Source organism: Ahaetulla prasina, chromosome 18, assembly GCF_028640845.1.
Source record: "Ahaetulla prasina isolate Xishuangbanna chromosome 18, ASM2864084v1, whole genome shotgun sequence".
NCBI classification, from domain to species: domain Eukaryota; kingdom Metazoa; phylum Chordata; class Lepidosauria; order Squamata; family Colubridae; genus Ahaetulla; species Ahaetulla prasina.
Genome location: NC_080556.1, coordinates 11309696 through 11450103, shown reverse-complemented (window position 1 = coordinate 11450103; position 140408 = coordinate 11309696). Strand labels below are relative to the sequence as shown.

General features: G+C 47.5%; 6 protein-coding genes across 11 annotated transcripts in view; 3 read left to right on the top strand and 3 right to left on the bottom strand.

Moving 5' to 3' along the window:
• Positions 1-15270, top strand: part of MTHFR (methylenetetrahydrofolate reductase) — a 38121-nt gene extending 22851 nt beyond the window's left edge. For both annotated transcript variants that reach the window (XM_058161246.1, XM_058161245.1), the window contains exons 10-13: positions 3435-3617; positions 6364-6465; positions 12200-12319; positions 13646-15270. In XM_058161246.1, the coding sequence (XP_058017229.1) occupies positions 3435-3617; positions 6364-6465; positions 12200-12319; positions 13646-13861 (621 nt within the window). In that variant the 3' untranslated portion in view covers positions 13862-15270. The remainder of the gene's footprint in view (positions 1-3434; positions 3618-6363; positions 6466-12199; positions 12320-13645) is intronic.
• A 34719-nt stretch (positions 15271-49989) lies between these two features.
• Positions 49990-73737, bottom strand: AGTRAP (angiotensin II receptor associated protein). The gene is made up of 5 exons (XM_058161337.1): positions 73630-73737; positions 61563-61597; positions 59123-59234; positions 55003-55198; positions 49990-50793 (listed from the first exon to the last, which is right to left on the bottom strand). The coding sequence occupies exons 1-5, from the start codon at positions 73654-73656 to the stop codon at positions 50681-50683; spliced, it is 483 nt and encodes a 160-aa protein (XP_058017320.1). The 5' UTR covers positions 73657-73737; the 3' UTR covers positions 49990-50680.
• Positions 73738-76839: 3102 nt separating this feature from the next.
• Positions 76840-106421, bottom strand: DRAXIN (dorsal inhibitory axon guidance protein). Of its 2 annotated transcripts, none has more exons than XM_058161109.1 (6): positions 105818-106421; positions 81487-81927; positions 79775-80071; positions 79512-79589; positions 79271-79360; positions 76840-77620 (listed from the first exon to the last, which is right to left on the bottom strand). In XM_058161109.1, exons 2-6 carry the CDS (start codon positions 81914-81916, stop codon positions 77508-77510), a joined length of 1008 nt encoding a protein of 335 aa, XP_058017092.1. In that variant the 5' UTR covers positions 81917-81927; positions 105818-106421; the 3' UTR covers positions 76840-77507. The 2 variants fall into 2 exon arrangements, with proteins under 2 accessions (XP_058017092.1, XP_058017091.1); XM_058161108.1 differs by lacking the exon at positions 105818-106421 and adding an exon at positions 91892-91960.
• Positions 106422-107552: 1131 nt separating this feature from the next.
• On the top strand, positions 107553-124940 carry MAD2L2 (mitotic arrest deficient 2 like 2). Of its 2 annotated transcripts, XM_058161260.1 has the most exons (9): positions 107553-107658; positions 107865-107911; positions 109534-109652; positions 112669-112740; positions 114927-115027; positions 117682-117776; positions 119108-119181; positions 123583-123675; positions 124741-124940. In XM_058161260.1, exons 2-9 carry the CDS (start codon positions 107872-107874, stop codon positions 124780-124782), a joined length of 636 nt encoding a protein of 211 aa, XP_058017243.1. In that variant the 5' UTR covers positions 107553-107658; positions 107865-107871; the 3' UTR covers positions 124783-124940. The 2 variants fall into 2 exon arrangements, with proteins under 2 accessions (XP_058017243.1, XP_058017242.1); XM_058161259.1 differs by lacking the exon at positions 107553-107658 and having other exon boundaries at positions 107665-107911.
• A 298-nt stretch (positions 124941-125238) lies between these two features.
• LOC131187099 (F-box only protein 6-like) lies at positions 125239-133101 on the bottom strand. 2 transcript variants are annotated; one of them, XM_058161257.1, is made up of 6 exons: positions 132933-133101; positions 131448-131706; positions 130939-131065; positions 128513-128608; positions 126387-126522; positions 125239-125623 (listed from the first exon to the last, which is right to left on the bottom strand). In XM_058161257.1, the coding sequence occupies exons 1-6, from the start codon at positions 132957-132959 to the stop codon at positions 125477-125479; spliced, it is 792 nt and encodes a 263-aa protein (XP_058017240.1). In that variant the 5' UTR covers positions 132960-133101; the 3' UTR covers positions 125239-125476. The 2 variants fall into 2 exon arrangements, with proteins under 2 accessions (XP_058017240.1, XP_058017239.1); XM_058161256.1 differs by lacking the exon at positions 132933-133101 and adding an exon at positions 132690-132849.
• A 150-nt stretch (positions 133102-133251) lies between these two features.
• Positions 133252-139868, top strand: FBXO2 (F-box protein 2). Of its 2 annotated transcripts, XM_058161255.1 has the most exons (7): positions 133252-133561; positions 133980-134020; positions 136421-136670; positions 137512-137638; positions 137885-137980; positions 138678-138813; positions 139297-139865. In XM_058161255.1, exons 2-7 carry the CDS (start codon positions 134018-134020, stop codon positions 139429-139431), a joined length of 747 nt encoding a protein of 248 aa, XP_058017238.1. In that variant the 5' UTR covers positions 133252-133561; positions 133980-134017; the 3' UTR covers positions 139432-139865. The 2 variants fall into 2 exon arrangements, with proteins under 2 accessions (XP_058017238.1, XP_058017237.1); XM_058161254.1 differs by lacking the exon at positions 133252-133561 and having other exon boundaries at positions 133569-134020; positions 139297-139868.
• The last annotated feature ends 540 nt before the right edge of the window (positions 139869-140408 follow it).

The following is a 140408-nucleotide window of genomic DNA, read 5'->3' as shown; positions in this document are numbered from 1 at the left end:
TTTTGTGACTTTTAAAAATTGAAATGGCTACTAAACCACCTAAGGCTGCTGGCAGAAGGGGATCTGAAGTAGCTTTGGAAGATTTGATTAAAGAGCAAGGCAAAATGTTTGAAGAGAGGTTTAAGGAGATGATGAATAATATTATGGACAATAATGAGAAAATAAGAGAAGAAATAAAAGAAAATAATAAACAGATAAAAGAAGATATTTTGATGGCTTTTCAAGGTTTGACAAATAAACTGGAAGGGTTGGAGGAGGAAGTGCAAGAAATAGCCCAATCAAAATCAGCAATTAAAAATAATTAGAATAGAATTGAGTTAAGTTGAGTTGAGTTGAATTCTTTATTGGCCAAGTGTGATTGGACACACAAGGAATGTGTCTTTGGTGCATAAGCTCTCAGTGTACGTAAAAGACAAGATACGTTCTTCAAGAATCATAAGTTACAATACTTAGTGATAGTCGTAGGATACTAAATAAGTAATCAACATCATACTAGGAAACTAAATAAAACAATAGAAGTTTTATAAGATACTGTTCTGACCTAGGCTTCCCCAAACCATGAAACAGACAAAAAAACTAACCCTTTTTATTAAGTTACTGTGAATTATTCTCATTCACATCCAGCAAAGTCTTTCAAGGGAGAATTTACAGTCACAGACCTTATCTGGCTTGGGGAGTTGCCAGGCCGATGTTTTCAAAACTTGGCAAGGAGTCACAAACGAATTAAGCAAACTACTTGTCTCCTGTAAACTCCCCTCCCCCTTCGCTCCTCTTTTATTCGCTCTGGGAGGGGCCCTTCGTCATCCACCCGTGGCCTTACTCCCGAGTCGACCCTTGTTCTTTAGCTGTTCCCTTCGTCTGCAACTCTGCGCATGCGCACCCTGGGAACAGGCTCCAGCTGTTCGTCTGCCTCACTGATGTCTGACTCCAAAGGCAGCTGATAACTGGCATGGTAAAATGGCTAAATAAACCAAAGCACCCCTCCCCCCCCCAAAAAAAATAGGTGACCGAAGCATCGCCCTCCTGCTCTATGCAGATGACGCTGTGATCCCCTCCCGTAAGCCTTAAAAGAGCCTTGCCCTTCTCCAGTGTTGTAATTACAATAAACTGGACATAAATTAGGGGAAAACAAAGATCATGGCCTTTGCAAAAAGGCGCAAAACTTTATTCATGGTAATACAGTCTTAGTAGTTAGTTTGTGTTGCGGGAATTATTTGTTTAGCAGAGTGATGGCGTTCGGGGGGGAAAACTGTTCTTGTGTCTAGTTGTTCTGGTGTGCAGTGCTCTATAGCGTCGTTTTGAGGGTAGGAGTTGAAACAGTTTATGTCCAGGATGCGAGGGATCTGCAAATATTTTCACGGCCCTCTTCTTGAGTCGTGCAGTATACAGGCCCTCAATGGAAGGCAGGTTGGTAGCCATTGTTTTTTCTGCAGTTCTAATGATCCTCTGAAGTCTGTGTCTGTCTTGCTGGGTTGCAGAACCGAACCAGACAGTTACAGAGGTGCAGATGACAGATTCAATCATTCCTCTGTAGAATTGTCAAACTGTCAAATGTCAAAATAATGTTGGAAGTGTAAAAAAAAATAAAGCAGGGACTTTTTTTTTTTTTTAATCATTTATGGTGGACGTGTGATAAAGCAAAGAAATCTTGCAGCAAGGTTCATATTTTAACAGAGAAAATTCTTAAAACAAAGAGAAAGATGAAACCAGAAACTGTCGTGTCCCACTCCTCCGCTGACGGCCGGGTCGGGGAAATCCGAATCAGGCGTGCCTCTGCAGCTCTGCCAAAGTCCTAGCAAAGTTCTCAAGGCAGGCAGGAGACCAGAAAGTGACTTCAGCAAGATAAGGTAGACTTTGCCTGACTCAGAGAATGCCAGAAAGCAGATCCTTTATATAGGCCATGGGGCGTGGCTCCATGACTCAGCACTTATCCCGGCCTGCCCCTCCCTTCCTTCTGTTGACGCCGCCTATCAATTCTCCCGAAGCGAGGGTCACTCCAGTCTGCAGCTGTTGGTAATTGACCTTCCTCAGGCTCACATGCTGTGGGGGAGGGGGAGGGGTCTAGTTGCTCCGTTTGCCTGGGCATGGAGCCAGGGCTGGGGGCTGGAGGCGCTTCTTCTTCCTCAGCCTGTCTGGGCATGGAGCCAGGGCTGGGGCCGGGAGGCATGCTAGGACATTCCTCAGCGTTCGGAAGCAGATAAGAAGGCCCCAGCTGCGGGGAAAGCGGACGAGGCAAAACAGAAACTTTTGGGTTTAATTGAAAAAGACTCGGAGGAAAAAATTCAGAACTTTGGTCTTATATATGTTGATAGCAGCAGCAAGACTCCTGAACGCCCCAAAAATGGAAGATTGGTAGCTGCTTATAGAAATGGCTAGTTTATATTACTACGAAAAAGCAAAAAATTTGCGGTTTGATGTTAATGCTTAATTTTACTGCAATAGAGAGCATCGGAAGTCAACACTCTTTTTTTTTTTCCTTTTTCCCAGCCCTTCCTAACTTCTCTTCTCCCTTTTCCGCCAACTGCCTTCCTATGTACTTTTGTAGTTTGTACTAGCTGATAACCTGGCATTGCCCGAGTATTTATTTATCCCAATCCTGGGATAAGAGCAGGAAGAGCAACTTCACCCTGAGCCCTGATTCTGGCGAGAATGAAATTAGTTTCCCGAAGCGTCAAGTAAAATGATACCACCTTGTTATTTTACTAGCTGATCCGTGATCATTTGGTATGCTTTTTTTCTGATCTTGACTTAGAAGTGGCTTCTTGTCTGCGATATATGCACTAAGCCGTTCGACGTGGTAGTTTTCTCCTATGTAATCTGCGTGAAGTATGTCGTGTCGGTCTCGTAGTGGTACAGGCAGGCCGAGTTGCAGTAATGTTTTATTGATCATCAAAGCCTTATTGAAAATGTCTGGACCAAACATATTTTCTAATGTTGGATTTTCCCCCTTACCAGAGGGAGCCCCCTTGTGTAGTACTGTAAAGCTGTTACCATGGCAACTCCACTGTTTAAGGCAGTGCAGTAGAAGCCTTTTTAAGGCACAACAGGCTGTATCTTAACAGAACACACACCCCGAAGGGTGTTAGAGGTGTCTTACCCCCACAGTATTTCTTTCCAGAGAGTAAGTCATCTGTGTACCATTTGGCTGAAATTGCTCGAGGCATTCCAGAGTTATGCTGGAACATACACACACACACACACACACACACACACACACACACCCATTTATAGATAGATAGATAGATAGATAGATAGATAGATAGATAGATAGATAGATAGATAGATAGATTTTATAATCTAATAAATTAAAAAAATAATAATAATAAAAAGTGACTTGGGAATTCTGGGAGTTGAAATCCACCCGTCTTCCAAGGACCAAGGTTGATGGCAGAAACACCCTTCTACAGCTTTGATCTATTTTCCTTTTCCTCAAGGTCACCTGTCTGCCATGGAATGATGACCCTCTGGCCGCTGAGACCAACCTCATGAAAGACGAGCTGGTTAAAGTCAACCGGAGAGGCGTCCTGACCATCAACTCCCAACCTAACATCAACGGAAAGCCTTCCACGGACCCCATCGTGGGTTGGGGACCAGAAGGTGGCTACGTCTTCCAGAAGGTAGCTGTTGTGGCCCGCCAGCAGCAGCAGATTTGGACAGTGAGGAGGTTGGGGAGGAACATGGGCCAGTCCTGGAGTCTGGGGAAGGCTCTGATGAGGGCTCTGCGTCGGAGGCAGAGAGGGAGCCAGGGGCGTATGCCAGCTATCAGCTGCCTTCCGAGTCAGATATCAGTGAGGCAGACGAACAGCTGGAGCCTGTTCCCAGTGTGTACATGCGCAGAGTTGCCAGACGAAGGGAACAGCTAATGAACAAGGGTCGACTTGGGAGTAAGGCCACAGGTGGACGATGAATGGCCCCTCCCAGAGGGAATAAAAGAAGAGCGACAGGGGAGTGGAGTTTGCAGGAGACAATTAGTTCATTCCTGCATTCCTGCCAAGTATTGTGGCATCTGAAAGATATCGGCCTGGCCGCTCTCCAAGCCTGATAATTGTCGGTAATTGTGAACTATCTTGAAAGACTGTGGGAGAGGAAAGACTTTGGTGGAGAGGAATCCACTGTAAATGAAATAAAAGGGGTTTATCAGGACGAGGACTTGGCTTTGTGCTGCTGGGGAAGCCTAGGTCAGAGAACAGTAGCCTCCTTAATCAACTTGGTTGATTCTTTGTTTCTGTCCCTTTGGGTCAGTCTTGAGCCCTGGCTGGAAGACTCCCTTTTGGAAGTGGTTGGCCATTGCTTGCTTCCCCGGGGCTGAGACAGTGGGACCGACATAAGGTCCCCTGGTTGGCTTCGTGCCTAAGGAGAGGGAATAGCAATAACAATAGCCCTTAGACCTATATACCGCTTCACAGTTCTTCAAAGCCCTCTCTAAGCGGTTATAGAGTCAGCCTCTTGCCCCCAACAATCGGGGGTCCTCATTTTACCCACTTCGGAAGGATGGAAGGCTGAGTCAACCTTGCGCCAATCAGGATCGAACTCCTGGCTGTGGGCAGAATTAGCTTGCAATACTGCATTCTAACCACTGGGAGGGAAGGAAGGAAGGAAGGAAGTGAGTAGCACTTAGACTTATATACCGCTTCACAATGTTTCACAGCCCTCTCTAAGCAGTTTACAGAGTCAGCCTCTTGCCCCCAACAATCTGGGTCCTCATTTTATCAACCTCAGAAGGATGGAAGGCTGAGTGAACCTTGAGCTGGTCAGGATCGAACTGCTGGCAGTCGGCAGAGTTAGCCTGCAATGCTGTATTCTAATGACTGTGCCAACGCGGCAACTCTTAATAGCAATAGACCACTTCACAGTGCTTTCACAGCCCTCTCTAAGCGGTTTACAGAGTCAGCCTCCTGCCCCCAACAATCTGGGTCCTCATTTTACCCACCTTGGAAGGATGGAAGGCCGAGTCAACCTTAAACTCAAACCTCAAACAACCAGCCATTCAGAAGACCAGGCGAAAAGGGGATTTGGATTCTTAAAATCATTAAAGCAAGCGGCACAGAGATTAAACTGTATTAGAGAACCGCACGAAGGTTAAAGAGGCGAATTGGCCCCATTGGATTTTAAAGTCCTCATTTAGAAGCCTGGTTTTGCTGAATCTCCTCCCCCTATTAGAACAGCTCACAAAAAAGTAGTTACAACCCCCCCCCAAGCTACGGTGAATATGGGCTCCACTGTGTGCAAATCCCACCCCCCACCCCCCAGTAATTCCCAACATCAAACCATGCACACCAATATTGTGTTCTCACCGCCTCTCTAATGAGATTAAAAAAAAAAAAGCTCACTGCTTAAATGTCTTTTATAATACACAGAAGCCGTTTTCTCACAACACCCTTAACTAACGAAGCTTGTTTAGAGCGAACGTTGACTAGGATTGTTATAATTTCAGTTTGCCGGTTTTGCAAACCCCAATTTGTTTGGGTGGGTCAACCAATCGGGAACCCAGAAAATTGGAAGCTGCTGGAAAATGTATTTTTTTTTTATTTACCGTATTTTTTGGAGTATAAGACGCACTTTTTCCCCCCTAAAAGAGGGTGAAAATTTCGGTGCGTCTTATACACCGAATGTAGCCAAAAACACGAGGCACGGAGGAGGCGATGGTCTGTGGCAATCCCTGCAGCCTGGAACAGCTGATTGGGGGTATTCCGGGAGGCCCATCCACCCACCAATTAGCTGCTCTTGCTGAATCAGGCTGCAATAATGTGCTGAAGCTGACCTGGTTGTTTGCTATTTGCTGCAAGGACTCAAGAATTTTCAGAAAGCACACATAAGAAACTGATTCAGCAGGATTCAATAACTTCTATTTATATATAATATAACGCATGAAGTAAATAGACAATACCAAAAGCAGGTTTTCCAACATGGTAGTAAATACAAGCAAAACACAAGCAGAGGAGAGGAGTTTCAGTTTTGAGCAGCCGACTACTTTTACAGCTCAGCACAGACTCCGAGCTGCAGAGCTAAGCCACGCCCAGGCTCCTTGTTGTCTCCTTCCTTGTTGCTCACACAGCAAATACTGTTTCAGTTTCCAAACAGCCCTCAACTCTCTCACACACTGAAGGGACGCTAGCCAGATGAATACCGATGGATGCTGGTAGGCAGAGGCAGAATTTTTTCTTCTTCTTCTTTTCCTCCCCAAGAACTAAGGTGCGTCTTATACTCTGGAGCGTCTTATACTCCGAAAAATGCAGTAGGTTTCTTAAAAATGGCGGCCACTTGTGAAGTTGTTTCAACCTGATCGACTTTAAGCTGTGTGGACGCAGACGAGAAATTGCTGTCCTCTTCTCTCCTCTGACCCTCCTCCCCCTTTCCTTACAGGCTTACCTGGAGTTTTTTACCTCCGCCGAGAACATCAAAGCTCTGCTCACAGTTCTGAAAAAATATGGACAGCGCGTGAATTACCACATCGTCAACGTGAAGGTATTTCTGGAATTTCTCAGGCCGGCGGCCGCCAAACTTTGAGACACCAGTTCTGTGGAGAGAGTTTTTTCCCATGGATCAGAGGGAGACACGGTTTTCCGTGCTGCCTGCATCCAAGGGATGGGGTGTCGCTGGGGGCCCCTCAAAAGCAAGCATCTCCCATTGATCAGAAAATAGAATCAGCTCAGCTCTGTATGGCTAGGAAAATAACAACAGAGTTGGTAGCAGGGTTGAAATGTAAAATTTGTTACTATCAGTTCTGTGGGCATGGCTCGGTGGGGGTGGAGGTAATGTGATTGGGTGGGCGTGGCCAACTTTTTTTTTTTTTACCTTTAAAAGCATTTTTTCTACAATCTCTGCGGCCGAAGAGGTTGCAAAAAAAGGCTTTTAAAAGCCTCTGATGATCAGGCAATTTAGCTGGGATCGCCAGAGGAGCCTTTTAAAAGCTTTTAAAAGGTTCTGACGATCCCAGCCGAGTTGCCTGATCGCCAGAACCTTTTCAAAGCATTTTTTTTTACAACCTCTTCCGCCGAAGAGGTTGTAGAAAAAATGCTTTTAAAGGGTTTTGACGATCCCAGCTGAACTGCGCGATCATGCGCGCCTTTTTTTTTTTTTTTTACTTTTAAAAGCATTTTTTCTACAATCTCTCCGGCCGAAGAGGTTGCAAAAAAAGGCCATTAAAAGCCTCTGATGATCAGGCAATTCAGCTGGGATCGCCAGAGGAGCCTTTTAAAAGCTTTTACAGGGTTCTGACGATCCCAGCTGAGCCGCGCGATCATCAGATCCTTTTTTATTTTATTTTTTACTTTTAAAAGCATTTTTTCGGCTGAAGAAAAAAATGCTTTTACAAGTAAAAAAAACTCAACCTCTGATGATCGCGCGACTCAACTTGGGCATGGGCGGGCAGGGGGGCAGGGAGTTTTGCTACTGGTTCTCCGAACCACCTGCCACCATCACTATCGAATCGAGCGATCCGGTCCGAACCGGGAGCATTTCACTCCGTTGGAAGGGACCTTGGAGGTCTTCCATTCCAACCCCTGATCGAGCAGGAGACCCTGTACCCATGATGGCGAATGTATGGCACGCGTGCTGCAAGTGGCACACAGAGCCATCCCTCCAGGCATGCGAGCCGTTGCCCATTGCTGTTCCGGGTTCCGGCGTGCCGACCAGCTGGTCTTCTCCCATGCGGGAGCATCAGAAACTGGAAGACCAGCTGGATGGCGTGCATGTGCGTGGCGGAAATCCGGAAGATCATTTTTCCAGCACACACATGCAGCTGCTCTTCCAGTCAAAAAGGTTTGCCAACATTGCCCTATACCAGTGATGGTGAACCTGTGGAAATGTTGCGCGCGCATGCACGCACTTGTCGGGGCCGCGCTCCGGAAAAGCCAAACTTCCAGGTTCTAGCACGCATGCGCACCCAACAATCAGCTGGCTGGCACTCATGCGCAGGCTGGTTTTCGGCACTGCCGCATGCGCGCAGGGAATCACGCTCCGGAAAAGCCAAAACTTTCGGATTCTGGCACACATTCGCACCCAACAATCAGCTGGCCTGCTCGCATGCGCACACCGGTTTTTGGTACTGCCGTGCGTGCGAACGACAGCTGATCTTTGCACGAGCATTCGCACCAGAAACCCCGAAGACAAACAGGCAATGCTGCGCGTGCCATAGGCTCGCCATCCCAGCCCTATACCGTTTCAGACCACAGAGGGTTGTCTCATCTCTTTTTGAAAATATTTTCTCTTAAAATTTAGTAAAATTAAAATTCTAAAACTCTTAACCCTAACGCGGTGGCTCAGGGGCTAGGACGTTGAGCTTGTCGATCGAAAGGTCGGCAGCTCGGCGGTTCGAATCCCTAGTGCTGCCGTGTAACAGGGTGAGCTCCCGTTACTTGTCCCAGCTTCTGCCAACCTAGCAGTTTCGAAAGCACGTAAAAAATGCAAGTAGAAAAAATAGGGACCACCTTTGGTGGGAAGGGAACAGCGTTCCGTGCGCCTTTGCCGTTGAGTCATGCCAGCCACATGACCACGGAGACGTCTTCGGACAGCGCTGGCTCTTCGGCTTTGAAACGGAGATGAGCATCGCCCCCTAGAGTCGGGAACGACTAGCACGTATGTGCGAGGGGAACCTTTACCTTTACCTTTATAGAACAGAATGGAATAACAGAATTGGAAGGGACCTTGGAGGTCTTCTACTCCAAGCCATGCTTCAGAGGAAACCCTAAACCATTAGAGAAAAACGGTTGTCCAGTCTCTTCATAAAAGCTTCCATTGATGGAGCCCCCACAACTTCTGGAAGCAAGTCGTTCCGTTGATTCGTTGTTCTCACTGTCAGGAAATTTCTCCTTAGTTCTAAGTTGCTTCTCTCCTTGATGAGTTTCCACCCGTTGCTTCTCGTCCTGCCTTCAGGTGCTTTGGAGAATAATCTATGGAGATTCTACTGTCATCCAGGTCACGGTTGTCCCAAAAGTGTTTTTTCTCAGGAGGCAACCGGACTCTCTGGTTTTTCTTTGAAGTCGTTTCGCTTCTCATCCAAGAAGCTTCTTCATTCTTCTCGGATGTAAAGCGAAACTTCTTCAAAGAAAAACCAGAAAGTCCACTTGCCTCTTGAAAAAAAGCACTTTTGGGATTTTGGAGAATAGTTTGACACACACACCCAGTCTTCTTTATAGCAGCCCTTCAAACATTGGAAGACTGTTATCATGTCAACCCCAGTCCTCCTTTCCATTAAACTAAACATTCCCAGTTCCTTCAACCGTTCTTTATATGTTTTAGCCTCCAGCCAAGGGTGGGATTCTACCGGTTCGGAGCGGTTCGGCCGAATCGATAGTTTCCTTTTTTTTTTTTTTTGGTAAAAAGTTTTTTATTTTTTATTTTTCTTATACACATATTATAAATGTACGTTTTCTTATTCATAGATAATCATACATATTCTCTCAAAAGAAAGCACAAAAATAAAACCTTTTAATTGCATTTGGAGTTGCTCTTCTACCCTTTCTTTCCCTCCGTTTTACAACAAACCTTCTTCTTCTCTTTTCCCTCCCTCTTTCTTCTTTTCCTACCTTCTTCCTCTTCCTCTCCTTCCTCATACTTACTTCCCTTTCCTCTCCCCCCACTTCTCTTCTCTTTCCCTCCTTTCTCACCTTCTCTCCTACTCTTATCTCCTAACTTATCTTCCTCTCCTTCTCCTTCCTTCCATCCCTCTCTCCTTCACCTCCTCTATCTTACCTTCTATTCCTCTCTTCTTTCTTTCTGCCTTGTTGTATATTATTTCCCTTGTTCGGTATCTGAGCAACTCCAATCTTCTGATAATATATACTTTCTTTTCAATTTCTTTTCTATTTTACCCAATCCATCATTTCAAAATTGTACATTTACATCTATCATCTTATTATTTATTTATTTATTTATTTATTTTATTTAATCATATTTTTATACCGCCCTATCTCCCAAGGGACTCAGGGCAGTTTACAGCCTATTAAAAACACCAATACATAACTATAAATACAGAAATAAAACACTAATTAAAAAACTTATTAGATAACGCCGAATTAAAATTTACAATTAAAATAATAAAACCCCATTAAAACTACATTTGATTAAAAACCTAGCCCAGTCCTGCGCAGATAAATAGATTGTCTTAAGCTCGGGGCGAAAGGTTCGAAGGTCAGGAAGTTGGCGGAGTCCCAGGGGAAGTTCATTCCAGAGGGTGGGAGCCCCCACAGAGAAGGCCCTTCCCCTGGGCGTCGCCAGCCGGCACTGCCTGGCCGACGGCACCCTGAGGAGTCCCTCTCTGTGAGAGCGCACGGGTCGGTGGGAGGTAATCTTTTCTTCTTCGTTCCCCCTCCTCCCCCTTTTCCATAGACTCTGGCGATATCTGGGTTTCTGTTTCTTCATAACCATTTTTCTCATTTATTTTCCATTTATTAACACTGTTTATCTACCTATTGTCTTTTATTTCTGTCTCTTTTCTAACCATACATAAAATCTTTCCCATGTCTTGAAATACACCAATTCCTCTTTTATCTTTTATTCTTAAAGTTAATCTATTCGTTTCCGCACTGAGAACCGGTAGTTCCGATGATCAGCTGGGAGGCGAACCGGTTCGCTCCCACGATCAGGTTGGCCCGCCCACCTGCCCCAAACTTAATCTTTATCTTTTCAGCTGATTGGTGCGGCAGAGCAGATTGCCGCACCTCAGCTGTGTTACTCCCCAAGCGGTAACACAGAAGGTTAGTACAGAACAACTAGACACAAGAACAGTTTTTTCCCGAAGGCCATCACTCTGCTAAACAAATAATTCCCTCAACACTGTCAGACTATTTACTGAATCTGCAGTAATTAATTTAATTTAATTAATTTAATTAATCGTTTCATAGTTCCCATCACCAATCTCTTTCCACTTATGACTGTATGACTATAACTTGTTGCTGGCAATCCTTATGATTTATAATGATATATTATCATCAATTGTGTTGTAAATGTTGTACCTTGATGAACGTATCTTTTCTTTTATGTACACTGAGAGCATATGCACCAAGACAAATTCCTTGTGTGTCCAATCACACTTGGCCAATAAAATTCTATTCTATTCTATTCTATTCTATTCTAGTATTTGTAAAACTGTGCACGATCACCGAACCGGTTGTTAAACCGTCAGCATCCCACCACTGCCTCCAGTCCCCTAATCATCTTCGTTGCTCTTCTCTGCACTTTTTCAAGAGTCTCAACATTCTTTTTATATCGTGGCGACCAAAACTAAATGTAGTGTGGTCCATTCCAAGTATGGTCTAATAGTTGGGCGACCACACAGCTCTCCATGGGCATTGACCTATAAAGCAGCTAGGATTGTATTTGCCAAAAATTGGAAAAATGAAAGACTTCCGTTGCAAGATGAAAGTATTATGAAAATGTTGGGAATGTGGAGAAATGAGTAAATTGACATGAGAAATTAGAGAACAGGAAGAGAAACAATTCTACAAAATATGGGATCTCTTTTACCAGTGGTTAGAGAGATATGTTAAAGAGATTTAAGTAAGGTTGTATTTAAGTAAGGGCTCTGTGGCTCAGACTGCTAATCTGTTATTATCAGTCTGTTATTAACAGCAGCTGCCTGCAATTACTGCAGGTTCAAATCCCACCAGGCCCAAGGTTGACTCAGCCTTCCTATCCTTTATAAGGTAGGTAAAATGAGGACCCAGATTGTTGGGGACAATAAGTTGACTTTGTATATAATATACAAATGGATGAAGACTATTGCTTAACACAATATAAGCCACCCTGAGTCTTTGGAGAAGGGCGGGATATAAATGCAAATAAAAAATAAAAATAAAAATAAAAATAAAATGTTAAAGAGATTTAAGTAAGGTTGTATAATGAAAATGTCAAATTATATGATGGAGTTTAGGGAATGAGATCGGAGATGCTTAACATTAAATTAAGAAAGCTGATTTAGAACAGAGAGAATGAAATGTTATTCTTAATTGAGACTAATTGATTAAAACGTTGAGAGATACATTATATTGATAAAAAAAAAATAAGATTGATAAATTAGTCGTAATGAACATGGTGATCTGCACAAAGACTGATGACCAACCCACCGACGCAACGTATTTGGATTGAAGATTGTTTTATGTATGTGTGTTTGTAAAAAAATAAAAAAGTTTTTATTTTAAAAAAAATAAACCTCTGGCCCCTTTTGCTCTTCTTCAACTCTTTCCTGTTGCTTCTGCAGGGAGAAAACGTGACCAACGCTCACGACATGCAGCCCAATGCTGTCACGTGGGGGATCTTCCCGGGCAGAGAGATCATCCAGCCAACTGTGGTGGACCCAGTTAGTTTCATGTACTGGAAGGTAAACCTGTTTCCTTATCCCTGCTTAGCCTGCTTCTCACAGTCCAGCCCGCAATCCAAAGGAAAGCTTACCAACGACCCTTCTTTGGGAAAAAAATAGCAGCAAGTCTTTTTTTTTTTTTCCCCAACGCTCCCTAGATCGTTTTAAAGTATTTGTGAATTAATCTCTCCTTTGATCCCCATTAAGGGACGCGGTGGCTCAGGGGCTAGGATGTTGAGCTTGTCGATCGAAAGGTTGGCAGCTCGGCGGTTCGAATCCCTGGTGCTGCCGTGTAACGGGGTGAGCTCCCGTGACTTGTCCCAGCTTCCGCCAACCTAGCAGTTTCGAAAGCACGTAAAAATGCAAGTAGAAAAAATAGGGACCACCTTTGGTGGGAAGGGAACAGCGTTCCGTGCGCCTTTGGCGTTGAGTCATGCCGGCCACATGACCACGGAGATGTCTTCGGACAGCGCTGGCTCTTCGGCTTTGAAACGGAGATGAGCACCGCCCCCTAGAGTCAGGAACGACTAGCACAGATGTGCAAGAGGAACCTTTACCTTTTACCTTGATCCTCATTAATAGCACAAATGTCTGGGGGCATTTAAATTTAAAAATGTTTTAAAAATGTTTAAAAATGTTATACAGGTAGTTCTCGATTGATGACAACTGAGCCCCAAATTCCTGTTGCTAAGTGAGACAGTTATTCAGTGAATTCTGCCCCATTTTTACGACCTTTCTTGCCGGCGTTGTTAAGTGAATCACTGTAGCTGATTCGGCCGCTTGACAACTGACTCATATTTTGTATAATAATACAAACTTATTATTGTATAATAAATTTCTTAATTCATTTTTAATTGTACATGGTTTATGTTTTATCTCGGCTGTAAACCGCCCTGAGTCCTTCGGGAGAAGGGCGGTCTAGAAATCCAATAATAATAATAATAATAATAATAATAATAATAATAATAATAATAATAATAATAATAATAATAATAATAATAATAATAATAATAATAATAATAATAATATTTACGACGGTTGCAGCGTTCCCAGGGTCGGGGGGAATCCCCTTTTTTAAAACCTTCCCTTAACAACCGTGCGGCTAGCTTAACAGCTGCCGTGATTCACTTAACAAACGGGATAAAGAAAAGTCGTAAAAACGGGGACAAACTCAACACGTTTCTGACTTAGCCTCAGGAATTTTGGGCTCATTTGCAGGCCGGCTACCTGTATTCATGACGGGAACCTTTAGCCGGGCTGAATCCTGTGTTCGAGTCCTGCCGTCTTCTGCTCGCCTGCGGCCTCTTAAAATGGCTAACTTTAACCCTGCTGTCTCCCGTGGGGCAGGATGAGGCCTTCGCCTTGTGGATCGAGCAGTGGGCGAAGCTTTACGAGGAAGAATCGCCGTCCCGTATGATCGTCCAGTACATTCACGACAACTATTACCTCGTGAACTTGGTGGACAACGACTTCCCCTTGGACAGTTGTCTCTGGCAGGTATTGGAGGACACCTACGAGCAGCTGAACGGCCCAGGAAAGGAAGAGAAAACCGCTGGATTTTGAAACGGGGGACTCCCAACACATTTTGGTTTTTTTTACCTCCCATCACAAATAACGGCAGCTAAGAAACCCAGCAGTGCCTTCGTTTCTGCTAGGTTTTCCAGTTTTTTAAATAAGATTTTGGATGACCAGTGCTCCGAACCGGCGGTCCCCAGCTTGGCGGCCTGGCCTGATGATGTGTATGTGTGTGTGTGTGTGTGTGTGAGAGAGAGAGAGAGAGAGAGACAGGCGCACGCACGACGGGGGTGGCATCCTCCCGGTTTAACAACCGGTTCGCTGAGCGCACGCGCCGCACTGAAGAAAACTCACCTCCCGCATGGCTGCTGGCAAGGAAAACAGCTGAGGCGTGGCAATCCACTTTAAAATCGGAGCGAACCGGTTCACTCACGGCTGATAAGTCGGAGCTAAACGGTTCGCCCGAACTGGTCCGACCGCTGACGCTCCAGTGGAGCTTCGTCCACGAGTGGAGGGTGTTTGAGTGAAGGGCACTTGTGCTCACGTGGGAAGCTCCCCTCGCACGCATGAAGGCCACGGGCGCTCGGGCGCCAAGCTCCATTCACACGAACGATTTGCGCGGGAATGCAAGGGCCCACCTCTCGCACGAGTGCGCCCTCCAGTCGTGTTTAGTAGAGCTTCCCGTACAAAGCAGACTTGCCTGTCGGTCGGGTAAGTGGAGCTTCACACTTGCTCCTTTCTCCTGCGGCCCGGTTTTGAACAAGCTGTGACCTGGTAGTGCGCCACGACCCAAGAGTTGCCCCCCCCCCAAAACTTCCTAAGGAGCAGCCACGGCCAGCTTGGCTGAGACTTGCAACTCTCCCCTTTTTTTTTTAGTTCCCTCACTCCCCACACCTATTTATTTTGATTTTTGTAAGCAGTGTCGAGAATTGTCTTCCTCGTTTTATTTCGGGAGGGGGGGGAGTGGGAGCGGCAGCTGGTGGAACCTTTGTAAAGGGACGAAAAATTAAATAAAATGACTCACACACTAACGTCCCCGGGCGTGGCCCCATAAGGAGAATGGCTTCGTCGGAAGGAAGCGTCTTGGGGGGTCTCCAATGCCAAGGAAAAGTTTTGCCTCCTCCCACCTGCCTGGCGGAAACGGCACCGAGCTCACCTGTCTCAGAATAAGAAGAGCTGGAAGGAACCTTGTAAGGCATCTATTCCGACCCCTCACCCAAGCAGGAGACCCTCCACCATTTCTGACAGATGGCCGTCCAGTCTCTTCTTGAAAGCTTCCAGTGATGAAGCTCCCACAACTTTCGAAGGCAACTTCTGTTCCATGGGTTGATTGTTCTCCCTGTCAGAAAATTTCTCCTTATTTCTAGCTTGAATCACTGCTTGGTCAATTTCCATCCATTGTTCCTTGTCTGGCCTTTGGGTGCTTTGGAAAACAGCTTGACCCCCTCCTCTCTGTAGCAGCCCCTCAAATATTGGAAGACTGCTATCCTGTCTCCCCTGGTCCTTCTCTTCACTAGACCAGCCTGCAACCTTTCATTGTATGTTTTAGCCTCCAGTCCCCTCATCATCCTGGTTGCTCCTCTCTGCACTTTTTCTAGAGTCTCAACATCTTTTTTTATAGTGATGTGACCAAAACTGAATACAGTATACTAGGTGTGGTCTTACTAGGGCTTTATAGAGTGGTATTAGTACCTCTCTTGATCTTGATTGTATCCCTCCGTTGATGCAGTTTAGGGTTGCGTTGGCCTTTTTGACTGCTGCCACACATTGTTGGCTCATATTTAGCTGGTTGTCCACTAAGACTCCAGGCAGTGGTGGGATTCAAGTAATTTAACAACCAGTTCTCTGCCCTAATGATTTCTTCCAACAACCAGTTTGCCAAACTGCTCAGAAAGTTAACAACCGGTTCTCCCGATGTGGTGCGAACTGGCTGAATCCCACCACTGACTCCAGGATCCCTTGCATTTGCAAATGGCCCGGATTCAAATCCTCTGCCTCAAAAATGGGCTTTTAACGTTTGGCTCTCGACCCCTGGAGGGTTCACTCCCAAACGGCAGGGCGGTGTATCCTCAGGAGCAAGGGAACTATGGGAGTTGTAATCCTGTTGTGTCTCGTCCGCTTTCACTGCAGCCGGGGCCTTCTTATCTGCTTCCGAATGTTGAGGAATGTCCTAGTATGCCTCCCGGCCCCAGCCCTGGCTCCATGCCCAGACAGGCTGAGGAGGAAGAAGTACCTTCAGCCCCCAGCTCTGGCTCCATGCCCAGGCAAACGGAGCAACTAGACCCCTCCCCCTCCCCCACAGCATGTGAGCCTGAGGAAGGTCAATTACCAACAGCTGCTGATTGGAGTGACCCTCGCTTCAGGAGAATTGATAGGCGGTGTCAACAGAAGGAAGGGAGGGGCAGGCCTGAATAAGTGCTGAGTCATGGAGCCACACCCCATGGCCTATATAAAGGATCTGCTTTCTGGCATTCTCTGAGTCAGGCAAAGTCTACCTTATATTGCTGAAGTCACTTTCTGGTCTCCTGCCTGCCATGAGAACTTTGCTAGGACTTTGGCAGAGCTGCAGAGGCACGCCTGATTTGGATTATCCTGACCTGGCCGTCAGCGGAGGAGTGGGACACGACAAATCCCACCCCACGTTGAGAGGGCCTGTCGTCTGTTCTCGGCCTGAGTTTCTAACATGGCTGCCCATGGCTAAGAGACCTCACTCCGTGGACCCGCAAAACATTGCGTAAAATGGCCTCTTTCTCTTCTTTCTCCACTCGGGAAGAATTGAGGAATTGAGAATTGAGGAAGGTTTGAAAACAAGGGTTGTTACAGGGTTGTTACAGGCAGCTTTCACAACAGTTCGGTTAGGGACCATTCGAAGTTACGACAGCACTGACAGACACAACTTAAGACAGTTTTTCACAGTTAGCTTTGCAGGAGGTCCATGGTCACGCAATCAAAATTCAGACCCTTGGCAACTGTGATTCATACTTGCGATGGTTGCACGTGATCCTCTTTTGCGACTGTTGGGACCAGGCCCAAGTAGGTAGTAGTAGATACAATCAGTTTAAAAACAAACAGACTTTATTAGAACAGCTGAGAATTAAACTCATTCTCAGCTTCGTCCAAACTAAATCAAAGCAAATTCTTCCGAACACAATTCTTATTATCTTATCATCATCATTATTATTATTATTACTATTATTAAGTCTTATCAGCAACCTTGGTCTAATTAGGCCAACTGCCACAGGCTTTTCTTGGCAAAAGTTCAAAAGCAGAAGACGCCGACAAGAAATAAATGCAGCAAGACAAGGAGCGAGGCTATCAATGTTGTTTTCCGGCAAAGAGCCCAAACACCGTTGCTGGTCTTTTAAGCCTTACGGGAGGGGCCAGTCATCTCTTGGCCCTACTCCCGAGTCGTTCTCTTTGCTTGAGCTGCTCTTGCCTTCTGGCAGCTCTTCTCATGCGTGCATTAGGAACAGGCTCCTCCTGTTCCTCTGCCTCACTACTATCAGCCTCTGGAGGCTCTGGAGTCACTCCCCGATGGCCCTGGCCCCACCTCTGCCTCCGACGCAGAGCCCTCATCCGGGCTTTCCCCAGCCTCCAGGACTGGCCATGTTCTTCCTCAGCCTCATCGCTGTCGGACTCGGTTGCCAGCTCCGCAGGCTGCTGGTGGACCACAACGGCGACCTTCAGCGAAGTCAGTGGGGAAACCAGATTCGCTTAACAACCGGGTTACTAAATGTCTATGAAGATTCTCAAGTCATCCAGATCATGGTTGTCCCAAAGGTGCTTTTTATTTTTTCAAGAGTCAACTGGACTTGCTAAGGTTTACGGGTCTGGGAATATATCAACATTGGTTGCTGTCGATAGCTTTTCGCTTTGTAAATTAATCTTGTTTGTATAGCCCAGTCTGGGTGAACCTTTTTGGCACCAAGTGCCAAAGTGGGAACGTACCAGGGGTGAAATGCTCCCGGTTCGGACCGGATCTCCCGATCCGGTAGCGATGATGGCTGGTGGTTCAGTGAACCAGTACCAAAAATCCCTGCACCCCCCATGCCCAGCTGAGCCAAGCGATCATCAGAGTTTTTTTTTTTTTACTTTTAAAAGCATTTTTGCTTCGGCCAAAAAATTGCTTTTAAAAGTAAAAAAAAAAAAAGCGTCTGTTGTGTCTGCGCCCCCCGAGCCGGGCCCCCTGCCAGAAAGTGACTTGGAAAGTGAGGGGGAAGGGCCATCAGGACTTACCTCTGGAGCACCGGCTTCCCTGGCTCAGCTCCAGGAGCCAGAAACAGGCCAGGTGGAGGAGATAATGAGGCCTCTGTCCCCTGACTCCCTCCCCAGGCCACGCCTTCAGACCCGGCTGATAGCAATCAGGCCTGGCTGGACCCTAGGTTTCATAGGCAGGAGAGGCGGGAACAACAGAAGCAGGGGTGGGGCAGGCCTAGGAAGTGCTGAGTCATGGAGTCACACCCCACAGGATATAAAAGCAAGGGCTGCTATACCTCTTTGTAGCAAGCAAATCAGCTGCTTAACTAGAGCTGAAGTACTGTTCGTTCCTGGTTGACTCATCAAGAGAGATAACAGAGACACTTGGCAGACGCTCGCTAGTTTGCTGCCAGAGCTGATAGTGCCGGCTAATTAAGTCATCGCTCGGACTGAGGCGAGGGGGACAGAACAGCCTCTGATGATTGCACGGCTCAGCTGGGATCGTCAGAGGAGCCTTTTAAAAGCATTTTTCCTACAACCTCTTTGGCCGAAGAGGTTGTAGAAAAAATGCTTTTAAAAGTAAAAAAAAAAAAAGTTGGCCACGCCCACCCAGTCACATTACCCTGTCCCTCCCACCAAGCCATGCCCACAGAATTGGTAGTAACAAATTTTACATTTCACCACGCACGAGAGAGGGTGCTGGACCCCGGAAGAGCAGTTCTCTGGCGCGCATGCGTGTGCCAGGAAATTGAACTTCCGGTTTCTGGCACGCATGCGCACACGGAGACCAGCTGGCCGCTGCGCATGTGTGCACCGGAAACCGGAAGCTCAGCTTTCCGGCAAGCGGATGAACGCCAGGGAGCTGCTCTTCCAGTTTCTGGCGCACCCATGAAGCCAAGCTGACCGGCGTACAAGCATGCGCTGGAACTTGGAAGACCAACAGGCAATGGCTGGCTTGCCTGGAGAGATGGCTGTGTGTGCCACTTCCGGCATGCGTTCCATAGGTTTGCCATTACGGGTATCGCCTTTATTGTCATGTGTACAACAAAATTGGTTTTAGCCTCATTGGTGCCATCCATGACAAAAAATAGATAAATAGTATAAAGAATAATCCTTATCCAAGTAATTAGGGGGGTTGGCGAAAAAAGAAGAAAAACTAGTCATACGTTTCCACAGGTGCGTGGAGTGATTGTGGTTGTATTTAAGAGTCTGACTGTTGTGACTCCAGCCCCCGAACCTGGCCCCATGCCCGCAAGTGACTCAGCAAATGAGGGGGAAGGGCTGGTAAGGCTTACCTTGAGAGCACCGATTCCTTTGGCTCGGCTTCAGGAGCCAGAACCAGACCAGTCAGAGGACGTAATGAGGACGTCATCCCCTGATTCCTCCCTTCCCCAGGCTACGCCTTCAGATCCAGCTGATAATAATAATAATCAAGCTTGGCTTGACCTGCGCTTCAGAAGATTAGAGAGGCGGCGTCATCAAAAGGAAGGGTAGGGCAGGAGCCCCACCCCACAGGATATATAAGGAGCTTTGGGACTGCTCTCACTCCACGGGAAGCAAAAGTTTAGCTGAACCATTTCAAAAAGAGCTGAAAGTCTTGCTACGTGAGTCATTTGTTTGAACTTTGGCAGGCAGCTGCAATTTCTCTGCCAGGACTGATAAGAGCTGTGAATCCACTGGCTGAAGGCCAGCTCGTGGGTCTGAAGTGGGGAAGGAGACAGAACACTGACAGCCCAAGGATAGAAGCTGTTTTTAAACCTACCGTATTTTTCGGAGTATAAGACGCACCTTTTCCCCCCAAAAAAGAGGGTGAAAATCTGGGTGCGTCTTATACTCCAAATGTAGCTTCTCAAATGGAAGTTTCAGAGGCTGAAAAAGGCATCAGAAACGGAGCTTCAGAAAAAAAGCCCCAAACGGAGCTTAGAAAAAAAGCCCCAAACGGAGCTTAGAAAAAAAGCCCCAAACAGAGCTTAGAACACAGCCAGGAGTTCGATCCTGATTGGCGCGAAGTTGACTCAGCCTTCCATCCTTCCAAGGTGGGTAAAATGAGGACCCCAGATTGTTGGGGGCAAGAGGCTGACTCTATAACCGCTTAGAGAGCTTAGAAAAAAAGCCCAAACAGAGCTTAGAAAAAAAGCCCCAAACGGAGCTTCAGGAAAAAAAGCCCCAAATGGAGCTTCAATGGCTTTTTTTCTGAAGCTGCTTCAGAGGCTGAAAAAAGTTTTTTCTGAAATAAGAGTTTCAGAGGCGGGGGGAAAAAAGCAAAAAAAAAAAAGCAAGGCACAGAGCTCACAACCAAGGAACCTGTTGCTAAAATTCACCTCTGGGAACAGCCGATTGGGGGTATTCCGGGAGGCAGATCCACCTGCCAATCAGCTTATTTTTTTCTTATTTTCCTCCCCAAAAACTAAGTTGCATCTTAACAACTTATACTCAAAAAATATGGTATTTGTTTGGCTGGCTGTGCTTCGATGTCTTCTACCGGATTGTAGAAGTGCGAAGAGACACTGACCAGGGTGTGAATCGTCTCTTGAGTATCTTTATCTTTGCGGATGAGACTGAGTTGGAAGATCGAGTTGCAAGCACTTCCAAAGTTGAACTGTGTGTTTTGGTGTGGATTTGACCAAGGTGTCGCTTTATCATCCACGCCCCAGGTGCCCCATCCGACCTTTGCCCGGGGAATGTTGATTGAAGGAAAAGCACTCAGACATCACCTCCGTTCAGCCCAAATCAAGAGAGGACCGTCCCTGCCTGTCCATCTGTCTGTCCCCAAAGAACCAGAAGAAAATAACTGATGGCAACTTAACCTGAGATGAACGAAGTCCCTTGGGAGGGATGTTTGTGTGTGTGTGTGTGTGTGTGTGTGTGTTTGTGTGTGAGAGAGGGGGGGGAGGGAGGGAGGAATGGTTAATCCCAACAGATTTATTTCTTGCTGCTTAATGAGCAAATACAGCTAGTCCTCGACTTATGGCCACAATGGCGCCCAACATTTCTGTTGTTAAGCAAAACATTTGTTAAGTGAATTCCGCCCCCCATTTTCTGACCTTTCTTTCCTCGGTTGTTAAGTGAATTCCTGCAGCTGTTAAGTCGGTAACCAGTGAGCAGTGCACACCAGAACAACTAGATACAAGAACAGTTTTTTCCCGAAGGCCATCACTCTGCTAAACAAATAATTCCCTCAACACTGTCAGACTATTTACTGAATCTGCACTACTATTAATCTTCTCATAGTTCCCATCACCCATCTCTTTCCACTTATGACTGTATGACTATAACTTGTTGCTGGCAATCCTTATGATTTATATTGATATATTGATCATCAATTGTGTTGTAAATGTTGTACCTTGATGAAGGTATCTTTTCTTTTATGTACACTGAGAGCCTATGCACCAAGACAAATTCCTTGTGTGTCCAATCACACTTGGCCAATAAAATTCTATTCTATTCTATTCTATTCTATTAAGTGAATCTGGGTTCCCCGTTGATTTTGCTTGTCAGGAGGTCACAAAAGGGGATCACAGGATGCCCAGGAACACTGCGACCATCATAAATGTGAGTCAGTTATTGACTCTGCTTGTCAGGAGGTCACAAAAGGGGATCAGGACCCTGGGACACTGCGACTGTCATAAATGTGAGTCAGTTATTGACTTTATTTGTCAGGGGGTCACAAAAGGGGATCACAGGACCCCCAGGAACACTGCGATTGTCATAAATATGAGTTAGCTGCCAAGATTCTGAATTTCGATCACGTGTCCCTGGGGATGCTGACTGCAACGGTCGTAAGTGCGAAAAATGGTCCTAGGTCCCTTTTTTCAGCAGCATTGTAACTTTGAACAGTCACTAAAGGGACAGAGGTGGTATTCAGACGGTTCGGACCAGTTCGCCCGAACCGGTAGCGGAAATTGTGGGTGACTTCGCTCTATGCCAGTGTCGGAAGCGGCACGAAGAATGCGCAAAGAATGCACAGCCTCACTGGCTCCTCTTCTGCATTCCTGTGATCACACACGCACCGGTCAGTTGACCGCCATGCGTGCTGGAGCGGCGGAACCCGGAAGAGCGGCATTCCGGCACACGTGCACAAGCCGACACCTGACCTTCCAGGTTGACGTTGCACGCATGTGCGATGGCCAGCTGTTTGTCGGGCGCGCTACCATGCCGGTATCTGGGTGTTCAGATGCTGGCTTCCGCATGCGCGATGGACCGCCGCTTTTCTGGTTATTGCCACTCCCGTGTGCCTGAAGGCCAGCGGGGCAGCACATACCTCGCGGGATGGTTTCACGTGCCACTTCCAGCACTCGGGCCGGCACGCGGGAACATCAAAGCTTTGCCATCACGGCTCTATGCCATCCTATTTAGGCATGTTTTTGAAGCCGAGTGCATGCATGGACATTTGCGAACCGGTAGGGAAAGTAAGTGAATGCCATCCCTGTAAATGGACTGTTGTAAATCGAGGACTATAAGGGAAATTCAGCGGGGGGAAGTGGGGAGAAAAAACTTCCTGCTCTGTTGCAAAACACAACCGGACTTCCCCTCTGAAGTGGGGCGGGGTCTGCCCGAAGCAAAGGGATTTTCCTGAATTTCAGAAGGGCCTTGACAAAGAGGGGGCCCCCATCACGACTTGCACTTGAATCTTTAATAATTATCTCAAAATAAACAAGATCCGCACGGCTTGGTTTTTTTTCCTCCTTCCAGTCCAAAATGCGCAGACATAAGTTTCCATTGCAAAGTCTTAAGTTTTTTTTGAGAGGCTGCTTGTCCCTCGGACCACTTGTCCATCCTGCAGCTGTTTACCAAAGGGACCCTTGAGCCAGATGTTTTATTCCGTTGGGACACGAGAGACGGCCGCCAGCCGACGCCACTTTCCGAAAGCCTGCGAAGAGATTCAGATTAAGATACCGATTAACAGAGTTGGAAGGGACCTTGTAGGTCAGTGGTAGTCAACCTGGTCCCTACCGCCCACTAGTGGTCGTTCCAGCTTTCATGATGGGTGGTAGGGGTTTTGTCCGATACTGAAACACTTTCCTTTTTTAAAATTTAATTGACTTTTAAAAAAAATTTCATAGCGTTATTTAAAAACATTTTCATTAGGTTTTCATAAAATTCCCCGTGACAATTTAAATTTCTGAAAATATACTATTTGTATCACCCACACATAAGTTTAGTTCGCTTTACATAAGTGAAACTAAATGGCGCTATAGTGCGACCACAAACAAAAGAGCCTCGTCCCAGAATGGCTCGCGCATCTCACCCCGAACTGGTGGGCGGTTAGAAAATTTTACTACTAAGAGAGATACAAAAGTGGGCGGTAGGTATAAAAAGGTTGACTACCTCTGTTGTAGGTCATCTAGTCCAACCCCCAACCCCCGCCCAAGCAGGAGACCCTACACCAGTGATGGCAAAACTTTTTGGCACGGCGCACGCTCATCAGGGCCGCGACCAGGAAGAAGAGCTGCTCACGGGACACGCGCCAGTGATGGGTTGCCCCAGAGTTCAGACTGGTTCTATAGAACTGGTGGTAAAACCGACAGGAGACTCCGCCCACTGACCCAAACGTCATCAAAACTCTTCTGCGCATGTGCAGAAGTGTGTGCGCATGTGAGCAAAGCAAGCACGCATGTGCGGTCACGATGCAAACTGGTAGTAAAGGTATGTAGAACCCACCCTGGCACGCGCGCCTCAGATAAGGTACTTCTGGTTTGCGGCGCACATGCGCACTAGCAACTAAGCCTTCCGGTTACTGGCGCGTAAACGCAGGTGCCGATCAGCTGTTCATGCTCATGACAGAAAACAGAAGACCAGCTCTTCTGGTTTCCAGCACTGCCCGACGCACAAAGGCCAGCTGATCGTCTTGTGCGCATGTGCGCCTGAAACCCGGAAGAGGAACAGGCGACGCCTTGTGTGCCAGGAGGCATGGCTTCGTGTGCCACTTTGGGCACGCGTGCCATAGGTTCGCCATCATGGCCCTTCACCGTTTCTGACAGATGGCAGTCCAGCCTCTTCTTGAAAGATTCCAGGGATGAAGCTGTTGTGGTCTGCCAGCAGCCCGCAGACCTGTTAACGAAGTCAGAACGTGAGGAGGCTGAGGAGGACAATGGGCCAATCCTGGAGTCAGGGGAAGCCCCGGACAAGGGCTCGGCAGAGGTGGGGCCAGGGCCATCTGGGAGCAATGCGTGGACTCCAGAGGCGGACAGCAGAGAGGCAGAGAAACAGGAGAAGCGGAGCTGGCAACGGAGTCGGACAGCGATGAGGCTGAGGTGAGGCCAGGGCCATCGGGAACTGAGGTGCGGACTCCAGAGCCTCCAGAGGCTGACAGCAGAGAGGCAGAAGGCAAGAGCAGCTGAAGCAAAAAGGACAACTCAGGAGTAAGGCCAAAAGATGATTGGCCCCTCCCATAAGGCTTAAAGAGCAGCAACTGTTCTTGGGCTCTTTGTAGGAAAACAACGTTGATTTCCGTGCTTCTTGTCCTCTTCCGTGCTCTTGAACTTTGTGGGGGGGTTGCCAAGAAAAGCCTTTGGCAGGTTGCCAAAGACATCAAAGGTTGGTGATAAGGCCGAGGGACTGGTTATTAAGAATTTTGTCTTGGATGAAGCTGAGAATGAATGAATTCTCAGCTGTTTTAATAAAATAAGTTTGTTGAGGACTGAACTGTGTTTAGTAATCACTACTTGGGCCTCGGTCACAACAGAAGCTCTCACAACTTCCGAAGGCAACTTCTGTCCCATGGATTGATTGTTTCTCACTGTCGGGAAATTTTCCCGGTTGAATCTCTCCTTGATCAATTTCCATCCATTCTTCCTTGTCTGGCCTTCGGGTGCCTTGGAAAACAGCTTGACCCCTCCTCTCAGTGGCAGCCCCTCAAATATTTGAAGACTGCTATCCTGTCTCCCCTGGTCCTTCTCTTCTCTTCACTAGACTAGCCAGGCCCAGATAGGTAGACCCTTGGCACAACCCAATTGCAGAACGAAGGGAAGGCCCAGGATATGGGGAAAGGGGAGCTAATTAACACCCACCCCACCCCTTAAAATGCATCCTTCTTACTGTTTTAAGCAACTGCTCCTCTTCGGCTTCGTGAAAACGCTGGGCCACCTGGAGTTGCAACCAACGCCGTCTCCATATCTTCCAGCCCCACCGAACCCCTTTCCACCATCTCTGCAGGTAAAAGACCAACGGGAACAGTAACGGAGTTGGAGAGACCTTGGAGGTCATCTAGTCCAACCCCCTGCTCACGCAGGAGACCTCTATGAGGGATTCGAACCGCCGAACTGCTGATCTTTTTGATCGACAAGCTCAGGGTCTTAGCCACTTTAGCCACCCCAACCTGGTTAAAATCATTCCCCCCCAAAGGCCCGGAGTAGCAGAGACGGTTGGCAGAGACTTCGATTAAGAACAAATTTATTGTCACTTTTTAAAAAATGTTTTTTTTTTAATTCAAAAAGTTTTACAGAAAATTTTCCCCCCCTTTCCCCCCCTCCCCTCCTTTCACAACCCCTCCCCCAACTTCCCGGAACGAGCACAAGGTATAGTTAAAAATAAAACAAACATATGCTAAAAAAATTTCGTCCCAACTTAATTATACCCCTACAATCATCAATTCCTAACTTCCCCCGAAAACAATCAAAAATAATACATCATAATCATTCAAAAACAGTCTGATAACTCTTAGTCTGATATCTACTTTGAATATAGTCAATCTATTTTTCCCATTCCTTTAAGTATCTTTCTTGCGTACTGTCTTTCAAAAAGGCTGATATCTTCGCCATCTCAGCCAAATTGGCAACCTTCAATATCCATTCTTCTATTGTAGGTACTTCTTTTTTCTTCCAATATTGTCCTATTAGTAATCTTGCTGCTGTTATTAAATTTAAAATCAATTTAGTCTCAATTACTGTACAGTCCATAATAATTCCCAACAAAAAAAATTGCGGCAGGAACTTTATCTTTTTCAATGTTTTATTTATTTTATTTATCTTAACATAAAACTTTGATTTCCATCGAACGGTCTGCTGTCTGGGTACAATTGTTTCTAGGCTGTCATCATCCAAACCTTTCCAATAGTATTGATGATGAATAATATTAATAGTATAATAACAATAACATTTAACATTATCTATTATAGCGAGTCTCCATTTTAACCTTTCCTCTTTTTATGTCTCCCCCTTTCTAACTTCCGTTTCTATTGTCTAACCGTTGATAAAACAGGTCCCATATTCAAAAAAGATTCCACTTTGAATGTGGACTAATCAGCATGCATTAAAATGAAATTTCCTTGCACACAGCTTTCACCACCTCCAGTATGCACTGCATAAACATGACAATAATCAAACGATCAATACAAAATTACGCATATACTCACATATCCGGATAATATTATATGACAGTGATGGCTAACCCTTTTGCAGTTGTGTGCCAAAAGAGGGGGGAGCGTGGGGGGAGGGGTGTCCCGCACGTGCCCACACCCGTAATTCAATGTGCCCCCCCCCACATGCACACGTGACGCACACACACTCGCACTCCCCCTGCTTTTGGCACACGATGGCATGGTGGGCCAGATAGGCCCATTTTTCACCCTCGCTAGGCTCCAGAGACTTTCTTGGAGCCTGGGGAGGGCAAAAACGGCTTTCCCCATCCCTCTGGAGGCCGGAAACGGCCCATTTCCTGACTTCTGGTGGGACTGGAAGGCCCTTTTTTTTGCTCTCCCCAGGCTCCAAAAAAGCCTCTGGAGCCTAGAGAGGGCGAAAAAAAAAGGCCTATCTGAGCTCCTCTAGGCTCCAGAGGCTTTCTTGGAGCCTGGGGAGGGTGAAAACAGCCTTCCCCACCCTTCCAGAGGATGGAAATATCCCATTTCCTGACTACTGACTGTAAGGCCCATTTTTTTGCTCTCCCCAAGCTCCAGAGGCTTTCTAGAAGCCCGGGGAGGGCAAAAACGGTCTTCCCCAATCCTGGAGGCCCTCCAGAGGCCAGAAATGGCCAGAAATGGCCCGTTTCCCAACTTCCAGTGGGCCCAGAAGGCCCAAAAATTAGCTGGCCAGCATACGCATGCACACTGGAGCTGAGCTAGGGCAACACTCATGCGCCCACAGATATAGCTCTGCGTGCCACCTGTGGCAAGCGTGGCATAGGTTTGCCATCACGGTTATATGACATCACAACACAGTCTAGTTCGGATGTTGTGGGCACTCCATCACTGGAGATTAGACAGTCACTTATTTGAAATGGTATAGGACTCCATGACGGTGAACCCATGGCACGCCGGAAGTGGCATGTTGCCCCTTACTCTTCCGGGTTCTGGTGTGCACATGCACGCCGGCCAGCTGGTTTTCACATGCGCAGGGGCACCAGAAACCAGAAGAGCAGCTCCCTGGTGCGCAAGCTTGTGCTGGGAAGCTGAGCTTCCGGTTTCCGGTGCGCTTTGCACGAGCATGCGCACCAGAAAACCGGAAGCTCAGCTTCCCGGTGCGTGCATGTGTGCCCCGGGAAGTGGTCTTCCGGTTTCTGGTGCTCTCGCAAGCGGGCTCCCGTTTCTCCAGCTTGAGCAGGGGGCTAGACTAGAAGACCTCTAAGGTCCCCTTCCAGCTCAGCTCTACTCCAGTCTCTATTCCATTTTCTATATTCTATATTCTATATTCTATTTTCTATTCTCTATTCTATTCTATTCTATTCTATTCTATTCTATTCTATTCTATTCTTCATTCCATTCCATATTTTCTATCCTATCCTATTTTAATTTTCTTCAATCCATTCTATTCTATTCTATTCTATTCTATTCTATTCTATTCTATTCTATTCTATTCTATTCTATTCTATTCTATTCTATTCTATTCTATTATTTTCTTTATTCCATTCCATAGTTTCTATCCTATCCAAGCCTATCCTATCCTATCCTATCCTATCCTATCCTAATTTTCTTCAATCCATTACATTCCAATTATTCTATTCTATTCTATTCTATTCTATTCTATTCTATTCTATTCTGTTCTGTTCTATTCTATTCTATTCTATTCTATTCTATTCTATTATTTTCTTTATTCCATTCCATATTTTCTATCCTATCCTATCCTATCCTATCCTATCCTATCCTATCCTATCCTATCCTATCCTATCCTATCCTATCCTATCCTATCCTAATTTTCTTCAGTCCATTACATTCCATCTATTCTATTCTATTCTATTCTATTCTATTCTATTCTATTCTATTCTATTCTATTCTATTCTATTCTATTCTATTCTATTCTATTATTTTCTTTATTCCATTCCATATTTTCTATCCTATCCTATCCTATCCTATCCTATCCTATCCTATCCTATCCTATCCTATCCTATCCTATCCTAATTTTCTTCAATCCATTACATTCCATCTATTCTATTCTATTCCATTCCATATTTTCTATTCTATTCTATTCTATTCTATTCTATTCTATTCTATTCTATTCTATTCTGAATATCATGTACATGGCAAGAAAAACAAAAAAATGAGTTTGCCTTTAAGATGGTGTGGACTTCAACTCCCAGGATTCCCCAGCCTGCCTGCCAACTCAGAAACGGGGAGGTTTGCTCTCTAACCCGGGGGTGTGTGTGTGTCAACGATCCTACGATTACACGATGCTACCTTTTAACCATCCTTTTCACCATCCTGCCGATGAGGCGTGTCCCTTCCCCATTGCTCACTATGGACTGGAAACTTAACGGCACGTTAAAAGCCAGATTCCCACAGGCAGGTACAAAAGACACGGCCGCAGGAGGTGTGCAAGTTACTCACCAGCGTTTGTACCACCAGCTCGGTCCTGCAGGCGTCTCTCCAAAGCAGCCAGGCCTTTGCCAGCCGACGTGCCTCCCGTACGGCCTGGAAGCGATGCAGCTGGACGTTGTGCTTCCACAGCCGTCCGTATTTGCTCCTGGAAGGGGTGAGTGAGGGGGGTCAAAGGGCAGAAGAGTTAGCTACACAAGGTGGGGCCATAAGTCCTTGAGCCAGGGTTTAAACCAGTGGGGAAGTGTAAAATTTGTTACTACAGGTTCTGTGGGTGTGGCTTGGTGGGGGGGGGTAATGTGACTGGGTGGGCATGGCCAACTTTTTGTTTTTAACGTTTAAAAGCATTTTTTCGGCTGAAGGGGTTGTAGAAAAAAAATGCTTTTAAAAGCCTCTGACGATCCCAGATGAGCCGCGCGATCATCAGAGCCTTTTATTTTTTTTACTTTTAAAAGCATTTTTTCTACCACCTCTTCGGCCGAAGAGGTTGTAGAAAAAATGCTTTTAAAAGCTTCTGACGATCCCAGCTGAGCCAAGCGATCATCAGAGGCTTTTTTTTTTACTTTTAAAAGCATTTTTTCAGCCGAAGAAAAAATGTTTTTAAAAGTTAAAAAAAAACAAAAACTCTTGATGATCACACGGCTCAGCTGGGCATGTGGGGGTTAGAGGTTTTTGCTACCGGTCCTCCAAACTACCCACTGCGATCCAGTTGATCCAAACCGGGAGCATTTCACCCCTGGTTTAAATACAAGAGAATAAGGAAGTCTGGTTTTGTGAATCGGGCAAGGCGGTAGAGGGAGAGGCCTACCTGAGTCACCGCTTGTCACCTGCAGATATCTGGATATAATTTTGGTGACGGTGCTCAAACCCGTCCCAAGAAATCCCTTAAACTGTTCCATTTCCCTTTGTCATCCCTTCAAGTTTCTAGCTCTCATGAGCCAACATGGACAGTCAAAATTAATGGATTTTCTCCAATTTTCTTTGGAGAATCTTTGGGTCCCCCAGGCAGCTACGGTCCCTCTTTTTTAAGGACGTTTCACCCAAATTTCCCATACGGATAGTCCTCAACCTTACAACTGTTCGTTTAGTGACTGTTTGGAGTGGCCACGGCACTGAAAAAAGGGACTTGTGGTCATTTTTCACACTTAACAACCTGTTGTGACTTGCCCTCCCTCCTCTCCTCAGCCGGGCCCCTCCCGTCTCCAACCGGGCCTTTTATCAGACTCTGAGTCTGATAAGGAAGATGAACGACCTGTCATGCCTCCAGCCCCCGGCCCTGGTCCCATGCCCGGAGAGGATTCCAGGAGTGAAAGGAGAAGCCCAAGAAACCTCACTCATACAGCGTGTGTTCCTTTGGTTCAGCCTTCAGAGCAGGAAGCCAGCCAGGTGCTGGAATCACTCACCCCTACTCCCTCTGACCCCTCCCTTTCCCAGAAACTGACAGCAGATCCAGCTGAAGACAATTCAGTGTCGGTGGACCCTCGCTTCCGGAGATCTGAGAGGCGACGCCAGCAGAAGGAGGGGTGGGGCAGGCCTGGATAAATGCTGAGTCATGGAGCCACACCCCACAGCCTATATAAAGGACCTGCTTTTGGCATTCCAACCTTGAGTCAAGCAAAGTCTTATCTAGTTTGCTGATACCGGACCTTATCGCTGAAGTCACAACTTGGACTCCTGCCTGCCCTAATAAACTTCGAAGGAACTTGGCAAGCTGCAGAGGCTTTGTTGCAAAATTTGGATGCTTGGTAACTGATTCACATTTTATGACGGAAGCAGTATCCGTGTGTGTGTGTGTGTGTGTGTGTGTGTGTGTGTGTGTGTGTGTGAGACACAATCCCCTTTTGCGACCGCCTGACAGACAAAATCAACGGGGAAGCCAGATTCGCTTAATGACCGTATTGCTAATTTAGCAATTGGAGTGATTCCCTTCGTTTTACTTACCAGCTGTGGCAAGAATGGGGCAAAACTCACTTAACAAACGGTCTCCCTTCGCAGTGGACGTTTTGGGCTCCACTGTGGCCGTAAGGCGAGGAATACACGTTAGGGAAAGCTAATCGCTGCTGAATCTTTCGTGATGGTGTCGGAAGAAAATGTCCATCTGGGTTCAGTTCCAAGTGGGGAGAAAGACACTGGAAACATGGAGGCTGATTGGAAAGATGGTTTATTGATGGACAGGACCAGAGGTGGTATTCAGCCGGAAATCGCGGGTGAGTTGAGGGTTTTAATCTTGTTTAACAAATGTAATTAATCCTAAAACCAAGGGTGGGATTCAGCCGGTTCGAGCTGGTTCAAGCAAACCGGTAGTTCCAATGATCAGCCAGCCCCGCCCACCTGCCCCGCCTTTTCCTGTCCGATATTTCCTTCTTTCTGACTCGGCTGATTCGCGCGGTACAGCTGATTTCCGCACCTCCGCTGTTCTACTTACCGGGGCTGCCTTAGGAGGTAAACAGCTGAGCTTCAAGTTGCTGTATTTTGAACGCTGCGCGCAAGTGCGTTAGGCGCATGCGTGCTCACCGAACCGGTTGTTAAACCGGTTGCAGCCCCACCACTGCCTAAAACTTCCTTGGGGTTTTAACCCTGTCTTGAAGGGATTACCAAATCTGCATTTCTAAAAGTTGGTATCAGTTTTGGAAGGCAATTTTCTTTTTGTTTCTTAACTGCCATATATTTTAGCTGGGGAAGTTGGGAGGGGGTTGTTGTTGGAGCGGTAGAAAGTTAGTCATAACAACATTCCGTATTCAAGGACTTTTGCCTGTGTCTGATGGAGACTGCCTGACGACTGTATCCAATTGAGTGTGAAGAGTTGATTGGACAATGGGATGAACTTGTGTGTGGGGGGCAGGGCTGTGAACTGTCAACTGGGTGTGGAAAACCTGGAAGCTTTCAGTTTCGGGTTTTCCCAGCTGTGCCAACATGACATCTCTAATCAATTGGAACTTTGAGGAACCTCAAGCCTCAGAGCTTTATTTCGTTGGGGGAGTTCTTTGGCACCATAGTTTCTACTTGTGGGCAGAGAGCTGAGGCTCTGAGTTTCTGTCTTAACGAACACATTTCTCCTTTAGGGGAAAATATAATATTCTGCCTTTTTAATATATTTCCCTAAATATTTCATTCTTCTAAGAGGGATGGGTGCTAACTTTCTACAATGGGAAACTCCAGGGCCGCAAACACGAGGACTTACGCTGCCTGCCAATTAAGCCGAAGAGGAGAGGCCCGATTAGCGACATGGATAGGATTTTCACGGTCAAAACTGCAGTTCGGGCAGCGAGAGGCCGGACCAGGAAGGCCGCTGGGTTCTTCAACAGTGCCCAAGAAAGTCAGGCCGATGAGGCTGGGGTCTACTGGTTGGACTGCCTGCCCCCAGCAAAGAAAAAACACACCGTTAATCCTGGCTGACCTTACAAGGTTAATCAAAACTGTGCGTCCACTCGAAAAATAATGTTCTTCTTTTATTTGCAAAATTTAGGCCTGCAGGTAGATCGTTAGGAGCCGACATTGCTCGGTCTGTAGACCGGAGGGGACACTGCAATTTGCCAAGGACGCAACGCACAACACAAACCTGACTGGCAGTAGGCAAGGCGGAGGAGGAGGAAGATTCTTGCAAACCCGCCAACGCAAGGAGAGAGCCCTCAGTGAGCCCGAGAGGATTCAGACCGCGGGTCCTCCGGCGCCATTGGCCAAGAGCCTCCCGCAGCTGTCGCAGGGTCAAACCCCGACGGAAAGCCCTGTGGGAATGAAAAGAGACGGCGAGCATCCATGAGGACTAGCTACCTGCCTTTTAGAGAAGAGCGTACGTTGGGAGAAGCTGGAAACCAGCCACTTACCCAGCCTGCTGCGCTTCCCGGCATCTCGCCTCCCAAGTCAGAAATGCTTCCTGTAACGTCCTCAGGTGAAAAAGAGAGTCCAAAGTATTTTCGACGTACTTTGGGGGCCACGTCCTTCTGTCGCGGTCCCTCTGGGGTCCTGGAGCATTTGGAGACAAAGAGCTTGGGAGGTGCTTCGTCCGTGGGTCACCCCAAGAAAAGGGCAAAGGGTCCCCCGAAGGAGCACCAAGCTGTGATCATGACTCTCGTTATTTTACGTACCGCAGGAGCTCGTCCGCTTGGTTCCCAGCAGCTCAATCACCGCCATCTTGGTGACTCTCCTGGCTTCCACCATTAGGCACCACTGCCGGAAAGAGGCCCTCAAGGATTGGGCCCACAGGTGTTCCACGGCCGCCTGGCTGTGCCGTTTCCGTTGGGCCAAACTCTGCCAGGCTTGGAAGCACCTTGAAAGGCCAAACATGGCAGAAAGATCGATCAATCAGAACACAGCCGGAAGGGACCTTGGAGGTCTTCTAGTCCATCCCCTTGCTCAAGCAGGAGACCCTATACCAGGGATGGGTAACCTTTTTGCTGTTGTGTTCCAAAAGCAAGGGAGTGCGGGGGGGTTGCGCATGTGTGTGCCCACACCTGTTGTGACTCGTCCTCCCTCCTCTCCTCAGCCGGGCTCCTCCCGTCTCCAACCGGGCCTTTTATCAGACTCCGAGTCTGATAATGAAGATGAACGGCCTGTCATGCCTCCAGCCCCCGGCCCTGCCCCATGCCCGGAGAGGATTCCAGGAGTGAAAGGACAAGCCCGATAAACCTCACTCATACAGCGTGTGTTCCTTTGGCTCAGCCTTCAGAGCAGGAAGCCAGCCAGGTGCTGGAATCACTCGGACCTACTCTCTCTGACCCCTCCCTTTCCCAGACGCTGACAGCAGATCCAGCTGAAGACAATTCAGCTTGGGAGGACCCTCGCTTCCGGAGATCTGAGAGGCGACGCCAGCAGAAGGAGGGGTGGGGCAGGCCTGGATAAATGCTGAGTCATGGAGCCACACCCCACAGCCTATATAAAGGACCTGCTTTTGGCATTCCAACCTTGAGTCAAGCAAAGTCTTATCTAGTTTGCTGATATTGGACTCTATCGCTGAAGTCACAACTTGGACTCCTGCCTGCCCTGATAAACCTTGAAGGAACTTGGCAAGCTGCAAAGGCTTTGTTGCCAAGTTTGTTACGGACTTCCTTGACTCATTCGTCGGAGTGGGGGTGGGACACGACACAACCATGATTCAATGCGCCCTGCCCCCTTGCACATGGACATGTGACTTCCCCGTGCTCCCCCCACCTTTTTGGCATGCGATGGCACTGTGGGACCGGAAGGCCCCTTTTTTCGCTCTCCCCAGGCTCCAGAGCCTTTCTAGGAGCCTGGGGAGGGCGAAAACGGCCTTCTCCCCTCCTCGGAAGACCTCCAGAGACCGAAGATGGTCCGTTTCCTGCCGTTTTCACCCTCCCCAGGCTGCTAGAAAGGCTCTGGAGCCTTGGGAGAGTGAAAAATGGGCCTTATCCACCCCACTGGAGGCCCTCCTGAGGCTAGAAATACCCTGTTTCCTGACTTCCGGTGGGCCCAGAAGGCCCGAAAATCAGCATGCGCACGCCAGAGCTGAACTAGGGCAATGTTCCCGTGCTGACCAATATGGCTCCGCATGTCACCTGTGGCATGTGTGCCATAGGTTCACCATCACGGCCCTATACCATTTCAGACAAGTGACTGTCCAATCTCTTCTTTAAAATCTCCGCTGTTGGAGCACCCACAACTTCCAGTGGCAAGCTGTTCCACTGGTTAATTGTGCTCCCTGTTAGGAAGTTTTTCCTTAATTCCTCGCCTGTCTGGAACCCATACTTCATTTCGGACATTAATACAATTGAGCGTGTCCAGAAATATTTTACAAGAAGAGTTCTCCACTCCTCTGATCACAACAAAATACCTTATGCCACCAGACTTGAAATCCTGGGTTTAGAAAATTTAGAACTCCGCCGCCTTCAACATGACCTGAGTTTAACTCACAGAATCGTCTGTTACAATGTCCTTCCTGTCGAAAACTACTTCAGCTTCACTTGCAACAATACACGAGTACACAATAGATTTAAACTTAATGTGAACTGCTCCAATCTTGATTGCAGAAAATATGACTTCAGTAACAGAGTTGTTAATGCCTGGAATGCACTACCCGACTCTGTGGTCTCTTCTCAAAATCCCCAAAGCTTCAACCCAAAACTATCTACTAGCACTGCACACCAGAACAATTAGACACAAGAACAGTTTTTTCCCGAAGGCCATCACTCTGCTAAACAAATAATTCCATCAACGCTGTTAAACTATTTACTGAATCTGCACTACTATTAATCGTCTCATCGTTCCCATCACCAATCTCTTTCCACTTATGACTGTATGACTATAACTTGTTGCTGGCAATCCTTATGATTTATATTGATATATTGATCATCAATTGTGTTATAAATGTTGTACCTTGATGAAGGCATCTTTTCTTTTATGTACACTGAGAGCATATGCACCAAGACAAATTCCTTGTGTGTCCAATCACACTTGGCCAATAAAAATTCTAAAATTCTAAATACTATTGACCTCACCCCATTCCTAAGAGGTCTGTAAGGGGCATGCATAAGAGCACCAGCGTGCCTACTTTTCCTGTCCTAATGTTCCTTTTGATTATATCCAATTCGTATGGTTATTTCATGCTTATATATACTGTTGTGTTTGACAAATTAATTAATTAATTAATTCCAGGTTGCTTCTCTCCTTGCTTAGTTACCATCCAAGAATCAAAAATTAAGCAAGAAAGGACCAAGCATCTATCAGGGTTTCTTTTTGGGGGAAGGGTCTTCATCCAGAGGGGGGGGGGAAAGGAAGGAATGTCCAGGTAGCATCTCACATTAAGCCAATTCTTATTCATTGTTTACTTATTAAATTTCTATCCCGCTCATTTTTGCTATCCAGAGCGACTCTTAAGTGGCTTACAATGCAATCAAAGCAGAAATATAAAACCAATTATAAATAGAGCAGCAGTTAAAATTACAGGACTTTGTGCACCGTTCACACCTGGCCAGGTTCTCCGCCCCGTTAAGCCATCCTAGTTTGTTAGGCTTAACCTACAATATCCAGGTAATAGCTCAGGCCAACACAAACCATAGTTAAAATGATCAGCAGCAGAAGTGAGATAATAGAAGACGCGAGGACTGATAACCAGGTTTAGTAAAAGAGGAGAAACACCATCAAAATACAGGTAGTCCTCGACTTACGGCCATAATTGAGCTCAACATTTCCGTTGCTAAGCGAGACATTTGTTAGGCGAATTTTGCTCCAGTTGCTTAAGTGAACCACTTCAGCTGTCACGGGAGTCCCACGGTTGTTAAGCAAATCCATCTTCCCCATTGACTTTACATTTTTAGAAGGTCGCAAAAGGGGATCGGATGACCCCGGGACACCGCAACCGTCATAAATACGAGTCAGCTGCCAAGCGGCCAAATTTTGATCCCATGAACCAAATGGGGACGCTGCAGTGGTCATGCACGGCCCTAAGTCACTTTTTTCAATCCTGTCGTGATTTCAAGCGGTCGCTCAATGAACTGTTGTAAGTCGGGGACTACCTTGCATTGTGAGGACAGCTACTCACCGCCCGATCAACCTGGTCTGGATTCGAAACACCAACAGACGAATCCGCTGCCTTTTCTCCCAGTGGGAACGCCATCTTTTGAAAGCATTGCCCAATTTCTTATTTTCCAGTGGGACAAAATATCCTCGGAGGGGACCTGTGTCTATCTGAAGGTGCCGTGGCCAGACGGGGGTGTTGGCGGGCCGGGATCCTTTTCTGGGACCCTTCCAGATGGTTTCCTCAAAGAGACGGACCTTCTGAAGGGCTGTCAACAGACTGGCCTCATCGATGGTGATGGTGGGGTCTCGACCAGCTTCTCCACGCTCATCTCCAACTTCACGGGCGGCAAAATCGCCAACGTTCTTCTCAAAGGGATGACCTAGTGGGACCTCCGGGACTCCAGAAGGATCAAGCGTTGGTGGCTCCTCTTCGCGGGTGTCATCCATGAACAACCTTCTGCTTGGAGAAGACTCCGCACACAACGTCTTGAGGGAGCTCTCCAAACTCCTGAGGGAGAAGACATCTGGCGGAAGGTTCTTGAGATTCAACTCAGAGCCACAGAAGGTTCCAGAAGGACGTTCTCCTGGGCCAAGTATCCTCAGATAGCCCCAGTCCTGCAACTCATCCTCCAGGGGAAGGATACTACTCCTCAAAAAACTGGAGTCATCGTCCTGACATGTCAACAAGGTGGAACTAAGCATGGTTGGCCGTTTACGTCTCAGTTGCCCAAAGGAGCTGCCTTCCACCGAAGACTGGGCCTTCCGCACGGCCGAGGTTGAGATCTGTGACTCGCGTGCTGGTTGAGGAACCCAAGAAGGTGAACAGGATTCACAAGAGAAAGAAGACCGTTCCTTCTTAAGCCCATGGAGGGACCAGCGCTGATCAGCAGAGCTTCGAGAAGACCTTAGGAAAGTCCGAGATCCCTCAGGAGAAGAATGACCATCAACCAGACTGTCCAAAGTAAGGGCCGGTCCTGGAGGTGAGGAGTCACCGATCCCACTGAAGATCATCCGAAGTGAACAACGGTTGGGTGAGGAGGGTTTTCTCCTGGCCTTGAGGTCGTCGTAGCTTCTTCTTGACCTAGTCGAGAGCTCCTGTGGTCCTCCTTTCGGGAAATATGGTTCTCTATTTTTCATCCCGGGATTGTCGTGGGTTCTCCTTGGGAAGCCCCTCAGAGGGGTCCTTTTTAACATCCCACCTTCCCATCTTCTCCTCTTCTCCAGGTTAGACTCCAGGTTGGTTTGCTGCTGGACCAAGGAGGCTTTGGCGAGACCCCCGGGAGGGCAAAAGAGGTTGGTCTGGAACAGGCCGCCGGTCTGCCACCTTCCCGACGGGACTTGTAAACCTCTTTCAATGTTTTCTCCCAGATGATTTGAGCCACGGATACTGGAACCCGTCTGGGTCCAGAGCCCTCCAAGATGGCTTCCCGAGGACAGGAGTAAATGAACGTCGATGTTCTTCTGGATCTTCCTTGTCTCTGGAGAGGTGAAAGGCCGAAAGGTTGAGGGACCCCCATTGTCTCTTCTTCCCCCCAAGAGTTAAGACTCTCTATGCATAGGAGCAGTGGTGGGATGCAATTTTTTTTTTAACTACCGGTTCTGTGGGCATGGCTTGCTGGGTGTGGCAGGGGAAGGAGGCTGCTAAATCCCCATTCCCTCCCCACTCCAGGGAAAGGATACTGCAAAATCCCCATTCCCTCCCCACTCCAGGGAAAGGATACTGCAAAATCCCCATTCACTCCCCACTCCAGGGAAAGGATCTGCAAAATCTCCATTCCCTCCCCACTCCAGGGGAAGTATACTGCAAAATCTCCATTCCCTCCCCACTCCAGGGGAAGGATACTGCAAAATCCCCATTCCCTCCCCACTCCTGGGGGAAGGATACTGCAAAATCCCCATTCGTTCCCCACTCCAGGGGAAGGATGCTGCAAAATCCCCATTCCCTCCCCACTCCAGGGGAAGGACGCTGCAAAATCCCCATTCCTACCCCACCCCATTGACCTACTTTCCAGCTCTGTTCGCCTGTGCAGCACAACAAAAGAAGACCCAGCTGATGAGCTTGGAGGCAGCTACAGGCTAGGCCTCTCTGCACTTATCTGGGAGCCAAAACGGGGCGCCTGGGGACTCCTGGATGGGACAGGGTGGGTGGGGGCGGAGCCAGTCAGAGGTGGTATTTGCCGGTTCTCCGAACTACTCAGAGTTTTTATTTGTTTATTTTTATTTTTATTTATTTATTTATTTTTATTTGTCACAACAGTATATATAAGCATAAGAATGAAAATAACTATATATATATATTATATACATACATATATATATATATATATATATATATATATATATATATATATATATATATATATATATATATATATATATATATATATATATATATATATATATATATATTTGTTTTCTGAGGTTTTCATGGTGTTTGTATATAGGTCTTTGGTTGTTGGGTTTTCTCCGTGTAAAATTGGAAGTGTCTTGGCGACGTTCCGACGAAGTCTCATCCGCCATCTTCAGGCTCCAGCTTCGTGCTTCTGGGAGCAATGTGTGATCGCAGCTGTTTCTTCCTTTGCGATCACACATTGCGATCACATTGCTCCCAGAAGCACGGCTGAAGCCTGAAGATGACGAATGAGACTTCGTCAAACGCCGCCAAGACACTTCCAATTTTACACGGAGAAAACCCGAACAACTAAAGACCTATATATATATATATATATATATATATATATATATATATATATATATATATATATATATATATATATATATATATATATATATGTATATATATATATATATATATATATATATATATATATATATATATATATATATATATAGAATAGAATAGAATAGAATAGAATAGAATTTTATTGGCCAAGTGTGATTGGACACACAAGGAATTTGTCTTGGTGCATATACTCTCAGTGTACATAAAAGAAAAGATACGTTCATCAAGGTACAACATGAGCATAAGTATTTAATTACTATATTAATTGGATATAATGAAAGGAAACAATAGGACAGGAACGATAGGCACGCTTGTGCTCTTATGCACGCCCCTTACAGACTTCTTAGGAACGGGGTGAGGTCAATAGTAGATAGTTTTTGGTTAAGAAGAGGGCTGTGAAAATATGTACAGATCCCTCACATCCTGGACATAAACTGCTTCAACTCCTACCCTCAAAACGACACTATAGAGCACTGCACAACTAGACACAAGAACAGTTTTTTCCCGAAGGCCATCACTCTGCTAAACAAATAATTCCCTCAACACTGTCAGACTATTTACTGAATCTGCACTACTATTAATCTTCTCATCATTCCCATCACCCATCTCTTTCCACTTATGACTGTATGACTGTAACTTTTTGTTGCTATCATTAAGGGTTAAATTGCAACCTATGACCATCATTTGTGTTGTAAATGTTGTACCTTGATGAAGGTTTTTTTTTTATTTTATGTACACTGAGAGCCTACGCACCAAAACAAATTCCTTGTGTGTCCAATCACACTTGGCCAATAAAATTCTATTCTATTAAAGATTTTGAGATTTTGAGAAGAGACCACAGAGTCAGGCAGTGTGTTCCAGGCATTAACAACTCTGTTACTGAAGTCGTATTTTCTGCAATCAAGATTGGAGCGGTTCACATTAAGCTTAAATCTGTTGTGTGCTCGTGTATTGTTGCGACTGAAGCTGAAGTAGTCTTCGCGAGAACCGGTCCGAACTGGCTGAATACCACCTCTGAATAGGATGTGACCCCCTCAACGGTCAAATCTACAGGTAGCCCTCGACTTACGACCAGAATGTAGTCCAAAATTTCCGTTGCTCAGGGAGACAGCTGTTAAAGAGGGTTGTCAGCTTTGGAAGCCATACTAGGCCGAAGGCTTCCACACGCTGCCACTTTCTCCGGTGTGGGGTTTTGAGGTCCGATTTCAGTTCTGTCAACACGGGTTTCGTCTCATTTTATGACCTTTCTCACCACAGTTGTTAAGTGAATCATGGACTTTGCTCGTCAGAAGGTCGCAAAAGAGAACCGCGTGACCCCGGGACGTCCTAAATATGAGCCAGTTGACAAGCGTCTCGAATTTTGATCACCTGACCTTGGGGAATGCTGCAACGGTCGTTAAGTGTGACGAACGGCCCTCCGTCACTTCTTTCAGTGCTGTGGTAACTTCGAAACGGTCACTAAGTGAACCGTTGTAAGTCGAGGACTACCTGCATCACAGCACCGTCATAAAGTGTTGGAGACAATGATTTGGCATTTTTATCCACCTATCGAGGACCCGAGAGAGGCACCGCGTTTATTCCCGGCACCGCATTTCTGACGGAGCCTCCATGTTCAGGGGCAGTCTATCTGAAACTCCGATAGACTGCGTCTCAGCGGGAAAAGAGCACGGCTTCCAAGGGCTGGAAAAGACACTTGCTAAGAACATGAGAGAAAATGTTCAACAGCCTTTGAAGGCTTCATATAAACTTATATTTCCGAATCATTTTTCTCCTCCTTCCCCCGCCCCCCCGATTCTCCAGGCCTTACCTTTTGGGGCCCCATAGCAATTTAAAGCCGGGGGTATGTTTTCTTTCCTGGCAGCCGTCTGGATCCTTTGGGGCAGTTCCATCTCTGGGCAGAAGCGTTGCCTGAATCGCAGGCAGGCCAACCTTGCAGGGTTGTTGGGCTGCGATGCGGCTTTCGGGTGGTGGGAGGCCAGGAAGCGGGGGTGGGGGGTGCAAGCTGTAGCGAGACTGGGACCTTCCCTCTCTGCAAATGGGGAACATCCAGGGAAGCAAACAGCATTATTTATTTTTTTATTTATTTTATTTGTCACAACATTATATATAAGCATAAGCATGAAATAACTATGTGAAATTGGATATAATTAAAGGGAACATTAGGACAGGAACGGTAGGCACGTTGGTGCTCTTATGCACGCCCCTTACAGACCGCTTAGGAATGGGGTGAGGTCAATAGTAGATAGTCTTTAGTTAAAGATTTTGGGATTTTGGGAAGAGACCACAGAGTCAGATAATACATTCCAGGCATTAATAACTCTGTTACTGAAGTCATATTTTCTGCAGTCAAGATTGGAGCAGTTCACATTAAGTTTAAATCTATTGTGTGCTCGTGTATTGTTGCGATTGAAGCTGAAGTAATCTTTATCAGGAAGGACGTTGTAACAGATGATTCTATGAGTTAAACTCAGGTCATGCCAAAGGCGGCGGAGTTCTAAATTTTCTAAACCCAGGATTTCAAGTCTGGTGGCATAAGGTATTTTGTTGTATTCAGAGGAGCGGAGAACTTTTCTTGTAAAATATTTCCAGACATGCTCAATTGTATTAATGTCTGAAATGAGGTATGGGTTCCATTACAGTAACATTCCAAGTTCTTTCTAGCAAAGCATGAGGACTAGAAGCCTGGGTAGTAAAAAAATGCTAAAAAAGTTAAAAAAAAAAAGTTCTGATGATCGGGCATCGCTCACCATCAGAAGTTTTTTTTTTGGACATTTACTACCGGTTCGGCAAACCAGTAGCCTTTTTTACTACCGGTTCGGGTGAATCGGACCGAACCGGGAGCATTTCACCCAGTTCGGTCCGATTTTTTCATATATTTTATTTATTTATTTATTTATTATTTCAATTTCTATACCGCCCTTCTCCCGAAGGACTCAAGGTGGTTTACAGCCAGCTAAGAACAACAAATATAAACATTAAAAACAAATTTAAAAGATTAATTTAAATAGGCTGAAAATTCTAAAAACTGCTCAAAACCCCCATTAAAAAACTATTAGGCCAGTCCTGCACAATGAAATAAAAGAGTCTTCAACTCACGCCGGAAGGCCCGGAGGTCAGGGAGTTGGCGTATCCCTGGGGGTAGCTCGTTCCAGAGGGCTGGAGCCCCCGCAGAGAAGGCCCTCCCCCTGGGGGTCGCCAGTCGACATTGTCTGGCCGACGGCACCCTGAGGAGACCCTCTCTGTGGGAGCGCACTGGTCAATGGGAGGCCACCGGTAGCAGCAGGCGGTCCCGTAAGTAACCCGGTCCTAAGCCATGGAACGCTTTAAAGGTGATAACCAACACCTTGAATTGCACCCGGAAGGCAACCGGAAGCCAGTGCAACCTGCGCAGAATAGGTGTTTTATGGGAGCTTTGAGCCGCTCCCTCAATCACCCGCGCGGCCGCATTCTGGACCAGTTGAAGCCTCCGGCTACTCTTTAAGGGGAGCCCCATGTAGAGAGCGTTGCAGTAATCCAGGCGGGAAGTGATGAGGGCGTGAGTGACTGTGCATAGGGAATCCTGGTCCAAGAAGGGATGTAACTGGTGTATCAGGCGAACCTGATAAAAAGCTCCTCTGGCGACGGCTGTCATATGTTCTTCTAATGACAGCCGTGCATCCAGAAGGACGTCTAGATTACTAGATTTCTTCATATATAAATCCAAAAATGGCAACAGATACCTCCTTATTACTCTAAGCCTCTTTCAATTCACTGCCTCTATATATCGCAGACTACAGCACCCATAATCCCTTGCCACTAGACATGCTGGAGGGGGATAATCGGCCCATAATATTTTTAAAGGCACTAGGCCCCCTTGGGTTTTTCTTTTAAAGAATTGTTTATTGTTCTTTGTTGTTGTTGTTTGTTTGTTTAAAAGAACAATTTATACTAGTGTACGTGGAAGATCAGCTATCAGGAAATATTTGCAAAATATTCAGGACACAATCCCTCCATCCAAAAGGGAGAACAATCAAAACTTTTGTTTTTCCTTTGGAAACCGGCCCAATTTTGCAAACCAACATTTCCAAGCCTTTTAAGCCAACAACCGAAACACTAAAAAAAAACCCACAAAAAACCTTTTTCCTTTTAATTCATTCATATAAGGGGTCCCCCCCCCAAAAAAAAGTTGGCTTTCAGTGGACTTTAGGATTATTTTGCAAAAATTAAAAGAAAAGAATAATTTCCAAAATTATGTGTGTATATATATGCATGTATGTATGTATGTATGTATGTAGGTCTTGGCGTATTCGGGTCTTTCCCATGTAAGGTTGAGAGTATCTTGGCAACGTTTCAACGAGGTCTCACTCGTCATCTTCAGGCTGGTGCTCATGGCTTCGTGCTTGTGCGAGCAAAATATTATATATATATAATCTATCATCACTATCTATCTATCCATCCACCCCTCTCTCATATATCAATCAATCAATCTCTATATCATCTATTTATCTATCCATCTCTATCATCTACCATCTATCTTTCCATCCATCTCTTATATCTATCATCTATCTATCTATATCTATCTATCCATCTATCCATCCATCCATCTCTATCTCTTATCTATCATCTATCTATATTTATCTATCCATCCATCCATCTCTATCATCTATCAATCATCTATCTGTCCATCCATCCATCCATCCATCTCTATTTATGTCTATCTCTATCACCAATCAATCAATCAATCAATCAATCAATCTAATAAATAAATAAATAAATAAATCTATATCTATCTATATCTATCTATTTCTATCTATCTATCTATCTATCTATATCCATCCATCCCTATCTCTCTCTCTCTCATCTATCTTTCTATCCATCCATCTCTATCTCGTATTTATCATCTATCTATATCTATCTATCTATGTCTCTAACTATCTATCTATCCAACCATCCATCTCTATCTCGTATCTATCATCTATCTATATCTATCCATCCATCCATCCATCTCTATCATCTATCAATTATCTATCAGCTATCTGTCCATCCATCCATCCATCCATCTCTATCTTTCTATCTATCTGTCTGTCTGTCTGTCTATCTCTATCACCAATCAATCTATATCTATCAATCCATCTATCTATCTCCATCCATCCATCTCTCTCTCTCTCTCATCTATCTTTCTATCCATCCATCTCTATATCATCTATTTATCTATCCATCTCTATCATCTATCTATGTCTCTAACTATCTATCTATCCAACCATCCATCTCTATCTCGTATCTATCATCTATCTATATCTATCCATCCATCCATCCATCTCTATCATCTATCAATTATCTATCAGCTATCTGTCCATCCATCCATCCATCCATCTCTATCTTTCTATCTATCTGTCTGTCTGTCTGTCTATCTCTATCACCAATCAATCTATATCTATCAATCCATCTATCTATCTCCATCCATCCATCCCTCTCTCTCTCTCTCTCATCTTTCTATCCATCCATCTCTATCTCGTATCTATCATCTATCTATATCTATCTATCTTCCATCCATCCATTCCTATCTCTCTCTCATCTATCTTTCTATCCAACCATCTCTATCTCGTATCTATCATCTATCTATATCTATCTATCTATCCATCCATCCATCTCTATCATCTATCATTTATCTGTCCATCCATCCATCCATCCATCCATCTCTATCTATCTGCCTATCTTTCTGTCTGTCTGTCTGTCTATCTATCTCTATCACCAATCAATCAATCAATCTATCTATCAATCTATCTATCTATATCTATCTATCTATATCCATCCATCCATTCATCGCACTCTCTCTCTCTCTCTCTCTCTCTATATATATATATATATATATATATATATATATATATATATATATATATATATATGTAGGTCTTTGGTTATTCGGCTTTTCTCCTGCGTAAAATTAGAAGTGTCTTGGTGATGTTTCAACAAAGTCTCATTCGTCATCTTCAGGCTTCAGCTTCGTGCTTCTGGGAGCAGATGACGAATGAGACTTCCTCGAAACGTCGCCAAGACACTTCCAATTTTACGTGGGAGAAAACCCGAATAACCAAAGACCTATATACAAACATCCGTGAAAACTTCAGAAAACATATATATATACATATACATATACATATATATATATATATGTAGGTCTTTGGTTATTCGGGTTTTCTCCCGCGTAAAATTGGAAGTGTCTTGGCGACGTTTTGACAAAGTCTCATTCGTCATCTTCAGGCTTCAGCCGTGCTTCTGGGAGCAAAAGCTGAAGCCTGAAGATGATGAATGAGACTTCCTCAACGTCGCCAAGACACTTCCAATTTTACGTGGAGAAAACCCAATAACCAAAGACCTATATACAAACATCCGTGAAAACCTCAGAAAACATATATATATACATATACATATACATATATATATATATATATGTAGGTCTTTGGTTATTCGGGTTTTCTCCCGCGTAAAATTGGAAGTGTCTTGGCGACGTTTTGACAAAGTCTCATTCGTCATCTTCAGGCTTCAGCTTCGTGCTTCTGGGAGCAAATTGCTGAAATTGGGAGCAAATTGCTGGGAGCAAAAAGCTGAAGCCTGAAGATGATGAATGAGACTTCGTCGAAACGTCACCAAGACACTTCCAATGTTACGTGGGAGAAAACCCGAATAACCAAAGACCTACATATATATATGTATGTATGTATGTATGTATGTATGTATGTATGTATGTATGTATATCATCTATCAATCAATATCTATCTACTTACCTACCTACCTATCCTTCCATCCATCCCCACTTTCTCTCTCTCTCTCTTTGTAGAGATATAATTTGGGGGAGGGGCAGAGCTGTAGACGCCAACCCGGCCCCTCCTCCCCCTCTTTGACCGAACAACTTTTAAGCAAGTTTGCACAGGTGAGGGAGGGGCTGGCTCACCTGCGTGGCTGTCCCTGCTTAGCGAAGCACAGCTGCTCCTTCCTACCTGTCGGGAAAGCGAGGCAGGAGGGGGGAGGGCAGCCTGGACGGGGCGGGGGGGGGGAACCCTGAAAACGACCCCCTCTCTTTTCCGTTGAAGCGTCTCCCACCGCCTCCCTCCCTCCCTCCCCCCCCGCTTTTAAACGGATGCAGCCGGTGGGGGGATTCAAGGGGGGGTCCTGACGGGCGCGGCGCCGGCAGCACCGGCAAAGGGGGCCGGCAGGGGGGCCGCGACGGCCGAGGATGCGAGCATTTCGCCAGGAGGAGGAGGAGGAGGAGGAAGAGCCGGGATGGAAAGCACGTGTGGAGGAAGGCTTCATCCTTCGAAATGAAAACCTGCGAAGTGAAAAAGTAAGTTCCACCCCCCCATGTTGCGTTCCAATCTCTTCCCCATTTATTTGGGGAGGGGTCTCCTGCTGGGGCGGGGGAGGGGTTGGTCTAGATGACCTCCAAGGTCCCTTCCAACCAGGGGGGGAAATCCACACTTTTTTCCCTATTGGTTCTGTGGGCGTGGCTTGGTGGGCGTGGCAGAGGAAGGATATTGCAAAATGTCCGTTCCCACCCCATTCCAGGAGAAGGATACTGCAAAATCTCCATTCCTTCCCCACTCCAGGGGAAGGATGCTGCAAAATCCGCATTTCCACCCCATTCCAGGGGAAGGATGCTGCAGAATCCCCATTCCCTCACCACTCCAGGGGAAGGATGCTGCAGAATCCCCATTCCCACCCCACTCCAGGGGAAGGATGCTGCAGAATCCCCATTCCCACCCCACTCCAGGGGAAGGATGCTGCAGAATCCCCATTCCCACCCCACTCCAGGGGAAGGATGCTGCAGAATCCCCATTCCCACCCCACTACAGAGGAAGGATGCTGCAAAATCCCCATTCCCACCCCACTCCAGGGGAAGGATGCTGCAAAATCCCCATTCCCACCCCACTCTGGGGCCAGCCAGAGGTGGTGCTTGCCGGTTCTTCGAACTACTCAAAATTTCCACTACCGGTTCTTCAGAACCCGTCAGAACCTGCTGGATTTCACCCCTGCTTCCAACTCTTTTTTAAAAAAATGTTAATTAATTCCAATTTTATATTGAAGGTTTAATGGATTTTAATGGATTTAATGGATTTATTAAAGATTCTATTTTCCTCTATTTCTCTAAGATTGGCTTATAGTTGATAATAGTATTTGGGCTAGCATATCTAGTACGAGTGACATCTGAGTATTACAGATAATAGAATAGAATAGAATAGAATAGAATAGAATAGAATAGAATAGAATAGAATAGAATAGAATAGAATAGAATTTATTGGCCAAGTGTGATTGGACACACAAGGAATTTGTCTTGGTGCATATGCTCTCAGTGTACATAAAAGAAAAGATACGTTCATCAAGGTACAACATTTACAACACAATTGATGATCAATATATCAATATAAATCATAAAGATTGCCAGCAACAAGTTATAGTCATACAATCATAAGTGGAAAGAGATTGGTGATGGGAACTATGAAACGATTAATAGTAGTGCAGATTCAGTAAATAGTCTGACAGTGTTGAGGGAATTATTTGTTTAGCAGAGTGATGGCCTTCGGGAAAAAACTGTTCTTGTGTCTAATTGTTCTGGTGTGCAGTGCTCTGTAGCGTCGTTTTGAGGGTAGGAGTTGAAACAGTTTATGTTCAGGATGCCAGGGATCTGCAAATATTTTCACGGCCCTCTTCTTGATTCGTGCAGTATACAGGTCCTCAATGGAAGGCAAGTTGGTAGCAATTATTTTTTCTGCAGTTCTAATTATCCTCTGAAGTCTGTGTTTTTCTTGTTGGGTTGCAGAACCGAACCAGACAGTTATAGAGGTGCAAATGACAGACTCAATAATTCCTCTGTAGAATTGGATCAGCAGCTCCTTGGGCAGTTTGAGCTTACTGAGTTGGCGCAGAAAGAACATTCTTTGTTGTCCTTTTTTAATGATGTTTTTGATGTTAGCTGTCCATTTGAGATCTTGCGATATGATAGAACCCAGAAATTTGAAGGTTTCTACTGTTGATACTGTGTTGTCAAGTATTGTGAGAGGTGGAAGTATGGAAGGGTTTTTCCTAAAGTCTACCACCATTTCTACGTTTTGAGTGTGTTCAGTTCCAGATTGTTTTGGTTGCACCACAAGGTGAAGGGACTCCTGGCGGCTCACAGAACTGAACCACAAAGGCAACATCGTATCAATAAATTTTTTTAGAAAAAAGCAATTCGAGCCAATAAAAGTTTTGTCCAGGATTCACCAGAAAAACCAGAAGGCCAAAATTATACCATCCAAGTTTTAAGCTTGCATTTTTCCTAAATGGGCAATTTACTGCTTTTTTTTTAACTTCAGCAAAACATGTCTCTTTTCTTTTTTTAAAAAAAAAATTGACATTTCTTCAAACCAAGCTGCCTTTTGATCTCACTCTGTATCATTATGATTTATATTGATATTGTTTCCTGATTGCTTATTTGTAGCCTATGACTATCATTAAGTGTATCATTAAGTGTTTAAATTTGTACCCTATATCATTAAGTGTTGTAAGTGCTGTACCTTGATGAAGGTATCTTTCCTTTTATGTACACTGAGAGCATATGCACCAAGACAAACTCCTTGTGTGTCCAATCACACTTGGCCAATAAAATTCTATTCTATTCTATTTTCTTTTAGGTACACTGAGAGCATATGCACCAAGACAAATTCCTTGTGTGTCCAATCACACTTGGCCAATAAAATTCTATTCTATTCTATTCTCTTTTCTTTTAGGTACACTGAGAGCATATGCACCAAGACAAACTCCTTGTGTGTCCAATCACACTTGGCCAATAAAAAAATCTAATCTAATCTAATCTAATCTAATCTATTCTATTCTATTCTATTCTATTCTATTCTATTCTATTCTATTCTATTCTATTCTATTCTATTCTACTTTCTTTTATGTACACTGAGAGCATATGCACCAAGACAAATTCCTTGTGTGTCCAATCACACTTGGCCAATAAAAAAATCTATTCTATTCTATTCTATTCTATTCTATTCTATTCTATTCTATTCTATTCTATTCTTTCTTTTATGTACACTGAGAGCATATGCACCAAGACAAATTCCTTGTGTGTCCAATCACACTTGGCCAATAAAAAAATCTATTCTATTCTATTCTATTCTATTCTATTCTATTCTATTCTTTCTTTTATGTACACTGAGAGCATATGCACCAAGACAAATTCCTTGTGTGTCCAATCACATTTGTCCAATAAAAAAATCTATTCTATTCTATTCTATTCTATTCTATTCTTTGTCCACACTCCTTTTGGCTCAACGGTGTGTTATAATTTGCCATCCCATAAAGCAATTTCCCCTTTTCATGGGGAAACACCAAGGATGAAATCTACATACCTTCCCTACCGGTTTGGAAGCGCACGCACATGCCATCATCATGTCCGATTTCTGACCCTCTACGCATGCGCAGAAGGTTTTGCGCATGCACCGAGGGTTAAAAACCAGGAAGTAACGAAGTCTGGGCAGGTGGGCGGAGTCTCACACTGCCGCCACTACCAGTTCGCCAAACCACGCGCCACTGGAGCTATCGACTCAGACGACCAAGGTAGAACCGGCAGAATTTCACCCCTGGGAAACCCCCATCATTCCCACTCTCGCTGGGAATGTCGGGAGCTGTAATCCAAGCCACCTCCTCCAGATTCCAGAAAGAAACCAAGTCGGCAATCAAAAGAAAATACTAGCAGGAGGGCTTTTGTTTTGTTTTTTAAAGGGTTTTAAGCAGTAAATAAACCTTCTGGGGGAAAAAAAAACAGGATTAAAGGGCATTCTTCAAATTCACTCTCTCTTTTTTTTTTAAGACGATGCAGTTCCAGGTCTTCCTGACAGTGGCTGATGGGAGTTGGAGTACAGCTTGGATGTCACAACACACACACACACACACACACACCCAACCAGCATTGTTCCTTTTTATTTTTCTCTCCCAAACGGCTTCTTTGTGAAATTTTGCAAACTCAACCCTGGCAAAAAAAAAGCCATGCCAAGCCACTTTTGAAAACGGATTGCGACACATTTTATTTTATTTTATTTTATTTAAAAAAAGCTTGTTTCATTCGCCCTGAACATCAAATTCCAGAGAAAAGAAAATGAAGAAGGCACTCTTAAAAAGCAACAGGTGGGAATAAAGGGATTCGCCGTTGGAGGCAGCGGGTGCGATAACGTTCACCGCCTTTCTCTCTCTCTCTCTCTCTACGACCTTCAGCCGCTCCGCCAACCACCGTCTTCTGCAAACATCAGCCAGGCCCGGTTGGCCACCGATGCCACGAGCCACGCTGGACGACACCACGGAGTGCTGGAAAGGCTGTGCCTTTTGCCTGATGAAAAGCACGTTCTGGGCGGGAGGTTTGTCAAGCCCGTGCGAAGAACGCCAGCATGGATTGTCGCCTCCATTCGAGATTCCTTTGCATTGATTTGGAAACTCGGCAACCCAGGCAAGAGACGAAACAAAATGGAGGGTCCCCCCCCCCCCCGCCAGCAAATATTCACATTTTAAAGATCCTCCTCACAGTTGGGAGGCGGAGCCGGAAAGAGCCTCGCCTGAATTTTCGGCCAGAGAAAAGCTTTCTCTCCAGTATCTCCTCCATTCGGAAAATGGCCCACCGGGAGAAAACAGGCCTGTTTCCTTTCCAAAGACAACACAAAGAGAGATCGGCTGCTTCAGGGTCCCCCAAAGGCCATCAGTAAGAAGGTGGAGGTGCTCCCCTGCTCGCCACCTCGGGGTACGGGCGCGGCGGGTCTGGGGTATCAATAGACTGGTAGGCGCTGGTATCCTGGCTGACGCCGAACACACCTGCAAAGTGAGATGGAAACACATTTTAGCGGACAGGCGCCTCGCTTCCCTCCCAGTCCAGCGTCACTAAATGGAAAAGAGGCTTCATGGCCAGATCGGTGTCTTTGACAGCATCGCCTACGCCAGGATTGCAAACCTTTTGGGCACCGAGGTGCCGAAATGGGAGCCACGCACATTCACCAGGAACCGGAAGAGCAATCGCTCGGTGCTCATTTGCTTTCGGTTTCTGACACACACATGTGCACCAGCTACCTGGTCTTCCGGTTTGTGGCACGGATGTACGCGCGAAGACCAGCTGGACGGGGTGCAAGCACACGCCAGGAACCGGAAGATCATTTTCCTGGCGTGCGCATGCGTACTGGGCAACTGCTATTTATTTATTTATTTATTTATTATTTAGACTTTTATACCGCCCTTCTCCCGAAGGACTCAGGGCGGTGTACAGCCAAATTAAAATATACAATCTACAATATTAAAACAACAAATCAAAATAACATATTATATAACGGCCGAAAAATTAAAAAGTTTAAATGTAAAACCATCCAATTGACCCCAATAAAACACAGTGCCCCAATTTAAAATTATTAAAATTTCAGATTTCAGAATTTAAAAATTAAAAGTTAAAAATTAAGCCAGTCCCGCTTGGATGAACAAATACGTTTTCAATTCACGGCGAAAGGTCCGAAGGTCAGGTAGTTGACGCAAACCAGGGGGAAGTTCGTTCCAGAGGGTAGGTGCTCCTACAGAGAAAATTCCGGTTTCCAGTGCTCCCGTGTGCATGAAGACCAGCTGGCCGGCAAAGAGCAACGGGCGACAGCTCATGTGCCTGGAGAGATGGCTCTGCATACCATAGCTTCGCCATCACGGACCTACGCCAACTTAGCTAGGTGTATTTGGTTGGCCGTCTCCGTTTAGGTGCCGTGCAATTCTTGCATGCCCAAATGGCGTTGCGTGGGTTGGCTCAGCCTTCAGAGCAAGAAGCCAGCCAGGTGGTAGAATTACCCGGGCCTGCTCCCTCTGACCCCTCCCTTTCCCAGATGCTGACAGCAGATCCAGCTGAAGACAATTCACAGTGGGTGGACCCTCGCTTCCGGAGATCTGAGAGGTGACGCCAGCAGAAGGAAGGGTGGGGCAGGCCTGGATAAATGCTGAGTCATGGAGCCACACCCCACAGCCTATATAAAGGACCTGCTTTTGGCATTCCAACCTTGAGTCAAGCAAAGTCTCATCTAGTTTGCTGAAGTCACAACTTGGATTCTTGCCTGCCCTGAGAAACCTGGAAGGAATTTGGCAAAGCTGCAGAGGCTTCGTTGCCACGCTTGATACGGACTTCCTAGACCCGGTCATCGGAGGGGGAGGGGGACACGACAACACCTCAGGCTTGAGCAAAATCAAGGTTCCCCCCGTGTAGAAACAGTCAATGCTTGGATCTGGAATCAGCTGATCACACATCTTTGCAAAACCTTGCTTTAATATTGTACATTTACAGCCTCTGTGTTACGGGACAGGTATCTAAATAAAGACCCAGTTGTGCTCCCTTGTGGCAGAGAGGGGGGGGAAAAAGCTAGCTTCTTGGAAGAGGATTAAACTTCTGCATCCACGAAGACACCCTTGAAGTCCAGTGTGCTTTGGGCCTCCAGTTATGGCGTTTCTAACAGCAGGGAGAGAAGATGGAGGAGAAGATGGAGGAGGAAGAGAAGGTGGAGGAGAAGATGGAGGAGGAAGAGAAGATGGAGGAGAAGATGGAGGAGGAAGAGGAGGAGAAGGTGGAGGAGGAAGAAAAGATGGAGGAGAAGATGGAGGAGGAAGAAAAGATGGAGGAGAAGATGGAGGAGGAAGAGAAGGTGGAGGAGAAGATGGAGAAGGAGATGGAGAAAGAGAAGGTGGAGGAGAAGATGGAGGAGGAAGAGAAGGTGGAGGAGGATGGAGGAGGAAGAGAAGGTGGTGGAGAAGATGGAGGAGGAAGAGAAGGTGGAGAAGATGAAAGAAAAGAGGGAGAAAGAAAAGATGGAGGAGAAGATGAAGGAGAAAGGGAAGGTGGAGGGGAAGATGGAGATGGACAAAGAGAAGGTGGAGGAGAAGATGAAGGAAAAATAGAAGGAGAAGGTGGAGGAGAAAATGAATGAGGAAAAGAAGAGGGAGGGGGAGGAGAGGGAAGAGAACAGGGAGGAGAACATGGGTGAGGAAGAGAAGATGGAGGAGATGAAAGAAAAGAGGGAGAAGGACAAGATGGAGGAGAAGATGAAGGAAAAAGGGAAGGTGGAGGGGAAGATGGAGAAAGAGAAGGTGGAAGAGAAGATGAAAGAGAAAGAAAAGGATAGTTGGGAAGAAAAGTGAAGGAGAAAGAGAAGGTGGAGGAGAGCATGGATGAGGAAAAGAAGGAGGAGGAGATGAAGGAAAAGACGATGGAGAAAGGCAAGATGGAAGAGAAGATGGAGGAGGAAGACAAGATGGAGAAGATGGAGGAGGAAGAAAAATGGAGGAGAAGATGAAGGAAATGGAGAAGGAGAACAAGGAGAAGATGAAAGAAAAGAGGGAGAAAGAAAAGATGGAGGAGAAGATGAAGGAGAAAGGGAAGGTGGAGGGAAGATGGAGATGGACAAAGAGAAGGTGGAGGAGAAGATGAAGGAAAAATAGAAGGAGAAGGTGGAGGAGAAAATGAATGAGGACAAGAAGATGGAGGAGGAGGAGATGGAAGAGAACATGGAGGAGAACATGGGTGAGGAAGAGAAGATGGAGGAGATGAAAGAAAAGAGGAGAAGGACAAGATGGAGGAGAAGATGAAGGAAAAAGGGAAGGTGGAGGGGAAGATGGAGAAAGAGAAGGTGGAAGAGAAGATGAAAGAGAAAGAAAAGGATAGTTGGGAAGAAAAAGTGAAGGAGAAAGAGAAGGTGGAGGAGAGCATGGATGAGGAAAAGAAGGGAGGAGGAGATGAAGGAAAAGACGATGGAGAAAGGCAAGATGGAAGAGAAGATGGAGGAGGAAGACAAGATGGAGAAGATGGAGGAGGAAGAAAAAATGGAGGAGAAGATGAAGGAAATGGAGAAGGAGAACAAGGAGAAGATGATGGGGAGAAAAATGAAGGAGACAGAGAAAATGGAGATGAAGGAGGAGAAGAAGAAGGTGGGGTGAAAAGTTGAAGGAGGAAGAGAAGATGGAGAAGATAAAAGAAGAAGAGGAGAAGGAAAACTGAAGGAAAAAGAGAAGATGAAAGAGAAACGGAGAAGGAAATATAGGAGAAGAAGAAGAAGAAGAAGGAAACAATGGAGGAGGAAGAGGAGGAGGCGACACTTCGCAAGCAGCAAGCCACCGTCCAAGAAAAACAACCAATAAATTAAAGAGAAAAGTTGACTTCAAAAGCCACGCTGGAGGGGCAAAGTGTTGGAAACATTACTATCCCAGATCAGCCAGCGGTCCGATGGGCTCTCCAGCTCTGCAACGGAAGAGAAACCAAATAAAAGACTCCCCTCCCCCACAGAACGGGCTTGGCGCGCACGACGGAAACGGGCAAAGCAGAGGAACCGAGGGCTTGGAGCGAGCTGGAAAACCAAGCACAACCGCCCATCGTTTCCCAGTCGTGCAGGAAAATAGACCAAGTGGGATGAAAACTCTACACCTAGGGTGTTCTGTCCCCCTCGCCTCAGTCCGAGCGATGACTTAATTAGCCAGCAACTATCAGCTCTGGCAGCAAACTGGCGAGCGTCTGCCAAGTGTCTCTGTTATCTCTCTTGATGCCGATGAGTCAACCAGGAATAAACAGTACTTCAGCTCTAGTTAAGCAGTTGATTTGCTTGCCACGAAGTGGTATAGCAGCCCTTACTGCTTTTATATCCTGTGGGGTGTGGCTCCATGATTCAGCACTGCCCCACCCTGCTTCTGTTGTTCCCGCCTCTCCTGCCTACGAAACCTAAGGTCCAGCCAGGCCTGATTGCCATCAGCTGGGTCTGGAGGCGTGGCCTGAGGGGGAGAAAGAGTCAGGGGACGGAGGCCTCGTTATCTCCTCCACCTGGCCTGCCTCTGGCTCCGGCTCCTGGAGCTGAGCCTGGGAAGCCGGTGCTCCCGAGGTAAGTCCTAACGGCCCTTCCCCCTCACTTTCCGAGTCACTTTCTGGCAAGGGCCCCGGCTCGGGAGGCGCAGACACAACATAGGGGGACTGGGCTGGGCCGGCCAAGGACCAGGGTTTGGTGACGCAAGACGATCCCAGCCTACCTAGGTTCAAGGCGTACTCTCCGCCGCGTTCTCGGTACATCTGGTAGGCGAAGAAACAGGACAAAGGCTTCAGGAGGAGGCTAAAAATGGCCATGCCGGTGCAGAAGCGTATGGTATCAGAGAGGTCCGCCCGCGGGTAGCAGAGGCTGAAGTGGACAATGTCGGTCAGAATGGTCAACAGCAAGCCGATGAGGAACTAGAGAAGGAAACACCAGCCGAAGAGCATCGTCAACAGAATAGAACAACATCACAAGCGTTGGAAGGGACCTTGGAGGTCTTCTAGTCCAACCCCCTGCTCAGGCAGGAGACCCTATCCCAGTGACGGCGAACCTTTTCAGCACTGAGTGCTGAAACGGGAGCGAGCGTGCACCGTGTCTGGGCCGCAACCCGGAAGAAGAGCTGCCCAGGGTGCATTGCGCGCGCCCGAAAATGAACTTCCGGTTTCAGCTACTGAACTTCTGGTTTCAGCCAGCTACTTTTCCGGGTTTCTGGCGGGCATGCACAGGCGACGATCAGCTGGCCGGCGCTCATGCTCACTCAGGAAAACGGAAGATCAGGCTTTCTAGTTTCTGCCACTGTTGCATGCAAGAAGACCAACTGATCGTCGCGCGCGCATGTGTGCCAGAAACCTGGAAGAGGAACGGGCGATGCCGCGTTTGTCAGGCGACACGGCTCTGCATGCCACTTCGGGCATGTGTTCCATAGGTTCGTCATCACGGCCCTATCCCATTTCAAACCAAGGGTTGTCTAATTCTTTTCTTTAAAAACTTCCATTCACAACTTCTGGAGCCAAGTGTTGTTCCGCTGGTTAATTATTCACATGGCCGGGAAAATTTCTCCTTCAGAAGCTTCCATTCATTGATTCTTGTCCTGCCTTCTGGGATTTTGGAGAATAAGTTCACTCCGCCCCTCTTCTTTGGGTGGGGGCAGCCCCTCAAATATTGAATGACTGCTATCTTGTCTTCCCTGGTCTTTCCCTTCACTAAAGATAAAAGTAAAGGTTCCCCTCGCACATATGTGCTAGTCGTTCCTGACTCTAGGGGGCGGTGCTCATCTCCGTTTCAAAGCCAAAGAGCCAGCGCTGTCCAAAGACGTCTCCGTGGTCATGTGGCCGGCGTGACTCAACGCCAAAGGCGCACGGAACGCTCTTCCCTTCCCACCAAAGGTGGTCCCTATTTTTTTGACTTGCATTTTTACGAACTTTCGAAACTGCTAGGTTGGCAGAAGCTGGGACAAGGAACGGGAGCTCACCCTGTTACACGGCAGCACCAGGGATTCAAACCGCTGAGCTGCCGACCTTTCGATCGACAAACTCAACGTCCTTGCCCCTGAGCCACCGTGTCTAGACTAGACTAGATTAGACGCATCTAGACTAGACAAATCCAATTCCTGCAATTGGTGTATTTTAGCCTCCAGTCCCCTAATCCTCTTTGTGGCTCTTCTCTGCGCTCTTCCTAGAGCACGGGTGTCAAACTTGATTTCATTGAGGTTCAGTGGTAAAATCTGAACCGCTTTACTACCGGTTCGCTGGCTACGCATGCGCAGGGCGCACCACGCACCAAATGCAAAGGGCATGCACATGTGCGCAGCGCACGCCAAAAGGAGGCATGGGGTAAGTAGAACAGTGCAGGGGGGGGGAATGTTCAGCTGTGGCACTCAATCGTTGTTGTTTTTTTTACTTTTAAAAGCATTTTTTAACCACCTATTTGGCCTAGTAGGTTGTAAAAAACAATGGTTTTAAAAGTTAAAAAAAAAAAGGCTCCGACGATTGCATGGGTCGGCTGTGATTGTCCGAGTCTCTTTTTTTACCTTTTAAAAGCATTTTTTTAAAAGAAGCGGCAAGCGGGCAAGTGGGCAACCGGGCGATTGGGGGGGGCATGGGTGCGGGGGGTGGGGGGCAGGGATTTTTGCTACCAGTTCTCCGAACCACCACCCGCCATCACTACCGGATCGGCTAATCCGGTCTGAACCGGGAGCATTTCACCCCTGGTTGAGGGCCACATCAGGGTTGTTTGACCTCATGGGGAGGGGCTGAGGGACATGGTGAGGTGGGTGTGGCTAGCTTAAGGTCACTTGTGTCCGGGGCACCTGTGGTGGTCAAATGCTAAGGCAGGACTTCCCTCAGACCCTCTCTCCCTCTCATTATACTCTCCTTCCTTCTGTTGTGACTTGTCCTCCCTCCTCTCCTCAGCCGGGTCCCTCCCATCTCCAACTGGGCCTTTTATCAGACTCCGAGTCTGATAATGAAGATGAACAGCCTGTCATGACTCCAGCCCCCGGCCCTGGCCCCATGCCCGGAGAGGATTCAAGGAGTGAAAGGAGAAGCCCGATAAAACTCACTCATACAGCGTGTGTTCCTTTGGCTCAGCCTTCAGAGCAGGAAGCCAGCCAGGTGGTAGAATTACCCGGGCCTGCTCCCTCTGACCCCTCCCTTTCCCAGATGCTGACAGCAGATCCAGCTGAAGACAATTCAAAGTGGGTGGACCCTCGCTTCCAGAGATCTGAGAGGCGACGCCAGCAGAAGGAAGGGTGAGGCAGGCCTGGATAAATGCTGAGTCATGGAGCCACACCCCACAGCCTATATAAAGGACCTGCTTTTGGCATTCCAACCTTGAGTCAAGCAAAGTCTTATCGAGTTTGCTGATACCGGACCCTATCACTGAAGTCACAATTTGGACTCCTGCCTGCCCTGATTTGCCAAATTTGTTACGGACTTCCTTGACTCATTCGTCGGAGTGGGGATGGGACACGACACCCTTCCTTCCTTCCTTCCTTCCTTCCTTCCTTCCTTCCTTCCTTCCTTCCTTCCTTCCTTCCTTCCTTCCTTCCCTCCCTCCCTCCCTCCCTCCTCCCGTCTTCTTTTTCCTTCCCTCTTCATTCTCCTTTCTTCTTCCTTCCCCTCTTTCCTTCTTTTTCCTGCCTTGCCCTCTTCCCCTCTTCCCTTCTTTGTCTGTCCTCTTTCTCCTTTCTCCTTTCCTGCCTCTTTCTTGGATGCTCAAATGCAAAAAGGAGGAAAAAAAACATTTCTCCTTTTGTCTGGTTTGGGTTTTTAGTTTTGTTTTGCTAGACCTCTGCCAGCGAAAACAGAGCTCCGGGTGGGGGGGTGGCATTTTTGCTGGCAGAGGGCTGCAGGAAGCCATTGCAGCCCGAAACGGAGCCCGGAAGGCTGTACGCGGCCCCTCCCGAGCTCCGTTTTCACTGCAAGAGGCCCTGCTGGCCGATACTTTGCTGTTTCCAGGGCGGGGGCCCCACGGGCCAGATCTAAGCACTGCGTGGGCTGCATCCTGCCCGCAGGGCCTGAGTTTGACACCCCTGTCCTAAAGTCTCAGCCTCTTTTTTTAATATCATGGTGTCCAAACCTGGATGCGGTATTCCAGGTGTTGTTCTGACCTAAGCTTCCCCAGCAGCACAAAGCCAAGTCCTCCTCCCGATAAACCCCTTTTATTTAATTTACAGCGAATATCTCTCCAGCAAAGTCTTTCCTCTCCTGCAATCTTTCAAGATAGCTCACAATTACCGACCTTTATCAGGCTTGGACAGTGGCTAGGCCGATATCTTTCAGACGCCCTCAATACTTGGCAAGAATGCATGAATGAACTGTCTCCTGCAAATTCCACTCCCCTGTTGCTCCTCTTTGATTCCCTCTGTGAGGGGCCGTTCATCGTCCACCCGTGGCCTTACTCCCAAGTCGACCCTTGTTCTTCAGCTGTTCCCTTCGTCTGGCAACTCTGGGCATGCGCACACTGGGAACAGGCTCCAGCTGTTCGTTTGCCTCACTGATCTCTGACTCCGAAGGCAGCTGATAAGTGTCAGAAGGCCCTGGCCCCCTCTCTGCCTCCGACGCAGAGCCCTCATCAAAGCCTTCTCCAGGAGTGGCCCATGTTCCTCCTCAACCTCCTCACTGTCCGAATCTGCTAGATCCGCTGGTGGGCCACGACAGGTGTGGTCTTACCAAGGCCTTATATAGTGGGACTAACCCCTTTATATGCCTAACCCCAACTTCTGCAAGGCTCCCCGTTCACGTTAACCTTTCTTCCACTTGGCTACTGAATCAAAACTAAATTAATTTAATTTAATAAAAATTTAATAATAAAACAAAACCCCGACAAAATTCACCAACCATGAAGATGGCATCCACGGAGTCTCGCTGCGCAATGGCCCAGACGCCCAGGGCCAGCACTGTGAAGTTGCTCCAGCTGTACGTGTTTGATATCCAGGGCTCCATGCAGCCCCTGGAAAAAGAGAAGACGGTTCAATCCATGCCCTCGGCCATCCCAACCTACCTCACAGGGTTGTTGTGAGGAAAAGTAGGAGCCGCGCTATAAACACCAGCCTGGGCAGGATATAAATCCAAACAATAAATGCAATACAGTATTCCTTGACTTTCAACAGCTCATTTAGTGACTGTTGGAAGTTACCACGGCGCCGACTTAGGACTGCCTTTCACACCCAACACCGTTGTGGCATCCCCATGGTCATGTGATCAGAATTCAGATGCTTGACAACTGACTCATATTTACGACGGTCGCAGCATCCCAGGTTTTGTGTGTGTGTGTGTGTCATGGGATCAACGCTTGCGACCTTCTGACAAGCAAAAGTCAGCGGGGAAGCCAGATTTGCTTAGCCGCCGTGTTACTAACTTAACAAATGCCGCACTACAGCTGATCAGCACTATAGGTGGTTAGTAGACAGGTGCCTCTAATTTTAAAGAAGGTAGATGGGTGCCTCCCAAAAAAAGGCAATTAGTAGACCGGTGCCTCTATTTTTAAAGAAGGTAGACCAGTGTCTCCCAAAAAAAGGCAATTGGTAGACTGGTGCCTCTATTTTTAAAGAAGGTAGATGGGTGCCTCCCAAAAAAAGGCAATTAGTAGACCGGTGCCTCTATTTTTAAAGAAGGTAGACCAGTGTCTCCCAAAAAAAGGCAATTGGTAGACAGGTGCCTCTAATTTTAAAGAAGGTAGATGGGTGCCTCCCAAAAAAAGGCAATTAGTAGACCGGTGCCTCTATTTTTAAAGAAGGTAGACCAGTGTCTCCCAAAAAAAGGCAATTGGTAGACTGGTGCCTCTATTTTTAAAGAAGGTAGATGGGTGCCTCCCAAAAAAAGGCAATTAGTAGACCGGTGCCACTATTTTTAAAGAAGGTAGATGGGTGCCTCCCAAGTTTTGTATACTTTATTATTTTTATTATTTATTATTATTGGCCATGCCCATTCAGTCACCTGACCACCAAGCCACACCCACCAATTAAGCCACGCCCACAGAACCAGTAGGGAAAATTTTTAGGTTTCAGCCCTGCATCTCGGCTATTCCAGCAGTGGAATAGGATTATCTTGAAACTCCCTACCCCCTGCCAAAAAAGTGGTCTTATTAGCCATCAAACCTTAAAAATACACTTTTCCCAAAAGGTTCCCACAATTTTGGCCACGACTGTATATTTTTAAATAAAGACTGGAAAAAAAAATCAAGAAGCTTGGCCCATTTTCCAAAACCGGCCCCTGTCTCGTTGCCAACCAGGTTGCGCATTCTCTGCCCCACACAGGGTTTTTGGGGGTCCCCCTTTTCATCAAACTGCAACCGTTTAACCCTGTTTATATCTGTTGTGGCTCCAGCCTGCCCGCCCCCAGGCCTGGCCCCCTGCCAGAGAGTGACTCAGAGAGTGAGGGGGAAGGGCCATCAGGGTTCCCTTCTGCAGGGCCGGCTTCCCTGGCTCAGCTCCAGAGGCAGGCCATGTGGAAGAGGTGACGAGGCCTCTGTCTCCTGTATCTCCCCCCGCCCAGGAAACGCTTCTAGATCCAGCTGAGGACAATCAGTCCTGGTTAGATCCCAGGTTTCATAGACAAGAGGCGGGAACAACAGAAGCAGGGGTGGGGCAGGCCTAGAAAGTGCTGAGTCACAGAGCCACACCCCACAGGGTATAAAAGCAGGAGGGGCTCCTATACTGCTTTGTGACGAACAGATCCAACTGGCTGGAGAGAACTTGAGCTGAAGTGCTGTTTATTCCTGATTTCCTGGTTGACATGCCGGCATCAAGAAAGATAACAGAAAAACCTTGGCAGACGCTCGCTGGGTTGCTGCCAGAGCTGATAGCTGCCGTGGATTCAATTGCCAGCCAATTGAGTCATTTCTCGTGCCTCCCGGACTGAGGTGGGGGGACAGAACAATATCATAGTCAGATGTTCTACTCCTAGTTTAACGTGCAACATTAGGGAAGGGATCAACGTTGGGTTTCCCATATTCTTACCACTGTGCTCACACTCGGAAGGCCGGGTGCCCCGTGCGCACACGCTTGCTTTGCACGCGTGCCTTTCGTGCATGCACCTGGCCTTCCGTGCATGGGTTTTGCTTGTGCGCGTGTCTTCCGCACATGCGCCCGGCCTCGAAAATGTTGCTAAATAGGATGGCATTATATCCGGGCGGGTGGGCAGGCTACCGGTTCCCCCTAACTGGTCCGAATTGACTGAATATAGGATCCCTGTGTATGGCCGAGGTACCCCTTGCAGAATTGCCCACGATCGTTTCCACAAACCCCTCAAATTCCCGCGCGTAACTGTTATCACTCACCAGACGGTCAGCAGCCAGTGAACCAGGACGATGGCCTAAAAGGGAAACAGAAATCATTGGCTCAAAACTCTTTTAAAAAAATATCCATTTTAACCAGCTTTTTTTTATTTATTTGCATTTATATCCCGCCCTTCTCCGAAGACTCAGGGCGGCTTACACTGTGTCAAGCAATAGTCTTCATCCATTTGTATATTTATATACAAAGTCAACTTATTGCCCCCAACAATCTGGGTCCTCATTTTACCTACCTTATAAAGGATGGAAGGCTGAGTCAACCTTGGGCCTGGTGGGACTTGAACCTGCAGTAATTGCAGGCAGCTGCTGTTAATAACAGACTGTCTTACCAGTCTGAGCCACCCCTTCTTGTTTCGAGGGAGCCCAAAGGTGCTTTTTTTCAAGAGGCAACTGGACTTTCCTGGTTTTTTTTCCTTTGAAGACGTTTCGCTTCTCCTCCAAGAAGCTTCTTCAGCTCTGGCTGGATGGTGGGGAAGGGAAGGATTTATACTCCTTGCAGGCAGCTGGTTGTTTGTGTCCTTTTTAGAGAGCCGTTGAGGCCACTATCTGTGTCCTCGGGGTCACCTATCTCCAGTCTACAACACAAGTCCTTTCAACAGTTCCAAGAAGGCTCCACACCCATTGGCACCACTCAGGTGATGCTGAGCACATGGATAAACCTCCAAGTGGCCTCAACGACTCTCTAAAAGGATGCAAATGACCAGCGTGTCTGCAAGGAGTATCAATCCTTTCATTCCCTACCATCCAGTCAGAGTTGAAGTGTTGTGTCTGCGCCGCCTGAGCCGGGGCCTCCTGCCAGAAAGTGACTTGGAAAGTGAGGGGGAAGGGCCGTCAGGACTCACCTCGGGAGCACCGGCTTCCCTGGCTCAGCTCCAGGAGCCAGAGGCAGGCCAGGTGGAGGAGATAACAAAGCCTCCGTCCCCTGACTCTTCCCCCCCCCAGGCCACGCCTCCAGACCTAGCTGATGGCAATCAGGCCTGGCTGGACCCTAGGTTTCGTAGGCAGGAGAGGACGGAACAACAGAAGCAGGGGTGGGGCAGGCCTAGGAAGTGCTGAGTCATGGAGCCAAACCCCACAGGATATAAAGGCAGCCAGAGCTGCTGTGCCTCTTCGTAGCAGGCAAATTAACTGCTGAACTAAGAGCTGAAGTACTGTTTGACTTATCAGCGTCGAGGGAGATAACGGAGCCACTTGGCAGACGCTCGCTCTTTTGCTGCCAGGGCTGATAGTGCCGGCTAATTAAGCCATCGCTCGGATGGAGGTGAGGGAGGACAGAACAAGAAGCTTCTTGGATGAGAAGCGAAACGCCTTCAAATGAAAAACCAGAAAGTCCACTTGTCTTTTGAAAAAGCACCTGTTGTGCCTCGCCCGCCCCCCTCTCCGCAGCCGGGCCCCTCCCATCTCCTGTTATCTGAGCCAGAGACTGATAGTGAAGAAGAATGGCCTGGCATGCCTCCAACCCCCAGCCCTGGCACCATGCTCGGACAGACTGAGCAAATAAACCTCCCTCCTACAGCTTGTGAGCAAGAAGCCAGCCACGAGCTAGAATTGCCGGCAGCTGAGCAGGAGGACAAAACGTGGACAGATCCCCGCTTCCGGAGAATGGAGAGGCGACGTCAGCAAAAGGAAGGGAGGGGCAGGCCTGGATAAGTGCTGAGTCATGGAGCCACACCCCATGGCCTATATAAAGGATCTGCTTTTTGGCATTCCTTGAGTCAGGCAAAGTCTCATCTGGTTGCTGAAGTCACACCTTGGATTCCTGCCTGCCCTGAGAACTCTGACAGGAATTTGGCAAAGCTGCAGAGGCTTCGTGGCCACGCTTGATACAGACTTCCCAGACCCGGCCGTCGGAGGAGGAGTGGGACACGACAGCACCTTTGGGACAACCATGTCCTGGATAACTGAAAATCTCCACGGGCATAGACATTGGGAACGTTCACTAATATCTCTTTTTGCCTCTCAATTCCATTGTGTGTGTATTTGTTTTGAAATAGGGAACTCTTCAAAAGCCTAAACCAACCATTTTGGATCTGGGTCAGGGGTGACATTAACTTATCTTCCCTACTACTTCAGAAGTGTGCGCTCCACTCATGTTCACCAGTGCAAACACATCATGTGCTCGCTTCGACCCTTTGCACATGCGCAAAGCCTTCTGCACATGCGCAGAAGGTTAAAAACAGGTAATGACATCTGGGCAGCTGGGCGGAATCTCGTGCTGTCACCCCTACCGGTTCTCCGTACCACCTGCCGCTGCTGCCGCCGGTTCGCTTGAACCGGTCCGAACCGGTAGCATTTCACCCCTGATCTGGGCTAATCCGGAGGAGCATCAAGTTGATGAAACGGGTTGTGCAAAAACACGCACTCATTTTTACACACATACACCGAATGAGGCTTTCATACCAGTGTGACAAATCTGCGCTATTCTGAGATATTCATTCCTGCGGACATTCCTAGACGTTTCCTCCAAACTCCGGGACAAAAAACGGTGCCCTAATTATTTCACACCTTGGTTTTACGTGAAAAGGACTTACAAACCCTAATTTGTTTCATGCTGCCTATAAAACTGATCTCAAGCCTAATTAGCTGAATGATCAATTCAGTTTTTTATTCTAGAGTGTTTAATTGTGTATTTGTTGAGTGTTTTTATTTGTTTGATGACTGTAACAAATTGAATTGACTGAGCTCAATCAATGAATTATCTCGGTTATTGATGGTGGGGAATTCCTTAAAAACCAAAAAGCAGGAAGTTTGTCTCTTTGAACCCACATGAGCAAGCAAGCAACAATGCCAATATTATTCATTTTTTAAAAAAATAAATTTTTCACATGTCACATGCTCCCCACGGCTGGCTCCGGGGCAGTTTTTTTTAAAAAAACACACAAAATGTGTTAGTCATGCCACGAGATTGCAGATCCAGCAAAGATAAAAACATCTGGGCAGGGACATTAAACCAAGAGAATTTTAAAACAATAACAACCATTCAGATGCAGAGCGCAATTTCATCTAAGCGTATATGGCACGAATCACACTGATTTCTAATTCCAGAATCACAAAAAGCTACCGAAAAAAACAACAACACACCAATAAATCAACATTGTGCCTTAAGATTCAGGAATAATAAACCAGTTGCACAGCTGTCTAGGAAGCACATTTGGAAAAACGTGAAAGCTGGAGAGAGAGAAATCCTAAACACAGCCGCATCTTCCGTCAATAATAACATCTGCAGAAGTGAATCCATTTTTTAAAAAACATGCTTACTTCCTAAAATTTCACCAGGCCAGAAAAAGAAAAGAAAAGAATAAAAAAAATTTATTGGCCAAGTGTGATTGGACACACAGGGAATTTGTCTGGTGCATATGCTCTCAGTGTGCATAAAGAAAAAAATAAAATATATTCATATAATATAAAAAAGGCTTAAAAATCACAAGCCTCCCTTTTAATGCCAAATTCCCACACACACACACACAATTTCTTCCTTCCTGCAGTCAAACCTAAATTGCAACATCTTTCGCTTTCTCTTCTTCAACAATTGCCCACCCGAAATGCTGGGATTTGCTAATAAATGATTATATTTTCCCCCCTGACTTAGCGAAGTTCTTGCATTCTTAAAAAAACACTTTTGAGCGAGCCTCAAAACGGCTTTCCTTTAACTTCTAAACTGCTTCTACCCAACTTTAAAAATCCTGATTTGTAGCCTGGAAATCAATGTTTCTAAATTCATTTCTGAAGGACTGTCAGCTTTTTTAGTTGCAGCTAAAATGTGGACTAGGAGGATAGAAATGTTATGTATCTGAATGTTACTACGTGACAATGGCTGATTCCCAGGAAAGAAGGAAGGAAGGGGGGGAGGGAGAAAGGGGGGAGGGAGGGAGACAGAGAAGAAGGCAGAAGGAGAGGGAGGAAGGGAGTGGGGAGTGAGAGAGAGAGGAGGGAGGCAGAGGGAGTGAAAGAGAAAAAGGAGGGGAGGGAGGGAGAGAGAGAAAGGAGAGGAGTGAGATGGAGAGGAGGGAGAGAAGAGGAGAGAGGAAGGAGAGGGAGAAAGAGAGGTGAAAGAGAAAAAGGAGACAGGGAGAGGGGAGGGAGGAGGGAGAGAGGGAGGGAGAGAGGAGGAGACAAGGAGAGGGGAGGAAGGGAGTGAGTGAGAGGAGAGAGGGGAGAGAGGAAGGAGAGGGATAGAGAGGGAGGAAAGGGGTATAGGGAGGGAGGGAGAAAGGAAGGAGACGGAGAGGGAGTGTGAGAGGGGAGGGAGAGGGGAGAGAGGAAGGAGAGAGGGAGGGAGAGGAAGGAGACAGGGAGAGGGGAGGCAAGGGGAGTGAGTGAGAGAGGGAGGGAGAGGAGGGGAGGGAGAGGAGGGAGGAGGAGGGAGGGAGAAGGGAAGGAGAGGGGAGGGAGGGAGAGAGAGGAGGAAAGGGGGAGGAAGGGGAGGAGTGAGGGAGGAGAGGGAGGGAGGAGGGAGAGGGAGGGAGGAGGGAGGGAGGAGAGAGTAAGGGAGACAGAGGGAGGGAGGAGAGGGAGTGAGGGAGAGAGGAAGGAGAGAGAGGAGGAGAGAGGAAGGAGACAGGGAGAGGGGAGGGCAAGGGGAGTGAGAGAGAGGGGAGGGGAGAGGAGGAGGGAGAGAGGAAGGAGACAGGGAGAGGGAGGGAGGGAGAGAGTGGGAGGAAAGGGGAGGGAGAGGGGAGGGAGGAGGGGAGGGAGAGGGGGAGGGAGGGAGAGAGAGAAAAGGAGACAGAGGGAGGGAAAGAGTGGGAGGGAGGGAGGGGGGAGAGAAAGAGAAGAGATTCTCGTTCAAAAGTCCTAATTGAAACAGGAGAGAAACTGTTGTGTGATGTATTTATCATTTATTTCGTCTTTGAGGGGTGGGGGGGGGGGGAAATCTTATTATATGAGCCAGCAAAGCTTTTTTTTTAAGGGGGCTCTCACAAAAGTTACACCCATCAAAAGAAGTGCCGCTAATTAAAATCCACCCAGGGTGTTTCGAGGGCAGCGTTATTAAAACGAAAAGCCCCGGTGCACCATCGACAAACTTTAATTGCCCCCCTTGCGGCTCCCAAAATTCAAATAGGAGCCAGAGGGGCTGTGTGTGACTCCAGGGAGGGAAGCTAAACGTTTCATAATCCTTAATTGCATTTTCCCCATAAAAACCACAACATAAAACAAAACAAAACAAAAAAAAGAGACGGCAGCTTTTACAAACGTGAAGATCGCTTTGCAAGCGTTCCAAATTGCTTAGTATCGTTTTACGGGATGTTTTTCCATGCCTGTCCCAGACTCTGGAGGCTCTTCTGCAATTCTGGATTTTACGTATTATTTATTGCACACATTTATATGGCCGCCCCAACGCGCATATGGGCGGCTTACCCGAATCGTGTGCATTTGCCATCCCGTGGGCCAGTTTGTTCCTTTCTCCTAGATCCAGACGGTCACTCGTGTCTTCATGGCTTGATTACGGCAACACATTCTGCCTGGGGCTGCCCTTGAAGGCCATCAGGCAGCTTCAACTGGCCAGTGGCAGTTACAAGTGGCACCTGACCTCTGGAATGAGGGTATCCTGACGATGCAAATGGCTCCTAGCGAGCCAAGGCTGGGTTGCTGGTTGTGTATGTATACGTTGTTCCTCTCTGCGTGTGTTGTTCACTAGATACACAATCCTGTTGACCGCTATAGGTTCCCCTCGCACCTACGTGCTAATCGTTCCCGACTCTAGGGGGGCGGTGCTCATCTCCGTTTCAAAGCCGAAGAGCCAGCGCTGTCCGAAGACGTCTCCGTGGTCATGTGGCCGGCATAACTCGACGCCAAAGGCGCACGGGAATACTGTTCCCACCAAAGGTGGCCCCTATTTTTTCTACTTGCATTTTTTTTGTGTGCTTTCGAACTGCTAGGTTGCCAGAAGCTGGGACAAGTCACAGGAGCTCACCCTGTTATACGCGGCGCTAGGGATTCGAACCGCTGAACTGCCAACCTTTTGATCAAAAAGCTCACTGTCTTAGCTACTGAGCCACCACGTCCCTATGTTTACCGCTCTAGTGTAGCCCAATGTTGGTGAACCTTTTTGGCACCAAGGGCCAAAAGGGGAGCGCAGGCTGGAAACTGGAAGAGTTAGCCTCACAGGGCACATGTGCGCGCCAGCCAGCTGGTCTTTGTACGCACATGGGCACTGGAAACTGGAAGAGCAGCCGCCCAGTGTGCGCATGTGCACCAGGTGGCTTCTCTTCCAGTTTCCGGTGCTCCCGCGCACGTGAAGACCAGCTGGCCGGTACACCAGAGCCTGGAAGACCAATGAGCGACGGCTTGCATGCCCCGGGGGGGGGGATGGCTCTGTGTGCCACTTCCGAAACACATGCCATAGGTTCGCCTTCACGGGTGTAGCCTCTGGTTTTGATAGTATACTGGTTTTGTATTTATGCTGTAAGTAATCCAAGGTTGGTTGGAGGGAGCGAGGGAGGGAGGGAGGGAGGGAGGGAGAAAGGAAGGAAGGAAGGAAGGAAAGGAGGGAGGGAGCGAGGGAGGGAGGGAGGGAGGGAGTAGTACTTTATTGTCATTGCACTTTGTACAACGACATTAAATGCCATCTTCAGTGTAGGAAGGAAGGAAGGGATAGGATGGATGAATGGATGGATGGATGGATGGATGGATGGATGGAAGGAGAGGGAGGAAGGAAATAAAGAAAAAGAAGGAAGGAAGGAGGGAGGGAGGGAGGGAAGGGATATGATGGATAGATGAGTGGAAGGAAGGAAGAGATTGGATGGATGGATGGAAGGAAGGAGAGGGAGGAAGGAAAGAGAAAAAGAATTAAGGACATAAGGAGGGAATGAAGGAGGGAGGGGAGGGAAGGGATATGATGGATAGATGAGTGGAAGGAAGGAAGGAAGAGATAGAATGGATGGATGGATGGAAGGAAGGAAGGAGAGGGAGGAATGAAAGAAAGAAAAAGAAGGAAGGAGGGAGGGAGGGAGGGAGGGAGGGAAGGGATATGATGGATAGATGAGTGGAAGGAAGGAAGAGATAGATGGATGGATGGATGAATAAATGAAAGGAAGGAGAGGGAGGAAGGAAAGAAAGAAAAAAGAAGGACGTAAGGAAGGAATGAAGGAGGGAGGGAAGGTATATGATGGATAGATGGGTGGAAGGAAGGAAGGAAGGAAGAGATAGGATGGATGGAAGGAAGAAGAGGGAGGGAGGAGAGGGAGGAAGGAAAGAAAGAAAAAGGAAGGAAGGATGTAAAGAAGGAAGAAAGGAGGGAGGGAGGGGAGGGGAGGGATATGATGGATAGATGGGTGGAAGGAAGGAGGTAGGAAGGAAGAGATAGGATGGACGGAAGGAAGAAGAGGGAGGGAGGAGCGGGAGGAAGGAAAGGAAGAAACAGAAAAAGGAAGGACGGACAGAAGGAAGGAGGGAAGGCCTTCAAAGTAAATCTTTAAAAATAAAATTGATCTTTGAATAAATTTAATAAAGTAAATCTTTAAAAATAATTGCTACCAACTTGCCTTCCTTTGAGGACCTGTATACTGCACGAGTCAAAAAGAGGGCCATGAAAATATTTACAGACCCCTCGCATCCTGGACATAAACTGTTTCAACTCCTACCCTCAAAACGACGCTGTAGAGCACTGCACACCAGAACAACTAGACACAAGAACAGTTTTTCCCCGAAGGCCATCACTCTGCTAAACAAATAATTCCCTCAACACTGTCAGACTATTTACTGAATCTGCACTACTATTAATCTTCTCATCGTTCCCATCACCCATCTCCTCCCACTTATGACTGTATGACTATAACTTTGTTGCTGGCAATCCTTATGATTTATATTGATATATTGACCATCAATTGTGTTGTAAATGTTGTACCTTGATGAACGTATCTTTTCTTTTATGTACACTGAGAGCATATGCACCAAGACAAATTCCTTGTGTGTCCAATCACACTTGGCCAATAAAATTCTATTCTATTCTATTCTAGAGAAGCGCCAAGACGTTTATCACAATCCTAAAGGGCAGCTTTTCCAAAACATCCTATGTGCACCAACAAAAACGCGGAAGCAAGAGCACCACATGCACACAAACGGACATGCCTAGAATGAGGAAGGGAAGGAAATTGGGGGTGTCATCAGTCTCACGCTTGGAGAACGGATGAGTCCAAGACCGGTTAAAAAGAATCCGCCAATTCTGGGGGTTTTTCCCCACCCCCCAAAACCGCCCGCATTGTGTTTCCCTTGCTTTTCGGCGCCATGCCTTACTCGTAGGGCATCTGCTTGAAAACGAACAACTCAAGTGGATATTTCCACACACCGGGAAGAAACGGCTTGGCATGGGTGGGGGGGGGGGACTCCACAGCTTTTCTCTTGTCATTTTGGACAATTGTGAAATGTTGCCGGATGCGCGGAAGGGCTGCTGAGTGAAGCATTTCTTCCAAAGGGCGGTTTGGAACCGAGCAGAAAACAAGAAACTCCTTCGGCCCTTGCACAATAGCCTTCAAACGGTTTTCAAGGTAGACTCTCTCCGAACAAGGAGGCTCTATTAGCGGCTGTGGGGATTCTCAGTCATCCAGGTCACTCACGGTTGAGTCCCCAAAAGGTCCTTTTCTTTTTTTTTCCCCCAAAAAAGATGTTTTTGAAAGACATGAAATAATAATATCAGAGTTGGGACCTTGGAGGTCTTCTAGTCCAACCCCCTGCCCAGGCAGGAAACCCTACACCATTTCAGACAAATGGCTATCCAACATCTTCTTTAAAACTTCCAGTGTTGGAGCATTCACAACTTCTGCAGGCAAGTTGTTCCACTTATTGATTGTTCTAACTGTCAGGAAATTTCTCCTTAGTTCTAAGTTGTTTTTCTCCTTGATTAGTTTCCACCCATTGCTTCTTGTTCTACCCTCCGGTGCTTTGGAGAATAGCTTGACCCTCTCTTCTTTGGGGCAACCCCTGAGATATTGGAAGACTGCTATCATGTCTCCCCTAGTCCTTCTTTTCATCAGACTAGACATACCCAGTTCCTGCAACCGTTCTTCATACGTTTTAGCCTCCAGTCCCCTAATCCTCTTTGTTGCTCTTCTCTGCACTCTTTCTAGAGTCTCAACATCTTTTTTACGTTTTGTGCTTCGGTCCCGGGAAGCTTCTTTTTCGGTCCCGATGGACGTTCGCTCGGTTCCGTTCAGTCGGAACTGAGGAAGCTTCTTGGGTGAGAAGCAAAACGTTTTCAAAGGAAGAAAAAAAAAACCCCCGAAAGAAAGTCCAGTTGCCTTTTGGAAAGATGTATTTAGCTTTATTCATTCACTTTTATCTTCAGGACCAAATTGATCAGGTTTGGGAGCAAAACACCTCAATGTTTACCAGCTCTTCTCTAAATTATCTTGTTGTTAGTTGCGAAATCGTGTCTGACCCATTGCGACCCCATGGACCACGTTCTTCCAAGCCTTCCTTTCTTCTACCATCCTCTGGAGTCCATTTAAACTCACGCCGACTGCTTCAGTGACTCCATCCAGCCACCTCGTTCTCTGTTGTCCCCTTCTTCTTTTGCCCTCAATCTTTCCCAGCATTCGGCTCTTCTCCAGGGAGTCCTTCCTTCTCATTAGGTGGCCAAAGTATTTCCGTTTCATCTTCAGGACCCTCCTAAATTGCAGTCAGGGTTGATCTCCTCTAGAACTGACCGGTTGGATCACCTTGCAGTCCAAGGGACTCGCAGGAACTCACCAGAGTTCAAAGGCCTCAATTCTTTGGCGCTCAGCCTTTCTTATGGTCCCAACTTTCCCAGCCAGGCATTGCAACTGGGAAAACCAGAGCCTTGACTAGACACACTTTTGTTGATACTAAATGATCAACAAACCACAAAACCCAATTAAAGTTTGTAAAGTATTTCTTTTTTTTGAATCCGAAATCATGCCTGCCGATCAGCGCTGCTTCTCTTGCGTTCTTTGTTTGCAGAAGTGTTAATTAACAGCCAGGCCAAGCGGTAGAATTAAGGCATCAAATTATCTTCCACCCCCTCCCCGTATATTATAAAGTTAATCATTGTTTGTCTGTTAAGCCCAGTCTGTGGCTCAACACCAGGACTACACCGAGAGGGGGGAAAAAAAGAAATAAGAAAAGTGTAACTTCTCACCAACAAAGAGACCCATTTTATTCAAAGGCGCACAAACCAGTTTTCTCCCCCAAGGTTTTTGTGATTTTTGGAAATAACAGTGTAACAGCAACACAAGACTGCAGGCATCTCTTGAAAAACGGATTGTTCTATTCGCAAGGTTACACTGCCATAGACTCCCTGCATTTAAAAAGTTAACCCATCAAGAACCGGCGTGCGATCCTGCCTTGCAGTGCTGGCTTTCTATCCACAGGACAGAAAAGGACATAGGAAGAAATTGTCCGAGCCCCAAAGATTTTTAAGTCAACATTTCTCAAGCTTGACAGCTTTGAAGCGATGTGGACTTTCAACTCCCAGAATTCCCCAGCTCTGGAGGATTCTGGGAGTCGAAGTCCGCACCTCTTCAAGCCGCCAAGGGCAAAACCAGGGGTGAAATCCAGCAGGTTCTGGAGAACCGGTCGTGGAAATTTTGAGTAGTTTGGAGAACCGGCAAATACCACATCTGGCTGGGGTGGGAATGGAGATTTGGCAATATCCTTCGCCCAGGAGTGGGGTGGGAATGGAGATTTGGCAATATCCTTCGCCCAGGAGTGGGGTGGGAATGGAGATTTGGCAATATCCTTTCCCTGCCACGCCCAGAACCGGTAGGGAAAAACGTTGGATTTCACCCCTGGTCTGAAGTGATGCAAAGTTGTTTCTAACTGGGGGCTGCCCTGACACACCTACATTACACTACACTGCCCCACTTATTACTATTATATTTATATTATATTATATTATATTTATTATATTATAATTATTATTACTGCCCCACGGAGATCTGAAGTCAACCTTAGTCGCCTTCACACACACAAACACACACACGCACAGAGAGAGAGAGAGAGAGGGAGGGAGAGGAGTTCCTCACTCAGTCCCCCCCCCTCACCCCTCTTATCGCACACTCGCTTCCTGCAGTTGTGCGTCTGTTGCGGAGCACATGCCAGGAAACGTGCGTCTCGGAGCCCACCCGTGTGTGACCATGGAGTCATTCACAAAACGAAATCCTGAGTAGGTGGCTCAGTGGCTAAGAAGCCGAGCTTGTGGCGGTTCGAATCCCTAGTCCAGGCCTCCTGGGTGAGCAGGGGGTTGGACTGGATGACCTCTGAGGTCCCTTCCCACTCTGTTACCCTTACTTCTTCCCTTCCTCCCACAGCTCAGGAGGGAGGCAGCATGCCCACCTTGCAGGGGTGTCAGGTGGATGGACACACTCCTCCCACCAAGCTACCTGAAGCCCCGCCCAGCTCTTGCTCATTTGCCTCTGGACTTTGTAGTCACACACCCCTTGTGTGACACACCTGGTGTGTGTGTGTGTGTGTGTGTGTGTGTGTTCCTCTTTCACGCCTCGTGTATTTGTGTGTGATTGTGTGTGTGCCTGTGTGATTGTGTGTGTGTGTGTATTCCTCTTTCACGCCTGGTGTGTTTGTGTGTGATTGTGTGATTGTGTGTGTGTGTGTTCCTTTTTCACGCCTGGTGTGTTTGTGTGTGATTGTGTGTGTGTGTGTGTCTGTGACTGTGTGTGACTCTGTGTGTGTTCCTCTTTCACGCCTGGTGTGTTTGCATGTGTTTGTGTGACTGTGACTCTGTGTGTGTGATTGTGGGTGACTGTGGGGGTGTTCCTCTTCCTCGCCCGCGGCTCTCCTCGCCCTCCCACTTGACTGACTGGGCAAACCCGGCGACCCCGGGGCTCCGCTGGCCCCGCGACCCTCCCCACCTCCTGCAACGCCCAGCCAAGGCCCTGCGGGTCCCCACCCGCCCACCTGCGGCCTTCCTCCGGCCCCGCGCTCCCCTCCCAGGTTGAAGGCGCCCCGCCGCCCCCTGAAAACGGTGCCGGCAGGCGGGGGGTCTCCTGCTTGAGCGGGGGGTCGGACTAGAAGACCTCCAAAGGTCCCTTCCGGCTCTTGCTCGAGTCCCTTGACCTGGCCAGACGTCTCCACCTACCTTCAGGTTAACGGCGGGGATCGCCATGCCGACGGAGCCCTCGCACCTCCCGCCGCCTTCCCCTTCTTCTTTCCCGGCCGCCCCGCCCCGGCCTGCCTCCTTCCTCCCTCCTCTTCCTCCTCCTCCTCCTCCTCCGGGAAGGGACAGCCCCAAAGTCCGGCCCGCCTGCAAAGCGGAGCCGCTCCGGAGCGGCGCGTTCCCCGAAGCGGTGAAGCCTCTGAGCTTGTGCAGAGGGCTCCCTCTCTCTCTCTCATTCCCTCCCCTTCTACCTGTCTCCCTCCCTCTCTCCCCCCTCCCTCTCTCTCCCCCTCCCTCCCTCCCCCTCCTTCGCTCTCCCCTCCCTCCTCTCTCCCCTCTCTCTTCGTGTCTCCTCTCCTCCTTCTTTCTCCCCCTCCTCCCTCCCTCCCTCTCACTCTTCGTGTCCCCTCCTGACTCCTCCATCTCTTACTGTCTCCCACCTCCCTCCCTCCCTGTACCTGTCTCCCTCTCCCTCCCTCCCTCTCTCAGTCTCCCACCTCCTCTCTCCCCTCTCACTCTCCATGTCTCCCCTCCTGACTCCTCCCTCTCTCACTGTCTCCCACCTCCCTCCCTCTCCCCTCCTCCCTCCCTTCCCTCTCCCTTCCTGTACCTGTCTCCTCTCCTCTCTCGATCTCCCCTCCTTCCTCCCTCTCTCCTCCCTCTCACTCTCATGTCTCCCTCCCTGTCTTTCAGTCTCCTCCTCCTCCGTCCCCCTCTCCATATATCCCCATCCTCTGTCTTCCTCCTCTCTCCCTCTCTTCGTGTCTCCCCTCACTGACTCCTCCTCTCTCACTATCTCCTCCCTCCTCCTGACTCCACCTCTCTCTCCTCCCTCTCTCCCCTCCTCTGTCTCCCACCTCCTCTCCTCCCTCTCACTCTCCATGTCTCCCCTCCTGTCTTTCAGTCTCCTCCTCCTCCGTCCCCCTCTCCATATATCCCCATCCTCTGTCTTCCTCCTCTCTCTCCCCTCTCTTCGTGTCTCCCCTCACTGACTCCTCCTCTCTCACTATCTCCCCTCCCTCCTGACTCCACCTCTCTCCCTCCTCTCTCTCCCCTCCTCTGTCTCCCACCTCCTCTCCTCCTCTCACTCCATGTCTCCCCTCCTGTCTTTCAGTCTCCTCCTCCTCCGTCCCCCTCTCCATATCTCCCCATCCTCTGTCTTCCTCCCTCTCCCCTCTCTTCGTGTCTCCCCTCACTGACTCCTCCCTCTCTCACTATCTCCCCTCCTCCTGACTCCACCTCTCTCTCCCCCTCCCTCTCTCTCCCTCCCTCTGTCTCCCACCTCCCTCTCCTCCCTCTCACTCTCCATGTCTCCCCCTCCCTGGCTCCCTCCCGCTCTGTCTCCCACCTCCTCCTCCTGACTCCACCTCTCTCCCTCCCTCTCTCCCTCCCCTTCTCTCTCCCTCCCTGTACCTATCTCCCCTCCCTCTCTCGATATACCCCTCCTCCCTCCCTCCCTCTCACTCTCCATGTCTTCCCGTCCCTCTATCTTCCTCTCTCACTGTCTCCCCCTCCCTCCCTGTCTCCCTCTCTCTCCCTCCCGCCTCCCTCTCTCTCTCACTCACTCCCCCTCTACCTATCTCCCTCCCTCTCCCCCTCCTTCTCTCCTTCTCTCCCTCCCTCTGCCTCCCCACTCCCTCTCTCTCTGCATCCCCCTCCCTTCCTTCCTTCCTTCCTGGGAATCAGCCATTGTGTCACATAGTAACATTCAGATAAATGACCTTGCAACATACCCAGGGCCCATTCATTGTAGCAAAGGTTACTAATCGTTTGTGCTATAAATGCTACAGGGGGACTCCTCGAAATTGCACCCACAATTGAGCCCAACTTACATGTCGCTAAGAGAGACAGTCGGTCAGAGCGGTTTGCCGCATTTTACGAGCTTTCTTTTTTTTTTTGCCGCGGCTGTTAAGTGAATCGCTTAACGGGATTCTTAAATTAGTCACACGGTTCTTAAGCGAACCTGGCTTCCCCATTGATTTCTAGGATGCAAAAAAGGGATCACGTGACCCCGACATCCTGCAACCGTCGTAAGTACATGCCAGGGACAAGTGTCCGAAATTTGATCACGTGACCATGCAGATACTACAGGAGATGTTAGTGTGAAAAATGGTCATAAGCAGGGGTGAAATGCTCCCGGTTCGGACCGGATCGCCCGATCCGATAGCGATGGCGGTGGGAGGTAGCAAAAATCCCTGCCCCCCCCCCCATGCCCAGCTGAGCCGCGCGATCATCAGAAGGTTTTTGGGTTTTTTTAATTTTAAAAGCATTTTTTCTTCCGCTGAACAAAAAATGCTTTTAAAAGATCCTGGCGATCAGGCAACTCAGCTGGGATCGTCAGAACCCTTTCAAAGCAATTTTTTCCCTCTGGCGATCCCGGCTGAGTTGCCTGATCATCAGAGGCTTTTCAAAGCATTTTTTTTTTTACAAAAAAATGCTTTTAAAAGTAAAAAAAAAAAAAGTAACAGTTGGCCATGCCCACCCAGTCACATTACCCCCCAACCAAGCTGCTCCCATAGACCCATAGTAACAAATTTTACATTTCACCCCTGGTGACCCGTCACCTTTTTCAGTGCCGTTGTAACGTCAAGCGGTCACTCAACGGATGGTCGTAAGTTGAGGACTATACTGGGAGGAGGAAGGGGGGGGGGAAATTGTGTTACACCAAGGCCTAATTGCGGTGCTTAAGAATATGTACAGAATCCTTTTATTGATGCAAGTCTGCATCTGCACACACGTTCACCCACAATGTTTGTCTCTCTTTTTTTTTTTAATTTACATTTATATCCCGCCCTTCTCCGAAGACTCAGGGCGGCTTACAGTGTATAAGGCAATAGTCTCATTCTATTTGTATATTTACAAAGTCAACTTATTGCCCCTCCAACAATCTGGGTCCTCATTTTACCTACCTTATAAAGGATGGAAGGCTGAGTCAACCTTGGGCCGGGCTTGAACCTGCAGTAATTGCAGGCTGCTGTGTTTTTAATAACAGGCTTGGAGGAATCTGCAGGGCGATAAATGATCTGCAGCTGTATTTCACACCCTGCCCCCCCCCCAAGATAACGTTTTCCACCTCTGTTTTAAACCCACCCAGCGGGTTTATGGAAGTGCATCGAGGAAAGGAGACCCAGAGGCGATATTTTGAGAAGCGAAAACTATTTAATTTCAAACGGAAACACGCAAAGCCGGAGACAAGGGTCAGTCTTAGGCAGGAGTTCTCCAAAGGAAGGGGTACAAAAAAAGACAAACCCAGCAAAAAGGGTCGGGTTTTTTTTTCTCCTTTTCACTCGTGTGCTGCGAGTCGAGTTTCTAGACCTGGTGGTGTTGTCGTTTTAACGCAGCTAAAACACTACAGCAGGAAAAAAAGTCAGCCCTCGGTGATTTTTCAAGACTGCGCAGGCTCCTTTCGTTTCCGCTCGCCTTTTAATAACACTTTAGTTTTACAGCTTTTCATATTTTCTCAAGGAATACTTGGCAGAGGAGGAGAGGGGGCCCGTTGCATCTCTGGATGAGACCCTGGCTGAACCCCAGTCTTCCCCTCCCCCTTTTCCCCCTCTTTTTTTTTTTTTTTTTTTTTTGCAAATCCTGCCACGCTCAGCTCTTCCTTCTCCGCCTCCAGTCTCTCCCAGGGAAGGCAATCCCACCAGAACGCTGACTCGCAAAGAGATACAGTAGTCAACCTCCAACCTCGGGAAGAATTTATTGCAGAAAGTATATATTTTTTTTGGTTCCCCTCCTTTGATTCAAGTTGTGCCTTTGAGGCCGGTCCACACCCAAAGTTATAAATTAACCATGCCCACTTCTGAGCCCCCTCCCATTAGTCAGTCTCTCCTTCTCTCTCTCTCTCTCTCTCTCTCTCTCTAGATATTAAGGAAAGACCCCTGATCGGTATCTGCAGAATCCGGTTCCACGCAGCGGCCTCTTCGTCGGACAACCCTGCGGTTCCGGTGGAACTTGGCGTAACAACGGAGACCTAGCGTGGGAGGAGAAAAACAGTGAGCAAAGTTTAAGGGGGAAATGTCTTGTGGCCTGTCAGCTGCCAGCCCCTCCAGCAGCCGAATCGGAGGAGGAGAAGGAGGCGTGGGAGTCAGCAGGGGTAGGATTTGACCGGTTCGGCTGAACCGGTAGCTTCAACAATCAGCTGGGAATGAACGAGTTCACTCCAACAATCAGCTGGGAGTGAACGAGTTCACTCCAACAATCAGCTGGGAACGAACGAGTTCACTCCAACAATCAGTTGGGAACAAACGAGTTCACTCCAACAATCAGCTGGGAACAAACGAGTTCACTCCAACAATCAGCTGGGAACGAACGAGTTCACTCCAACAATCAGCTGGGAACGAACGAGTTCACTCCAACAATCAGCTGGGAATGAACGAGTTCACTCCAAAAATCAGCTGGGAACGAACAGGTTCACTCCAACAATCAGCTGGGAAAGATGAGTTCACTCCAACAATCAGCTGGGAACGAACGAGTTCACTCCAACAATCAGCTGGGAACAAACGAGTTCACTCCAACAATCAGCTGGGAACAAACGAGTTCACTCCAACAATCAGCTGGGAACAAACGAGTTCACTCCAACAATCAGCTGGGAAAGATGAGTTCACTCCAACAATCAGCTGGGAACGAACGAGTTCACTCCAACAATCAGCTGGGAACAAACGAGTTCACTCCAACAATCAGCTGGGAACAAACGAGTTCACTCCAACAATCAGCTGGGAACGAACGAGTTCACTCCAACAATCAGCTGGGAACGAACGGGTTCACTCCAAAAATCAGCTGGGAACGAACGGGTTCACTCCAACAATCAGCTGGGAATGATGAGTTCATGCCAACAATCAGCTGGGAACGAAACAGTTCGCTCCGACGATCAGCTGGCCCCGCCCACTCACCCCTGTGCTTTACTTACCTTTATCTTCGCAGCTAATTAGCACGGCAGAGCAGATTGCCGCACCTCAGCTGTTTTAATTCCCTAGCACTAACGCGGACTGATTGGGGTTGAAGTGTGCACACACGCAGCGTGTGATCACCGCACCAGTTGTTAAACCGGAAGGATCCTACCACTGGGAGTCAGGGTCAGCATCAAGGCAACCTGAGAGCTCCGAGGGGGGAAGAGGGAATGGAGCTGGCAGAGTGACAGAGGCGAAGCCTGGGCCGTCCGTCAGCCCTCAGATGGAGAGTCAACAGCCCCCAGGTCTGGAGGTGGTTAATGAGGAAGAGGAGGAACAGCTGGGTCCAGTGCCTGATGCGTGGATGCTCAGAAGGCAGAGGAGAGGAGAGCAGTGGAAATCTATGGGCCAATCCTCTGGACGGAAGAGCCACCGCTGCTAGTGTGGCCCCACCCTAGCTCTGGGGATAAAAGGTGTGGCAGATAACTATTCATCTTCCAGCCGGCTGGACTTGTTAGCCTAAAAGAGAAACTTTTAACCGGGGCTGCTGGTGCTCCTAATAAAGGAATCTTTTGTGTTCACTGCAGGGGGTTTGTCATGTTTGGGGAGCTGCGTCAGAACAAAAAGATTGTCCGAATGAGTAGGACAATGCCACAACCCCTGGTTCTTTGTACACCCCCTTCCCGTGAGAAACGGACTCCCTCCCTCCTCCGGTGAGAGATTTCTCCAAGTACCTTCGGTGCACATACAGTCGTCGTAACATTTGTTGTTTAGCCCCCGGTTGTGCAGCTTGCAGAGGTGTTCGCGCAAATCGCAACAGCTACCTGCGTTGGGACAAACGGCCGGTTTTTAACGCACAGCCCAAAGCAGCGTCGAATCGGCCCCGTAGGGGAAATTCCGCCCTCTCGTAGAAACAAGCCCTTGTCTCTCTCCCATCTGGCGAGGCTAGTCCTCATGAAAGGCAGCGGCACCCACCTGGGAGGCAGTCCAAGTGATGATCACAGGGCTCCCCTTCGGCCGACGTGGTCTCGTTGCCGCTCTTGTGAGTCCGCCCTGGCAGGGCAACCGAGAGAAAGAAGAGGGGAAACGGATCAAAACAAAGAGGAGGGGGGTAGACGCTTGCTAACCATGGAGGCTCTGTCTAATCCTTAGGCCCGTCAGCCGTCTCTTTTCTGTGGATTTCCCCAACCCAGCCAGGTCTCCTTTTTAGGTCACCCGACAGGTGAGAGGAAGTTTACCTTTTTTCCTGTCAGAAGTCCACATGTCCAGCCGCAGGTCTTCGTAGTCCGTCCAGTCAAAGAGGGCCATGTCTAGGGTGGGCATAACGTCGCCCTCTTGCCATTCACGGAGTCGGGGCTGGGAGGAGAGGGCCCGGACAGAAAGGGGATCCTCCATCAACGTCTGGGCCACGGGGCTGGGGAGAGAGGTGGGGGCCGAACCAGCCGCAGCCCCTTCCCCTTGGAAGGGCCGAAAATGTTCCCCAAGGTTATCCGGCTTCTTCACCAAGGCCCGGGGTCTCAGCTTGGAGCTTTTCCCTGAAAGAGGCAACAACCAGACCAGGAGAATCTCGCCAGGCTTCTGCCCTGCGGAGAGACTGCTCCTGCCTTTGGAGACTTTGCAAAGCCCTGCAAGGATCAGCTGGCAATTAGACCCCGGGAAGGGCTTTGCGCTTCCGCTAACCAAAGCACCTTCGCTTTGGGGAGAGGGTCCAGTTTGCCTGGGTAGGTTGACTGCTCCTTACACTGGAGGCTTTCTCTCTCTCTTGGTGGAGGACTCATGTCAGCCATCGTACAGCAGACAGCCATCCTAAAAGCCTGAAGAAGGTACCGCAGAGATCATCTGTACCCAGTGGTGGGATTCAAATAATTGAACAACTGGTTCTCTACCCTAATGACCGGTGGGGTGGGCGTGGCCATAGTGGGCATGGCCATGGGGTTTGACAGGCAGTACTCGGCCTCCTGCACCCTCCTGGAGCCAAAAACGCCCCGTTTTGGGCCTAGTAGGCCTCCCTGCACTTACCTGGAACCAAAACAGGGGACTCCTGCAAGGGGCGGGGAGGGGAGTGGCCAGCCAGCAATTTGACAACCGGTTCGCCTGAACCAGCCCGAACTGGCTAAATCCCACCACTGTCTATACCTGTTGTGACCCAGGCCCAAGAAACTCAGTCAGTGTAAAAACAAACAAACTTTATTAGAACAATTAACTCATTCTCAGCGTATTCCAACTAAATTAAAGCAAATTCCTCCCAACACAAATTCCTCAGTCCTATCACCAACCTTGGTCCAATTTAGGCAAACTGCCAAAGGCCTTTCTTGGCAAACGTTCAGAAGACACCGGCACAAAATAAATGCAAGAAGACACAACTATCAATGTTGTTTTCCAGCAAAGAGCCCAAACACTGTTGCTGGTCTTTTAAGCCTTATGGGAGGGGCCAATCACCTCTTGGCCATACTCGTGAGTCGTCCTCTTTGCTTGAGCTGCTCTTGCCTTCTGGCAGCTCTTCTCATGCGTGCACTAGGAACAGGCTCCTCCTGTTCCTCTGCCTCACTACTGTCAGTCTCTGGAGGCTCTGGAGTCCGCACATCACTCCCCCATGGCCCTGGCCCCACCTCTGCCTGATGCAGAGCCCTCATCCGGGCCTTCCCCAACCTCCAGGACTGCCCATGCTCTTCCTCAGCCTCATCGCTGTCTGACTCCGTTGCCAGCTCCGCAAGCTGCTGGCGGACCACAACAATACCTACCCTTCGCTCAACACCCTACTGCAGGGCAACTATGGCTCCTATACCTTAAGAATTCTGGGAGTTGAAGTCCTTCGGTCCTAAAGGGGACTACAGAGATGCTGGCTAGAAAAATGACCACTAAACTCGCCACTTCCTTCATTTCCTCCCGTTTCCCTTGTGCAGGACTGGGACCCTCATTCTTCTCTGCCCCCCCCCCCCCCCGTTCCTACCTCGGTGCTGTTTCAGCCTCTTCCTTCGCGTATGGCGCCGATGCGCCTGGCCCTGCTTCTTCATCCTCTCGGGCACCGGATTGTTGTGGTTCTCCTGCTCGGGGTATGGGAAAGCAAACCCCACAAAGGCGCTTTTCTGCCGGAGGTTGGCCGGCCGATCCAGCCCCCTCGATTCTGCCCCCTCCAAGCTGGGACCGCCGGCTTCTCTGGAGCCCGCAGATCCAGGCGGCATCTCGTCGTGGTCTGTTTGCTGGTTATCCAGCCCTTGCCTGTGTCGGTATGGGGCGCCTCGCATCCAGGAATCCCGGTTTGGGAAACTGTTGTCATTTTCAGGGACGTTGGCGGCCATCCCTGGCCCCGAACTGAGACCACCGGTGGCCATCAGAGAAATGAGCAGTGTGGAGAAGAGCCAAAGGGAAGGACGAGCCATGTTTCCCTTCCCTGGAAATAGAGAAAAATAAGAAATTTATTTATTTATTCAACAAATGTACGTAGCTGACCATCTCACGCCTAGAGCAGTGGTGAAATCCAAATTTTTTTACTACCAGTTCAGTGGCGTGGCTTGGTGGGCATGGCAGGGAAAGGATACTGCAAAATCCCCTTTTCCACCCCACTCCAGGGGAAGGATACTGCAAAATCCCCATTCCCACCCCACTCCAGGGGAAGGATACTGCAAAATCTCTGTTCCCACCCCACTCCTGGGGAAAGATACTGCAAAATCCCCATTCCCACCCCACTCCAGGGGAAGGATACTGCAAAATCCCCATTCCCACCCCACTCCAGGGGAAGGATACTGCAAAATCCCCTTTTCCACCCTACTCCAGGGGAAGGATACTGCAAAATCCCCATTCCCACCCCACTCCAGGGGAAGGATACTGCAAAATCCCCTTTTCCACCCTACTCCAGGGGAAGGATACTGCAAAATCCCCATTCCCTCCCCACTCCAGGGAAAGGAAACTGCAAAATCCCCATTCCCACCTGACTCCAGGGGAAGGATACTGCAAAATCCCTATTCCCACCCCATTCCAGGGGAAGGATACTACAAAATGCCCATTCCCACCCCACTCCAGGGGAAGGATACTGCAAAATGCCCATTCCCACCCCACTCCAGGGGAAGGATACTGCAAAATCCCCATTCCCACCCCACTCCAGGGGAAGATTACTGCAAAATCCCCATTACCTCCTCACTCCAGGGGAAGGATACTGCAGAATCCCCATTCCCACCCCACTCCAGGGGAAGGATACTGCAAAATCTCCATTCCCACCTGTTATGTATTCATGTTTGTACCTTTAAATATTTGAGCGGGAAATCAGCACGTTGCTGATTGGACGAAGCCTCCAGTAGAACTGTATAAAAGGAGAGGTTTTTCCCCCAGCCTGTCGCTGGGTTCACCCTATATTAAAGAGCTGTTGTCACTACCCTGGTCTCCAGCCTCGTTACTTCCAGAATCTAACATTGGCGACGAAGGTGGGATCTCGAGGCTGAGAAGAACCAGAACCGAGCTGAAGCACGATAGACCCGAACCCAGCAAACTCAGGGCAGAAAAGCGGAGATGGCCAGTTACACTCCGCCCGCACCGTTTGACCCGGCTAAAGAGAAATGGGGAACGTATATGACCCGTTTCGAAAGCTTTCTAGAAGCCAACGAACTGCACGGAGTTCCAGATAACCGAAAAAGGGCTTATTTCCTAAGCCACTGCGGTCCGGAGGTCATTGATATCGCGGAAGCCCTGGCAGAGCCAACGCCGTTGCAGTCGGTGTCGTGGCCAACTTTACAGACTTTACTAAGAAATCACGCCGCTGCGCCGTCCAAATACGTGCGGCGGTTTGAATTCGGAGGCGAAGGCAGATGGAGGCGAGTCCATCGGTGACTACATGGCCGCCCTAAGAAGGCGTCCAAGGACTGCGGATACCGTGACCTAGACGAGGTGCTCCTCGAGCAACTCATCCGAGGTCAAAGACATCCGTTTGCGGCGGCTGCTAGCAAAGAGCAACCTAACGCTGGCCAACGCTCTGGGCGGCCAGAGCACATGAAATGTCCTCCCAAGCGGCAGAGACGCTGCAGAAGCCGGTCCCACAAAAGGCGGCGAAGGCAACTCCGTGCACCAGGAGGAGGTTCAGACCGAATCCGACGGTGAAGACGAGGAAGGGTCTGCCGCGCGAAAACGCGACAAAGGGGACCGAGGCGAATGCGGAAGCTGCGGGTCAACACCAGCGCCAACGCTGCAAATTTAAAGACGCGACATGTCGGCGGTGTGGGAAGAAAGGGCACCTAGCTCAAGTTTGTCGAGCGCCCAACCTTCCGCCGAAAATTCAAATCGGCCAATCAGAGCGCGGAATCGGCAAGGCGACCCGCGATTGGCTCAAACAAAAAAGGCGCAGATTCCAACCAAACAACTGTGGTCATAGGCCGCGCCTCGACCAAAGTGGAGAAGAAGATCTTCACCAAGCCAAAAATAGAGGGAGTACGGTGCCGGCTTGAAGTAGACACGGGATCAGCGATCACCATCATGTCCTGGGACACTTTGGCGAAGTCGCTGCCGTCCGTCGCGAAGCGCCACCTGCAAGCACAACGACTACGAGTCCACGACTACCAGGGGAATCGCATCCCTGTTCGAGGGACCACCTCCGTCCGAGTCGAGTACGGCCCTCACAAGAAGACCCTGCCCATCACGATCGTCGAAGGAACTCTGCCCAGCCTGTTGGGGCTAGACTGGTTTCGTGCCCTGGGCATGGGAGTGACTGGCATCTACAGAAGTGACTGCAACTTGAAAGACATTCTCTTTAACGAGTTCGAAGATGTCTTCAAGGACTGCCTGGGCAAGTACAAGGGGACCCCTATTTCCTTCAACTTAGACCCCCAGGTAGCCCCCATTAGGCTTAAGGCGAGGAGAGTCCCTTTTGCCCTAAAACCAAAAATCGATAAGGAGCTGGACAAGCTCATCAATCAGGGGATTTTGGTGCCAGTCGATCACGCAAAGTGGGAGACGCCAATCGTCACCCCACTAAAGTCGGACGGGTCAATTAGAATTTGTGCTGACTACAAGGCGACGCTTAACAAAGCCTTACAGAAAAGCGCTTACCCGGTTCCCGTGGTGCAACATTTATTGCACTCTTTGGGGCAAGGGCAAGTCTTTGCGAAGTTAGACTTGGCCCAAGCCTACCAGCAACTGCCCGTAGACGCCCGCACAGCCGAAGCCCAAACGATTGTAACGCACAGGGGGGCATTCAAGTGCACCCGATTGCAATTTGGGGTCAGTGTGGCACCAGGGTTGTTCCAAAACCTAATGGAACGACTACTGCAGGGGCTCCCAGGGGTAGTCCCCTACTTTGATGACGTCCTAATTTCAGGGGAAAACATGGAGGAATTGGGGGAGCGTCTAAGGAAGGTTTTGGGGATTTTCCGGACAGCCGGATTAAAAGTCAAGGCAAACAAATGCCAGATAGGGGTCGAATCCGTCGATTTCTTGGGCTACCGGATAGACAAGAAAGGAATTCACCCTACTGAGAGCAAGGTCAAGGCAATTAGAAAGGCTCCAGCGCCTAAAAATAAAGCAGAGCTGCAGGCATTCCTGGGGTTGGTGAACTTCTATGCGGTCTTTTTAAGGAACAAAGCAACCGTTGCGGAACCGCTGCATAGGCTCTTAGGGAAAAATACTGTTTGGTCTTGGGGAAAGACAGAAAATAGGGCTTTCGAAGCAGTAAAGAACCTGCTCTCAAGCGATAGCCTGCTCATTCAATATCACAACTCATTACCCCTAGTGTTGGTTTGCGATGCCTCCCCTTATGGGGTGGGGGCTGTGCTCAGCCATCGACTTCCAAACGGCACAGAAGCCCCTATAGCGTTCTACTCTAGAACGATGTCCTCCCCAGAGAGGAACTACAGCCAATTAGACAAAGAAGCACTAGCCATTGTATCAGGGGTCAAAAAATTCCATGAGTATGTTTTTGGGCGAAATTTTGAAATCGTGACTGACCACAGACCGCTACTAGGGATACTGGCTGGCGACCGCCCAACGCCTGTGGCACTTTCGCCACGTTTGACCCGATGGACTATATTCTTAGCCGCTTATTCGTACAAGCTGCAGCATCGACCAGGAAAAGAAGTGGGGCATGCAGACGCGTTGAGCCGATGCCCACTCCCAGGGGCGACCGAAGACCCCACTCCGGGGGCGCCCATCCTACTTATTGACTCGTTGGACTCTGGCCCAGTCACTTCTAAGGAAGTGGCTCGGGCATCATACCGGGACATTGTGTTAAGGACTGTACTCGGTTGGGTACAGAGAGGGTGGCCCGCTGCGCCGGGCGAACGGTTCAAAGAGTTTGTTAAAAAAAGAGATGAGCTCTCGGCTCAAGGGGGGTGCCTGTTATGGGGTGATCGTGTAATAATTCCTGATAAATTAAGGGGAAAGGTATTGGACCTCCTCCACGAGGGTCACCCAGGGATCGTAAGGATGAAGGGGTTAGCTAGAAGCTATGTGTGGTGGCCACTCATGGACGCAGAGATTGCTGAGAGGGTAGGGAAATGCCAGGCTTGCCAAGAGTCCAGACCTCTACCCCCAACGGCCCCAGTCAGGGAATGGGAAAAGCCCCAGGGCCCCTGGTCAAGAATCCACATTGATTTTGCTGGCCCTTTCCACGGCCAAACGTTCCTAGTGGTTGTTGATGCATTCTCCAAATGGTTGGAGATCATACTCATGAAATCCACTACGGCCGAAGCAGTAATCGCAACTCTGCGCCACCTATTCGCAACTCACGGGTTGCCGGACACTCTGGTGTCCGACAATGGGCCTCAATTCACGGCGGCCCAGTTTGAAGAATACCTGGCAGAGGAAGGCATCCGACATGCCCTCTCTGCGCCCTTCCACCCTGCGTCGAATGGCCTTGCAGAGCGTTCCGTCCGGAGCGCTAAGGAGGCATTGTCCAGGCTCAAGCCAGGTGACTGGCAAACAAAAATAGACTTTTTCCTAGCCGTCCAGCACAGAACCCCAAGCACGGCCACCGGGAAAAGCCCAGCCGAATTACTAATGGGACGGAAACTCCGGTGCCCACTGGACCGTTTGAACCCCCATTACACACCCGAGGGTTACAAGGGGGAACTAGAAAAGACAAGGGAAATGAGCATAGGCGACCGGGTGTGGGCCCGAAACTATGGGGACGGCCCTAGTTGGTTCGCAGGACAAATAATAAAAATAACCGGCCCAAAATCGTACGTGGTAGAGCTACCAGACAACCGAGTGTGGAGGCGCCACATAGATCAGTTAAGGAAACGAATAACTGACCAAACCGAACCAAATGAAACAGTTCATGACCAATACCAATTTGAATCCACAGCTGACAATGACCCGGGGGAGGCGCAAGACTTAGCTGAGGTCCCAGAGTTCCAGCGACGCCATCAGGTTCCCGAGGGAAACAGCAGGGAAAGTTTCAAAAGTAATCCAAGGCCGGATGGCCAAGAAAAAGAGTCGGCCAATAATCCGGAGCCCGTTGGCTCAGAGAAAGAGCTGGGAGGAGAAAACAGCCCCTCCGACCAGCTCAAAACACCACCCAGAACTGAACCGCGCAGGTCAGAAAGAACTAGGAGACGCCCAGGTTATTTGCGTGACTACGTCGAAAAATAACATGTAAATAAATATGTAAATAGAGGCAAAGTGTTTTCTGGGAGGGGAGGAGTGTTATGTATTCATGTTTGTACCTTTAAATATTTGAGCGGGAAATCAGCACGTTGCTGATTGGACGAAGCCTCCAGTAGAACTGTATAAAAGGAGAGGTTTTTCCCCCAGCCTGTCGCTGGGTTCACCCTATATTAAAGAGCTGTTGTCACTACCCTGGTCTCCAGCCTCGTTACTTCCAGAATCTAACACCACCCCACTCTGGGGCCAACCAGAGGTGGTATGTGCCAGTTCTCCGAACTACTCAAACTTTCCGCTACCAGTTCTCCAGAACCTATCAGAACCTGCTAGATTTCACCGCTGGCCTAGTGGCAAGACCTCCAGGATCAGAAAGCATCCTTCCTAGAGAGGCACTGATGGAAAATTGGGTGGTTTGGGGTTTTTTTATACACAATGTTTTATAGATGGCACTTCCCGCTTTCTAGGTTAGCTAAAACATTTAAAAATATGTCTAGCAAATGTTGGAAATGTAATCAAAAAATGGGCACATTTTATCATATGTGGTGGGCTTGTGTTAAAGAAAAAAAAAGAAAAAAAATCAGGCAAAAATACTCAGAAAAAATCATAGGGAACCATGTAGATTTCACACCTAAACTGTTTTTTTTTTAAAATTAGGGATGATATCAGAAAAATTTGATGAGAAAAGTATGTATTTAATATTACATGTCTTAGTATTTTATTTTATTTTATTTTATTAAATTTTTATACCGCCCTTCTCCCGAAGGACTCAGGGCGGTGTACAGCCAGAAATAAAATACAAGATATATACAATTAAAAAGGAATGAAAATATAGCAATTACTAAACGGCTGATAGTTAAAAATGAATTTAAAATTTAAAATATTGATAAAACCCCAATATAAAACCAAACTATTATGCCAGTCCCGCTTGAGTAAATAAATATGTTTTTAGCTCACGACGGAAGGTCCGAAGATCAGGCACTTGACGTAGGCCAGGGGGGAGTTCGTTCCAGAGCGTCGCTGCCCCCACAGAGAAGGCCCTACTCCTGGGGGCCGCCAGCCGACATTGTTTGGCGGACGGCACCCTGAGGAGACCCTCTCTGTGGGAGCGTACGGGTCGGTGGGAGGCATAAGGTAACAGCAGGCGGTCTCGTAAGTACCCGGGCCCTAAGCCATGGAGCGCTTTAAAGGTGGTAACCAGAATCTTGAAGCGCACCCGAAAAACCACAGGAAGCCAGTGCAGACTACGGAGCAGTGGTGTTACATGGGAGCCTCGAGCGGCTCCCATTACTACTCGCGCAGCTGCATTCTGGACTAACTGCAGTGAGTAGTAGCAGTGAGGATTATCTTCACATAATAATAGTCATACAAACATAAAATACAAATTAGATGGACATGACCTTGTAGATGACCCTCACTCTGTCAAGAACCTTGGAATCCTCATTTCTAAAGATCTAAATGCCCACCATAACAACATTGCCAAAAAGCCACTAAGAGTTGTTAACCTAATCTTGTGTACTTCTTCTCTGGTAATATTGCACTACTAACCAGAGCATACAAAACATTTGCTAGACCAATCCTTGAATACAGCTCATCTGTCTGGAACCCGCACTGCATATCAGACATAAATACAATCGAGAGAGTCCAGAGATATTTTACGAGAAGAGTCCTCCATTCCTTTACCCGCAATAAAATATCTTATGCCACCAAACTCCAAATTTTGGGCTTAGACAACTTAGAACTACGCCGACTTCAGTCTGACCTAAGCATAATACATAAAATTATCTGCTACAATGCCCTACCTGTCAATGACTACTTCAGCTTCAACCACAACAATACACAAGCAAATAATAGATACAAACTCAAGGTAAACCGCTCCAAACTCGATTGCAGAAAATATGACTTCAGCAACAGAGTGGTCAATGTCTGGAATGCACTACCTGACTCTGTAGTTTCTTCCCCAAACCCCCAAAACTTTAAGCTTAAACTGTCTACTATTGACCTCCACCCCATTCCTAAGAGGTCTGTAAGGGGCGTGCATAAGCACACCAGCGTGCCTACCGTCCTTGTCCTAATATTCCTTTTTTACTTACTCTTTTCATGTACTCTAATTATGTTTATATTTTTACCTGTTTAATTTATATATATGCTTGAGAAAACAAATAAAATAATAAATAAATAAATATTGGGAAAATGAAGAAACACTGCAAGACGAAGAGATAATTAAGAAGGTATTAGATTGTGCAGAAATGGATAGACTTGCACTGAAAATCAAACAGAAAGAGGACACATAATATTGCGCTCTCACAGAGAGGGCCTCCTCCGGATACCGTCAGCTAAACAATGTCGGCTGGCGACCTCCAGGGGGAGGGCCTTCTCTGTGGGGGCCCCTACCCTCTGGAACGAGCTCCCTCTGGGGCTTCGTCAACTCCCCGATCTCAGGTCCTTCCGCTGCGAGCTGAAGACGTTGCTGTTTCGAAGAGCAGGACTAGCTTGAACGTAGTTTTAAATTGGGATTTTTAAATCAGGGGTTTTAAATGGGGTTTTAAATTTGTATTTAAAAGTTTTAGGGCATCAATTGAAATTAATTTTCTATTCTTTTTTGCTGTTTTATATGTATTATATGTTTTTCTGTTGTTTTATTGGTTGTGAACCGCCCTGAGTCCTTCGGGAGATGGGTGGTATACAAATATAAATAATAATAATAATAATAATAATAATAATAATAATAATAACAACAACAACAACAACAACAACAACAACAACAACAATAATAATAATATTATCTAGCATGGAATTTATTTTATCAGTGGTTGGAAAAAAAGAGGTGGAGATTAAGAACGGGGCTCTGTATCGCTCTCTCTCTCATCTATTTATCTATCTGTCTATCTCTCTTTGTCTGTCTGTCTGTCTATATCTCTATCTGTCTATCTATCTGTTCTCTCTCTCTCTCTTCTCTCTCTCTCTCATCTATTTATCTGTCTATCTCTGTCTGTATCTATCATTTATCTATCTATCTATATCATCTATCTATCAATCTATCATCTATCTGTTCTCTTTCTCCCTTCTATCTGTCTATCTCTTTCTTCTCTTCTGTCTGCCTATCTCTATCTATCTATCTATCTATCTATCTATCTATCTATCTATCTATCTATCTATCTATCTATCATCTATCTTATCTATCTGTTCTCTCTCTCTTCTATCTGTCTGTCTAGCTATCTATCATCTATCTATCTATCTGTCTGTCTGTCTGTCTATTTATCATCTATCTATCTATCTAATCTATCTTTTTTCTCTCTCTTCTCTCTCTTTCATCTATCTGTCTCTCTTTGTCTGTCTGTCTTTCTGTCTGTCTGTTTATCTATCTGTATCTCTATCATCTATCTGTTCTCTCTCTCTTCTATCTGTCTGTCTGTCTAGCTACCTATCATCTGTCTGTCTATCATCTATCTATCTATCTATCTCATCTATGTTCTCTCTCTCTTCTCTCTCTCTTTCATCTGTCTGTTTCCCTTTGTCTATGTCTGTCTATCTATCTATCATCTATCTATCTATCTATCTATCTATCTATCTATCTATCTATCTATCTATCTATCTATCTATCTATCATCTATTGTTCTCTCTCTCTTCTATCTGTCTATCTATCTGTCAAGCTATCTATCATCTATCTGTCTATCTGTCTGTCAATCATCTATCATGTATGATGTCTAAAAAAAACCCCATTCCCGCAAAAGCCACTTTTTCTAGCAGAATTCATTTCCAGGCAACGCTTTGAGGGAGCTGGCGCCTTCCCCTCCGTTTCCAGATAGGTCACGTCTTCCCTTTCCAAACAAGAGACCACCCCGCCCCCATTTGGGGGTCTCATCCCCCCCTCCCTCAGCATTGAGGGAGGCGGCACACCCCCTCCCCACAGAGAGCCGGGTTTGAATTCGAACATGTGCGCCAGCCTGCCCCTTGGGAAGCCAGCCGGATGCAAATAGGGTCATTAATCAAGTGCTGCTTGTCCCCCTTGGAGATGCAGCACCCCCACCCCCGCTCCTCAGCCCCAGAGGACCAAGTGACACATCGCCATGCACCAGCTGTTGCTCCAAATGGGTTTTTTTTGTTTTTTTGTTTTTTTCTTTTTCTGGGGAGCATGCAAGACTAGCTGGCATTCTTGCTCCGTTTCCACTTCCCAGCTGCTCTGCCTTTGACGAGAAACTTCAGGAGGAAACAAACGTGCAACAACCAGAGCAGTTGGCACTCTTGGCAACCTGGCAGAGAGTTACAAAATCTGCCCCCCCGCTTTCGGGCGATACCCCCCTCCCACTCCGACCTTTTGCTGCTTAAGGCAAATGCAATGTGGTTTCAGCCGCCCCAAATCGGGCATGAAGAAATATTAGCAAAGAAAAGGTACATGTAATAGCTGTCTGGTTCGGTTCTGCAACCCAACAAGGGGTCTCTGTGGCTCAGACTGCTAATGCAGTCTGTTATTAACAGCAGCTGCCTGCAATTATTGCAGGTTCAAGTCCCACCAGGCCCAAGGTTGACTCAGCCTTCCATCCTTTATAAGGTAGGTAAAATGAGGACCCAGATTGTTGGGGGCAATAAGTTGACTTTGTATATAAATATACAAATAGAATGAAGACTATTGCTTTACATAGTGTAAGCCGCCCTGAGTCTTTGGAGAAGGGCGGGATATAAATGAAAATAAATAAAATAAATAAATAAATAAACAAGACAGACACAGACTTCAGGGGATCATTAGAACTGCAGGAAAAACCATGGCTACCAACCTGCCTTCCATGGAGGTCCTGTATACTGCACGAGTCAAAAAGAGGGTTTTGGGGAGGTTAGGAACTGATGAGAATTGTAGGAGTATAATTGAGTTGGGAGGGAAAAATTGTTAGCATATGTTTGTTTTATTTTTAACTAAACCTTGTGTTTGTTCCGGGAAGTTGGAGGGGGGGGGAGGGGATTTGTGAAGGGAGGGGAGAGGCAGGAGCGGGAGGGGGAAAAGCTTTGTAAAACTTTTTCAATAAAAAAAAAGTTATAAAGAAATAGCGATGCAAGTAGGTATAGTGAATGCACAATTATAATAAAAATGATGTTACATGTATTGTATGTATACCATGAAACAGAGAAGGAGATGTAAGCATAACACATGTTAATGTAGGCACAAATATTATAATAGAAATTATGTTTTATATATATTATATACTGTATATAGAGAGATGGGCAAGTATATATATACGTATGCATTATAATAATTGTAATAAAAATATGTGTAATATGTGTATGCAAAAAAAAAGAAAAAAGAGGGCTGTGAAAATATTTGCAGATCCCTCGCATCCTGGACATAAACTGTTTCAACTCCTACCCTCAAAACGACGCTATAGAGCACTGCACACCAGAACAACTAGACACAAGAACAGTTTTTTCCCGAAGGCCATCACTCTGCTAAACAAATAATTCCCTCAACACTGTCAAACTATTTACTAAATCTGCACTACTATTAATCTTCTCATCATTCCCATCACCAATCTCTTTCCACTTATGACTGTATGACTGTAACTTGTTGCTGGCAATCCTTATGATTTATATTGATATATTGACCATCAATTGTGTTGTAAATGTTGTACCTTGATGAAGGTATCTTTTCTTTTCTGTACACTGAGAGCAGATGCACCAAGACAAATTCCTTGTGTGTCCAATCACACTTGGCCAATAAACTATTCTATTCTATTCTAACTGTAGCGAGGATAGTATTTGCACAAAGATGGAAGTAGAGAAAATCCCTCCAGAAGAGGAAGTAATTAAGAAAATATTAGATTATGCAGAAATGAATCGACTGACTTTGATAATTAAAGAAAGGGAGGATTCGGAATATTACAAGGTATGGAGACAATTTTACAATCGGTTAGAGGAGAGATATAGATAAATATATTAATAGGAAACAAGAAAATGTTATAGTAAATGAAGAATGGGGAGAATGTTATAATAAAGAAATGGGAAAAATAAAGAAATGAGGAAGACCGGAGGAATAAGAAGAAGAAGATGAAGGCACAATAGAAACATCTAGATCAGGGGTCTCCAACCTTGGCAACTTTAAGACTTGTGGACTTCAACTCCCAGAGTTCCTCAGCCAGCAAAGCAAAGCTGGCTGAGGAACTCTGGGAGTTGAAGTCCACAAGTCTTAAAGTTGCCAAGGTTGGAGACCCCTGATCTAGATGATACACTGAATGATTGATTATGTATTGTATGTTTGTTTGTTTATAAAATAAAAAAAAATATATAAAAAAAGAAATGCCTAAATTCCGTCTTCCTCCTTCACTATTAAAAAAAAAATAATACCATGATTAATATATCGGTTAACAGTAACAGAGTTGGAAGGGACCTTGGAGGTCATCTAGCCCAACCTGCATGAGACCTGCACGAGGGATTCGAATGGTTGACCTTTCTGATCGACAAGCTCAGTGTCTTAGGCACTGAGCCACTCAGTCAGGCGATTCCCAAGGGACCCGTTCCTTCCCTTTCGCGCACAGCAAAAATCGCCTCATTTCAGCTCGGCACGGCTGGCTGCATGGCTGCAGGTAGGCCTCAGCTGACATCCGTTCCTTGGGTGACCATTCGCAGTTACGACGGCACTGGAAAAAAGTGACTCGGGAACGGTTTTTCACGCTTCTTATTTTATTTATTTATTTATTTATTCGATTTTTATACCGCCCTTCTCCCGAAGGAGTCAGGGTGGTGTACAGCCAAATAAAAAAGTGCAACATATACATTAAAACAAGACTAAAACAAACATATTACAAAATGGCCAAAAATTTAAAAATTTAAAACATTTTTAAATGTTTTAAAACCCTAAAATATAAATAACCCCGGATTAAAAACCCTAAAATATAAATAACCCCGGATTAAAATTTAATTAGGCCAGTCCCGCTTGAATAAATAGATGCGTTTTCAGCTCACGGCGAAAAGTCCGAAGATCAGGCACTTGACGTAAACCTTCTGTCGGAGGATAAGAGCCGCCAAGTTTCCGAAAGTCATCAGCCCTTAAATCAGTGCTTATTAACCTTGGCAACATTTAAGAGGTGTGGACTTCAACTCCCAGAATGCCCCAGCCAGTCATGATTGGGGAATTCTGGGAGTTGAAGTCCGCACCTCTTAAAGTTGCCAAGGTTGAGAAACACTGACGCGAGTGAATTTTGTGTGGTTTAATCAAAACAAATCACAATAACCCCCCAAATATTCTTGGAAATAAAATTCTGCTAGAAATTTCTGTGGCCACGTGGTCAGAATCCGGGCTCTTAGCAACCGACTCATATTTATGACGGTCGTAGCCTCCCCGGGGGGGAGGTGTCACACAATCCCCTTTGGCGACCTTCGGACAAGCGAAGTCAATGGGGAAGCCAGATTCACTTAAGCGACGGTGGCAAGGAAAGGCGTAAAACGCGGCAAAACTCACTGAATCAACCGAATTTCACTTAGCAACAGAAACCTTGGACTCAGTCGCGGTCATACGTTGAGAACTTCCTTGAAGCATTTCACGGGCCAAAGCTAAAAACAAACCAGCTCCTTCATGCTGTTCACTCTCCTAAAGCCAAAAAACGAGTAAAAAAATCCGTAGAAGCAGGTTGGAAAAATGTCGACGCGACCAGCGGTGGGTTTCAGAAATGCTTACAGGCCAAGATGTACAAAAACTGCTCACCGAAATGTTGGAAATGTAAAAGCAACACTAGGCACCTATTATCATATGTGGTGGGGATGCCCGAAAGCCAAGGCCTTTTGTCTTCAAATATAACAGTGGCTAGAAGAGATGTTAAACCAGACGATAGATATATCGCCAGATCTCTTCCTAATTAAAGGGATAATTAACGGGACACGGTGGCTCAGGGGCTAGGACGTTGAGCTTGTCGATCGAATCCCTAGTGCTGCCGTGTAACGGGTGAGCTCCCGTTACTTGTCCCAGCTTCTGCCAACCTAGCAGTTTCGAAAGCACGTAAAAATGCAAGTAGAAAAAATAGGGACCACCTTTGGTGGGAAGGTAACAGCGTTCCGTGCACCTTTGGCATTCAGTCATGCCGGCCACATGTCCACAGAGACGTCTTCGGACAGCGCTGGCTCTTCGGCTTTGAAACAGAGATGAGCACTGCCTCCTAGAGTTTGCAACGACTAGCATGTATGTGCGAGGGGAACATTTACCTTTACTTTAAGGGATAATTACAAAAAAGAAGAAATATATCATGGTACACATATTAACGGCAGCGAGGTTGATATTCGCACAAAAGTGGAAATGCAGAGAGAACCCACAGGAGGCAGACATAATCAACAAAATATTGACCTGTGCAGAAATGGAGAGGTTAACAATGGAGCTCAAAGACAAAGATGAATCGGAATCCTATGTAACCTGGAATACATTTTATAAACGGCTAGAGAAAAGGAGGAAGGTAGGGATAGAGAATTAGAAACAAAGTGAAGAACAGGGGAGAAAAATAAGTAAAATAATATAAGAAATATTAGAAAGGAGTAAACAGGATTTGAAGGGAATATGTCAGGGGTGAAATGCTCCCGGTTCAGACCGGATTGCGCGATCCGGTAGCGATGGGGGCAGGTAGTTCGGAGAACCGGTAGCAAAAATCCCTGCCCCCCCACTGTCCACGCCTCGCTGTTCCTCTTTGTCCCTGAAACTCTCGGTGGTGATATAGCTGCAAACGGCCTTAAATGACTGCCGCGGCACTTCAAAGGGCCGCACTACAGCTGATCAGCACTATGGGCAGTGAGTAGACCTGTGCCTCTATTTTTAAAGAAGGTAGACTGGGGCCTGTCAGTAAAAGGCAATTGATAGACTGTTTTTAAAGAAGGTAGACCGGGGCCTCCCAAGTTTTGTATACTTTATTATTTTTATTATTTATTATTATTGACCATGCCCATTCAGTCACCTGACCACCAAGCCACACCCACCAATTAAGCCACGCCCACAGAACCGGTAGGGAAAATTTTTAGATTTCACCCCTGGAATATATGTATGTAACTGGATTGTGATTGAACGGATAAAAAGTATAGATGGAATATGCACCATGTTATATTGCAATCAACACGAAAGAAAAAGTGTTAGAAAAGTTTGTACCAGACAAGTCGCACCATGTCTAAGGTTTTTAAATTGTATATTTAATAAAATTTACTGGGGAAAAAAAAAAGAAATGCTTACAACTGGTTCGCTGCGTGCGCGCACACTCACCTTCCGCATGGCTTTTGTGCATGCATCTGGCCCCTTTTGCACATGTGCCCGGCCGCGAAAATGTGGCTAAATAGGACAGCCAGGGTGCGTGGGTACAAACCGGCTGAATGCGACTGTCTGTTTTGTTTCCGAAACACCAAACAATACAACGCGCACAATATCAGCGTTTGTTCACACGTTCACAAAACGCAACCCATCAAGCAAGAAATTTTTTTTGCCAAGAGTCCAGCGTCCTTTTGAATTCCCCCCCCGGGGCAGTGCGCGTCGAAGCAAACCGGTCTCCTTGCCAAGCCACAAAACAGATGCGGCATTCACACTGTGACACCCACCACGCACACACACACACACACACCCCGCCCTCTTGATGCTCCCTATCTGGACCACAACGTCTCAGGAAGGAGGATGCTGAGAGGATAATAAAAAAACCTCCACAATCTTGGCAGCGGCAGGGAAAAAGCCATTATTGTGTTGCGTTTCCAAGCTGATGGACTGGATGTTCCCGCCTGCGTTGTTGCCAAAAGGAGCACATCGGCGGGACTTGGCAAGGGGTCAGGATGGCCCGCCAGCCACTATGCCATGAGCGACAAGGAGGGGGGGGGAAAGGGGGAACCCCCATTGTTGGCAAAATTGAGTTTCTCCTGCCCCGCTGAGCCAGGCCTCCATCTGCTGTCCCCAAATTCCAGTAGCGGTGGCCGTTTGGGCCGCAGCAGGGAGACCCCCAATCGCTTGTGTAAAATGACAGCCCTGTTTCCTTCTTCCCAAAGCCCCCCCACAATGCCTGCAGCACACACAAACACACACACACAAACACACACACACACACACACACACACACACACACACACGCGGGAAATGCATTTGGCACCCTCTCTCTTGCAATTACTCTTGATTATTTCCAGGGTGTTGAATTCGGGTTTATAAAGAGTTTTTTATCGCCCCCCCACCCATCTTTCAGCCTCTTTTATTTTCCAAGCCGACCCCTGCTTTGATTTTAGTAAAATCGACACACACACACACCCCTCCATCCCCCGCCCTGCAACCGCCTCAAATTCAGAAGCTGCAGTGCAAACCCGTCGGGGACTGCTTGAAATTTGGTCCTTTTTTAATCCGTTTCAGGATTCTGGAAAGGGGGCAATTCCCCACCTCCCACGCCCCCCCCCCACGCATTCAGCTCTAAGCAGCCCCCTCCTCAACTTACACCCACCCAGGGAGATGAAGTGTTTCAGTCTTCTACAGTCTCAAGGATTGAATCAGGGGTGAAATCCAGCAGGTTCTGGAGAACCGGTAGCGGAAATTTTGAGTAGTTCGGAGAACCGGCAAATGTCACCTCTGGCTGGCCCCAGAGTGGGATAGGAATGGTGATTTTGCAGTATCCTTCCCCCTGGAGTAGGGTGGGAATGGGGATTTTGCAATATCCTTTCGCCTGGAGTAGGGTGGGAATGGGGATTTTGCAGTATCCTTCCCCTGGAGTGGGGAGGGAATGGGGATTTTGCAGTATTCTTCCCCCAGGAGTGGGATAGGAATGGGGATTTTGCAATATCCTTCCCCTGGAGTGGGGAGGGAATGGGGATTTTGCAGTATTCTTCCCCCAGGAGTGGGATGGGAATGGGGATTTTGCAGTATCCTTCTCCTGGAGTGGGGAGAGAATCGGGATTTTGCAGTATCCTTCCCCTGGAGTATGGTGGGAATGGGAATTTTGCAATATCCTTCTCCTGGAGTGTGGTGGGAATGGGGAGTTTGCAGTATCCTTCCCCTGGAGTGGGGTGGGAATGGGGAGTTTGCAGTATCCTTCTCCTGGAGTGTGGTGGGAATGGGGATTTTGCAGTATCCTTCCCCTGGAGTGGGGAGGGAATGGGGATTTTGCAGTATTCTTCCCCCAGGAGTGGGATGGGAATGGGGATTTTGCAGTATCCTTCTCCTGGAGTGGGGAGAGAATCGGGATTTTGTAGTATCCTTCCCCCGGAGTATGGTGGGAATGGGAATTTTGCAATATCCTTCTCCTGGAGTGTGGTGGGAATGGGGATTTTGCAGTATCCTTCCCCTGGAGTGGGGTGGGAATGGGGATTTTGCAGTATCCTTCTCCTGGAGTGTGGTGGGAATGGGGATTTTGCAGTATCCTTCCCCTGGAGTGGGGAGGGAATGGGGATTTTGCAGTATTCTTCCCCCAGGAGTGGGATGGGAATGGGAATTTTGCAATATCCTTCTCCTGGAGTGTGGTGGGAATGGGGATTTTGCAGTATCCTTCCCCTGGAGTGGGGTGGGAATGGGGATTTTGCAGTATCCTTCTCCTGGGGGAAGGCTAGTGCAAAATCCCCATTCCCACCCCACCCCGTGCCACGCCCACCAAGCCACACCCACAGAACCGGTATTAAAAAAAATTGGATTTCACCACTGGCTTGAATACAGATAGTCCTCAACTTACGACTTACAAGGGATGCCAAAATTTCCACTGTTAAGCAAGACAGTTAATCAGAATAGAGCTGGAAAGGATCTTTAGAGGTCTTCTAGTCCAACCCCCCGCTCGAACATGAAACTCTTTCCCATTTCAGACAGGTAGCTGTCCGGTCTCTTCTTAAGCTCCCCCCCACCCAGTGATGCAGCACCCACGACTTCTGGTGGCAAGCTGTTCCACTGGTTAATTGTCTTCACTTTTAGGAAGTTTCTGCTTAATTCCTGGTTGTTTTTCTCTTTGATCAGTTTCCATCCATTGTTTCTCGTCCTGCTTTCTTTGATGCTTCGGAGAATAATTTGACCGCCTCCTCTTTGTGGCAGCCCCTCAAATACCGGAATACTCCTATCCCCTATGCCGGTGGGACTCCGTCTTCTCCCTGATCTTCGGACCTTTAAACGCGAGCTCAAGACTTTCTTTTTTCACCAAGCGGGGCTGGCCTGATTGATTTTAATACTGTGGGTTTTTTAGCGGGCTTTTAACCGGGGTTTTTATCTTTTGTAAATTTTCTTATCTAATATTTTTAATTATACAGCGGTTAAATTAGATTTTTAAACTAGTTACTGTATTTTAAAATGTTTTTGGGATTATTGTTGTTTTATTTGCTGTACGCCGCCCTGAGTCTTCGGAGAAGGGCGGTATAAAAATTTGAATAATAAATAAATAAATACTGCTATCATGTCCCGTCATCGCAGCCCCCCACACCCCCACCCCCGGGTCCTTACCCAAATCCTGCAACCGCTCTTCATATGTTTTAGTCTCCAGACCTCTCACCATCTTAGTTGCTCTGAGTGGGGAATTTTATTATTATTATTTATTTTTATTATTATTATTTATTAAATTTTTATACCGCCCTTCTCCCAAAGGACTCAGGGCGGTGTACAGCCGGAGATAAAATACAAAATATGTACAATTAAAACAAATTAAAACATAGCAAAATTACAAAACGGCTAATAATTAAAATTAAATTTAAAATATTTAAAAATATTAATAAAACCCCAATTTAAAATCTAACTATTATGCCAGTCCCGCTTGAATAAATAGGTGTGTTTTAAGCTCACGATGGAAGGTCCGAAGATCAGCCAGGGGGAAGTTCGTTCCAGAGCGTCGATGCCCCCACAGAGAAGGCCCTACTCCTGGGGGCCGCCAGCCGACACTGTTTGGCGGATGGCACCCTGAGGAGACCCTCTCTATGAGAGCGTACGGGTCGGTGGGAGGCATAGGGTAACAGCAGGCGGTCTCGTAAGTACCCGGGTCCTAAGCCACCTCACTTCCTTTTTTGCCATCGCTGTTAAGAGATGTCACACTTAGATGACAGTTGTTTAGCCTGCTTTCCTGCCTTCCTCTTTTCCCTCATGTCATCTTCCTTCCTTCCTTCCTTCCTTCCTTCCTTCCTTCCTTCCTTCCTTCCTTCCTTCCTTCCTTCCTTCCTTCCTTTTAGAATGCGGTATTGCAGGGTAACTCTGCCCATTTTCCAGCAGTTCGATCCTGACCAGCTCAAGGTGGACTCACAGCCTTCCGTCCTTCCGAGGTGGGTAAAATGAGGACCCAGATTGTTGGGGGCCGCTTAGAGAGGGCTGTAAAAGCACTATGAAGCAGTATATAAATCTATTGCTAGTGTTGTGCCTCGCCCGCCCTCCTCTCCGCAGCCGGGCCCCTCCCATCTCCTGTTATCTGAGCCAGAGACTGATAGTGAAGAAGAATGGCCTGGCATGCCTCCAATCCCCCAGTCCTGGCACCATGCCCAGACAAACCGAGCAAACAAACCTCTCCCCCGATAGCATGTGCGCCTGAAGCCAGCCACGAGCTGTAATTGCCGGCAGCTGGGGACGAAACGATGCAGTGGATAGATCCACGCTTCCGGAGAATGGAGAGGCGTCGTCAGCAAAAGGAAGGGAGGGCAGGCCTGGATAAGTGCTGAGTCATGGAGCCACACCCCATGGCCTATATAAAGGATCTGCTTTTTGGCATTCCTTCAGTCAGGCAAAGTCCTTCCTTCCTTTTAGAATGCGGTATTGCAGCTAACTCTGCCCATTGCCAGCAGTTCGATCTTGACTGGCTCAAGGTTGACTCGGCCTTCCATCCTTCCGAGGTGGGTAAAATGAGGAGCCAGATTGTTGGGGGGCAAGAGGCTGACTCTGTCAACCGCTTAGAGAAGGCTGTAAAAGCAACTGTGAAGCGGTATATAAATCTAAGTGCCCTTCCTTCCTTCTTTCCTTCCTTCCTTCTTTCCTTCCTTCCTTCCTTCCTGTTAGAATACAGTATTACTCTGCCCACAGCTAGGAGTTCAAATCTCACCAGGCTCAAGGTTGACTCAGCCTTCCGTCCTTCCGAGGTCGATAAAATGAGGATCCAGATTGTTGGGGGCAAGAGGCTGACTCTGTAAACCGCTTAGAGAAGGCGGTAAAGCACTGTGAAGCGGTATATAAGTCTAAGTGCTATTGCAGGCTAACTCTGCCCTTTGCCAATAGTTCGATCCTGACCGGCTGCTGGTTGACTCAGCCTTCCATCCTTCCCAGGTGGGTAAAATGAGGACTCAGATTTTGGGGGGCAGGAGGCTGACTCTGTAAACCGCTTAGAGAGGGCTGTAAAAGCAACTGTGAAGCGGTATATAAATCTAAGTGCTATTGCTATTGCTAAGTGAATCTGATTCCCCATTGACTTTGCTTGTCAGAGGGTCGCAAAAGAGGATCATGTGACCCCCCCCCCAGAACACTGCAACCCGTCATAAATATGAGTCAGTTGCCAAGCGGTTGGATTTCGATCATGTGACCAAGAGGAGGCCGCGACAACGGTTTAAAAAAACGGTCCTAGATCTCTTTTTTTTCCAACGCTGTCGTAACTTCGAAAATCCCTAAACGGATGGCTGTAAGTAGGGGACCACCGGTATATCAGCCTGGCCTTATTTTGTAAACACAAATAACTTTGCTGCTGTGCGTTAAACCCTGGGGGTAGTCCTCGACTTATAACAGTTCATTTAGTGACCACTTGAAGTTACAACGGGGGCTGAAAAAAGAGACTTATGACCGTTTTTCACACTTTACGACCGTTGCAGTACCACCACCACCCCCCGTGGTCCCGGGATTAAAATTCGGACGCTTGGCAACTGCTTCGTATTTATGACCAGGGGTGTGTATGTCTTAGGGGATCCCCTTTTGCGCCCTTCTGACCAGAAAAATTAAAATGGGAATCCAGATTCACTTAACAACCATGTTACTAATTTAACGAATGCAACAGTTCACTTAACAACGGTGGCAAGAAAAGTCGTGAACTGAGACAAGCTCCCTTAGGAAATGTTTCGCTTAGCAACATAAATTTTTGGGCTGGTGGTTGTAACCGGAGGACTTCCTGTAATTCTAAATATTCTTCAATGTCTTCTTTGGCTAACTCAGTAGGATCCTCTGAGGGTTTTTTGTGTTACAGAACCCAGATCTCATGCGGAATTAGCTTTTGTGAGTCTTCAACTTTCCTTTCCTTCCCTTTGGTGATGCGCATATCCAGGGGTGAAATCCAGCCGGTTCTGACAGGTTCTGGAGAACCGGTAGCGGAAATTTTGAGTAGTTCGGAGAACCGGTAAATACCACCTCTGGCTGACCCGAGAGTGGGGTGGGAACGGAGATTTTGCAGTATCCTTCCCCTGGAGTGGGCTGGGAACGGGGATTTTGCAGTATCCTTTCCTGGAGTGGGGAGGAAATGGGGATTTTGCAATATCCTTCTCCTAGAGTGGGGTGGGAATGGGGATTTTGCAGTATCCTTCCCCTGGAGTGGGCTGGGAATGGGGATTTTGCAGTATCCTTTCTCTGGAGTGGGGAGGAAATGGGGATTTTACAGGACCCTTCCCCTGGAGTGGGGTGGGAATGGGGATTTTGCAGTATCCTTCCCAGTGGTGGAATTCAGCCAGTTCGCACCACTTCGGGAGAATCGGTTGTTAACTTTCTGAGCAGTTTGGCAAACTGGTTGTTGGAAGAAATCATTAGGGTAGAGAACCGGTTGTTAAATTACTTGAATCCCACCACTGATCCTTCCCCTGGAGTGGGGTGGGAATGGGGATTTTGCAGTATCCTTCCCTTGCCATGCCCACCAAGCCACGCCCACAGAACCGGTAGTAAAAAAAAATGAATTTCACCATTGTGCCCATCCATACCAAACTAGGCCTGGCCCCCACTTAGCTTCCTGAAATCAACCAAATGAAACACATCTGGGGGAAAACAAGAATATAACCTTCTTTCTGAACATCACTGGGGCATATTTTCATAAAAAAAGTATTTGATTCCAGTTTTAAATATTTTAAATATTCTAATCGAGGTAGTAACCCGAAGGAGGCTGGGGGAAACCCCCCTATCCATTAAGCAATGGGCAGTGAGAACTGCAAAAATGGCATTGAAATTAAACAGAAGTTAAAGATTCACAAAGTTTCAAAAAGTCATCGACCCTTAAGTCAATCTTTTTTTTCAACCATGGCCACTTTTAAGAGGTGTGGACTTCAACTCCCAGAATTGAAGATTCAGAATTGACTTCAGAATTGAATTCAGTACCCAGAATTCCCCAGCCAACATGGCTGACTGGGGAATTCTGGGAAGAAGTCCACACCTCTTTAAAGTGGCCAAGGTTGGGAAACACAATATGAAGCGAATATTGTGTGGTTTATTTAAAACAAATCACAATAATAACCACCAAATAACCAAGCGGATTTTTTAAAAAATGTACCTAATTCTTACGACTTACACATTCCAGCTAACTGAGCTGCAAAGATGCGGTTTAACAGCCACAGAGTTGGAAGGGACCTTGAAGGTCATCTAGTCCAACCCCAAGCTCACGCAGGAATCCTACACTAGGGATTCGAACCGCCGAACTGCCGACCTTTCTGATCGACAAGCTCAGCGTCTTAGCCACTGAGCCACCTAGCCAGGCTAGTTTTATTTTTCTTAAGCAAGTCCGCAAACTCAGGGGGGTCACCAACCCCGATATAAAATCAGAGTTAGAAAATGTAGAATCTGGGAATCCAAGGCTTGGCAAGGAAAATAAAACCTTGAAAGACATGCCAAACCACGCACTGCCATGTCTCGCGAAGCTCAAAGCAAAGATATTCCCGCTTGGCAAATTTAACCCACATTCGGAGTTAAAAACCCTTGTTAGTCTAACTTTTTTTTTTTTTTGGCAGAACGGGTTGTCATTTGAAGTTTTGAACCAAGGACAAATTCTTCGCGTTTGTAAAAAAAAATAAGATTCCCAAGCAACCGTCTTCTCTAAAAGCCAGTCGGTCTGACCACAACAGGGGGGATAAAATTGGCAATCGATCCCGCTCAGTGGGGTGTGTTTGTGGGAACGGTGAAAAAGCTGCCTTGTGCAAGCTTGTCCAAAGAAAAGATAAAACCCTCCAAAAAGTTATTTAACAACAACAACAACAACAAAGGTGGGGTGGAGAGATAAACTGCCAGAATTATCAATAGTGGACAATGTAAATTTTATCTGCCATTTCAAACCTCAGCTCACCCTTCGTGTGGGACATTTTAAAAAATATATAAATGCATTTTTTTTAAAAAAAAATTTCCAAGTGTATCCCTTGGAGGCAAAAGGAGAGGGGGGGGGGAAATGGGGGCTTTTGTTTGCATTCTCCAGGGAGAAGATAGATGGAGGGTATCATGCAAGAGTCCAGAAGTTATCATGTTACTCCCCCCATCATCATTATTTGGGGATTTATTGATTAATGGGTTTACCCCCACCCACCCACCCATCCCCACCAGCCAAAGAATTCAGTCTTGTAGTCTCTTTGTTATAACTACAAAAACACAATTTTAAAAAGGCAAGTCCCATGCCAATCAAACACGCATACACCCACACCCACACACCAATGCAAATGATTACAAATGAAGTTTTTAACATCTTTCCCTAACTGCATAGGGCCCAAGAACCTTGAATTAGATTCACAGCTTGTTCCAGAGGAGGAACCAGGTGGAAGGCAGGGAAATATTTTTATTTTTATTTTGAAAATTATATACACCCGCCTTCTTCCAAAAAAAGCAGAAGATTCGGGGTTTGTGTCCCCCCCCCCAAACTTCTGGAAAATATACATCCTGCTTTTTAATTTCTTCAGACTTCGTAGGTCGCTGAAGCAGGAGGTGGAACATTTTTAATTTTCTGGGGGTTTGGTTTTTTTTTTAACCCAAAGTCTGGGATTGAAGGCAGTGTTGGAAGGGTGCAGGGGGCACCCCCTGCCTGTCCTCTGCCCCCCACTTCCCCCCCACCCACCCAGTGACATCCCCCCCCATCACCTCCCAGAGCTACTCACCACGCTGGCTGGTTCTACCTTCTTTGACAGACTGGTCCAGCTAGCGGCAAAGCAGAGAGGGGTGGGGAGAAGCTGAGGCTGGGGTCTTCGTGGGAGGGAGGGAGGGAGGGAGGGGGGCCTGGAGGAAGAGGAGTGGCGGGTGTGAAGAGGATGTGTGTTTTGGCCGGCTTTATTTATTAATTTTTAGTGGGAGGGGGCGGTGGCGGAATAAGTGATGGCTGGGGTGGGCATTGCAAAGAGGGGAGGGGGCGCTCTCCTCTCCCGGAGTCTCTCTCTCTCTCTCTCTTTCTCTCCCCCCTCCCCAATTGGGACTCAGCTCAACAAAGGAAACAAAGAGCTGGGATGCAGCCAGTAGCTCATCGCAGCCCTAGAGAAGAAAAGGGCACCATGGGGAAATGGCTGATGAGGAGGAGTGGATCTATACTCCCCCCCCCACCTCCCACAAGGGGATAGGAGGATTGTGTGTGTGTGGGGGGGGCATTTAACCGCCTGCCACGCACAGTCTCAACCCCCTCCCTCCCGCGCTTCGTTTCTGCCTATCTCCCAGCCCATCTTCCTCTCCCCAGCCTCCAGCCCCCATCCCCTTCCCAGGGGCATTGTGGGAAACTCCCCAAAGTAAGAAAAGATGCTTAACAAGAGATGTGCGGTGGGGGGGGTGTACAACAGCCTCCAGGGAGGGGGCATGCCAAGCAGAGGAAACCTCCCTCCTCCCCCTCCCCCCATATGAAGGAGGAGAACCTCACCTGTCTAGCTGAAGCTCCAACCTAGCCATTTGCAACCGGGCGCCCGCCGCGTTTCAGAGTCCACCTGTGGTCCGCGTGGGGTGGGGGTGGGAGGCTGGTGGTACCGTGTTTTAGCCCCCCCTCCACTCCGCTTTGAGATCGCTCCCCACGCAAAAGGGGGGTGGGGCCAGGCGCCCCCCCCTTTTCCTGCTTACTCGGGAGTAAAAAGCTCGCAAGGGAAGAAGGACCGTGGGCGCAGCTCCTGCAGCTGGGTGGCTCCTCTTCTCCTCCGTCTCCTGCGACCCCTCTCCTAACCCCCCGTTGCTTGCATTCCAGAGCCCATCAGCCCCAGCCCAGGGGAGGAAGGAAGGAAAGAAGGAAGGAAGGAAGGAAAGAAAGAAAGAAAGAAAGAAAGGGAAGGAAGGAAGGAATGAAGGAAGAGAAAGAAGGAAGGAGAAAAGGGAGGGAGGAAAATGAACGAATAAATGAATGAGGGAGGGAGGAAGAAAGAGGGGAAAGAGAAGGAAGGAGAAAAGGGGGAGGGAGGAAAATGAATGAATAAAGAATGAGGGAGGGAGGGAGGGAGGGAAGGAAGGAAGGAAAATGAATGAGGGAGGGAGGGAAGGAAGGACGAAAATGAATGAATAAATGAATGAGGGAGGGAGGGGGGAAGGAAGGAAGAGAAAGAAGGAAGGAAAAAAGGGAGGGAGGAAGGAAGGAAAATGAATAAATGAATGAAGGAGAGAGGGAGGGAGGGAGGAGGGAAGGAAGGAAAATGAATGAGGGAGGGAGGAAGGAAGAGGAGAAAGGGAAGGAAGGAGGAAGGGAGGAGGAGGAAGGAAGGAAGGAAAATGAATGAATAACTGAATGAGGAAGGGAGGGAGGAGGAGGAAGGAAGGAAGGAAATGAATGAGGAGGGAGGAAGGAAGAGGAGAAAGGGAAGGAAGGAGGAAGGGAGGGAGGAGGAAGGAAGGAAGGAAAATGAATGAATAACTGAATGAGGAAGGAGGGAGGAGGAGGAAGGAAGGAAGGAAAATGAATGAGGGAGGGAGGGAGGGAGGAAGAGGAGAAAGGGAAGGAAGGAGAAAAGGAGGGAGGAGGAAGGAAAATGAATGAAGGAGGGAGGAAGAGGAGAAAGGGAAGGAAGGAGAAAAGGGGAGGGAGGAAAATGAATGAATAAAGGAACGAAGGAGAAAAGGAGGGAGGAAGGAAGGAAAATGAATAAATGAATGAAGGAGAGAGGGAGGGAGGGAGGAGGGAAGGAAGGAAAATGAATGAGGGAGGGAGGAAGGAAGAGGAGAAAGGGAAGGAAGGAGGAAGGGGGGAGGGAGGGAGGAAGGAAGGAAGGAAAATGAATGAATAACTGAATGAGGAAGGGAGGGAGGGAGGAGGGAAGGAAGGAAGGAAAATGAATGAGGGAGGGAGGAAGGAAGAGGAGAAAGGGAAGGAAGGAGGAAGGGAGGGAGGGAGGAAGGAAGGAAAATGAATGAATAACTGAATGAGGAAGGGAGGGAGGAGGAGGAAGGAAGGAAAATGAATGAGGGAGGGAGGGAGGGAGGAAGAGGAGAAAGGGAAGGAAGGAGAAAAGGAGGGAGGAGGGAAGGAAAATGAATGAAGGAGGGAGGGAGGAAGAGGAGAAAGGGAAGGAAGGAGAAAAGGGGGGAGGGAGGAAAAATGAATGAATAAAGGAACGAAGGAGAAAAGGGAGGGAAAGAAGGAAGGAAGGAAAACGAACGAATGAAGAAGGCAGGAAGCCGGGGCGCTAAGACCGCGGGCGAGAGCGAGAACTAGCCGGGCAGGGCGCGTCCAACAGCCGCTCCGCCTTCCGCCGCCATCAGAGCCGAGCAGCCTCCGCGGGGAAGGTAAACGCCGAGCCGGTTCTGGGTGCAGGAGCTCCGCTTCCTCCGATCCGCGCTCGGCAGCCTCCGCACAGCTGGCCCGGGGAATGGGGGGGGGGAGAAGGAGGAATCCAGCGGTTTAATCCCCTGGGGAAGGGGCTGCACTAGCCCACCTCTCTCTTTTTCCCCCCCCCTCTATACTAAAAATGCTTTTGTGTTTTTCTTGGCAGGAAAGAGATGACCACCCTAACGCGCCAGGACCTCAACTTTGGACAAGGTACCACCAGGAGATCTCCGACTTCTTTTTATTTTATTATTTTTTAAAGCTTTTTTTTAAATTTATAACACAACACAACAAACACAACACACGTAACGTACATTCCCTGTTTCGTAGCGGTGATCTCCGAATATTTGCATTTTCTCCCAGTTCCCTTTATAATATTTATATCCTTCTCGTCCCATTATCCCTTATTATTCTGTAATTCCTCTCCCTTACAATATTTAAATTTGTACACTTTTATATACTCTCTTACACGCGTCTTGCATTTATTTGTTTCTCCCCTTTCATTTTTTTCTAGTCTCCAGCCACTTGTACCATAGATTCCCATATGAAATAATATTCTGTATTTTCTTTAATTTCTATCGTTAATTGGTCCATCTCGGCACAATCTAAAATTTTCTTTATCAGTTCCTCCTCTGTTGGTGTATTTCCTTTTTTTCCCAATATTGTGCGTATGAAATTCTTGCGGCCGTTACAATATGTAAGATTTAAGTATTTTATGTCTTTGGTATAATGTCTGGTAAATATTCCTAACAAGGAATATTTGTTAACTTCCGGTTTCTTACTAGTGCTGCAAAGCCCTTTGGGGTCAAGATTTCTCAAGTTTATTTTTATTTATTTTTATTTTTTACAAACGTATCAATGCGTGAAACAGTGGGGCACCTGACTGCCATACATTTCGATACAAATAAAATAGTATGAATACTTATTTGTTTCATTTGACAAGCTGATACGATTCTAGTAATAATATGCGTATTTTGTATTAAATTATCTTTCATTACTCAGTTATTCAATGTTTCGATGTGTCATTTTTGTTTACGCCAATTCTAAGTGTCATACCTTTTAATAGAAAGAGAATATTATGAATATATTTTTTATATCTAGCAAGCTTATATAATTCTAACAAATAGAATAGAATAGAATTTTATTGGCCAAGTGTGATTGGACACACAAGGAATTTGTCTTGGTGCAGATGCTCTCAGAGTACATAAAAGAAAAGATACCTTCATCAAGGTACAACACTTAATGATAGTCATAGGCTACAAATAATACATAATACAAACATTTATGTTAAATTAAAATCTTCCATTATTTGCTTGCTCAACTTACAATCTTTCATTATTTAGTTAATCAGTATTTCAAATATGTTGATTTTTATGTCAATCACCATATTCTGCATGTCATACATTTTAATATAAATAAAGTATTTTTAATCATATTTATTACAGCTGGCCCCAGGGAATTCTGGGAGTTGAACTCCCACCCCTCTTCCTGTGGCCAGGCATAAGAAACGCTGCTTTTATTACTGGGAGGTTGTAATGTTTTAATACAGTTAAAAAACCCACCTGCTTCGAGTTAAAAACAGTTTATACAGTTATAATACAGTTAAAAACCGCCACCTAATTTGATGGATTAATCTTCCAAACGAATCAACGATTTCTGTTTATAATCTATTGAGCCTCTTAGGAGGTTCTTCCTGCATAAAGTGGGGGAGCCATTATAATGTAAATATAATTCTTTAATAAAGAATTATAATAAATAATAAAGCAGCTCAGATATCAACAACAACAACAATCCTGCTTGTTTTTCATTTTCATTCTTTTCTCATTTTTTTCTAGTGGTCGCTGATGTCCTTTCTGAATTTTTAGAAGTAGCCATTCACCTTATCCTTTATGTCCGAGAGGTTTACCCTACTGGGATTTTTCAGAAGAGGAAAAAATATAATGTGCCTGTTCAGGTAAGAGTCACACACACACACATATATATATATATATATTTGTTTTCGTAGATTTTCACGGGTATAGGTATGTAGGTCTTGGCGTATTCGGGTCTTTTCCTGTGTAAGGTTGAGAGTATCTTGGCGACGTTTCGACAAGGTCTCACTCATCATCTTCAGGCTGGTGCTTTCGGCTTCGTGCTTGTGCGAGCAAAGCGTGGTCGGAGCTGCCGTCTCTCTATAAATACTGGTGGGGAGGTGGGGAGTGTTGCTGTGAGCGGGTTGGTTGGCTGTGTGGTTGCATCTTGATTGGTAGATGGAGTGGGTGTTTGCAGATTGGTCGGCTGTTTCGTAGCCTCCTGTGTGGGTGTGGTCCTAGTCTTTTGTATTGGGCTGTGTGGAAACATCCTGAGTTCTGGGAATGTGACCTCCTGAGTCTTGTGCTGTAACATCCTGGGTGGTAGGTTGTGAACAAATACATACATATATATGTACACATACATACACACACACACACACACACACACACACAAATTAATTAATTTATTTATTTATTTATTTATTTATTTATTTATTTATTTATTTATTTATTTATTAAATTTTTATACCGCCCTTCTCCCGAGGGACTCAGGGCGGTGTACAGCCAAAAGATAAAAATATAAAAAAATATACAGTTAAAACAACAATTTAAAACCGAGCAAATCAGAAAAAATGGCCAGTATTAAAAATTTAAAATTCCAAACCCTAAAATGATGATAAAACTCCAGTTGAAAATTTAAAAATATTAGGCCAGTCCCGCTTGAATAAATAAGTGTGTCTTCAGCTCACGGCGAAAGGTCCGAAGATCAGGCACTTGACGTAATCCAGGGGGAAATTCATTCCAGAGCATAGGAGCTCCCACCGAGAAGGCCCTGCCCCTGGGGGCCGCCAGCCGACATTGTTTGGCGGACGGCACCCTGAGAAGACCCTCTCTGTGTGAGCGTACGGGTCGGTGGGAGGCATAAGGTAAATTAGGGGCCTGTTCCACTTTTGACCTGTCTTCAGAAAATTGTTTTTGTAAACTGCTCTTGTATGCAAAAACATAGAATATTTGCAAATGTAAAAGTCTTATTTGAGGTGGTTAAAACTTCTAGTTCTCCTTTCCACACCACATTTATTTGCTAACTTGTCTGCCTCTTTACAAAATTTTCCACTTGAGCGTGGCTAATCAACTTTTAAAAACTTTCAGAGAAACTGCAGTTATCTTTCATTAACGTTTGCAGTTTCAGTCAGTTAAATTAAAGATCGGTCCAGGATCTTATTTAACAACCCAAAAATACCCAAATATACCTTCTTAAATATTAATCAAAGCAAGTGGGTTGGGATAAAATAAACGGCTCATATTATGTGAAAATAAATAGAGTACAGTACGTATTAAAAGAAGACAGTAAAAACTTGGAAAAAGGAAAATTACTTAGCCTCATCATGCATATCTAAAAGAAAAATATTGAAAAAGGTAGTGAAAATAAAAACCGTAGAGTGCAGTCAAAGGTCCAATATATATATAGAATAAATATATATATGTATGTATGTATGTATGTGTGTGTGTGTGTGTGTATGTATGTATATGTTTTCTGAGGTTTTCATGGGTGTAGGTCTTTGGTTGTTCGGGTTTTCTCCCGTGTAAAATTGGAAGTGTCTTGGCAACGTTTCGACGAAGTCTCATTCGTCATCTTCAGGCTAGTGTTTACAGCTTCGTGCTTCTAGGAGCAATGTGTGACCGCAGCTGTTTCTTCCTTTTAACTGCTAGTGGGGGTTTGAACTGATTGGTTAGGAGTTTGCTGTGTTCCGATTGGGTGAAGGTGTGTTCTGATTGGTTGGGGGTTTGGCTGTGCTCTGATTGGATGGTGGGGTTGGCTGTGCTCTGATTGGATGGTGGGGTTGGCTGTGCTCTGATTGGCTGGGGTGTGTGTTCTGTTTGGGTGTGAGGGGGCTTGGTTTTGCTCAGGTTAGTCTGAGTTGCAGAGGGATTTGAGTTGGTAAGCTGCATTGCTGTTGTTTTGCTTCGCATTCGTGGTCATGCTACATCTTCATGGTGGGTGTCAGTCTGCTGCATGCATGGATTGGAGGGGTTTGAAATGGCTAGTGATGCAGCTGCGGTCTGGCTTCTGGTCTGTGGTCATGCTTCATCATCAATGTGAGTTTGAGTCTGCTTTCCGCGTGAATGTGTGGTGGTGACATGCTGTGTGGCACCCATGAGTGTGGATCTTGCGTCATTCTTCATGAGGCTACGAAAAAGCCGACTAATCTGCAAACATCCACTCCACCTACCAATCAAGATGTAACAACACAGCCAACCAACCCGCTTACAGCAACAAAGCCAACAGTCCCCACCTCCCCACCAGTATTTATAGAGAGACGGCAGCTCTGACCACGCTTTGCTCGCACAAGCACGAAGCCGCAAGCACCAGCCTGAAGATGACGAGTGAGACCCCATCGAAACGTCACCAAGATGCTCTCAACTTTACACAGGAAAAGACCCGAATATGCCAAGACCTACATACCTATACCCGTGAAAACCTACAAAAACCCCAAATTTAGCGGAGACTTTTATGTTGGATTAACTTTCACTGTTGAGGGTTGAAATTGCAATGAATTGAGTGGGTTATTATTTAGAACTGCAGTTTAGTAGAAGTGGAGAATAATTGATCTCAAAATGAAAATCCATAGCTTAGCTTTCCAGTGAACCTGTTAGAGCAGGGGTCTCCAACCTTGGCAACTTTAAGACTTGTGGACATCAACTCCCAGAGTTCCTCAGCCAGCAAAGCTGGCTGAGGAATTCTGGGAGTTGAAGTCCACAAGTCTTAAAGTTGCCAAGGTTGGAGACCCCTGTGTTAAAGAACTCTTTAAGTATCTGCTTGGGCTGAAATCAAGATAAATTCCTGAGCCAGCATCCCCCCTATTAACTAAAACCAGAATTGTTTTAAAGAGAGAAATACAGAGGGTTAACTCAAATGGATTCCTCTCGACACCTGAACCAAATGTTTTGCGTCCACAGATGTCCTGCCATCCCGAACTCAATCAATATATTCAGGATACCCTCCACTGCATCAAACCTCTGCTAGAGAAGGTGAGTCTTAAAACTTCAGGGCTGCATTAAGGAACGGCAGAACAATTTCCTGGTGCAGAATCCAATCTGGAACCAGAAGTTTAGTCTTCCGAACTTTCGGACTCGTGCTAGAACCCATCCTCAGGGAACTTCTCTGTGCCCTTTGGGCTGTTTTCTGTGTGGTATTTACTGTATTTTTTGGACTATAAGACGCACTTTTTTGTCTTCCCAAAAGCGGGTGAAAATGTCTGTGTGTCTTTTCATACGAATATTGCCAAAGCCCCACTCACCCGCCGGCCATTTTTTGGCCTCCACATGCCCTACTTTTGGGCCTTTTTTCAGACTTTTTCAGGCCATTTTTAGGCCTGTTTTGGGGGTTTTTTTCAGCCCGTTTTTGGGGGGAAAACCAGGCTGAAAAAAGCCTTGAAAACAGGCCAAAAAAAGCCTTCAAAATGGGCCAAAAAAGCCTCAAAAATGGGCTGGAAAAAAGTCTCAAAAATGGGCTGAAAAAAGCCTTAAAAATGGGCTGAAAAAAAAGCCTCAAAAAGGGTCGAAAAAGCCTCAAAAATGGGCTGAAAAAAAGCCTCAAAAACAGGCTGAAAAAAGCCTCAAAATGGGTCAAAAAAGCCTCAAAAATGGGCTGAAAAAAAGCCTCAAAAATGGGCTGAAAAAAGCCTCAAAAGGGTCGAAAAAGCCTCAAAAATGGGCTAAAAAGCTCCCAAAATGGGCCAAAAAAGCCTCGCAAGCAGGCTGAAAAAAGCCTCAAAAACAGCCCGAAAAAAGCCTCAAAAATGGGATAAAAAAGGCTCCCAAAACGGGCCAAAAAGCCTCAAAAATGGGCCAAAAAAAGGCTGGAAAAGGCCCAAAAAAGGCAGCTGAAAATGGGGTGCATGGAGGCCAAAAACTTTTGTTGTTGTTGTTTTCCTCTTCTAAATTTAGGTGTGTCTTATAGTCCGAAAAATACGGTATGTGGTGCCCGTTGCGTATGACCTTCTAGATGTTGATTGGGGTGTTGATTGGCTGGTTATAAAGTTGTGGGTTGTTGTTGTTTCCTTGTGCTGCCCAGCCCTGGCGGCCTAAGTACTTGATAAGCTGGTGGTAAATGAGCATTCCCGTTGACTGACAGAAGGGCTTCAATTGCTTCCCTGGCTGTTTTTGGGCCTGCTCATCCGACAATCTTAGTAGCTGCGAAATTGAATGTATGCCCTTGTTTATTGCAGTGTGAGGCTTACCGATGAGTTTGGGTCTCCTCATCTGACCGCTCGCTTGTGTTCTTGCAATCTGGTAGTTAGCTTCCTCCCCATCCTACATAGTCACAAAGGATCTGGTAGATTACATTAGAAGCATCTCCCGCCTCCAAGTGATCTTTACAATGCACAATTTGTCCTCATATGGCAGACTCTGGACGGTGTGCGATGCCAACCTGCGGTTCTTGGAAGCTGCGTTCTACTGCTTCCGAAGTTTTTTTTTGATGTACCAATTTCCTGATATTTGATAGCCAGCTTACTTGTTGTTGTGGCCCAGGCCCAAGTAGGTAGTAAAAAACCCAGTCCGTGAAAAAACAAACAAACTTTATTCGAACAGCTGAGAATTACTTCATTCCCAGCGTCCTTCAACACAAATTAAAGCAAATTCCTCCCAACACAAATTCCTGAGTCCTATCGCCAACCTTGGTCCAATTAGGCAAACTGCCAAAGGCCTTTCTTGGCAAACGTTCAGAAGTCACAAAAATAAAGGCAAGACATAGACGAAGCAGAGACGAAGGTACCAACGTTGTTTTCCGGCAAAGGCCAAACCCCGGTGCTGGTCTGTTTTAAGCCTTATGGGAGGGGCCAATCATCTCTTGGCCTTACTCCCAAGTTGTCCTCTCTGCTTGAGCTGCTCTTGCCTTCTGGCAGCTCTTCTCATGCGTGCATTAGGAACAGGCTCCTCCTGTTCCTCTGCCTCACTACTATCAGCCTCTGGAGGCTCTGGAGTCCGCACCTCACTCCCCGATGGCCCTGGCCCCACCTCAGCCTCATTGCTGTCCGACTCCGTTGCCAGCTCCGCAGGCTGCTGACGGACCACAACACTTATGTGAAAACTCAAACCAAGGGAACCTTTTCAATATGGCCTACTCGTGTGCAGCCTTTTGGAATTCACAGAGTTCTTCTTCAGAGAGAGATAATGTTCATATCACCCTGACTTGTTTCGCAACCTTTTTTCAGAACGACGTGGAAAAAGTGGTAGTGGTGATCCTCGATAAAGAGCACCATTCGGTAGAAAGATTCGTCTTTGAGATCATGCAGCCGCCATTGCTGGCCATCAGGTGAGGGTCCTCGTTTCTAAACCCCAAATGCTGGGCTGTTGGGCCTTGTCACACCCACCAAATTCTGAAAGTCAAGAGAGCTTGATCCATCAGTCTTTCCTTTGCAAAAACTTAGCCACCATCTCTGGTTTATTATGCAGAATGCAAGGAGAGCAAATATTCAAAACTGCTGAATATTAAGAACAAAATAAAAACATTGATTCGCAAATAAAGTGAATTAAACGCATGGGGGGGAAAAAACATCTCCTTAAGATACAGATTAGGGGCTGCTTTGGGTTCCGATTGACCAGGCTGATTCTGCATCAATCTAGCTCAGCATTTCTCAATTTGGCCGCTTGAAGATGTATGGACTTCAACTCCCAGAATTCCCCAGCTGGAACTGCCAGAATTCCTCAGCTGGCTGGGGAATTCTGGGAGTTGAAGTCCACATATCTTCAAGGTTGAGAAACATTGACTTAATCACTCCATGGCCCCCAGTTATTACTATTAATAGTATTAAAACTTAAAAATATGGAGCATAATAAAGGGGAGAATATAATTATAAAGCAATATTTAACCCAAGTTATGTCTAGCCCTCAGCAAGGCAGTAAACCAGTATCTCAGGTGGATTTTCAAAGTCAAGTTTGGGGCCTAGTCTTAAATCTTGAAAGTAAATCCTTACAGACCACTGATGACTCTGTATATATATGGCAATAAATAAATGTAATATATATATTTACAATATATTTATATATATATAAAAATACATACATCTTTGGCTGTACACCGCCCTGAGTCCTTTGGGAGAAAGATGGTATAAAAATTTAATAAATAATAATAATAATAATAATAAATAATAATAATAATACACACACATGTTTTTGTAGCTGTTCACGGGTATAGGTATGTAGGTCTTGGCGTATTCGGGTCTTTTCCCGTGTAAGGTTGAGAGCATTAGTATTAATTAATGTTAATACTAATATATTAATTATATTAATATTTATTATGTTTATTTTATAAATATGGCTATAAATTCAGTGTGAGATTATATATATAATCACACTGAATATATATACCTCACACTGAATTTATAGGCATATTTATATTTATAAAGTAAACAACATAATTAATATAATATATATGTATTTTATATATATATTTATATATATAGGTCTTTGGTTATTCGGGTTTTCTCCCGCGTAAAATTGGAAGTGTCTTGGTGACGTTTCGATGAAATCCCATTCGTCATCTTCAGGCTAGGTGTTTACAGCTTCGTGCTTCTAGGAGAAATGCGTGATCGCAGCTGTTTCTTCCTTTTAACTGCTAGTGGGGGTTTGAACTGATTGGTTGGGAGCTTGGCTGTGTTCTGATTGGGTGGAGGTGTGTTCTGATTGGTTGGGGGTTTGGCTGTGCTCTGATTGGATGGTGGGGTTGGCTGTGCTCTGATTGGATGGGCGTGTGTTCTGTTTGGGGGGGGCTTGGTTGTGCTCAGGTTGGTTGGAGATGCATGGCGATTTGAGCTGGTGAGCTGCATTGCTTTTGTTTGGCTTCGCGTTCGTGCTTGGGCTACATCTTCGCGTTGTGCTTGTGCTACATCTTCATGGTAGGTGTCAGTCTGCTGCATGTATGGATTGGAGGGGTTAACGTTGAAACGTCGCCAAGACACTTCCGACTTTACGTGGGAGAAAACCCGAAAAACCAAAGACCTACATATATATATATATATATATATATATAATTTGTTCGTCATCTTCAGGCTAGGTGTTTACAGCCGTGCTTCTAGGAGAAATGCGTGACAGCAGCTGTTTCTTCCTTTTAACTGCTAGTGGGGGTTTGAACTGATTGGTTGGGAGCTTGGCTGTGTTCTGATTGGGTGGAGGTGTGTTCTGATTGGTTGGGGGTTTGGCTGTGCTCTGATTGGATGGTGGGGTTGGCTGTGCTCTGATTGGATGGGCGTGTGTTCTGTTTGGGGGGGGCTTGGTTGTGCTCAGGTTGGTCTGAGATGCAGGGGGATTTGAGCTGGTGAGCTGCATTGCTTTTGTTTGGCTTCGCGTTCGTGCTTGGGCTACATCTTCGCGTTGTGCTTGTGCTACATCTTCATGGTAGGTGTCAGTCTGCTGCATGTATGGATTGGAGGGGTTAACGTTGAAACGTCGCCAAGACACTTCCTACTTTACGTGGGAGAAAACCCGAAAAACCAAAGACCTACATATATATATATATATATATATATATAATTTGTTTTCTGAGGTTTTCGCGGGTGTTTGTATGTAGGTCTTTGGTTATTCGGGTTTTCTCCCGCGTAAAATTGGAAGTGTCTTGGCGACGTTTCGACGAAGTCTCATTCGTCATCTTCAGGCTTCAGCTTCGTGCTTCTGGGAGCAATGTGTGATTGCAGCTGTTTCTTCCTTTTTAACTGCCAGTGGGGGTTTGAACTGATCCAATCAGAGCACAGCCAAGCTCCCACCCAATCAGTTCAAACCCCCACTGGCAGTTAAAAAGGAAGAAACAGCTGCAATCACACATTGCTCCCAGAAGCACGAAGCTGAAGCCTGAAGATGACGAATGAGACTTCGTCGAAACGTCGCCAAGACACTTCCAATTTTACACGGGAGAAAACCCGAATAACCAAAGACATATATATATAAAATTTCAACGTCTTTTTCCTTCTTCAGCTCCGATTCCCTCCTCACCCACGTGGAGCAGCTTCTGCGGGCTTTTATTCTGAAGATCAGCGTCTGCGATGCTGTGCTGGACAACAATCCTCCAGGTAGGAGAGTCAGCAGAGCTGGTAGGCAGGCAGTTGGGTTTGCGGGTTTCAGGCTGATATTTTGATTTTAGTTTAGCTTCACCATCAGCTAAAGAAAGCACCCAATCCTGAATGAGGGACTTCGGTTTCTTTCAAACAGTGTTCTTCCAGGTGAATTTTTTCTTCTGCTAGCAATTCTGGAGAAAATGGAAAAACAGTATTTTCTTTTTAGGAATATTTATATCCACAGTGGTAAAATAGCTGTTCTGACTTAGGCTTCCCAAGAGCATGAAGCAGACGCCTTGTCCCGACAAAAAACCCCTTTTTATTAAGTTATTGTGAATTATTCTCATTCACATCCAGCGAAGTCTTTCAAGGGAGAATTTACAATCACAGACCTTATCTGGCTTGGGGAGTTGCCAGGCCGATATCTTCAAAACTTGGCAAGGAGTCACGAACCAATTAAGCGAACTAATTGCCTCCTGCAAACTCCACTCCCCTGTCGCTCCTCTTTTTTTCCCTCTGAAAGAGGCCATTCATCGTCCAGCTGTAGCCTTACTCCCAAGTCGACTCTTGTTCTTTAGCTGTTCCCTTCGTCTGGCAACTCCGCACATGCGCACAGTGGGAACAGGCTCCAGCTGTTCTTCTGCCTCACTGATGTCTGACTCCGAAGGCAGCTGATAACTGTCAGAAGGCCCTGGCCCCCTCTCTGCCTCCGACGCAGAGCCCTCGTCTGAGCCTTCTCCAGACTCGAGGATTGGCCCATGTTCCTCCCCAACCTCCTCACTGTCTGAATCTGCTGCCAGCTCTGCTGGCAGGCCACAACAATAGTGCAGGAATTCTCTTTATGCCCCTCTCCACTTTGCAGGGACCAAGTCCCTCGATGTACGACCACAGTTGAGCCCAAAATTTCAGTTGTTACGTGAGACATTTGTTTAAGTGAGTTTTGCCCCATTTTACGACCTTTCATGCCACGGTTGTTAAGTGAAACACTGCAGTTGGTAAGTTAGTAACCCAGTTGTTTGATGAATCGGGCTTCCCCCTTGACTTTGTCAGGTCGCAAAAGTTGATCACGCGACCTCAGAACAGTGCAACCATCATAAATATGAGTCAGTTGCCAAACCTCTGAATTTTGATCAGGTGACCCATTGGGGGACGGCACCAAAGGTCGTAACTTTGAAAACCGGTCGTAAGTCACCTGTTTCAGTGCCGTTGCCCCTTTGAACAGTCACTAAACGAATGGTTGTAAGTTGAGGACCGTTGTGTTTAATTACAGGTTGTAACTCTGAATCTGGCCTCTTTTATTTAAAATCTGTCTCCCTCGCTCTCTTTCTCCACCTCGTTTGATGCAGGCTGTACCTTCACCATCCTGGTTCACACCCGTGAAGCTGCCACGCGCAACATGGAGAAAATTCAAGTGATCAAGGTAAGGAATCGCACAAGACCCCACAGCACAGTTGCGTCTCTGCGTCAGACTCCCGAAAGATACGGTTGATTTTTAAAAGGGAATAGTGTGATATCTGGGTATCGTGCATTTCAGTACAATAATGTTATTATCCCTACTTATTAATTTCATTTTCATTGTTTCATATACACATATCTTTTACTATCTGTTGTGACCCAGGCCCAAGTAGGTAGTAAGAAACTCAGTCTGTGAAAAAACAAGCAAACTTTATTCAAACAGCTGAGAATTACTTCATTCCCAGCATCGTTCAACTCAAAGTAAAACAAATGCCTCCCAATACAAATTCCTCAGTTATCTCGCAAACCTTGGTCCAATTAGGCAAACTGCCAAAGGCCCTTCCTGGAAAACGTCCAGAAGCCACAAAAACAAAGACATAGACGAAGCAGAAGACGAAGCAGAAGACGCAGCTACCAATGTTGTTTTCCGGCAAAGCTCAAACGCCGGTGCTGGTCTGTTTTAAGTCTTATGGGAGGGGCCAATCATCTCTTGGCCCTACTCCTGAGTTGTCCTCTTTGCTTGAGCTGCTCTTGCCTTCTGGCAGTTCTTCTCATGCGTGCATTAGGAACAGGCTCCTCCTGTTCCTCTGCCTCACTACCTTATGGGCGTTACGGAGACCTGGCTGGGCCCAGAAGGGGGCGTGCCCCTGGTCGAGATGTGCCCGCCGGGTTTCCGAGCATTCCATCAGCCGAGGGGTCAGGGTAGGGGTGGTGGGGTGGCGGTTGTGATTAGAGAGAGTCTAGAGTCGAGGGAGACCACTGTGCCTCAGATTGCCGGGTGTGAATCCCTTTTTGTGAGATGGGGTCATAGATGTCAGATGGGCTTGCTGGTCGTGTACCTGGCTCCTTGCTGCGTGACAGCTGCCCTGCCTGAGCTCCTGGAGGTGCTTGCTGGGGTGGCAGTTGAGACCCCCAGACTTCTAGTCATGGGGGACTTTAACTTGCCATCTTCCGGCTCGTCATCGACAGCTGCTCGGGAGTTCACGGCTTCCATGACGGCCTTGGACCTGACTCAAGTAGTTGATGGCCCTACTCACATTGGGGGTGGCACTCTGGATCTGATTTTTATCTCTGGTCAGTGGCTGAGAGATCTGGATTTGAAGGAAATAGTTATTGAACCTCTGTCATGGTCAGATCACTCTCTTCTTCGCCTGGACTTTCTGACCGCCACTCAACACCGCAGGGAGACGGAGCCAGTACGCTGGTTCCGTCCCAGGCGCCTGATGGACCCTGAGAGGTTCCGGACGGAGCTTGGGCCATTTCCTGAGGGTCTGGCTCACGACACGGCTGAGGAACTGGTTGCGGCCTGGGAACGGGCCGCGGCGGGGGCCTTAGATCGTGTCGTGCCTTTGCGGCCTCTGACCCGGCGCAGGTCCCAAACGGCTCCTTGGTTCTCCGAGGAGCTGAGGGGGATGAAGCGCCGGAGAAGACGCCTGGAGAGTTCTTGGAGGTCCAGCCGCTCCGAGGCTGATCGGACACTAGTGAAGTCCTATACTAGGACTTACCTAGTGGCACTGAGGGAAGCGAGGCGTTGCTACGCCTCCTCCCTCATTGCGCCGGCAGATAACCGCCCAGCCGCCCTGTTTCGGGTGACTCGTTCCCTCCTTCATCAGGGGGAGCGGGATGACCCGTTGCAGGGACGTGCTGAGGAGTTTAACGGTTATCTATACGATAAAATCGTTCAGCTTCGGGACGGTTTGGACCAAAATTGCAGTGGCCCAGGGGAGGCGTCCGAGGGTGGTCTTGGTGATATTTTATGGGATGAGTTTGACCCTGTGGCTCCCGAGGACATGGACAGGTTGTTGGGTAGGTTGAATGCCACCACATGTTTACTGGACCCGTGCCCTCCTGGCTGGTGCTGGCCACCCAGGAGGTGACACGAGGCTGGCTCCAGGCAATTACGAGCGCTTCCTTGGTGGAGGAGTCTTCCGGCCGCCTTGAAAGAGGCGGTGGTGAGACCCTCCTCAAGAAGCCTGCCTTGGACCCAGCTGTTTTAGGTAATTATCGTCCGGTCTCCAACCCGCTCGGCAAAGGTTGTAGAGAGTATGGTGGCATATCAGTTTCCTTACACCTGGATGAAACTGTCTATCTAGACCCGTTCCAGTCTGGTTTCCGCCCGGTTACAGCACGGAGACGGCTTTGGTCGCGTTGGTGGATGATCTCTGGAGGGCCAGGGATAGGGGTGTTCCTCTGCCCTGGTCCTATTAGACCTCTCAGCGGCTTTTGATACCATCGACTATGGTATCCTGCTGCGCCGGTTGGAGGGATTGGGAGTGGGAGGCACCGTTTATCGGTGGTTCTCCTCCTATCTCTCCGATCGGTCGCAGACGGTGTTGACGGGGGGGCAGAGGTCGGCTCCGAGGCGCCTCACTTGTGGGGTGCCGCAGGGGTCGATTCTCTCGCCCCTTTTGTTCAACATCTATATGAAGCCGCTGGGTGAGATCATCAGTGGCTTCGGTGTGAGGTACCAGCTGTACGCTGATGACACCCAGCTGTACTTTTCCACACCGGGCCACCCCAATGAAGCTATTGAAGTGCTGTCCCGGTGTCTGGAAGCCGTACGGGTCTGGATGGGGAGAAACAGGCTCAAGCTCAATCCCTCCAAGACAGAGTGGCTGTGGATGCCGGCATCCCGGTACAGTCAGCTGCAACCGCGGCTGACTGTTGGGGGCGAGTCATTGGCCCCGACGGAGAGGGTGCGTAACTTGGGCGTCCTCCTGGACGAACGGCTGTCCTTTGAAGATCATTTGGCGGCCGTCTCCAGGAGAGCTTTTTACCAGGTTCGCCTGGTACGCCAGTTGCGCCCCTTTCTGGACCGGGATGCCCTATGCACGGTCACCACGCCTCGTGACGCCTCGCCTGGATTACTGCAATGTTTCTACATGGGGCTCCCTTGAAGGGCATCCGAGACTGCAGTTAGTCCAGAATGCGGCTGCGCTGGTGATAGAAGGAGCCCTCGTGGCTCCCGGGTGACACCTATCCTGCAGACTGCACTGGCTACCTGTGGCCTTCGGGTGCGCTTCAAGGTGTTGGTGACCACCTTTAAAGCGCCCATGGCATAGGGCCGGGCTATTTACGGGACCGCCTTCTGCTACCGAATACCTCTCACCGACCCGCGCCTCACAGAGAGGGACTCTCAGGGTGCCGTCAGCTAGGCAGTGCTGCCTGGCGACGCCCAGGAAGGGCCTTCTGTGGGGCTCCCGCCTCTGGAACGAGCTCCCCCCAGGACTTCGCCAACTCTCGGACCTTAGAACCTTCCGTCGTGAGCTTAAAACACACTTATTTAGGTGCGCAGGACTGGACTAGGTTTTTTAGATTTTTAAATTTTTGAAATTTTAAATTTTATATTGATTTTAATTGGTTTTGGTAATCAGGCTGGTTAGAATAAGTTTTTTATTAGTGTTTTAATCTGTATTTATATGTTCTTTTTATATGCCTGTTAACCGCCCTGAGTCCCTCGGGAGATAGGGCGGTATACAAATGTGATCAATAATAATAATAATAATAATAATACTATCAGTCTCTGGAGGCTCTGGAGTCCATAACTCACTTCCCGATGGCCCTGGCCTCACCTCAGTCTCATCGCTGTCCGTTAATCTTAAGGTTAAGATTCACAAAGTGTTGTGGTCTGCTAGCAGCCTACAGAGCTGGCAAAGGAGTCAGACAGCGATGAGGCTGAGGTGAGGCCGGGGCCATTGGGAAGTGAGGTGTGGACTCCAGAGCCTCCAGACACTGATAGTAGTGAGGCAGAGGAACAGGAGGAGCCTGTTCCTAATGCACGCATGAGAAGAGCTGCCAGAAGGCAAGAGCAGCTCAAGAGGGGAGGACAACTCGGGAGTAAGGCCAAGAGATGATTGACCCCTTCCATAAGGCTTAAAACAGACCAGCACCGGGGTTTGGCCTTTGCCGGAAAACAACGTTGTCGCTGCGACTTCTGTTTCATCTTCTGCTTCGTATATGTCTTTGTTTTTGTGGTTTCTGGACGTTTGCCAGGAAGGGCCTTTGGCAGTTCGCCTAACTGGACTAAGGTTTGCGAGACAACTGAGGAATTTGTTTTGGAAGGCATTTGTTTTACTTTGAGTTGAACGAGGCTGGGAATGAAGTAAATTCCCAGCTGTTCGAATAAAGTTTGTTCTTCCACGGACTGAGTTTATTACTACCTACTTGGGCCTGGGTCAAAACACAAAGTTTCCCCCAGGCATTGTTTTTAAGCACCCCGAATCTTGTCCCGATGTCTCGATGCTGATCCCGACTCCCACGTCTCCTCCTCCTCCTCCTCTGATTCCGCTGCTGGAGGGGCCTGCAACATTATGGGCACATGGGCAATAGTTTGCATAAAGACGCTGTTATGTTTCCCATCCTGTAGGACTTCCCCTGGATATTGGCCGACGAGCAGGACGTCCACATGCACGACCCACGGCTGATCCCCCTGAAGACCATGACCTCGGACCTCTTGAAGGTGAGCAGATTCCACCTTCTGTGCCCGGCCAGCTTGGAGAAGGTCAAGCTGACGATTGGATCCAACCAAGAAAAATCTGCTGGAATTCCCTCCTTTTATATTCCAGAGGTGCTCCCGATTGGCTCTCTGAGGTCACGTGACCCTAATCCTAAAGTTGGGGGGGGGGCAAGTCCAGATCTATAGGCCTGCAGTTCTTCCTTTGATCACCAGAAGGCGCTTGGATTTTACAGCCTTTATTTATTTAATTTACCGTATTTTTTTGGAGTGTAAGACGCACCTCTTCCCCCCCCAAAAAAGAAGCGTCTTATACTCCGAATGTAGCCCACGCAGCTTCTCAAACAGAGGTTTCAGAGGCTGAAAGAAGCTTCAGAAAAAAAGCCCCCAAGTAGAGCTTCAGAAAAGAAGCTCCCGAACAGAGTTTCAGAGGCTTTTTTTCTGAAGCTCTGTTTCGGAGGCTTTCAGAGGCAGGGGGAAAAAGCAAAAAAAAAACCTGTTGCTAAAATTCACCTCTGGGAACAGCTGATTGGGGGTCTTCCGGGAGGCCGATCCACCTGCCAATCGGCTTTTTGCTTATTTTCCTCCCCAAAAACTTATACTCCGGTACGTCTTATACTCCAAAAAAATACGGTACATTCTGCCCATTTTGGAAGCTTCAGGCCCTCCTTTCTGTTGCTATTTGAAGGGGGGGGGATTTGACAGTGTGGCCCGCCTCTTCCTGCAAAACTTGAGCCCGTCCCCACCACCCAACAATCCCTCTTTGTTGCATTTGCACAACAGAGCAGTATTCAGTAAGTCGGTTTGTTGATGCTTCCCAAATTTTTTGGAGCTGCACAATGCATCTGATCCCAAACCCCAAGACCAGGGAGTGGCAGCTCCTTTGTGCACTGACACACCCACACACACACAACTATCCCCCTTTAGCACTTTGGGGTGTTTTACAGGGCTGCAAAAGAGGAACGCCGTTTGGTTTGTCCTCCGGCGCCCCAAATCCTGCCTCTCTGCCAAGGCCTCCGAAATGAGCGCCTGATAAATGCTAGGCTTCCGGTTTGAACCCTATCCTTTCAGATGCAGCTGTATGTCGAGGAGCGAGCGCAGAAAGGCACTTGAACCCGGCCCTTCCCAACCATTTTGGAAGCTGCGACGCACGACCAAGCTGCACCCCGTCTCCAGCGACCGCATCGGTGCTCGGATGGTTGACACGTGTGTCCCGAGTCCCTTCCTGCCTACCCGGGTGATTTATGTTTTTAAAAGTGCTCTTAAATCCCGCCAGGTTATTCTCACTTTCTTCAGCGAGTCGGGTACTTTTCAAGTTGCTAGACCTGAGGGAGGACGGGAATTGTGCCTAGAAAGTGGTAATGTTTTGTTTGCTGTGAAAACACTCGTCCATGTTTTATGGCTGTGTGTCCGAGGTGCTAATGTAGAACAATACGACGACTCATTCACTGTAAATAAACTTTAAACGTTGCATCTGCAAGTACCACCTCGACTTCGGCCCCACCGCTAAACCCAGAAGAGGAATGTAGAGCGACACAGATTTGATTTAAAACGTTTTTTATGATACAACTTTTCCAGGGGTCGCGAAGTTGCGGAAGAAGTGAGGAGAAATATCGCTTAATCCATAAATATCTACAGGTTTATTTTTCTCAGCGAAAGAGAAATAGCCAGGGGGATGTAGAGGGCACTTTAGAGACGACTTCCCTTCCACGCCGTAAGTTCAAGGGTTAGGCTGACCTTCCCCAGGGCCACTTACTGGGCACACTGGGAGTTGTAGTCCTATCCAAAGCGAAGCAGCCCTTCTCCGTCAGTCTGCCACTTGAGGGCCCAGGGTGAGGCTGCTGTTTGTCACTCGGACCCCGTACCAGCCTTCCCAGTATTGTGTATCTTGGCCTCCGTGACTGAATAAGATATGGCGGACACCAGCAGGGTAGTTGTGGAAAGTATGCAACACCTGAGCAGGAGAAAGGAGGGCGACAAGCAGGTGAAAAGGGTCACCAGATCCGATTCTAGAATTACAGGAAGGATTTTTTTTTTAAAAAAAACGGCGGCTCCAAATCCGGTGGATTCCAAAAGCACTACGGTGTTGTGTGTGTGTTACACACAGCGTCCTTATCAGCAGGACGTTATTATACTTCTGAAGTAAGATCGGTATTTTGGCTTGTGAGATGGGCCGCGTGTTAAAGTTTAGCGATGAAATAAAATAAAAAAAAATGTGGCGGTCCTGGGTGCTCCCTTGAGCTCGGTTGTTTTCTGGCAGACGTCTCACGACCCAGCTAGGTAACAGCATCAGAGCTGGAAGGGATAATAAGCAGAGAGCAAACCTCCCTCCTAGCACGGATGATGTTGCCTAGTTGGGTCGTGAAACACCTGTAAGAAGACAACCAAGCTCAGAGAACACCAAGGACCCCACAGTTCTCCTCCCCCTCCTCTTCTCCCATCCCCAATCTCCTCCTCTCTGCAAAACCCTCTCCCTCCTAACACTGATGATGTCACCTAGTTGACCCAACTAGGGTCATTTTGGGTCACAAAATGTCTGTCAGAAAACCACTGAGAGTACCAGGCGCCCTTCATTTCAACCCCGAGAATAGAAATATTCTCCTTTATTGGCAAATTAAAAAAAAAAAACACCCTTTGGCCCCTCGACCGATGCCACTGGCTGAATCTTGGGGGGGGGGGGGCAGAACCGGGCCGCGATCCGACCCACTCCTCTCTACCTTGCGCCATTCTGCATCGCTCCACTGTTCGATCACAACCGGTTCTGGCCGAAACTCCTGGAGAACGATGTAATCTTTGGACAAGAGCCTCACGCAGAGCTCGTACTTGCAACCACAGTCAAAACGGGCGGCGTACCTGGGGGCAGAAGGTGCGGGAGGGGTGTCGAAGGAGAGAACGTCAGCTCTTAAAAAAAAAAGAGGTCGATAAAAACGCAGGGGGTCCTTGACTTACGACCGTGACTGAGTCCAAAGTTTCCATCGCTAAGCGAGACAATTTTTCAGCTCGATTATTCTGGATAACTCAAGACATGGCTCGGCCAGTTGGCCGAGGGGGGGGGGGCGGGGATCAGCACAATGGAGGAAGTTGATTAATAACAGATCCCATCTCCTCCCTGCCCTTCGGCCTCCCCGTGTGCCTTTAATTTTAAGGTTTGATTTTTAACATTTTATATTTTAGCTTACCGTATTTTTCGGAGTATAAGACGCACCTTTCCCCCCCCCAAAAAAGAGGGTGAAAATCTGGGTGCGTCTTATACTCCGAATGTAGCCCCGCCCAGCTTCTCAAACGGAGGTTTCAGAGGCTGAAAAAAGCATCAGAAACGAAGATTCAGAAAAAAAAGCCTCCAAACAGAGTTTCAGAGGCTTTTTTTCCTGAAGCTGTTTTGGAGGCTTTCAGAGGCAGATTTTTTTTTTCTTTTTCTGAAACAGAGTTTCAAAAGTTTCAGAGGCAGAAAAAAAAGCAAAAAAAAAAAGCCAGGCACAGAGCTCACAACCAAGGAACCTGTTGCTAAAATTCACCTCTGGCAACAGCTGATTGGGGGTCTTCCGGGAGGCCGATCCGCCTGCCAATCAGCTTTTTTCTTATTATCCTCCCCAAAACCTAAGGTTTTGGTGCTTTGATGACTCCTCTGGCTGTTAAGTGAATCACTCCAGTTGTTAAGTTAATCACACGGTTGTTAAAGTGAATCCAGCCTCCTCGTTGACTTTGCTTGTCAAAAGGGGATCGTGTGACCCCGGATTCACTCAACAACCGTGTTACTAATTTAACAGCTGCAGTGATTCATGTAACAAACGTGGCAAGAAAAGTCGCAAAACGTGACAAAACTCGCTTAGCAGCTGTCTCACGTAGCGACATAAACTCTGAGCTCAATTGTCTGAAGTCGTACGTCGAGAACTACCTGAATTTTTGTCCTCAACTTTCTACCACAATTCATTGGGATTTTTGTACAGGCAAAAACATTTCCGTTGCTAAGTGAGACAGCTGTTAAGTGCATTTTGCCCCACTTTACAACTTCCCTTGCCACAGTTGTTAAACGAATCCCAGCAGTTGTTTAAGTTAGTCACACGGTTGTTAAGTGAATCTGGCTTTCCCCATGGACTTTGCGTGTCAGAAGATCGCAAAAGGGGATCCCGGGACAATGCGACCGTCGTAAATATGAGCCGGTTGCTAAGTGTTTGAATTTTGATCACCTGACCGCCGGGATGGTCGTTAAGTGTGAAAAACGGTCGTAAGTCGCTTCTTTCAGTGCCGTGGTAACGTTGAACGGTCACTAAACGAACGGTTGTAAGTCGAGAACTTACATATATAGTCTTTCTGGGCGAAAGCAAGGAGAACAAAGGTGCCATAATAGAGATAGTCCTTGACTTACAACCATTCGTTTAGTGACATTCAAAGTTACCATGGCACTGAAAAAAGTGACTTACGACTGTTTTTCACACTTATGACCGTCCCCGTGGTCACGTGATCAAAATCTGGATGCTCGGCAAGAGCCTCATATTTATGACGGTCACAGAGTCCTGGGGGTGTGTGTCATGTGATCGATCCCCTTTTACAACCTTCTAACAAGCAAAGTCCAACAACTGGGTTACTAACTTATCAACTGCAGTGATTCACTTAATGACAGTGGCAACAAAGGTCGTAAAATGGGGCCAAACTCGCTTAGCAAGTGTCTTGCTTAACAACGGAAATTTTGGGCTCCATCGTGGTCGTAAGGCGAGGACTACCTGTATTGCGCCTCCTGCTTTGACGGAGCCTCGTTTGGCGCTGTCGAACATCACACTCAGGGCTTGTGTTTCCCGTGTCTGTCTGTCCGTCCGTCCGCCCGCCTCTCCTCCCTGCCACTCACCAGTCGCTCACCACGATATCAGGCCGGGCTTCGTCCATCAACTGGTCCCAGTAGCCGTGATCCCATAAGGTGATCAGCTGCCTCTTCATGCATGAGCTGGCAAGGAAGAGAAAACCACCGGTTGTTACAAGCCTCCATCCTCATCTTCTTTTTAATGACCCCATCATCCCTTGCATTTGGGTGGAGTCCGGGCACCTGAATGGAGCTGAGTGTTTTACTGGCCGGATGCCATTCCCGTCCCCAATGCGGAGTTCTATTCAGCAGATATATTCTCAATGCGCCGAGAGATAACGAGATCTCTGCCTCTACCTAGGTTTGAACTCACCTAGGTTTGAACTCACAGCCTCCTGAATGTGAGGCGAGAGTGCAACCTCTAGGCCCCCGCGCCACTCTTTGTTACAAGCCTCCAGGCGGTGTGCAAACCACGAATCGTCATTAAAATGGCTTCTCAAGTAATTTTGAGTAAGGTAGGGATACTACTCGAAAGCCCCTTTCCTGGGAAAAATTGCACTTTTTTAAACAGCGATGGCTGAAAAGGGGTGGTTGATTAATAACCCCTCCCCCCGCAGTGGTGAAATGTAAAATTTGTTACTACCAGTTCTGTGGGCGTGGCTTGGTGGGGGGGGTAATGTGACTGGGTGGGCGTGGCCAACTTTTTTTGGTTTTTTTACTTTTAAAAGCATTTTTTCTACAACCTCTTCAGCTGAAGAGGTTGTAGAAAAAATGCTTTTAAAAGGCTCCGACGATCCCAGCTGAGCCACACGATCATCAGAGGCTTTTTTTGGTTTTTTTTACTTTTAAAAGCATTTTTTCCTACAATCTCTTCAGCCGAAGAGGTTGTCAAAAAATGCTTTTAAAAGCCTGTGATGATCAGGTAACTCATCTGGGATTGGCAGAGGGAAAAAAGGCTTTTAAAGGGTTCTGACAATCCCAGCTGAGTTGCCTGATCGTCAGAGGCTTTTGTTTTCTTTTAGAAGCATTTTTTTTTTGCCTTTAAAAGAAAAAACAGCCTTTGACAATCAGGCAACTCAGCTGGGATGGTCAGAGCCTTTTAAAAGCATTTTTTTCCTATAACCTCTTCGGCTGAAAAAAATGCTTTTCAAAGGCTCTGACGATCCCAGCTGAGCCGCGAGATTATCAGAGGGTTTTCTTTTTTTTACTTTTAAAAGCATTTTTTCTTCGGCCAAAAAAATGCTTTTAAAAGTAAAAAAAAAAAGCCTTTGATGATCGTGTGGCTCAGCTGGGTAGGTGGGGAGGGGGAGCAGGGATTTTTGCTACCGGTTCTCCGAACCACCCGCCGCCATCGCTACCGGATCGGGCGATCCGGTCTGAACCGGGAGCATTTCACCCCTGCCTCCCCCCAGTGATGGGTGGCCCCCAGTTAGTGAAATCGGTGGGAGGCTCCGCCCACTGACCTGGATCATCATCAGGAAGCTTTTGTGCGTGGCCCCATTGTGAACCGATAGTAAAGGTAAATCGAACCCACCTTTGCCTCTCCCCCATCCTACTCACTCCCTCATCTTTTAGCTACTGTATTTCTATTTTTATGCAGGTAGTCCTCGACTTATGACAGTTCACTTAGTGACTGTTTGAAGTTACAAGGGGGACTTAATAACCATTTTATAATGGATGGGGAAAGCACAGGCTGCAACAAACGAGGCAGAAAAAGAGAGAGAGAGAGAAAGAGAGATTTTTAAATAAAAGAGGCAGGATCCAAAGTTACAATCTGTGATTGAATTCGGGTAGCCCTCAATTCGTTTAGTGACCGTTCGGAGTTACACCACCACCGAAAAAGCGATTTATAACCTTTTTTCACACTTACGACGGCTGCAGCATCCCCTGATTTACATTCAGATGCTGAGCAACTGATTCGTATTTATGACGGTTTGCCGTGTTCCGCTTTTGCGACCTTCTGACCCGCAAAGCCAATGGAGAAACCGGATTCACTTAACAACTGTGTTACTAATTTTAACAGCTGCAGTAAATTCACTTAACAAATGTGGCAAGTTGTAAAACAGGACAAAACTTGCTTTACAACTATCTCAGCAACATAAATTCTGGGCTCAATTGTCCTAAGTCATAAGTCAAGAACTACTGGTATTTTTAGGGCAGGGATGATGGGCATGGGAGTAGGGGGAAGAAAGGCCCCTTCCAATGGCTCCCTGTCAGACAAACGCTTCGACGTCTGTAAATATCCGAGCAACGCCGTGTTATCGACTAGTATAAAATAAAATAAAATCATTAAAAAAAACTTTAGATGCTGGGGGATTTGAAGTTTCCAAACTGCCCGTGGGAAAAACTCAGTTGGAAATTCCCACCATTGAAGGAGCCCGTTTAACGACGGTCAATCCGCATGTTAGAAACCCTGCAAGGAATCCCCTCCGCTGGCCAAAGCCCAGGGAATCTCAAGCTGTCACGCTACTCACTCGTAGGACGTCACAAAGTATTTTTGAACGTGGGGAAGAAGGAAATTTCTCCCGTGATCTCCCGGAAGCGGCTCGATTTTCCAGCCGTTGCCTCCGTTGGATTCTTTCTCCCAGGCGTCAAAGCCTCCTGCGGTGGGAGAGAGAAGACGCAAAGAAGAGGACGGCACTGTAGGTTGGATGTTCGGCACTTTGGAAATATTTCAAAGTAGGGAAAAGAGACCACCAGGAAGGTATGCCCCTAAATAGGCTAATGTTTTCGGGAAGCAGAATTATGGAATTGGTTGTATTGGGTTATTTCAGGATGGGTTGTGTTTTTTTTTTATTTGCTTAGCCATGTTGGCAACTCTGTTTGGATCCCCTGGTGGTCTTCCATCCCGGCCTTGATTCGCTTTAATCTAGGATCAGACCAGAGCTGGTCAGGTGAGCTGCAGGGGAAACAACCTTTGAGTGGTCTAAAACCAGAAACCCCCCCCCCCACAATAGCCCAGCCTCTTTGACCCCTCCCCCACCTTCAGCACAGGGGTTTTTGATCAGGTTCCTCTTCAGGCTGCAGAGGAAATAGAAATCCCGCCAGTCTGGGATGGGACTGTCCAGCGGCTCCGGCCAGTAACCCTCACGCTGGCACTTGAGCCTCCAGAGCGAAGGCAAGTCTACCAGCCCACGCCAGAGTGAGCAGACCAGCCGGCAGCGAAGCACCAGGTCCCGGGCGGGCACCAGCACCAGCACCGCAATCAGGGCGTCCTCAGGGAGGGTCTCCATGCTTGTCATCTGTGAAGAGAAAAAAAAAAGAGAAAAAGGAGAGAAGAAAGAGTAAAAAAAGAGAGAGAGAAAGAAAGAGAGAGAGAGAGAAGACAGAAAGGAGAGAGGAGAAAGGGAGAAGGCGAGAGAGAAAGAGAGAGGGGGAGGAGAGAGAGAGAGACGGGAAGGGAGAAGAAATAAAGAGAAAGACAGAGGAGAGGGAGAGACAGAGGAAATGGGAGAAAGGAGAGAGAGAGGAAATGAGAGAAGAGAAAGAAGAAAGAAAAGGGGGAGGGGGAGAGAGGAAACAGACGGGAGACAGGAGAAAGAGAGAGAGAGGAAATGGGAGAGAGAAGAAAGAAAGAAAGAAAGAAAGAAAGGAGGAGAGAGAGAGAGAGAAAGAAAGAAAGGAAAATAAAATAAAAAGAAAGAAAGAGGGAGAGGAGGAGAGAGAGGAGAAAGAAAGAAAGAAAAGAAAAAGAAAGAAAGGAGGAGGAGAGAGGAGAAAGAAAGAAGGGGAGGAGGAGAGAGAGGAGAAAGAAAGAAAGAAAGAAAGAAAGGAGAGGAGAGAGGAGAAAGAAAGAAAAAGAGAGAAAGAAAGAAAGAAAGAAGGGGAGGAGGAGAGAGAGGAGAAAGAAAGAAAGAAAGGGAGAGGAGGAGAGAGGAGAAAGAAAGAAAAAGAGAAAGAAAGAAAGAAAGGGAGAGGAGGAGAGAGGAGAAAGAAAGAAAGAAAAGAAAAAGAAAGAAAGAAAGAGGGGAGGGGGAGAGAGAGGAAACAGATGGGAGACGGAAGAGAGAGAGAGAGAAGAAACGGGAGAGAGGAGAAAAAAAGAAAGAAAAAGAAAGGAAGGAAGGAAGGAAGGAAGGGGGAGGAGAGGGAGGGAGGGGAAACAGAGGGGAGAGTGGTGAAAGAAAGAGAAAGAGAGGGGCGGGGGGAGAGAGAGAGAGAGACTCGTCTTGGAGCTGTGTGGACGTTCGCAGAGGTAGAACCTCCCCAGCCAGGGGCAGTCTACCTGAGCCGACGAGGCAGCGAGAGGGAAGGAGGGAGGGGCGGAGCCTCCAGCTCCAGGCAGCGACATCTGGGAGACCGCGGGGACTCCCGGACCCCAGCACCCACCCGGGGGGTGGAGGAGGGCCCCTCCCCGCTTCCTCGCCCCCTGCAGCCCCGGAGATCCCCTCCCCCACTTTCTCTACGCCCCCTCCCCCCCCCGCCCCGGAAGAGGCACCGCCCGCTCGGCCGGCCGGCCAGTACTTGCCAGAAGCGCCGGGGATGCTCCGCGCATGCGCCGCGCCGCGCCCGGCCGAAAGCGAAAGCGAAACGTAAGCCTGGGAAATCCTCGCGCTCGCAGAGCTACGAAAAGGGAAGAGGAGCGCGCCTCTTTCTCAGGCTTCCGAGTTCGCTTGGCCCAAGTTTCTCTCGCTCGGTTTTCTCTTCGGAACCCCCCGAAAGGGGCCGGCGAAGGAGGCAGGTGGAGTCCCGGGTGTCCCCCGCCTCATCCTCCAGACGGGAAGAGCTGCGGGAGGGGGGGGAAAGGACCGCGGGGCGTGTGGGGGGGGGAAAGGGGGCGATGATCTCCCTGCGGGGAGGGCGTGGCCCCGGGGGTTGCGTCATCGCATGCAAATGAGCGGGATTCCCTTTTTTTTCCCCTCCTCCCCCGCCCCGTCCTTGGGAGGGGTCTCCTCCGCCCTTCCGTTTGCAGACCCTTCCAAGAAGAGCCGGGGAATCCGGCCACGATCGAATCCACAACGCCAACGCCGCCTCAAGAGGGCTTCTGAGCGTGTGCAAAGCGCCTCGTCTTTTGCCTGGCCTTGATTTGGGGGGCGTGGGGGGGGGCTCCCATCAGCGTCCTGCTCGCCTTGGCTGCTCTGGAAAGCACCTGACCCGGTTAGAGTGGCGTGGATGGGATGGGATGGGATGGGACGGGACGCCACGAGGAAATCCCAGGACTATCTAAGATGTTCCTAATGCCAAGGGATGGGGGGGTCTTTCCAACTCGGACCCCCCCTCCCCAATGAAGAGTGGGGGGGGAACCCCCCTCCTGGCCACCCCCTGCCAAGTCAGCCCCCTCCCCTCCCGCCATGGAGGGAGTTGCATTGGCACAGATTTGGGGTGAGTTGGGGGTGCATTGACCCCTCCTATCCCCGCCTGGCCGGCGTCCCGTTGGAGTTACTTGCCTGCGACAAGCAGCCCAGCCCAGCCCAGCCCAGCCCCGGGAGCGGAGGCGGAGTCTCTCGGCCGGCTCCCCCAGCAGCTGGCTGGTTGCTGTCTCACTCGCTACCCTCGCCCGCCTGCCCGTTTGCAGCTCCTGGCATCGCCTGCAGGACCCCCACTTCCTCCCCAATGGTAAGTGCCTGGGATCTCCCTCCTCCTATTTGGAGCCCCCCAAAAGCATAGAAGACCTTCATTCTCCCAGGGGTGTGTGTGGGATTCAGCCCTTGTTCCCCCCGCCATCCTCCCCAACGGTGCAAGCTTTGCAGAGCTGCAGGTCTCTTCGGCGGGGCTTGGGGCCGCGAGCGCTGGCAGGGGACGCCCCCAAAAAGTGACTTTAAAAAGGGACAACGCAACTTCTTGCTCTTTCTTGCGGGGTCTGTGTGTGTGTGTGTGAGAGACAGAGAGAGAGAGAGACCCCCCCCCAAAAGGACAGGAACTCTGCAAGAGGGAAATTGGTAAGGGGTTTTTCCAGGCTCAGGAGCAAAGGAAGACTAGATCCCAGAGGGAAAACGATGGAGAAACCCTGCTGCAGATTTGAGGAGGGATCCAGCAAGAAAGACTGACTCATGATCCCCTTGGCAACTTGACTCGATCTCCCAAAGAGGTCGCCCCATCAGCAACTTTGATCGGCCGGATAAGTTGCCTCCGAAGAAATAGGATAGGATAGGATAGGATAGGATAGGATAGGATAGGATAGGATAGGATAGGATAGAAAATGTGGAATAGAATAAATGGAATGGAAATAGAATAGGATAGGATATGGGAGAGGAGAGGATATAGAATAGGATAGGATATAGGATAGGATAGGATAGGATAGGATAGGATAGGATAGGATAGGATAGGATAGGATAGGATAGAATGTAGGGTGGGATGGGATGGGATGGGATGGGATGGGATGGGATGGGATAGAAAATGTGGAATAGAATAAATGGAATGGAAATAGAATAGGATAGGATATGGGAGAGGAGAGGATATAGAATAGGATAGGATAGGATATAGGATAGGATAGGATAGGATAGGATAGGATAGAAAATGTGGAATAGAATAAATGGAATGGAAATAGAATAGGAGAGAATATGGGAGAGGAGAGGATATAGAATAGGAGAGGAGACGATATAGGATAGGATAGGATATAGGATAGGATAGGATAGGATAGGATAGGATAGGATAGAATGTAGGGTGGGATGGGATGGGATGGGATGGGATGGGATGGGATGGGATAGGATAGGATAGGATAGAAAATGTGGAATAGAATAAATGGAATGGAAATATAATAGGATAGGATATGGGAGAGGAGAGGATATAGGATAGGATAGGATATAGGATGGGATGGGATAGGATAGGATAGGATAGAAAATGTGGAATAGAATAAATGGAATGGAAATAGAATAGGAGAGGAGAGGATATGGGAGAGGAGAGGATATAGAATAGGAGAGGAGAGGAGTCGATATAGAATAGGATAGGATAGGATATAGGATGGGATGGGATGGGATGGGATGGGATAGGATAGAATTCAATTCTTTATTGGCCAAGTGTGATGGGACACAAGGAATTTGTCTTAGGTATATATGCTCTCAGTGTACATAAGGAGAATAAAATCTGCTCATCAAGAATAAAGAGATACAACACTTAGTGATAGTCAAAGGTTACTAATAAACTATCAAATCGTACTAGGAAACAAATAAAAACAATATAAATAGAATAGAATAGAATAGAATTTATTGGCCAAGTGTGATTGGACACACAAGGAATTTGTTTTGGTGCATATGCTCTCAGTGTACATAAAAGGAAAAGAAAAAAAAACCTTCATCAAGGTACAATATTTACAACACAAATGATGGTCATAGGGTACAATTTAACCCTTAATGATAGCAACAAAAAGTTATAGTCATACAGTCATAAGTGGAAAGAGATGGGTGATGGGAATGATGAGAAGATTAATAGTAGTGCAGATTCAGTAAATAGTCTGACAGTGTTGAGGGAATTATTTGTTTAGCAGAGTGATGGCCTTCGGGAAAAAACTGTTCTTGTGTCTAGTTGTTCTGGTGTGCAGTGATCTTATAGTTCCGTTTTGATGGAAGGAGTTGAAACAGTTTATGTACAGGATGTGAGGGGTCTGTAAATATTTTCACAGCCCTCTTTTTGACTCCTGCAGTATACAGGTCCTCCATGGAAGGCAGGTTGGTAGCCATTGTTTTTCCTGCATTCTAATGATCCTCTGAAGTCCGCATCTGTCTTGTTGGGTTGCAGAACCAAACCAGACAGTTATAGAGGTGCCGATGACGGACTCCATAATTCCTCTATAGAACTGGATCAGCAGCTCCTTGGGCAGTTTGAGCTTCCTGAGTTTGATTCTGCCTTCCTTTGACTGCTTTTTGAAGGGCAACGGAAGGAACCCACTCAGCAGCGGCTGAAATGACCTCTTAGCGCCAATCTCAATTTAGCCAAACTGAGGAACCGAAATCCCTTGGCCTGCCACTGAGATGTGGGCCAACTCTCTCTCTCTCTCTTTGCTATCCCCCACCCTTCAAGGACGTCCTTCCGGAACCCCTCCTGGTGCGGATCTTGGCCAGCCTGCCCGCCCTCGACCTGGTGCTGGTGTGCCGCCTGGTTTGCTCCCAGTGGAAGGCGCTGGTGGACGGAGGGGCCCTCTGGCTGCTGAAATGCCAGGAAGAGGGCTTCGCGGGCGAGGACGCGGATGTGGAAGGCGCAGAGAGCTGGCAAACCCTCTATTTTCTCCATAAGAAGAAGCGGAATTTGGTCAAGAACCCAAACGGAGAAGGTAAACAGGTATCCCAACCTTGGGAGTGAGGTCGGGGGTGGGGATGGTAAAGCAGCTCCTGGCCCAGATCTGGGCAGCCCCTTCCCCCTTGGCCCCCTTTTCCCTGAGCCAGGCTCTCTGGGGGGGTGTCTCTCTGGGCCACCGTGGGAAGACCTTCAAAGGGCATCAGGAAGGTCCTTTTCCTCCAAGTGGAAGATGTTGTGACCCGGGCCCAAGTAGGTAGTAGGAAACTTAGTCCGTGGAAAAACAAACAAACTTTATTTGAACACCTGAGAATTACGTCATTCCCAGCATCGTTCAACACAAATTAAAGCAAATTCCTCCCAACACAAATTCCTGAGTCCTATCGCCAACCTTGGTCCAATTAGGCAAACTGCCAAAGGCCTTTCTTGGCAAAAGTTCAGAAGACACCGATACAAAATAAATGCATCAAGACAAAGCTAATCAATGTTGTTTTCCGGCAAAGCCCAAACACCGTTGCTGGTCTTTTTTAAGCCTTATGGGAGGGGCCAATCATCTCTTGGCCCTACTCCTGAGTTGTCCTCTCTGCTTGAGCTGCTCTTGCCTTCTGGCAGCTCTTCTCATGCGTGCATTAGAAACAGGCTCCTCCTCTTCCTCTGCCTCACTACTATCAGCCTCTGGAGGCTCTGGAGTCCGCAGCTCACTCCCCGATGGCCCTGGTCTCACCTAGCCTCATCACTGTCTGACTCCGTTGCCAGCTCTGCAGGCTGCTGACGGACCACAACAGGAGAATTGGTTCTCCCATTCTGTTTGGGGGGTGGGTGGGGGGAATTTGGGGGCAGAGTGAGCATCCTTTGAGGCTTTCCTGCTTTGGTCTTAGAGGGTCTCCAGCATTGGGAGGATGTGCAAAACGGGGGTGACGGCTGGAAAGTGGAAGAGCTGCCGGGCGATTTCGGAAAGGATTTCCCCAGGGAGGAAGTCCGCACCTATTTCGTGTCCTCTTTTGAGTAAGTCCGTTTCGCAGTCTTCTGGGCGGCTCTGGACGGGGCCCGGATGGGGTTTGGGTACACACTGCAATGTCCCAAGTGCTCAGGGAACCCAAGGGAAACCCAAAACAGTCTGCTTTCCTCTTTTTTTTTTTTTTTAAAAATCAAGTGTCTAGTCCTTATGGTCCACAAAAAAAAAAAAAAAGGATGCCAGGCCTGGAAGCAGCAGCTTTGATCCTTTTTCACGCGACTCTTTTTGTTCCTCAGCTGGTGCAGCAAATCCCAAATAATTGATCTGCAAGCTGAAGGCTACTGGGAGGAGCTGTTGGATACCACCCAGCCCAAAATCATAGTGAAGGACTGGTGAGTGCCCCCCCTGCCCTGTTCTTCCCTGGGGTCACCCCTTGCCTCCCATTTCCTCTTCTTCAACTCCTACCCTCAAAACAACACTACAGAGCACTGCACATCAGAACAACTAGACACAAGAACAGTTTTTTCCCGAAGGCCATCACTCTGCTAAACAAATAATTCCCTCAACACTGTCAGACTATTCACTAAATCTGCACTACTATTAATCTTCTCATCGTTCCCATCACCCATCTCTTTCCACTTATGATGGCATGACTGTAACTTTGTTGCTGGTAATCCTTACGATTTATATTGATATTGATTGTTTCCTGATTGCTTATTTGTACCCTATGACTATCATTAAGTGTTGTACCTTATGATTCTTGATGAACGTATCTTTTCTTTTATGTACACTGAGAGCTTATGCACCAAAGACAAATTCCTTGTGTGTCCAATCACACTTGGCCAATAAAAAATTCTATACTATTCCATTCCATTCCTAATCTGTTCCATTCTGTTCCGTTCCGTTCCGTTCCATTCCAATTCCAATTCCAATTCTATTCTATTCTATTCTATTCCATTCCAATTCCTATTCCATTCCATTTCATTCTATTCTATTCTATTCCATTCCATTCTATTCCTAGTCTAGTCTATTCCTATTCCTATTCTATTTTAATTTTAATTTTTTAATTTAATTTTAATTCCCCACCAGGTATGCTGCTCGCTGCGATGCTGGCTGCCTTTACCACCTGAAGGTGAAGCTGCTGTCTGCTAACGAAGACACGGTGGCCGAATTCGAGAGCGAAACCATCGCAGTCCCCCAGGACAACGAGGGCGAGTGGGCTGAGGTTCGTACCCAGGAGAATATTCCCCCCACCCACCCACCCAAGAAGTCAAGGAGGAAGAGAGAAGGGTTGGCCAGGCCTCACTTCGCTGTTCCCAAACTGGGCTGGGACCAGGGGTGAAATCTACTTACCTTCCCTACCGGTTTGGAAGCGTGCGCTCGCGCTCGAGCGTGATGTGCGCACTTGGACCCTCTGGGCATGCGCAAAGCCTTCTGTGCATGCGCAGAGAGTAAAAAACCAGAAAGTAATGACATATGGGCGGGTGGACAGAACCTTGTGCTGCTGCCACTACTGGTTCTCCGAACCGCACACTGCTGCCTCTACCGGTTCGGCCAAACCGGTCCGAACCGGTAGCATTTCACCCCTGGCTGGGACCCTGCTTCCCCTCCGCATCCCCTGGGCAGAGAAAAGGGGGCTGCAAGAAGGCGATGCATTGAATTCTCTGCTCTTTCATCCCAGTTTTATCTTTTTTCTCCCTGGCTTAAGATCACTCATACTTTTGCCGATTACGGTCCCGGCGTGCGCTTTGTCCGTTTCGAACACGGCGGTCAGGATACGGTGTTCTGGAAGGGCTGGTACGGCGCCCGGGTGACATCCAGCATGGTGACGGTGGAACCTTAACTCTCGGCATTTGCACGTCGGAGCAGGCTGGCCCCTCTGCAGGAAACCCTCACTACAAGATGATGCCTGGGAATTGGCAAATATCGCTTTAAAAGCCAAAAAAAAAAAAGGTCCATTCATTTAGCCAGCAAAGGAAGGCCCTTCTTAACAGCATTAAGACCCCCCTCCCCCGAGGCAAAGCAGTATACTGGGGGCCTCCTACGACAGCCACTCACAGGAATAAAAATGTAAATGGTCGATAAAATTAAACATATATTTATTTTATTGGCACTTCCAACAAAATCGGTGTTGGTATGAAGCCACTATGCTCGTGGGGCCCATAAGCCCATGCGTTAAGACAGCCCTGCTTAGCTGTTGTTTAACCGAGAGCCCCTGCATATCCACTGGACAAATGCATAAATAAATTCAGTTTCCAAAAAAAAGTTACAGCTGTGTTTGCGAACAAGAGAAACAACTCTCAAAAGTTGGAGGGGAAGGAGAGGGAGAGAGGAGGAGAGAGAGAAGAGAAGAGAGGGAGAGAGGAGAGAGAAAGAGAAGAGAGAGAAGAGAAGGAGAGACGAGAGGAAAGAGAAGAGAAAGAGGAGAGAGAGAAGAGAAAAAGAGAGAAAGAAGGACAGCGAGAGAGGAAGAGAAGAGGAAAAGAGGAGAAAGAAGAGAAGAGAAGAGAGAAGAAGAGAAGAGAGAAAGAGAAGAGAAGACAGGAGAGAGAAAGAGGAGAGAGAAGAGAAAAAGAGGAAGAAGGAGAGCGAGAGAGGAAGAGAAGAGAGGAGAGAGAAAGAAGTGAAAGGATAGAGAAAGAGAAGAGAGAGAAGAAAAGAAAAGGAGAGAGAGAAGAAAAGGAGAGAGGAGAGAAAAAGAGTGAGAGAAGAAGAGAAGAGGAGACAGGAGAGAGAGAGGAGAGAAAGAGGAGAGTGGAGAGAGAAAGAGGAGAGAGAGGAGAGAGAAAGAGAAGTGAAAGGATAGAGAAAGAGAACAGA

Coding starts and splice junctions, on each gene's coding strand:
- AGTRAP (XM_058161337.1), bottom strand. CDS start 73,656: ATGGCGATCCCCGCCGTTAACCTGAAG. Junction 61,598..73,629: donor TCCCCGCCGTTAACCTGAAG/GTAGGTGGAGAC, acceptor TTTCCCTTTTAG/GCCATCGTCCTGGTTCACTG. Junction 59,235..61,562: donor CACTGGCTGCTGACCGTCTG/GTGAGTGATAAC, acceptor CTCTTTTTCCAG/GGGCTGCATGGAGCCCTGGA.
- DRAXIN (XM_058161109.1), bottom strand. CDS start 81,916: ATGGCTCGTCCTTCCCTTTGGCTCTTCTCCACACTGCTCATTTCTCTG. Junction 80,072..81,486: donor GAGGCTGAAACAGCACCGAG/GTAGGAACGGGG, acceptor TGCCTCTTTCAG/GGAAAAGCTCCAAGCTGAGA. Junction 79,361..79,511: donor TCACTTGGACTGCCTCCCAG/GTGGGTGCCGCT, acceptor GTCCCAACGCAG/GTAGCTGTTGCGATTTGCGC.
- MAD2L2 (XM_058161260.1), top strand. CDS start 107,872: ATGACCACCCTAACGCGCCAGGACCTCAACTTTGGACAAG. Junction 119,182..123,582: donor AGAAAATTCAAGTGATCAAG/GTAAGGAATCGC, acceptor CCCATCCTGTAG/GACTTCCCCTGGATATTGGC. Junction 123,676..124,740: donor TGACCTCGGACCTCTTGAAG/GTGAGCAGATTC, acceptor CTATCCTTTCAG/ATGCAGCTGTATGTCGAGGA.
- LOC131187099 (XM_058161256.1), bottom strand. CDS start 132,755: ATGTCGCTGCCTGGAGCTGGAGGCTCCGCCCCTCCCTCCTTCCCTCTC. Junction 126,523..128,512: donor GATATCGTGGTGAGCGACTG/GTGAGTGGCAGG, acceptor TTCTGCCCCCAG/GTACGCCGCCCGTTTTGACT. Junction 125,624..126,386: donor GCGATGCAGAATGGCGCAAG/GTAGAGAGGAGT, acceptor TCTCCTGCTCAG/GTGTTGCATACTTTCCACAA.
- FBXO2 (XM_058161254.1), top strand. CDS start 133,652: ATGGGGGGGTCTTTCCAACTCGGACCCCCCCTCCCCAATGAAGAGTGG. Junction 136,671..137,511: donor CAAGAACCCAAACGGAGAAG/GTAAACAGGTAT, acceptor CTTTGGTCTTAG/AGGGTCTCCAGCATTGGGAG. Junction 137,981..138,677: donor AAAATCATAGTGAAGGACTG/GTGAGTGCCCCC, acceptor ATTCCCCACCAG/GTATGCTGCTCGCTGCGATG.